This window comes from Dreissena polymorpha, chromosome 10 (genome assembly GCF_020536995.1).
Source record: "Dreissena polymorpha isolate Duluth1 chromosome 10, UMN_Dpol_1.0, whole genome shotgun sequence".
Taxonomy (NCBI): domain Eukaryota; kingdom Metazoa; phylum Mollusca; class Bivalvia; order Myida; family Dreissenidae; genus Dreissena; species Dreissena polymorpha.
Genome location: NC_068364.1, coordinates 81,275,163 through 81,400,485, shown reverse-complemented (window position 1 = coordinate 81,400,485; position 125,323 = coordinate 81,275,163). Strand labels below are relative to the sequence as shown.

Below are 125,323 nucleotides of genomic sequence, written 5' to 3'. Positions count from 1 at the left end.
TGGTCACCAGGCAGATTTTCATCTACCCATATAGCAACATTAATACCGTGTATGTCAAATCCTTCATTCGATAGTTGGTTTTGGTTACACAACACAAATATTATACGATGCTATAACTTAACACGTGTACTGGTTGAGATGTCGTAATTTAACAAGGAAAACCTGAAGCCTCTCAGACTTTCGTTACGTGACTTTATTTGGAGCCGTAGTCAAATTTGGCGAATAGCATAGTAGGCCCTGATTCTTTGTCGTGTTTAATTTATTTATTTTAAAGAAGTTTTATTGTCTAATTTCAAGTTACGAATTTACGATATATACTTTACTTATATATTCTCATTTTTGGATGGGAAATAAACGACACAAGAAAAGTTCTCTTAAAGAGAGGACACTACTACCTTTAAAAATCTTGTCTCATACGAGGGAGAGGGGAGGGAGTGGAAGTACATCATAGAAGATAAACTCCAGTCTGCATCAGAACAACTGGTCACTATTATAACTGGAACACACAGATAAGATATTCACCATGTACACCACTCCACTCCTATTTAAGTGCAATATCATTGCAATCAGACGTGTTCCATAATGTTGCCTGGCTGTCAGGCCACATAAAAACTTAACCACACCGCCACAAAAATGTCCTAGAAAAAATGTAACTGTACTCTGTACTAATGACTAAAGTTCACTTCAAACTTTCACTATTTTGTTGTCATATAACGATTTACAAAATCTTAAAGAAATATCTAGTCCTCCAAATAGGACATGAAGCGCAACGACGGTTTTAAATATGACTAAAGATTAAATGAAAGTAGGACACTCATAATTCAATAGTATCATAGTATGGCGTATTCGTTCAGCCTTCTTGGAGGTATTTGTGGTTGTCAATGTTCGCCCTTGACCTTGCAATAAATCACGCTGGATGATATAATTATAACAAAATAAATGTTATACAAAAACACGACATGATTGCCATTAGTTTCAGATAGGATTCCGATTTCGATATAGTGTGACAACACCAACATGAGTACTCCCATGGGAGATCACGTGATCTTAATGTGACGAGAACCACGGAAAATGGATGATATATTTTAAACTAAAGTCGAATTAGTCATATAATATAGTTATAATTGTCCTTTCTATTATGATTCTTATGCACGAAATCGTGAGCTTTCTTGCGTTATCTCGATTAGTTCAATGATTCGTCGCACATTTGGAGAACACATCAACACGCGTTTCGTTTAAATGTAGTGTCGATATCAAAAGCAGATTTTTTTTTGTTAAGTAATATAGTTAAACAATAAGGTGACGCTGCGTTTTCAAAATTGATTAATCAGGCATTACGTTGTCATGAAATCACTTGCCTGAGATTGCAACAGATAAACTATAAGCTGTCATGCAATTAGTATATTTAAACACAAATTATGAACACCACGTTCTAATAATTATATCGTAGAAACCACTTACTCAACAGTTTAAGAATATAAGAGTAATGTTGCACTTAAAAAAATTAATGTAACTTTGCTATTGTTGTTATTCTTAAACACATTTAAAATTTCAATGAACAGCACAGGTTGATATCCATGTCATAATTCTATTCTTTCTATTGGACATTTTATATTATTTAACACACTTGCTTTGTTGTCCGCATATGTATTAAACAACCAATACAAATGTAAAGCCAAACTTTTTTCCAGCGATTCATTAGTTGATATAAACAACAGAAATTAAAAAGCACAAACACTTCTACAAAGTCGAATACGATCTGATGACATCCAAGCAGAATTATACATGTATGATAACATTTATTGTTCATTCATATTAAAAGAATTTGTATCATAAAGTTTTTAGAAACAAAGCAAAGGGCATCTGCCATATGATATTACTAGGCAAGTACATAATTTTAGCACGTATAAATAGCATGTATACAAACCTGACAACAGGCACACTGGATGGTATTTCTGCATTCATTTGGGTCATGACTAATTTGTCAATTCACACACTAAGGACATTTTGATTTTGCTGAAAGCAATCTAAATTATGACCATTTTATCTCAATTTTTTTAACGATCCATTTGCGTGCAGGAACATTCGTCTTACCTGACATCCCAGATCTGTAAGTGAAATACAGACACCGGGAATATTACATAATAAGTAACATACACATAAATGTTGTCATTCTTTAATACAAAATTAATCCCCTAAATATGCACTCAAAAATAATGCAGTTATGAAACACTATTTAAAATACTAGCAGCTTTTACCAATATACACATCGTGAATACACCGATATTTATTTCATATTTGTATAGACCTGCAACTACTTTTTAGGACACACTCGCTTTTAAGTCTGGTTCGTGTTTGGTTTTATAATTGTTTATCGATTTGTATGATATTTCACTGAAAAACAGTTATTATCCCCACGCTTTTTAAAGCGTGGGAATATTGTATTGATCTCCGCTTTCTGTCCGTCCTGGTCGGCAACTTTCTCCTCCTACACTTTAAGCACTAGAACCTTGAAACTTACACACAGTACTACTTCCCCTTACCCCCATTTTTTTATCGTACCCAAACTTTTTTGTACCCATTTTTTTCGTTCCCATTTTTTTCGAATACAATTTTTTGTTCGTACCATAAATTGTTCGTACCCAATTTTTTTCGTACCATTTTTTCGTTCGTTCCCATTTTTTGTACCAAATATTTTTTAGTACCAATTATTTTTTAACCAAATTTGTTCGTACCAAAATTTGTTTTATACCCAAATTTGTTCGTACCCTCGTTTTTTGTATCCAAAGTTTTGTTCGTACACAATTTTTTTTCGTACCCAAACTTGTTCGTACCCAATTTTTTTTCTTACGCTAATTTTTTATCGTACACAAACTTTTTTGTACGCACATTTTTTGTACCCTATTTTTGTTGTACCCAAATTTTTTTTTTTTTACCAAATTTGTTCGTACCCAATTTTTTGTTCGTATCCATTTTTATCTACCCACATTTTTGTCGTAGCCAAATTGTTTCGTACCCATTTTTTTCGTACCCAATTTTTTTGGGGGTACTCAAATTTGATTTCGTACCCAAATTTGTTTGGGCATAATTTTTTCATACCCATTTTTTTCGCACCTAAATTTGTTTCGTATCCAAATTGAATAGCTATATGGAATTTAAGTTGACTGAAATGCACCCGCAACTGATTTCAATATTTTGTTTACACATGAATATGATTCGTTGAGTTAATTATTATTTTTTCTGTGTAATTTATTCCAATATTTTTTCCGATTTCATATTGAAAAAAAAACGTTTATCTGACAAATCAGAAGTTAAGGTAATCTCAATGTCTACGCAGTTGATCTGATACACACACATTAAATGTTTATACTGGTAAGTAATTCAATAGACAGGGTCTAACTAAATAATTTATACAATCAAACAAGCCAGCAATTTTAAATCATATTTAATTATACATAGACCACATAATTATACATGAAAACTTACATGAACCATTATGTTTCATAATTCAAGCTCAGTCATAGATTTGTGACAAAGGCTAGTACAGCACTAACAGAGAGCTTACTCAAATTATTATTATTGCATCGTTATTGGAATTCATATATCGAATGCAGGACATTGAGTAATGGACTAGCCATGCTTCAAATAAAGACCAATAATAATGAAAAGAACAACACGAAATTTGTTAAGTTTATTGTATAAAAATTCGTTGTATTCAAACAATATATTCAGGTGACGGATCAATAAAAGTGTTTAATGAACGATGTTTTGGTGATGGCAGTGCTGACGTGATGTGTTTATTCGCAGAATCGAGTACCATACTGTATTTATTTTGCACACTGGTTGTACTTTTATGAGACTAACTAACCATAAAAATTCACGAAATTATTAAAGCTCTTGAATCAACGTTATGGAAATGCAATCCAACCTCTTGACCACTTTCATATTCTGTGTTGTTGTGATATGAACGGGAAACCACACCCACACGTGCTCATTCCTGGTGAGCTTCACAGAGCTGGAGGCAGATGTGCATGAAGTTCTTACCGACTGGATGGTAGCTGTAAGACGCACATTGACGCTCATGTTTCGCTTTTTCCAAGTAAAGGTAAATAGTGGTTTCGGTCTGACAGCAGATTTTGGCAGTAAAGTAGTATATCTCGTACACAGGAGCTGTGAAGTGCCCCGTGCTTGGATTGTAAGCATTTCCTTCGTTAAAAATCAAGGTTGGAAATTCATGAACGCTATTTGACAAAATGTTGAGTCCGGAAGCGTTGAAGGCTACTAAATAGCATGTAATATAATATCAATAGTGAATTGTCATGTTAAACGAGTGTATAATGTAAACAAACAGCTAGTCACCACAGTTTCTTCTCGTGTCTTTACCATGTAATTTATGTCTATTTTTATTGTTGATTTGGTGTGATTATGCAATTTTAAATACTCAATTAAAGACACAATAATTAAATAAATATAAAAAGTATAAGACATAACAGACTAATATCAATATCAACCCATCTAACTATTTATACGTTAATACAGGGCACTGGTGTGACAGTTGGTTATGAAAGCACAACTGTTCAGTAAATGCCGGATAGCGACATAGTATCAATTTTTGTTTGGCATTCCATTAGTATACCGAATACAATAGTTAAGTTCATCTTTTTAAAACACTGTTTGTAACAGTCATGTGTAAACAATAGAAACTCTGGAAAACATTTCTTTGAGTTCAAAGTGTAAAGAAATCGAAAGATTTTAATGTTCACATGCATTTTTAAAGTGACATTGTCCAGCAAAACTTTATTATATTTCATGGATTTTGACTTTTAGCTTAACTTTATAGAAAAGATTGCTCGATTGCGCTACATAAGGGCCCAAGTTTGAGAAATGGTGTCAAGTTGTTTTTCGCAAGTACGCGTTTTCTTGCAACTGATATCCTAATAAACAAGACTGCAGTCAAGGTCGAATTCGACATTCATGCATATTTTGCGAACTAGTATTGTTGTACGGTTGATTTTGTCGTCCGCAATTAGATATGACCATAATTGATTATAGGCACTTTCTAATGTTGTGTGAAGCAATGTTTACATAGCATTAAGCACGGCTGGTGCTTAATGTCAGAGCCAACGTTGAATTTCGAAAAGCATCCTGACGCTTTTGTTGTATTTGTAACGCTAAATGGCGCAACAAAATGTATTGCCACTTTAAGCCCCAACATTTACGCTAAATGTTGCAGCTCGTGACGATGAGTATACTTTGCAAGATGATCATCCTATTTTGAGATCTATTTTCTTTTGGAAAGACTGTATCGATACTTTTGCAAAATACAGTAATTTTATCCAAGCTAAATAATAGTGAAGCGGAATATTTAATAATACCATATTTCAAAAAGGTCTTTGACGATAAAATAATTCAAACCTATTTGTTCCTGAAAGAGTTAAAGAAAATCCGAAACAATAAAAATTCGCAACGAAACACAAACAAAGCGAAGGGCTGTACTCATGCATTTTAAAAATGTCTGTCCAGAAATCAACAACACTCAAAAAATATCTTACATAAACATCATTGTTGTGTATAACTTTTTTAATGGAAGGCTATGTGTTTAATGCTCATTTAGCTTTATAGTTGAAGAACACTACTGGTACAGTACCTTATAATTGTTCTATTTTGTTTACAACAATGTTCATCGTGTCCTTTTTGTTTGATTCAAGTAAGGTTGGAGTACATTTATATGATATTATGACGATGCATGTACATACACTGTTGCAAATATGTTGACAACATTTAACTCACATTTATATATTGAGCGTTACGAACTAGAATCCCTGAGGTATAGTAATTATAAAAGGTTTCCTTATACAATTTTTGATTGTTGCCCATTGGCTCAACCAAATTATTTGTCTTCCACAATATTGTCTGAACGAGGACGCTTAAATGTGGCTATTCTTTAAACTTAGTTCAACGAATGTGTTTGTGTATGTTTACGTTGTTTAAGCTTGGAATAATTGTATACATACTATGCCTAGTAACCTTATTGTTATGTGTGTCTTGCTAAACAGAAAAGATTTTCTGAAATCTAAAATAATCGTGTTCACACTTATGATTCCAGTCCAGTGACAGGATTCGAATATGGGACAATCAATCTCGATGCACATAAACTACCTTTCGATCATCACTTCCCGTTCGACAAATACACATACACTTGGTTGTTTAATTCCAAGACCAAACATTAACTATCTCTTAACAAGTTATGCGGCGTTGATTTTAATTTGTTTGTTGAAATCGATCGTTAATAGAATCAAAGAGACGCGACTAACAACGTGGATGGTTTTCTAAAAAATCCTGAGCCGTATTGCATTTTCCTAGACTAGTATTTGTAAAAAATAAGCTTGGAGATTACAAAGTTGTGATTACTCCATATTTAATTAAACAATTCTTAAGCGACTCAACAAGTACTCATGTATGACAGTGTTTCATGATGAATAAAATACATCGGCATAATTTATGGTCTTCAATCTCGTATTTTTGCCTCGTTTCAAATCTGGACTTAAATTTGAAAATTTTTAAATTTTATTTGTTTCTTCGAAGATCTTAAGATATTTTGTGATCTGAATTGAAACTAAATTTGACTCCGATATTGACAGTTCGAAAATATTAAGTTATTCTTAGCACAAAGCCGATACCGACACGTTTACTCGTACACATTTCAGAGCAAAAAATGTGTCGTATGAACAAATCTACAAAAATGATGATTTCCCAATAGCGTAGATCTCTTATACTAAACTGCAAAACACAGACTGTTAACCATTTTCCCATATTATGACTTGCAGCTTCAAATTTTTGTTTGTTCGTGTTTGGTCGTATACATGCCTTTTACAAATGGAACTGCGATAACCTAGGACTTGCAGCTTTAACTTTGAGTTCGTGTTTGGTCGTATACATGTCTTCTACAAATGGAACTGCAATAACCCAGGACGTGCAGGCTTTTAATTTGAGTTCGTGTTTGGTCGTATATATGTCTTCCACAAATGGAACTGCGATAACCTCAACAAGAACAACCGCTTATTGACGAACAGATAAAAGTGAAATCTTCTACCGGTGACTTGGAGAACTATATAAACTGTTGCATAACTTTATTAGGTATATTTATGGAAAAAACAACAACTATATAATGCATATGCAATCATCAGCTTGTAATGGACAAACAAGTCTGCTATTTAATTAGAAGGTAAAACACAGACCACAGTTTTGCATAAGACGTCAACGTAAGATCTTAACTAAGTTGTAAAGAGCTGGGTTTTCACATAAAAGATCGTCACTTGATGCTTACATATATACTCCTTACTCCGAAAATGATCTACCGAATAGCCACAAAAATACTTCAATTTACGGGGTTAGAAGTCGAATACAAGATATGTGTTCGTGCGTCACGTCAGTTGTATTGAACGTTGTAACCGATATCGGTTCATGTGAACTAATCTTAGTTACACTCCAAATATATGAATGCCCGCCAGTCCATGCTTATTGCTTTATATCTATTGACTTTATTAAATTGCAATTGCATTATGTGATAGTCGGCACAATCGTGTTGTAACTTTAATGCGTCTTTGTGTTTTTGCAATATCTTGTCGCCCATGGCTTGCACATGCCTGTTCGCGATTTCGTGACGTACGATTCCACGTAAAATAGACCAGTTGACGAGTGACGTCACGCGCACCTGCAAATATTAGACTCCGCCCACTGGTTGGCAAAAAGAGGTGAAATTCATATAAGCGCATATAGAGAAGGTTGAAATAATCGTCGTTTTCATTGATACTCATGCACTATATCAAATATAATTTTACTAACAATGTCTGAATAAAGCATAAGCGTGCAAGGAAATGCATTTTTGGAACGATTATATTGTTGTTATTATTAGTTTTTTTTGCCATAAACGAACTCGGGAGTGGAACACAATATACGAGCTCGGTATATGTGGTTACCATAAAAATCTCTTTTTGGCACATCTTCGAGACCATTTTTAAGATTTAACATTCTCATATATTGAAATTCTTTCAGAATAAATCAAATTTAATGAACACAAATAAGAATGTAATCAAAAAGCAAATAGATCGACTTTATGTATGCAACATATAATAACTTATTCGAACATTTATGCCTGTAAAAACTTACCTTGTTACACATTAAATGAACTTTCTTGATAAATGTAATTGTTTTTATTTAATTATTCACACCAATTTTGACACTCTTTGTTTCAGCCTTTTTAACCCGGTGTTTTATTGCACCTTTGTTTGTCATAAACCGATTATCTCGTTATGATCGGATACTGTCCAAACAATTACAAAGAACACATGGTGTCACAAATCCAGGGACCTATTTGGGTCCCTGCATAAACCACATGTGGCATACAAGTGTCTGGTCATTAAACATCATTTATGATACCTCCATGTCATCTCTTTGCATATTGAGCGATCATCTAAGCAAAATTGTAAAGCCAAAATACGAAACCGTTTCTTTAATAAAATATGTTAACATATTTTAAAAAATGAAGATATTTGTCCGAAATGGATTAGCAGTAACTAGTGTATATATTAGCCAGTTTAATCATAATAATACAGTGTTTAATAACTATAAATTAAAAATATTGTGCAATTTCACTGCTACCTAATAAACGTATTTAACGAGTACCGGCAAATGTAAACTCGGCTATTACGTGTTATGATTGTACGTTACTGTAGTGTACGAAACGACATCATGAAAGCAAGCAAACAACAAAAGGGTAAAAAATACTTGCGTAAAATAAATTAATATATAGATTTATTTATCATAAAATGCTAGATTGTTATCACTCCTTATCGCCAGTAAAGAGAGTGCACGCAAAGACAGTTCAATTTGCATAATATGCAGTTTTTGTTTTTCATATGTATTCTAAACTTTATGATAATGTCATTCGATGGAAACGAAACGATAGTTCATTCAATGGAAAATTAAATAACTACAATATTTACAAATTGTAATGTATTCCGCTTTTAGGGCATCGTTTTATAATTGATTAAATGCACCTCTTACACTATCGTTCGCTTATGAACAAAAACACTATCTACACCACTTATAATTATAATCAAATTAATGTATGTGTTATTATCTTTGAAATATAATATATCAAAAGCTTACTATTACAAAGAATACGAAAGAATAGTTTATGTTTTGTTTTGTGGGATTGCCCGTTTTTAGTCTTCCGACCACGTTTAATCTGCCGGTGTGGCGTAAAATATGAAAGACCCGTAAAATATACAAGTGCGCATGTGCAAAGGGATCACAACATCCGGCGTAAAAAGTGCAAGTTGCATATGTAAATATATTAACAAATCTACGAAAAGCGATGGTAATTTACATTCTTATCATTATGTAATGTCTGTTGATTAATAAGCAACAAGTAAACTAACAAAGCAAATGGTGTACACAAAGGCGGTTCATGGGTTTGTACAAGATTTGTTTGTGAGCCGTGGTAATACTAAATTATTATCATGTACACAAGCAAATAAGCATATAAATGATGCTTAAGGTGTGAAATACTGCCATAATCAGGTTTGTCGTCACTCAAACCCTTGCCGTTGTGCAATTCTCCGTGCAGTTTGAATCTATAGTTCCGCGTCCTGACACGTAAAGCTCGTGCTTTGCTGGCAGCGGAAGTTGGCACTTAACAGGTTTATCCTTGTTCCTGAGCATGTATGCAGTACAGCTGAGTTGATTTGCTACTTGTAACCCTACAATTAGCTTGTGTTTGGTATTGTTTTCTCACAATATGCTTACTGTTAATGTTCTGGCTTGAAAGGATGTCGCGTCGGATTTAAACATAGGATTGTTGTAGCAAGTGTCCCCTTCATCATGTAATTACCTTAGAGCGATCTTTCTGCAACAATGTGGCACTTTCAGCAACCAGTTTTGTTTTTTATTTGGTACATGCTTCTCTCATTCAGTGATGTAAGGCAAGTATTGACCTTATTCGTGTGTCTTTGCATACAAAGGTGACATGGATCGATGATATTTGTTGTGTTGAGAATTCTGCTGGAAGCTGTGTCCCCAGAACAAGTACTAGAAGCCCCATTCAGGAAGCCTACATTGATCTGAGCTCCCTTTTTGCCCCTGTTAGTAGATAATAATATGCAATAAAGACACATTTTAATCAGAATATATTTCTCCTTTAAACTAACTATAGGTAAAAATGAAAAATCATCTGCAAGTGCAAAATATGACTGGGAAAGCAGATTTTTGGTCATTTCTTAGCAAAAGAGAAGATTATAAGTGCATTAAATGCATGAATTCAGATGATTTGACCTGGAATAGTTGTTTTTTTAAGTTGATCCCCCACCCTTATATAGCCGAATAAGGGCTAAATTGCTTTCCAACTTAAATTCAAAGGCATATTGGTTGACCGTGTAGCATTAATGTGCTTCATGAAGTCTGAATTCAACGCCTGGGTCTCCGTGATCCAGTAACGCAACAATAGCTTGTGCGTAAAGCATTAACATTCAAACAGAGCCCCATTTCAACGTCATGGAATGGCAGACATTTTTACAGTTTGGACAGGGCAGCAGATGCTTAGCTGAGCCAGCATTCATGTTTAGTACAATCATGAATATAACAAGCTTTATCACTTCATATTATTCATAGAAAGACACTTAAAATACATAAATGCATGTGTTTTTTCATTTTCTATCTATTTCTATTGGGTATTTTGACTTTTTCAGGTAGAGGAATGTCTGCGACTAAGCCGAGGGCCACTGCATAAGGGTTATTGATGGCAAAACAGGTAATAATACTAAATTATTATCATGTACACAAGCAAATAAGCATATAAATGATGCTTAAGGTGTGAAATACTGCCATAATCAGGTTTGTCGTCACTCAAAGCCTTGCCGTTGTGCAATTCTCCGTGCAGTTTGAATCTATAGTTCCGCGTCCTGACACGTAAAGCTCGTGCTTTGCTGGCAGCGGAATTGGCACTTAACAGGTTTATCCTTGTTCCTGAGCATGTATGCAGTACAGTTGAGTAGATTTGCTACTTGTAACCCTACAATTAGCTTGTGTTTGGTATTGTCTTCTCACAATATGCTTACCGTTAATGTTCTGGCTTGAAAGGATGTCGCGTCGGATTTAAACATAGGATTGTTGTAGCAAGTGTCCCCTTCATCATGTAGTTACCTTAGAGGGATCTTTTTGCCAAAATGTGGCACTTTCAGCAACCAGTTTTGTTTTTTATTTGGTACATGCTTCTCTCATTCAGTGATGTAAGGCAAGTATTGACCTTATTTGCGTGTCTTTGCATAGAAAGGTGACATGGATCGATGATATTTGTTGTGTTGAGAATTCTGCGTGGAGCTGTGTCCCTAGAAGAAGTACTAGAAACCCCTTTCAGGAAGCCTACATTGATCTGAGCTCCCTTTCTGCCCCTGTTAGTACATGGAACCTCATTGCTAAGCTTATAATGCTTGCTGACATATATGTATCTTGTTCATTTTAACCTTTCCTTCCAGTCTAAACACCCAACATGAGCATTTTTTTCTTTCGCTTGGTTATGAACCTCCATTTTGACCTGATTGCCACCATAAAAATAGTCAAAAGTACTTATTTTGTGCTCAAAATATGAAATTTTGTATTCTCTTGAACCTCTAAATGAGAGCTGGCAGTGCATATTGACCATCTGCTGCAGATTAAAGGCATCCACGACATTATATGCTAGAATATATCATTGGCTGCTGGTAAATAAAGGGGCTCCGAGCGAAAAGGCGCTTTCAAGATTTCACACTTTTATTGTTGCGCAACAACAAGTTATTGGAAGCTTATTGATTTCTACACTTTAAAGTATCTTTGATCTCTCATTTTTACTAATTTGTTTTTTGTTTTGGATGAAATTGGATTATTTTTTGCTTTGAAATTGACATTTTTGGGGGGATTAAAAAAAAAACAGCACTAAAGAGACATTATCAAAATTGCTTAGAGGGAAAATATCTAACAAATTCATTCTTTCCCCACCCCACATAAGTCCAATGTGCCTATCCATTTGGTTTGTTTTGGTATATTGTTGCAGATATTGAACACAACAGCTTTAAATCTTAAAGGGACATTTAAGCTTTTACAGGCCTAAAATCGCCTTCTTCGGACGGAAAACACCAGCGTGTAAAAATATGATATAAAATGGCCAAATGGACAACTAATCCAGCCAAACTTAATATGTTGGTGCAATATGAATAGAAAGATAATAATATGCAATAAAGACACATTTTAATCAGAATATATTTCTCCTTTAAACTAACTATAGGTAAAAATGAAAAATCATCTGCAAGTGCAAAATATGACTGGGAAAGCAGATTTTTGGTCATTTCTTAGCAAAAGAGAAGATTATAAGTGCATTAAATGCATGAATTCAGATGATTTGACCTGGAATAGTTGCTTTTTTTAAGTTGATCCCCCACCCTTATATAGCCGAATAAGGGCTAAATTGCTTTCCAACTTAAATTCAAAGGCATATTGGTTGACCGTGTAGCATTAATGTGCTTCATGAAGTCTGAATTCAACGCCTGGGTCTCCCTGATCCAGTAACGCAACAATAGCTTGTATAGCTTGTGCGTAAAGCATTAACATTCAAACAGATCCCCATTTCACCGACATGGAATGGCAGACATTTTTACAGTTTGGACAGGGCAGCAGATGCTTAGCTGAGCCAGCATTCATGTTTAGTACAATCATGAATATAACAAGCTTTACTACTTCATATTATTCATAGAAATACACTTAAAATACATAAATGCATGTGTTTTTTTCATTTTCTATCTATTTCTATTGGGTATTTTGACTTTTTCAGGTAGAGGAATGTCTGCGACTAAGCCGAGGGCCACTGCATAAGGGTTATTGATGGCGAAACAGGTAATAATACTAAATTATTATCATGTACACAAGCAAATAAGCATATAAATGATGCTTAAGGTGTGAAATACTGCCATAATCAGGTTTGTCGTCACTCAAACCCTTGCCGTTGTGCAATTCTCCGTGCAGTTTGAATCTATAGTTCCGCGTCCTGACACGTAAAGCTCGTGCTTTGCTGGCAGCGGAAGTTGGCACTTAACAGGTTTATCCTTGTTCCTGAGCATGTATGCAGTACAGCTGAGTTGATTTGCTACTTGTAACCCTACAATTAGCTTGTGTTTGGTATTGTTTTCTCACAATATGCTTACTGTTAATGTTCTGGCTTGAAAGGATGTCGCGTCGGATTTAAACATAGGATTGTTGTAGCAAGTGTCCCCTTCATCATGTAATTACCTTAGAGGGATCTTTTTGCCAAAATGTGGCACTTTCAGCAACCAGTTTTGTTTTTTATTTGGTACATGCTTCTCTCATTCAGTGATGTAAGGCAAGTATTGACCTTATTTGCGTGTCTTTGCATACAAAGGTGAAATGGATCGATGATATTTGTTGTGTTGAGAATTCTGCGTGAATCTGTGTCCCCAGAAGAAGTACTAGAAACCCCTTTCAGGAAGCCTACATTGATCTGAGCTCCCTTTCTGCCCCTGTTAGTACATGGAACCTCATTGCTAAGCTTATAATGCTTGCTTACATATATGTATCTTGTTCATTTTAACCTTTCCTTCCAGTCTAAACACCCAACATGAGCATTTTTTCTTTCGCTCGGTTATGAACCTCCATTTTGACCTGATTGCCACCATAAAAATAGTCAAAAGTACTTATTTTGTGCCCAAAATATGCAATTTTGTATTCTCTTGAACCTCTAAATGAGAGCTGGCAGTGCATATTGACCATCTGCTGCAGTTTAAAGGCACCCATTACATTATATGCTAGAATATATCATTGGCTGCTGGTAAATAAAGGGGCTCCGAGCGACAAGGCGCTTTCAAGATTTCACACTTTTATTGTTGCTCAAGAACAACAAGTTATTGGAAGCTTATTGATTTCTACACTTAAAAGTATCTTTGATCTCTCATTTTTACTAATTTGTTTATTGTTTTGGATGAAATTGGATTATTTTTTGCTTTGAAATTGACATTTTTGGGGTGATTAAAAAAAAAACAACACTAAAGAGACATTACCAAAATTGCTTAGAGTGAAAATATCTAACAAATTCATTCTTTCCCCAACCCGCATAAGCCCCACGTGCCTATCCATTTGGTTTGTTTTGGTATATTGTTGCAGATATTGAACACAACAGCTTTAAATCTTAAAGGGACATTTAAGCTTTTACAGGCCTAAAATCGCCTTCTTTGGACGGAAAACACCAGCGTGTAAAAATATGATATAAAATGGCCAAATGGACAGATAATCCAGCCAAACTTAATATATTGGTGCAATATGAATAGAAAGATAATAATATGCAATAAAGACACATTTTAACAGTGCAAAATATGACTGGGAAAGCAGATTTTTTATCATTTCTTAGCAAAAGAGAAGATTATAAGTGCATTAAATGCATGAATTCAGATGATTTGACCTTGAATAGTTGTTTTTCAAGTTGATCCCCCACCCTTATATAGCCGAATAAGGGCTAAATTGCTTTCCATCTTAAATTCAAAGGCACATTGGTTGACCGTGTAGCATTAATGTGCTACATGAAGTCTGAATTCAACGCCTGGGTCTCCGTGATCCAGTAACGCAACAATAGCTTGTGCATAAAGCATTAACATTCAAACAGATCCCCATTTCACCGACATGGAATGGCAGACATTTTTACAGTTTGGACAGGGCAGCAGATGCTTAGCTGAGCCAGCATTCATGTTTAGTACAATCATGAATATAACAAGCTTTATCACTTCATATTATTCATAGAAATACACTTAAAATACATGAATGCATGTGTTTTTTTCATTTTCTATCTATTTCTATTGGGTATTTTGACTTTTTCAGGTAGAGGAATGTCTGCGACTAAGCCGAGGGCCACTGCATAAGGGTTATTGATGGTAAAACAGGTAATAATACTAAATTATTATCATGTACACAAGCAAATAAGCATATAAATGATGCTTAAGGTGTGAAATACTGCCATAATCTGGTTTGTCGTCACTCAAACCCTTGCCGTTGTGCAATTCTCCGTGCAGTTTGAATCTATAGTTCCGCGTCCTGACACGTAAAGCTCGTGCTTTGCTGGCAGCGGAAGTTGGCACTTAACAGGTTTATCCTTGTTCCTGAGCATGTATGCAGTACAGCTGAGTTGATTTGCTACTTGTAACCCTACAATTAGCTTGTGTTTGGTATTGTTTTCTCACAATATGCTTACTGTTAATGTTCTGGCTTGAAAGGATGTCGCATCGGATTTAAACATAGGATTGTTGTAGCAAGTGTCCCCTTCATCATGTAATTACCTTAGAGGGATCTTTTTGCCAAAATGTGGCACTTTCAGCAACCAGTTTTGTTTTTTATTTGGTACATGCTTCTCTCATTCAGTGATGTAAGGCAAGTATTGACCTTATTGGCGTGTCTTTGCATACAAAGGTGACATGGATCGATGATATTTGTTGTGTTGAGAATTCTGCGTGAAGCTGTGTCCCCAGAAGAAGTACTAGAAACCCCTTTCAGGAAGCCTACATTGATCTGAGCTCCCTTTCGGCCCCTGTTAGTACATGGAACCTCATTGCTAAGCTTATAATGCTTGCTTACATATATGTATCTTGTTCATTTTAAGCTTTCCTTCCAGTCTAAACACCCAACATGAGCATTTTTTTCTTTCGCTCGGTTATGAACCTCCATTTTGACCTGATTGCCACCATAAAAATAGTCAAAAGTACTTATTTTGTGCCCAAAATATGAAATTTTGTATTCTCTTGAACCTCTAAAAGAGAGCTGGCAGTGCATATTGACCATCTGCTGGAGTTTAAAGGCACCCACGACATTATATGCTAGAATATATCATTGGCTGCTGGTAAATAAAGGGGCTCCGAGCAACAAGGCGCTTTCAAGATTTCACACTTTTATTGTTGCGCAACAACAAGTTATTGGAAGCTTATTGATTTCTACACTTTAAAGTATCTTTGATCTCTCATTTTTACTAATTTGTTTATTGTTTTGGATGAAATTGGATTATTTTTTGCTTTGAAATTGACATTTTTGGGGTGATTTAAAAAAAAACAACACTAAAGAGACATTATCAAAATTGATTAGAGTGAAAATATCTAACAAATTCATTCTTTCCCCACCCCGCATAAGCCCCACATGCCTATCCATTTGGTTTGTTTTTGTATATTGTTGCAGATATTGAACACAACAGCTTTAAATCTTAAAGGGACATTTAAGCTTTTACAGGCCTAAAATCGCCTTCTTCAGACGGAAAACACCAGCGTGTAAAAATATGATATAAAATGGCCAAATGGACAGATAATCCAGCCAAACTTATTATATTGGTGCAATATGAATAGAAAGATAATAATATGCAATAAAGACACATTTTAATCAGAATATATTTCTCCTTTAGGTTACAATATACTAAATCATTTTTGTGTTCAATGCTTTACCCTTTAAAGAATGGAACGTCATTTATTTGAAGACACAATTCTCTGTATGGGCACTTGCCATGACTTTATTTTTGAATATTTCTGTGTGCATGTGGTAGGGAAAACATTGTTGTATACTACAAATTCAGTGTTTTGCTTATAGGTTGGAGACTACATGAGATTTTGACAGATGGCGGGAAACCCTCATCAACTGGAGATCAGCCAGTAAAAAGGTGGCCTTAAAACAGTGACCGTTGATTCTTGTCGAGTTCTTTCTTACATACTGCATAACCTATCTTTTTTATTGTTTAAATCCATTCGGCTTGGCATGCTCTTTAAGAAAAGGTATGGGTATGGGGGTGTCTATGCGCAAAAGTTTGACTTTATTTTTCGTTTTAAGTTGTCGGTTTTACATTGAATTTGTTAAGGAAATCTTTTGATATATTGTGACCTAAACTAACTATAGGTAAAAATGAAAAATCATCTGCAAGTGCAAAATATGACTGGGAAAGCAGATTTTTGGTCATTTCTTAGCAAAAGAGAAGATTATAAATGCATTAAATGCATGAATTCAGATGATTTAACCTGGAATAGTTGTTTTTCAAGTTGATCCCCCACCCTTATATAGCAGAATGAGGGCTAAATTGCTTTCCAACTTAAATTCAAAGGCATATTGGTTGACCGTGTAGCATTAATGTGCTACATGAAGTCTGAATTCAACGCCTGGGTCTCCGTGATCCAGTAACGCAACAATAGCTTGTATAGCTTGTGCGTAAAGCATTAACATTCAAACAGATCCCCATTACACCTACATGGAATGGCAGACATTTTTACAGTTTGGACAGGGCAGCAGATGCTTAGCTGAGCCAGCATTCATGTTTAGTACAATCATGAATATAACAAGCTTTATCACTTCATATTATTCATAGAAATACACTTAAAATACATAAATGCATGTGTTTTTTTCATTTTCTATCTATTTCTATTGGGTATTTTGACTTTTTCAGGTAGAGGAATGTCTGCGACTAAGCCGAGGGCCACTGCATAAGGGTTATTGATGGCAAAACAGGTAATAATATGATTATAGGTGCTACCTAATTTATAGGCAAAAGCTTTTAAAGTTTTTTTTTGATAACCATGTATTTTTAATAAATATATGGACATGATTGTGTTCAAAATATTATAATTGTTGCAATAATTAAGTAATGCATAAAAAAAATCAATCTTAAAACGAGTTACATGTTTCAAGCTTAAAGATCTAGCATCTTATAATTTTGTTGTTTCCTAGACTTTCGACGTCATGGTACGTCATATAGACACTTAGTACTGGTACTACCCAGGAAACAGTTTGTTTCATCAAATGTCTCAATTCAACTTGACAGCTTGCTAAAGCTAAAGCAGTTGCATTTAGCATACAGTACACTGATTTAACATAATCAAAATCATGTGATGTGTCAAATCAATTTTGATTGACAAATTTGACAGGATTTTTTTAATCCAATAAGTTTTAGACTGTCAAATAACACACACTACGTATTGAAAGCCATACCTGGAGCTTTCTTCTGTATATCACTGACTTCATCAGAAGAATGATTTCTACTGTTGGGAAACGTTAACACCACTAAATTGACTAATTGTCTTCTTATTTATTATCAATGTATAGTTATGTGTAACAGCATAACAACATACTTGTTTCACAATTAAAATATTTAATAAATACAGGTATCTTGCAGGTTTCTAATTTTCTTTCGCAAACTATTGTTGAATAGTTTAAATTTTGTCGCCACTAAAAAACTAGCCATTTTGTAGCAATTCTAAAGTCACAGTCTGAACTGCATACACATAGCTCTATAGTTACAATTTGAATGCAAATATTAGAATGCATCATGTTATATCATCCATATTTTTAACCAGGTTTTCCGAAGGAAAAAACTGGTTATTAGATTGGCGAATGCGGGCGGGCTGGCTGGCTGGCTGGCGGGCTGGCGGAATAAGCTTGTCCGGGCCATAACTATGTCGTTCATTGTCAGATTTTAAAATTATTTGGCACATTTGTTCACCATCATTGGACGGTGTGTCGCGCGAAATAATTACGTCGATATCTCCAAGGTCAAGGTCACACTTTGAGTTCAAAGGTCAAAAATGGCCATAAATGAGCTTGTCCGAGCCATAACTATGTCGTTCATCGTCAGATTTTAAAATCATTTGGCACATTTGTTCACCATCATTGGACGGTGTGTCGCGCGAAATAATTACGTCGATATCTCCAAGGTCAAGGTCACACTTTGAGTTCAAAGGTCAAAAATGGCCATAAATGAGCTTGTCCTGGCCATAACTATGTCATTCATTGTGAGATTTTAAAATCATTTGGCACATTTGTTCACCATCATGGGACGGTGTGTCCCACGAAAGAATCACGTCAATATCTCCAATGTCAAGGTCGCCACGACTAAAAATAGATTTAAAAAAAAAAAAACTTACAAAGGGGGTTAATTTTTTTTGGTCATTTCAAAAGTTCAGTTTGAGTTTTCTCCCTTTATCAGATTTTTTTTTCACAATGAAAACCTGGTTTTGTGACAATTTTGTCCCTTGTTTTATTTAAACATTCAAATAACACATAACCCAGTACATATATATAAAAAGGTATGTGGTATTGTGTGATGATACAAAACACTTCACATCATTTATTTGCATATAAAGTAATAGTTACAAAATAAGTAAAACTAAAACACTGTCATCAACCTACATTTCAAGAATATTTACGTGTATGAAATTACAAAGTGGTGTTATTGTATTACCTTTTACAAAATTAACATTGCTGGTTTTGTACTAGCCATATAACATTTATCATGGATTGACAAGTAACAACCAATTTATTAATTAGCCGGATTTTTTTCGAAAAAATCTCGGCTTATAGATTGATGTTGTCGGGCGGGCGGGGGGGGCGGGCGGGCGGGCGGGGTGGCGGCGTGCTCGAAAATGTTAAAGTTCTTATTTCATGGTATAACTTTGGTATGCTTGGACCTAGAGTCTTCAAACTTGACATGAAGGTTGGCCAGGATTAACAGATGACCACTGGTCATTTCAAGGTCATTCATTTGAAGGTCAAGGTCACTGTGACCTTCAATATAAAAAATGTTAAAGTTGTTATAACTTTGGTATGCTTGGACCTAGAGTCTTGAAACTTGACATGAAGGTTGGCCATAACTAGTTAGTAACCACTGGTCATTTCAAGGTCATTCATTTGAAGGTCAAGGTCACTGTGACCTTGAATGTAAAAATGTTAAAGTTCTTATTTCATGGTATAACTTTGGTATGCTTGGACCTAGAGTCTTCAAACTTGACATGAAGGTTGGCCAGGATTAACAGATGACCACTGGTCATTTCAAGGTCATTCATTTGAAGGTGAAGGTCACTGTGACCTTCAATATAAAAATGTTAAAGTTGTTATAACTTTGGTATGCTTGGACCTAGAGTCTTGAAACTTGACATGAAGGTTGGCCAGAACTAGTAAGTAACCACTGGACATTTCAAGGTCATTCATTTGAAGGTCAAGGTCACTGTGACCTTGAATGTAAAAATGTTAAAGTTGTTATAACTTTGGTATGCTTGGACCTAGAGTCTTGAAACTTGACATGAAGGTTGGCCAGAACTAGTAAGTAACCACTGGACATTTCAAGGTCATTCATTTGAAGGTCAAGGTCACTGTGACCTTGAATGTAAAAATGTTAAAGTTCTTATTTCATGTTATAACTTTGGTATGCTTGTACCTAGAGTCTTCAAACTTGAAATAAAGATTGGCCAGTACTAGAAGATGACCACTGGTCATTTCAATGTCATTCATTTGAAGGTCAAGGTCACTGTGACCTTAAATGTTAAAATGTTAAAATTGTTATAACTTTGGTATGCTTGGACATAGAGTCTTCAAACTTGACATGAAGGTTGGCCAGGATTAACAGATGACCACTGGTCATTTCAAGGTCATTCATTTGAAGGTGAAGGTCACTGTGACCTTCAATATAAAAATGTTAAAGTTGTTATAACTTTGGTATGCTTGGACCTAGAGTCTTGAAACTTGACATGAAGGTTGGCCAGAACTAGTAAGTAACCACTGGACATTTCAAGGTCATTCATTTGAAGGTCAAGGTCACTGTGACCTTGAATGTAAAAATGTTAAAGTTGTTATAACTTTGGTATGCTTGGACCTAGAGTCTTGAAACTTGACATGAAGGTTGGCCAGAACTAGTAAGTAACCACTGGACATTTCAAGGTCATTCATTTGAAGGTCAAGGTCACTGTGACCTTGAATGTAAAAATGTTAAAGTTCTTATTTCATGTTATAACTTTGGTATGCTTGTACCTAGAGTCTTCAAACTTGAAATAAAGATTGGCCAGTACTAGAAGATGACCACTGGTCATTTCAATGTCATTCATTTGAAGGTCAAGGTCACTGTGACCTTAAATGTTAAAATGTTAAAATTGTTATAACTTTGGTATGCTTGGACATAGAGTCTTCAAACTTGACATGAAGGTTTGCAAGCACACTTAGATGACCACTGGTCATTTCAAGGTCATTCATTCTAAGGTCAAGGTCACTGTGACCTTGAATGTAAAAATGTTAAAGTTCTTATAACTTTGGTAGGTAAAAATGTTAAAGTTCTTATTCCATGTTATAACTTTGGTATGCTTGTACCTAGAGTCTTCAAACTTGACATAAAGGTTGGCCAGTACTAGAAGATCACCACTGCTCATTTCAATGTCATTCATTTGAAGGTCAAGGTCACTGTGACCTTCAATGTTAAAATGTTAAAATTGTTATAACTTTGGTATGCTTGGACCTAGAATCTCAAACTTGACGTAAAGGTTTGCAAGCACACTTAGATGACCACTGGTCATTTCAAGGTCATTCATTTGAAGGTCGAGGTCACTGTGACCTTGGATGTAAATATGTTAAAGTTGTTAATACTTTGGTATGCTTAGACCTAGAGTCTTCAAACTTGATATGAAGGTTGGCCAGAACTAGTAGATGACCACTGGTCATTTTAAGGTCAAGGTCACCGTGACCTTGAATGTAAAAATGTTAAAAAATAAAAAAATTGAGATCAAACTTTCCTAATTGTCAATTCAAGTTCATATTTGTGACCTTAAATGTTATTGTTGTTCATGTATATGCATGCATTCAAAACATAACACAAGGTTTGCTCATGCCTTGAAAAGTACTTACATTTCATTTTGACCTTTGAACAATATTTCAGTAATTTAAGTATTGCATTGACAAAAACACGAAAGGTACTTTCCTGTCATTTAAATAAAAAATCCGACTTCAATGCGGTCATCTCCGACCGCGGAACTCTTGTTACACACTAGAATGGAAATCATATTAATTGCATTATGCATTTACTAAACAAGATATTTGCTAATGTTTAGAATTACAATATCTTACTAAAAATGATCTCAGGTACTTAGTGCTTTTACATACTTGTGGTAAGTTTTGTATTACTAGTTTGACAATTATCGGCAGACACTTGTCGATATATACAGACAAAATTTGCATGGGAACTTTCATATTTTTTTCAGCATAATTGCCTCCAAATTGTTAATTTAACAACCCTTTGACATTGTTTGCACGTCTGATCTTATTATACTATAGCTGATTTTTGGTTATAGATATACATATATAGACATTTCAAAGTTCTATAAAAGTTCACACATGTTCCATCTAAGTAAACAAACAGAACCAATAAAGATCACCAAAGATACTAACTGTGTGTATAGCTTGGAAATTTTGATAGTTCAGGAATCCCTCCTTTGTTGATTTCTGTAAACCAAAACTGTCAGTTGTGCTGGATAGAATGGCTTGTATGATGCCCAGCTCTTGCCTTGGCAGAACAGCTTCTCAAAACGGAAAACCATCAAATATCTTAAAATTTGATCAATAATGCAGACAATTTATAAATGTCTTGTGTTTTGTTGATTTCGAATCTGGAAGATTTTTTACGTAAGATTGTGGTACGAAAATCCAACGGTATGGGATTTTGTGGTTTTAGGCCTAAACTAATTATAGTGATATGTAACCTTTCGGGATATCGGTAAAGTGCGAGCAGACGAGGTGTAAATACGTTAAAAATTAAAGCTAAAAGACTAAAAAGTTATATCGGAATATCTTTAAATTTTGTGAATAAATGTGTTTCTGGTGGATAACAACGACAACTTACCAGAATATTGCTCATGATCACACGTAAAACTTCTTTCTGAGAGCGAATGGAAAATGCGTCACAAATTCTGACAAATAAACAGTAGGGTGTCGTTATTGAAATACCGCGAGAATACTGGAAGAATAGAGATTCCAACTATAATGTTTAAAACAAATAATTTTTTAACAAGCGTTTGTGATTTGTCAGGATAATAATAACAATAAAATATCGAAAAGATCAAAGCAAATATATTCGACAGAAATCTGAGATTCGGTAATATATTAAAGACGGGTTATGTTCACCTAAATTGTGTTTGGTAAAGACTGTCACTATATGTAGTGAACCAGTCTTCAGCTTATACCCACCGAAGAAGAGCATTCAGGGGAGATAATTGAGTAATGACTTAATTCTGGAACGGTTGCAAAGAAAAACAAATAATGCGAGAATATTTAGTGCGATTCGCTACACAATTATGATGTCATTGATATAACTTTTCCTGAGGTATGTATTTACATGTGATTTAGCATATGTCAAAGTGTTTTTGATTTGTTCAAGATCATAAATACCATCGCGAAAATATATGTCACGTGGTAAATTTTGTTGAGACGTATCCATATGTGGTATTCTTATGTAATTTTATGTCTAAATTCCCATATGTATGAACGGTCAACGCCCGCATGTACACCAGCAAATAAGCATATAAATGATGCTTAAGGTGTGAAATACTGCCATAATCAGGTTTGTCGTCACTCAAACCCTTGCCGTTGTGCAATTCTCTGTGCAGTTTGAATCTATAGTTTCGCGTCCTGACACGTAAAGCTCGTGCTTTGCTGGCAGCGGAAGTTGGCACTTAACAGGTTTATCCTTGTTCCTGAGCATGTATGCAGTACAGCTGAGTTGATTTGCTACTTGTAACCCTACAATTAGCTTGTGTTTGGTATTGTTTTCTCACAATATGCTTACTGTTAATTTTCTGGCTTGAAAGGATGTCGCGTCATATTTAAACATAGCATTGTTGTAGCAAGTGTCCCCTTCATCATGTAATTACCTTAGAGCGATCTTTCTGCAACAATGTGGCACTTTCAGCAACCAGTTTTGTTTTTTATTTGGTACATGCTTCTCTCATTCAGTGATGTAAGGCAAGTATTGACCTTATTCGTGTGTCTTTGCATACAAAGGTGACATGGATCGATGATATTTGTTGTGTTGAGAATTCTGCGTGAAGCTGTGTCCCCAGAAGAAGTACTAGAAACCCCTTTCAGGAAGCCTACATTGATCTGAGCTCCCTTTCTGCCCCTGTTAGTACATGGAACCTCATTGCTAAGCTTATAATGCTTGCTGACATATATGTATCTTGTTCATTTTAACCTTTCCTTCCAGTCTAAATACCCAACATGAGCATTTTTTTCTTTCGCTCGGTTATGAACCTCCATTTTGACCTGATTGCCACCATAAAAATAGTCAAAAGTACTTATTTTGTGCCCAAAATATGCAATTTTGTATTCTCTTGAACCTCTAAATGAGAGCTGGCAGTGCATATTGACCATCTGCTGCAGTTTAAAGGCACCCACGACATTATATGCTAGAATATATCATTGGCTGCTGGTAAATAAAGGGGCTCCGGGAGACAAGGCGCTTTCAAGATTTCACACTTTTATTGTTGCGCAACAACAAGTTATTGAAAGCTTATTGATTTCTACACTTTAAAGTATCTTTGATCTCTCATTTTTACTAATTTGTTTATTGTTTTGGATGAAATTGGATTATTTTTTGCTTTGAAATTGACATTTTTGGGGTGATTTAAAAAAAAACAACACTAAAGAGACATTATCAAAATTGCTTAGAGTGAAAATATCTAACAAATTCATTCTTTCCCCACCCCGCATAAGCCCCACGTGCCTATCCATTTGGTTTGTTTTGGTTTACTGTTGCAGATATTGAACACAACAGCTTTAAATCTTAAAGGGACATTTAAGCTTTTACAGGCCTAAAATCGCCTTCTTCGGACGGAAAACACCTGCGTGTAAAAATATGATATAAAATGGCCAAATGGACAGATAATCCAGCCAAACTTAATATATTGGTGCAATATGAATAGAAAGATAATAATATGCAATAAAGACACATTTTAATCAGAATATATTAAAGTAACTATAGGTAAAAATGAAAAATCATCTGCAAGTGCAAAATATGACTGGGAAAGCAGATTTTTGGTCATTTCTTAGGAAAAGGGAAGATTATAAGTGCATTAAATGCATGAATTCAGATGATTTGACCTGGTATAGTTGTTTTTCAAGTTGACCCCCCACCCTTATATAGCCGAATAAGGGCTAAACTGCTTTCCAACTTAAATTCAAAGGCATATTGGTTGACCGTGTAGCATTAATGTGCTACATGAAGTCTGAATTCAACGCCTGGGTCTCCGTGATCCAGTAACGCAACAATAGCTTGTGCGTAAAGCATTAACATTGAAACAGAGCCCCATTTCACCGACATGGAATGGCAGACATTTTTACAGTTTGGACAGGGCAGCAGATGCTTAGCTGAGCCAGCATTCATGTTTATTACAATCATGAATATAACAAGCTTTATCACTCATATTATTCATAGAAATACACTTAAAATACATAAATGCATGTGTTTTTTTCATTTTCTATCTATTTCTATTGGGTATTTTGACTTTCAGGTAGAGGAATGTCTGCGACTAAGCCGAGGGCCACTGCATAAGGGTTATTGATGGCAAAACAGGTAATAATACTTAATTATTATCATGTACACAAGCAAATAAGCATATAAATGATGCTTAAGGTGTGAAATACTGCCATAATCAGGTTTGTCGTCACTCAAACCCTTGCCGTTGTGCAATTCTCCGTGCAGTTTGAATCTAAAGTTCCGCGTCCTGACACGTAAAGCTCGTGCTTTGCTGGCAGCGGAAGTTGGCACTTAACAGGTTTATCCTTGTTCCTGAGCATGTATGCAGTACAGCTGAGTTGATTTGCTACTTGTAACCCTACAATTAGCTTGTGTTTGGTATTGTTTTCTCACAATATGCTTACTGTTAATGTTCTGGCTTGAAAGGATGTCGCGTCGGATTTAAACATAGGATTGTTGTAGCAAGTGTCCCCTTCATCATGTAATTACCTTAGAGGGATCTTTTTGCCAAAATGTGGCACTTTCAGCAACCAGTTTTGTTTTTTATTTGGTACATGCTTCTCTCATTCAGTGATGTAAGGCAAGTATTGACCTTATTCGCGTGTCTTTGCATACAAAGGTGACATGGATCGATGATATTTGTTGTGTTGAGAATTCTGCGTGAAGCTGTGTCCCCAGAAGAAGTACTAGAAACCCCTTTCAGAAAGCCTACATTGATCTGAGCTCCCTTTCTGCCCCTGTTAGTACATGGAACCTGATTGCTAAGCTTATAATGCTTGCTGACATATATGTATCTTGTTCATTTTAACCTTTCCTTCCAGTCTAAACACCCAACATGAGCATTTTTTTCTTTCACTCGGTTATGAACCTCCATTTTGACCTGATTGCCACCATAAAAATAGTCAAAAGTACTTATTTTGTGCCCAAAATATGAAATTTTGTATTCTCTTGAACCTCTAAATGAGAGCTGGCAGTGCATATTGACCATCTGCTGCAGTTTAAAGGCACCCACGACATTATATGCTAGAATATATCATTGGCTGCTGGTAAATAAAGGGGCTCCGAGCGACAAGGCGCTTTCAAGATTTCACACTTTTATTGTTACGCAACAACAAGTTATTGGAAGCTTATTGATTTCTACACTTTAAAGTATCTTTGATCTCTCATTTTTACTAATTTGTTTATTGTTTTGGTTGAAATTGGATTATTTTTTGCTTTGAAATTGACATTTTTGGGGTGATTTAAAAAAAACAACACTAAAGAGACATTATCAAAATTGCTAAGAGTGAAAATATCTAACAAATTCATTCTTTCCCCACCCCGCATAAGCCCCACATGCCTATCCATTTGGTTTGTTTTGGTATATTGTTGCAGATATTGAACACAACAGCTTTAAATCTTAAAGGGACATTTAAGCTTTTACAGGCCTAAAATCGCCTTCTTCAGACGGAAAACACCAGCGTGTAAAAATATGATATAAAATGGCCAAATGGACAGATAATCCAGCCAAACTTAATATATAAGTGCAATATGAATAAAAAGATAATAATATGCAATAAAGACACATTTTAATCAGAATATATTTCTCCTTTAGGTTACAATATACTAAATCATTTTTGTGTTCAATGCTATACCCTCTAAAGAATGGAACATCATCTATTTGAAGACACAATTCTCTGTATGGGCACTTGCCATGACTTTATTTTTGAATATTTCTGTGTGCATGTGGTAGGGAAAACATTGTTGTATACTACAAATTCAGTGTTTTGCTTATAGGTTGGAGACTACATGAGATTTTGACAGATGGCGGGAAACCCTCATCAACTGGAGATCAGCCAGTAAAAAGGTGGCCTTAAAACAGTGACTGCTGATTCGCGTCGAGTTCTTTCTTACATACTGAATAACCTATCTTTTTTATTGTTTAAATCCATTCGGCTTGGCATGCTCTTTAAGAAAAGGTATGGGTATGGGGGTGTCTATGCGCAAAAGTTTGACTTTATTTTTCGTTTAAGTTGTCGGTTTTACATTGAATTTGTTAAGGAAATCTTTTGGTATATTGTGACCTAAACTAACTATAGGTAAAAATGAAAAATCGTCTGCAAGTGCAAAATATGACTGGGAAAGCAGATTTTTGGTCATTTCTTAGCAAAAGAGAAGATTATAAGTGCATTAAATGCATGAATTCAGATGATTTGACCTGGAATAGTTGTTTTTCAAGTTGATCCCCCACCCTTATATAGCCGAATAAGGGCTAAATTGCTTTCCAACTTAAATTCAAAGGCATATTGGTTGACCGTGTAGCATTAATGTGCTACATGAAGTCTGAATTCAACGCCTGGGTCTCCGTGATCCAGTAACGCAACAATAGCTTGTGCGTAAAGCATTAACATTGAAACAGAGCCCCATTTCACCGACATGGAATGGCAGACATTTTTACAGTTTGGACAGGGCAGCAGATGCTTAGTTGAGCCAGCATTCATGTTTAGTACAATCATGAATATAACAAGCTTTATCACTCATATTATTCATAGAAATACACTTAAAATACATAAATGCATGTGTTTTTTTCATTTTCTATCTATTTCTATTGGGTATTTTGACTTTTTTAGGTAGAGGAATGTCTGCGACTAAGCCGAGGGCCACTGCATAAAGGTTATTGATGGCAAAACAGGTAATAATACTTAATTATTATCATGTACACAAGCAAATAAGCATATAAATGATGCTTAAGGTGTGAAATACTGCCATAATCAGGTTTTTCGTCACTCAAACCCTTGCCGTTGTGCAATTCTCCGTGCAGTTTGAATCTATAGTTCCGTGTCCTGACACGTAAAGCTCGTGCTTTGCTGGCAGCGGAAGTTGGCACTTAACAGGTTTATCCTTGTTCCTGAGCATGAATGCAGTACAGCTGAGTAGATTTGCTACTTGTAACCCTACAATTAGCTTGTGTTTGGTATTGTTTTCTCACAATATGCTTACTGTTAATGTTCTGGCTTGAAAGGATGTCGCGTCGGATTTAAACATAGGATTGTTGTAGCAAGTGTCCCCTTCATCATGTAATTACCTTAGAGGGATCTTTTTGCAAAAATGTGGCACTTTCAGCAACCAGTTTTGTTTTTTATTTGGTACATGCTTCTCTCATTCAGTGATGTAAGGCAAGTATTGACCTTATTCGCGTATCTTTGCATACAAAGGTGAAATGGATCAATGATATTTGTTGTGTTGAGAATTCTGCGTGAAGCTGTGTCCCCAGAAGAAGTACTAGAAACCCCTTTCAGGAAGCCTACATTGATCTGAGCTCCCTTTCTGCCCCTGTTAGTACATGGAACCTCATTGCTAAGCTTATAATGCTTGCTGACATATATGTATCTTGTTCATTTTAACCTTTCCTTCCAGTCTAAACACCCAACATGAGCATTTTTTTCTTTCGCTCGGTTATGAACCTCCATTTTGACCTGATTGCCACCATAAAAATAGTCAAAAGTACTTATTTTATGCCCAAAATATGCAATTTTGTATTCTCTTGAACCTCTAAATGAGAGCTGGCAGTGCATATTGACCATCTGCTGCAGTTTAAAGGCACCCACGACATTATATGCTAGAATATATCATTGGCTGCTGGTAAATAAAGGGGCTCCGAGCGACAAGGCGCTTTCAAGATTTCACACTTTTATTGTTGCGCATTAACAAGTTATTGGAAGCTTATTGATTTCTACACTTTAAAGTATCTTTGATCTCTCATTTTTACTAATTTGTTTATTGTTTTGGATGAAATTGGATTATTTTTTGCTTTGAAATTGACATTTTTGGGGTGATTTAAAAAAAAAAAACACTAAAGAGACATTATCAAAATTGCTTAGAGTGAAAATATCTAACAAATTCATTCTTTCCCCACCCTGCATAAGCCCCACATGCCTATCCATTTGGTTTGTTTTGGTATATTGTTGCAGATATTGAACACAACAGCTTAAAATCTTAAAGGGATATTTATGCTTTTACAGGCCTAAAATCGCCTTCTTCGGACGGAAAACACCAGCGTGTAAAAATATGATATAAAATGGCCAAATGGACAGATAATCCAGCCAAACTTAATATATTGGTGCAATATGAATAGAAAGATAATAATATGCAATGAAGACACATTTTAATCAGAATATATTTCTCCTTTATGAACTAACTATAGGTAAAAATGAAAAATCATCTGCAAGTGCAAAATATGACTGGGAAAGCAGATTTTTGGTCATTTCTTAGCAAAAGAGAAGATTATAAGTGCATTAAATGCATGAATTCAGATGATTTGACCTGGAATAGTTGTTTTTCAAGTTGATCCCCCACCCTTATATAGCCGAATAAGGGCTAAATTGCTTTCCAACTTAAATTCAAAGGCATATTGGTTGACCGTGTAGCATTAATGTGCTACATGAAGTCTGAATTCAACGCCTGGGTCTCCGTGATCCAGTAACGCAACAATAGCTTGTGCGTAAAGCATTAACATTGAAACAGAGCCCCATTTCACCGACATGGAATGGCAGACATTTTTACAGTTTGGACAGGGCAGCAGATGCTTAGCTGAGCCAGCATTCATGTTTAGTACAATCATGAATATAACAAGCTTTATCACTTCATATTATTCATAGAAATACACTTAAAATACATAAATGCATGTGTTTTTTTCATTTTCTATCTATTTCTATTGGGTATTTTGACTTTTTCAGGTAGAGGAATGTCTGCGACTAAGCCGAGGGCCACTGCATAAGGGTTATTGATGGCAAAACAGGTAATAATACTAAATTATTATCATGTACACAAGCAAATAAGCAAATAAATGATGCTTAAGGTGTGAAATACTGCCATAATCAGGTTTGTCGTCACTCAAACCCTTGCCGTTGTACAATTCTCCGTGCAGTTTGAATCTATAGTTCCGCGTTGTGACACGTAAAGCTCGTGCTTTGCTGGCAGCGGAAGTTGGCACTTAACAGGTTTATCCTTGTTCCTGAGCATGTATGCAGTACAGCTGAGTAGATTTGCTTCTTGTAACCCTACAATTAGCTTGTGTTTGGTATTGTTTTCTCACAATATGCTTACTGTTAATTTTCTGGCTTGAAAGGATGTCGCGTCGGATTTAAACATAGCATTGTTGTAGCAAGTGTCCCCTTCATCATGTAATTACCTTAGAGCGATCTTTCTGCAACAATGTGGCACTTTCAGCAACCAGTTTTGTTTTTTATTTGGTACATGCTTCTCTCATTCAGTGATGTAAGGCAAGTATTGACCTTATTCGTGTGTCTTTGCATACAAAGGTGACATGGATCGATGATATTTGTTGTGTTGAGAATTCTGCGTGAAGCTTTGTCCCCAGAAGAAGTACTAGAAACCCATTTCAGGAAGCCTACATTGATCTGAGCTCCCTTTCTGCCCCTGTTAGTACATGGAACCTCATTGCTAAGCTTATAATGCTTGCTGACATATATGTATCTTGTTCATTTTAACCTTTCCTTCCAGTCTAAATACCCAACATGAGCATTTTTTTCTTTCGCTCGGTTATGAACCTCCATTTTGACCTGATTGCCACCATAAAAATAGTCAAAAGTACTTATTTTGTGCCCAAAATATGCAATTTTGTATTCTCTTGAACCTCTAAATGAGAGCTGGCAGTGCATATTGACCATCTGCTGCAGTTTAAAGGCACCCACGACATTATATGCTAGAATATATATTATTGGTAAATAAACTGGTAAATAAAGGGGCTCCGGGAGACAAGGCGCTATCAAGATTTCACACTTTTATTGTTGCGCAACAACAAGTTATTGGAAGCTTATTGATTTCTACACTTTAAAGTATCTTTGATCTCTCATTTTTACTAATTTGTTTATTGTTTTGGATGAAATTGGATTATTTTTTGCTTTGAAATTGACATTTTTGGGGTGATTTAAAAAAAAAGAACACTAAAGAGACATTATCAAAATTGCTTAGAGTGAAAATATCTAACAAATTCATTCTTTCCCCACCCCGCATAAGCCCCACATGCAATCCATTTGGTTTGTTTTGGTATATTGTTGCAGATATTGAACACAACAGCTTTAAATCTTAAAGGGATATTTATGCTTTTACAGGCCTAATATCGCCTTCTTCAGACGGAAAACACCAGCGTGTAAAAATATGATATAAAATGGCCAAATGGACAGATAATCCAGCCAAACTTAATATATTGGTGCAATATGAATAGAAAGATAATAATATGCAATAAAGACACATTTTAATCAGAATATATTTCTCCTTTAAACTAACTATAGGTAAAAATGAAAAATCATCTGCAAGTGCAAAATATGACTGGGAAAGAAGATTTTTGGTCATTTCTAAGCAAAAGAGAAGATTAAAAGTGCATTAAATGCATGAATTCAGATGATTTGACCTGGAATAGTTGTTTTTCAAGTTGATCCCCCACCCTTATATAGCGGAATAAGGGCTAAATTGCTTTCCAACTTAAATTCAAAGGCATATTGGTTGACCGTGTAGCATTAATGTGCTACATGAAGTCTGAATTCAACACCTGGGTCTCCGTGATCCAGTAACGCAACAATAGCTTGTGCGTAAAGCATTAACATTCAAACAGAGCCCCATTTCACCGACTTGGAATGGCAGACATTTTTACAGTTTGGACAGGGCAGCAGATGCTTAGCTGAGCGAGCATTCATGTTTAGTACAATCATGAATATAACAAGCTTAATCACTTCATATTATTCATAGAAATACACTTAAAATACATAAATGCATGTGTTTTTTCATTTTCTATCTATTTCTATTGGGTATTTTGACTTTTTCAGGTAGAGGAATGTCTGCGACTAAGCCGAGGGCCACTGCATAAGGGTTATTGATGGCAAAACAGGTAATAATACTAAATTATTATCATGTACACAAGCAAATAAGCATATAAATGATGCTTAAGGTGTGAAATACTGCCATAATCAGGTTTGTCGTCACTCAAACCTTTGCCGTTGTGCAATTCTCCGTGCAGTTTGAATCTATAGTTCCGCGTCCTGACACGTAAAGCTCGTGCTTTGCTGGCAGCGGAAGTTGGCATTTAACAGGTTTATCCTTGTTCCTGAGCATGTATGCAGTACAGCTGAGTTGATTTGCTACTTGTAACCCTACAATTAGCTTGTGTTTGGTATTGTTTTCTCACAATATGCTTACTGTTAATGTTCTGGCTTGAAAGGATGTCGCGTCGGATTTAAACATAGGATTGTTGTAGCAAGTGTCCCCTTCATCATGTAATTACCTTAGAGGGATCTTTTTGCCAAAATGTGGCACTTTCAGCAACCAGTTTTGTTTTTTATTTGGTACATGCTTCTCTCATTCAGTGATGTAAGGCAAGTATTGACCTTATTTGCGTGTCTTTGCATACAAAGGTGACATGGATCGATGATATTTGTTGTGTTGAGAATTCTGCGTGAAGCTGTGTCCCCAGAAGAAGAACTAGAAACCCCTTTCAGGAAGCCTACATTGATCTGAGCTCCCTTTCTGCCCCTGTAAGTACATGGAACCTCATTGCTAAGCTTATAATGCTTGCTTACATATATGTATCTTGTTCATTTTAACCTTTCCTTCCAATCTAAACACCCAACATGAGCATTTTTTTCTTTCGCTCGGTTATGAACCTCCATTTTGACCTGATTGCCACCATAAAAATAGTCAAAAGTACTTATTTTGTACCCAAAATATGCACTTTTATGTTCTCTTGAACCTCTAAATGAGAGCTGGCAGTGCATATTGACCATCTGCTGCAGTTTAAAGGCACCCACGACATTATATGCTAGAATATATCATTGGCTGCTGGTAAATAAAGGGGCTCCGAGCAACAAGGCGCTTTCAAGATTTCACACTTTTATTGTTGTGCAACAACAAGTTATTGGAAGCTTATTGATTTCTACGATTTAAAGTATCTTTGATCTCTCATTTTTACTAATTAACCAGGTTTTCCAAAGGAAAAACTGGTTATTAGATTGGCGAATGCGGGCGGGCTGGCTGGCTGGCTGGCGGGCTGGCTGGCTGGCTGGCTGGCGGGCGGGTGGAACAAGCTTGTCCGGGCCATAACTATGTCGTTCATTGTCAGATTTTAAAATCATTTGGCACATTTGTTCACCATCATTGGACGGTGTGTCGCGCGAAATAATTACGTCGATATCTCCAAGGTCAAGGTCACACTTTGAGTTCAAAGGTCAAAAATGGCCATAAATTAGCTTGTCCTGGCCATAACTATGTCATTCATTGTGAGATTTTAAAATCATTTGGCACATTTGTTCACCATCATGGGACAGTGTGTCGCACGAAAGAATCACATCAATATCTCCAATGTCAAGGTCGCCACGACTAAAAATAGATTTAAAAAAAAAAAAAAACTTACAAAGGGGGTTAATTTTTTTTGTTCATTTCAAAAGTTCAGTTTGAGTTTTCTCCCTTTATCAGATTTTTTTTTCACTATGAAAACCTGGTTTTGTGACAATTTTGTCCCTTGTTTGTTTATTGTTTTGGATGAAATTGGATTATTTTTTGCTTTGAAATTGACATTTTTGGGGTGATTAAAAAAAAACAACACTAAAGAGACATTATCAAAATTGCTTAGAGTGAAAATATCTAACAAATTCATTCTTTCCCCACCCCGCATAAGTCCCACGTGCCTATCCATTTGGTTTGTTTTGGTATATTGTTGCAGATATTGAACACAACAGCTTTAAATCTTAAAGGGACATTTAAGCTTTTACAGGCCTAAAATCACTTTCTTCAGACGGAAAACACCAGCGTGTAAAAATATGATATAAAATGGCCAAATGGACAGATAATCCAGCCAAACTTAATATATTGGTGCAATATGAATAGATAGATAATAATATGCAATAAAGACACATTTTAAGCAGAATATATTTCTCCTTTAAACTAACTATAGGTAAAAATGAAAAATCATCTGCAAGTGCAAAATATGACTGGGAAAGCAGATTTTTGGTCATTTCTTAGCAAAAGAGAAGATTATAAGTGCATTAAATGCATGAATTCAGATGATTTGACCTGGAATAGTTGTTTTTCAAGTTGATCCCCCACCCTTATATAGCCGAATAAGGGCTAAATTGCTTTCCAACTTAAATTCAAAGGCATATTGGTTGACCGTGTAGCATTAATGTGCTTCATGAAGTCTGAATTCAACGCCTGGGTCTCCGTGATCCAGTAACGCAACAATAGCTTGTGTGTAAAGCATTAACATTCAAACAGAGACCCATTTCACCGACATGGAATGGCAGACATTTTTACAGTTTGGACAGGGCAGCAGATGCTTAGCTGAGCGAGCATTCATGTTTAGTACAATCATGAATATAACAAGCTTTATCACTTCATATTATTCATAGAAATACACTTAAAATACATAAATGCATGTGTTTTTTCATTTTCTATCTATTTCTATTGGGTATTTTGACTTTTTCAGGTAGAGGAATGTCTGCGACTAAGCCGAGGGCCACTGCATAAGGGTTATTGATGGCAAAACAGGTAATAATACTAAATTATTATCATGTACACAAGCAAATAAGCATATAAATGATGCTTAAGGTGTGAAATACTGCCATAATCAGGTTTGTCGTCACTCAAACCTTTGCCGTTGTGCAATTCTCCGTGCAGTTTGAATCTATTGTTCCGCGTCCTGACACGTAAAGCTCGTGCTTTGCTGGCAGCGGAAGTTGGCATTTAACAGGTTTATCCTTGTTCCTGAGCATGTATGCAGTACAGCTGAGTTGATTTGCTACTTGTAACCCTACAATTAGCTTGTGTTTGGTATTGTTTTCTCACAATATGCTTACTGTTAATGTTCTGGCTTGAAAGGATGTCGCGTCGGATTTAAACATAGGATTGTTGTAGCAAGTGTCCCCTTCATCATGTAATTACTTTAGAGGGATCTTTTTGCCAAAATGTGGCAATTTCAGCAACCAGTTTTGTTTTTTGTTTGGTACATGCTTCTCTCATTCAGTGATGTAAGGCAAGTATTGACCTTATTCGCGTGTCTTTGCATACAAAGGTGACATGGATCGATGATATTTGTTGTGTTGAGAATTCTGCGTGAAGCTGTGTCCCCAGAAGAAGTACTAGAAACCCCTTTCAGGAAGCCTACATTGATCTGAGCTCCCTTTCTGCCCCTGTTAGTACATGGAACCTCATTGCTAAGCTTATAATGCTTGCTGACATATATGTATCTTGTTCATTTTAAGCTTTCCTTCCAGTCTAAACACCCAACATGAGCATTTTTTCTTTCACTCAGTTATGAACCTCCATTTTGACCTGATTGCCACCATAAAAATAGTCAAAAGTACTTATTTTGTGCCCAAAATATGAAATTTTGTATTCTCTTGAACCTCTAAATGAGAGCTGGCAGTGCATATTGACCATCTGCTGTAGTTTAAAGGCACCCACGACATTATATGCTAGAATATATCATTGGCTGCTGGTAAATTAAGGGGCTCCGAGCAACAAGGCGCTTTCAAGATTTCACAGTTTTATTGTTGCGCAACAACAAGTTATTGGAAGCTTATTGATTTCTACACTTTAAAGTATCTTTGATCTCTCATTTTTACTTATTTGTTTATTGTTTTGGATGAAATTGGATTATATTTTGCTTTGAAATTGACATTTTTGGGGTGATTTAAAAAAAAAGAACACTAAAGAGACATTATCAAAATTGCTTAGAGTGAAAATATCTAACAAATTCATTCTTTCCCCACCCCGCATAAGCCCCACATGCAATCCATTTGGTTTGTTTTGGTATATTGTTGCAGATATTGAACACAACAGCTTTAAATCTTAAAGGGATATTTATGCTTTTACAGGCCTAATATCGCCTTCTTCAGACGGAAAACACCAGCGTGTAAAAATATGATATAAAATGGCCAAATGGACAGATAATCCAGCCAAACTTAATATATTGGTGCAATATGAATAGAAAGATAATAATATGCAATAAAGACACATTTTAATCAGAATATATTTCTCCTTTAAACTAACTATAGGTAAAAATGAAAAATCATCTGCAAGTGCAAAATATGACTGGGAAAGCAGATTTTTGGTCATTTCTAAGCAAAAGAGAAGATTAAAAGTGCATTAAATGCATGAATTCAGATGATTTGACCTGGAATAGTTGTTTTTCAAGTTGATCCCCCACCCTTATATAGCGGAATAAGGGCTAAATTGCTTTCCAACTTAAATTCAAAGGCATATTGGTTGACCGTGTAGCATTAATGTGCTACATGAAGTCTGAATTCAACACCTGGGTCTCCGTGATCCAGTAACGCAACAATAGCTTGTGCGTAAAGCATTAACATTCAAACAGAGCCCCATTTCACCGACTTGGAATGGCAGACATTTTTACAGTTTGGACAGGGCAGCAGATGCTTAGCTGAGCGAGCATTCATGTTTAGTACAATCATGAATATAACAAGCTTAATCACTTCATATTATTCATAGAAATACACTTAAAATACATAAATGCATGTGTTTTTTCATTTTCTATCTATTTCTATTGGGTATTTTGACTTTTTCAGGTAGAGGAATGTCTGCGACTAAGCCGAGGGCCACTGCATAAGGGTTATTGATGGCAAAACAGGTAATAATACTAAATTATTATCATGTACACAAGCAAATAAGCATATAAATGATGCTTAAGGTGTGAAATACTGCCATAATCAGGTTTGTCGTCACTCAAACCTTTGCCGTTGTGCAATTCTCCGTGCAGTTTGAATCTATAGTTCCGCGTCCTGACACGTAAAGCTCGTGCTTTGCTGGCAGCGGAAGTTGGCATTTAACAGGTTTATCCTTGTTCCTGAGCATGTATGCAGTACAGCTGAGTTGATTTGCTACTTGTAACCCTACAATTAGCTTGTGTTTGGTATTGTTTTCTCACAATATGCTTACTGTTAATGTTCTGGCTTGAAAGGATGTCGCGTCGGATTTAAACATAGGATTGTTGTAGCAAGTGTCCCCTTCATCATGTAATTACCTTAGAGGGATCTTTTTGCCAAAATGTGGCACTTTCAGCAACCAGTTTTGTTTTTTATTTGGTACATGCTTCTCTCATTCAGTGATGTAAGGCAAGTATTGACCTTATTTGCGTGTCTTTGCATACAAAGGTGACATGGATCGATGATATTTGTTGTGTTGAGAATTCTGCGTGAAGCTGTGTCCCCAGAAGAAGAACTAGAAACCCCTTTCAGGAAGCCTACATTGATCTGAGCTCCCTTTCTGCCCCTGTAAGTACATGGAACCTCATTGCTAAGCTTATAATGCTTGCTTACATATATGTATCTTGTTCATTTTAACCTTTCCTTCCAATCTAAACACCCAACATGAGCATTTTTTTCTTTCGCTCGGTTATGAACCTCCATTTTGACCTGATTGCCACCATAAAAATAGTCAAAAGTACTTATTTTGTACCCAAAATATGCACTTTTGTGTTCTCTTGAACCTCTAAATGAGAGCTGGCAGTGCATATTGACCATCTGCTGCAGTTTAAAGGCACCCACGACATTATATGCTAGAATATATCATTGGCTGCTGGTAAATAAAGGGGCTCCGAGCAACAAGGCGCTTTCAAGATTTCACACTTTTATTGTTGTGCAACAACAAGTTATTGGAAGCTTATTGATTTCTACGATTTAAAGTATCTTTGATCTCTCATTTTTACTAATTAACCAGGTTTTCCAAAGGAAAAACTGGTTATTAGATTGGCGAATGCGGGCGGGCTGGCTGGCTGGCTGGCGGGCTGGCTGGCTGGCTGGCTGGCGGGCGGGTGGAACAAGCTTGTCCGGGCCATAACTATGTCGTTCATTGTCAGATTTTAAAATCATTTGGCACATTTGTTCACCATCATTGGACGGTGTGTCGCGCGAAATAATTACGTCGATATCTCCAAGGTCAAGGTCACACTTTGAGTTCAAAGGTCAAAAATGGCCATAAATTAGCTTGTCCTGGCCATAACTATGTCATTCATTGTGAGATTTTAAAATCATTTGGCACATTTGTTCACCATCATGGGACAGTGTGTCGCACGAAAGAATCACATCAATATCTCCAATGTCAAGGTCGCCACGACTAAAAATAGATTTAAAAAAAAAAAAAAACTTACAAAGGGGGTTAATTTTTTTTGTTCATTTCAAAAGTTCAGTTTGAGTTTTCTCCCTTTATCAGATTTTTTTTTCACTATGAAAACCTGGTTTTGTGACAATTTTGTCCCTTGTTTGTTTATTGTTTTGGATGAAATTGGATTATTTTTTGCTTTGAAATTGACATTTTTGGGGTGATTAAAAAAAAACAACACTAAAGAGACATTATCAAAATTGCTTAGAGTGAAAATATCTAACAAATTCATTCTTTCCCCACCCCGCATAAGTCCCACGTGCCTATCCATTTGGTTTGTTTTGGTATATTGTTGCAGATATTGAACACAACAGCTTTAAATCTTAAAGGGACATTTAAGCTTTTACAGGCCTAAAATCACTTTCTTCAGACGGAAAACACCAGCGTGTAAAAATATGATATAAAATGGCCAAATGGACAGATAATCCAGCCAAACTTAATATATTGGTGCAATATGAATAGATAGATAATAATATGCAATAAAGACACATTTTAAGCAGAATATATTTCTCCTTTAAACTAACTATAGGTAAAAATGAAAAATCATCTGCAAGTGCAAAATATGACTGGGAAAGCAGATTTTTGGTCATTTCTTAGCAAAAGAGAAGATTATAAGTGCATTAAATGCATGAATTCAGATGATTTGACCTGGAATAGTTGTTTTTCAAGTTGATCCCCCACCCTTATATAGCCGAATAAGGGCTAAATTGCTTTCCAACTTAAATTCAAAGGCATATTGGTTGACCGTGTAGCATTAATGTGCTTCATGAAGTCTGAATTCAACGCCTGGGTCTCCGTGATCCAGTAACGCAACAATAGCTTGTGTGTAAAGCATTAACATTCAAACAGAGACCCATTTCACCGACATGGAATGGCAGACATTTTTACAGTTTGGACAGGGCAGCAGATGCTTAGCTGAGCGAGCATTCATGTTTAGTACAATCATGAATATAACAAGCTTTATCACTTCATATTATTCATAGAAATACACTTAAAATACATAAATGCATGTGTTTTTTCATTTTCTATCTATTTCTATTGGGTATTTTGACTTTTTCAGGTAGAGGAATGTCTGCGACTAAGCCGAGGGCCACTGCATAAGGGTTATTGATGGCAAAACAGGTAATAATACTAAATTATTATCATGTACACAAGCAAATAAGCATATAAATGATGCTTAAGGTGTGAAATACTGCCATAATCAGGTTTGTCGTCACTCAAACCTTTGCCGTTGTGCAATTCTCCGTGCAGTTTGAATCTATTGTTCCGCGTCCTGACACGTAAAGCTCGTGCTTTGCTGGCAGCGGAAGTTGGCATTTAACAGGTTTATCCTTGTTCCTGAGCATGTATGCAGTACAGCTGAGTTGATTTGCTACTTGTAACCCTACAATTAGCTTGTGTTTGGTATTGTTTTCTCACAATATGCTTACTGTTAATGTTCTGGCTTGAAAGGATGTCGCGTCGGATTTAAACATAGGATTGTTGTAGCAAGTGTCCCCTTCATCATGTAATTACTTTAGAGGGATCTTTTTGCCAAAATGTGGCACTTTCAGCAACCAGTTTTGTTTTTTGTTTGGTACATGCTTCTCTCATTCAGTGATGTAAGGCAAGTATTGACCTTATTCGCGTGTCTTTGCATACAAAGGTGACATGGATCGATGATATTTGTTGTGTTGAGAATTCTGCGTGAAGCTGTGTCCCCAGAAGAAGTACTAGAAACCCCTTTCAGGAAGCCTACATTGATCTGAGCTCCCTTTCTGCCCCTGTTAGTACATGGAACCTCATTGCTAAGCTTATAATGCTTGCTGACATATATGTATCTTGTTCATTTTAAGCTTTCCTTCCAGTCTAAACACCCAACATGAGCATTTTTTTCTTTCACTCAGTTATGAACCTCCATTTTGACCTGATTGCCACCATAAAAATAGTCAAAAGTACTTATTTTGTGCCCAAAATATGAAATTTTGTATTCTCTTGAACCTCTAAATGAGAGCTGGCAGTGCATATTGACCATCTGCTGTAGTTTAAAGGCACCCACGACATTATATGCTAGAATATATCATTGGCTGCTGGTAAATAAAGGGGCTCCGAGCAACAAGGCGCTTTCAAGATTTCACAGTTTTATTGTTGCGCAACAACAAGTTATTGGAAGCTTATTGATTTCTACACTTTAAAGTATCTTTGATCTCTCATTTTTACTTATTTGTTTATTGTTTTGGATGAAATTGGATTATATTTTGCTTTGAAATTGACATTTTTGGGGTGATTAAAAAAAAAACACTAAAGAGACATTATCAAAATTGCTTAGAGTGAAAATATCTAACAAATTCATTCTTTCCCCACCCTGCATAAGCCCCACGTGCCTATCCATTTGGTTTGTTTTGGTATATTGTTGCAGATATTGAACACAACAGCTTTAAATCTTAAAGGGACATTTAAGCTTTTACAGGCCTAAAATCGCCTTCTTCGGACGGAAAACACCAGCGTGTAAAAATATGATATAAAATGGCCAAATGGACAGATAATCCAGCCAAACTTAATATATTGGTGCAATATGAATAGAAAGATAATAATATGCAATAAAGACACATTTTAATCAGAATATATTAAACTAACTATAGGTAAAAATGAAAAATCATCTGCAAGTGCAAAATATGACTGGGAAAGCAGATTTTTGGTCATTTCTTAGCAAAAGGGAAGATTATAAGTGCATTAAAGGCATGAATTCAGATGATTTGACCTGGAATAGTTGTTTTTCAAGTTGATCCCCCACCCTTATATAGCCGAATAAGGGCTAAATTGCTTTCCAACTTAAATTCAAAGGCATATTGGTTGACCGTGTAGCATTAATGTGCTACATGAAGTCTGAATTCAACGCCTGGGTCTCAGTGATCCAGTAACGCAACAATAGCTTGTGCGTAAAGCATTAACATTCAAACAGAGACCCATTTCACCGACATGGAATGGCACACTTTTTTACAGTTTGGACAGGGCAGCAGATGCTTAGCTGAGCCAGCATTCATGTTTAGTACAATCATGAATATAACAAGCTTTATCACTTCATATTATTCATAGAAATACACTTTAAATACATAAATGCACGTGTTTTTTTCATTTTCTATCTTTTTCTATTGGGTATTTTGACTTTTTCAGGTAGAGGAATGTCTGCGACTAAGCCGAGGGCCACTGCATAAGGGTTATTGATGGCAAAACAGGTAATAATACTAAATTATTATCATGTACACTAGCAAATAAGCATATAAATGATGCTGAAGGTGTGAAATACCGCCATAATCAGGTTTGTTGTCACTCAAACCCTTGCCATTGTGCAATTCTCAGTGCAGTTTGAATCTATAGTTCCGCGTCCTGACACGTAAAGCTCGTGCTTTGCTGGCAGCGGAAGTTGGCACTTAACAGGTTTATCCTTGTTCCTGAGCATGTATGCAGTACAGCTGAGTTGATTTGCTACTTGTAACCCTACAATTAGCTTGTGTTTGGTATTGTTTTCTCACAATATGCTTACTGTTAATGTTCTGGCTTGAAAGGATGTCGCGTCGGATTTAAACATAGGATTGTTGTAGCAAGTGTCCCCTTCATCATGTAATTACCTTAGAGGGATCTTTTTGCCAAAATGTGGCACTTTCAGCAACCAGTTTTGTTTTTTATTTGGTACATGCTTCTCTCATTCAGTGATGTAAGGCAAGTATTGACCTTATTCGCGTGTCTTTGCATACAAAGGTGACATGGATCGATGATATTTGTTGTGTTGAGATTTCTGCGTGAAGCTGTGTCCCCAGAAGAAGTACTAGAAACCCCTTTCAGAAAGCCTACATTGATCTGAGCTCCCTTTCTGCCCCTGTTAGTACATGGAACCTCATTGCTAAGCTTATAATGCTTGCTTACATATATGTATCTTGTTCATTTTAACCTTTCCTTCCAGTCTAAATACCCAACATGAGCCTTTTTTCTTTCGCTCGGTTATGAACCTCCATTTTGACCTGATTGCCACCATAAAAATAGTCAAAAGTACTTATTTTGTGGCCAAAATATGCAATTTTGTATTCTCTTGAACCTCTAAATGAGAGCTGGCAGTGCATATTGACCATCTGCTGGAGTTTAAAGGCATCCACGACATTATATGCTAGAATATATCATTGGCTGCTGGTAAATAAAGGGGTTCCGAGCGACAAGGCGCTTTCAAGATTTCACACTTTTATTGTTGCGCAACAACAAGTTATTGAAAGCTTATTGATTTCTACACTTTAAAGTATCTTTGATCTCTCATTTTTACTAATTTGTTTATTGTTATCCCCAAGCTTTTTGAAAAAAAGGTGGGGATATTGTGGTTATCTCCGCCGTCCGTCCGTCTGTCTGTCCGTCCGTCCTGGCCACTATCTCCTCCTACACTAAAAGCACTAGAACCTTGAAACTTACACACATGGTAGCTATGAGCATATGTGCGACCCTGCACTATTTGGAATTTTAATCTGACCCCTGGGTCAAAAGTAATAGCGGTTGGGGTGGGGCCGCGTCAGAAATTATCACTCATTTTTTTAGGTTATTTTACATTTACTTCTTTATTTCTACACCGATTCACTTCAAATTGATACTGGACCTCTCTTATGACAATACGGTCAATCTCAACCATGCATGGCCCCATTCCCAACCCTGGGGCGCCCCGCCCACATAGGCCACACCCACCAAAAATTTCCATTTACTATAATTTTTTCATTTCTACACGGATTCACTTCAAATTGATACTGAACTTTTGTTATGACATTAGGGTCAATCTCAACTATGCATGGCCCCAATCCCAACCCTGGGGCGCCCGCCCACATAGGCCACACCCACCAAAAAATTCCATTTACTATAATTTTTTCATTTCTACACGGATTCACTTCAAATTGATACTGAACTTCTCTTATGACATTAGGGTCAATCTCTACTATGCATGGCCCCATAACCAACCCTGGGGCCCCGCCCACATAGACCACACCCACCCAAAATTGCCTTTACTATAATTTTTTCATTTCTACACGGATTCACTTCAAATTGATACTGAACTTCTCTTATGACATTAGGGTCAATCTCTACTATGCATGGCCCCATAACCAACCCTGGGGCCCCGCCCACATAGACCACACCCACCCAAAATTGCCTTTACTATAATTTCTTCATTTCTACACCGATTCACTTCAAATTGATATTGAACTTCTCTTATGACAATACAGTAAATCTCAACTATGCATGGCCCCATTACCAACCCTGGGGCGCCCCGCCCACATAGACCACACCCACCCAAAATTGCCTTTTACTATAATTTCTTCATTTCTACACCGATTCACTTCAAATTGATACTGAACCTCTCTTATGACAATACGGTCAATCTGAACTATGCATGGCCCCATTACCAACCCTGGGGCCCCGCCCACATAGACCACACCCTCCCAAAATTGCCTTTTACTATAATTTCTTCATTTCTACACCGATTCACTTCAAATTGATACTGAACTTCTCTTATGACAATACGGTCAATCTCAACTATGCATGGCACAATTACCAACCCTGGAGCGCCCTGCCCACATATGTCACACCCACCCAAAATTGCCTTTTACTATAACTTCTTCATTTCTACACCGATTCACTTCAAATTGATACTGAACCTCTCTTATGACAATACGGTCAATCTCAACTATGCATGGCCCCATTACCAACCCTGGGGCCCCGCCCACATAGACCACACCCGCCCAAAATTGCCTTTTACTATAATTTCTTCATTTCTACACCAATTCACTTCTAATTGATGATGAACTTCTCTTATGACAATACGGTCAATCTCAGCTATGCATGGCCCCATTACCAACCCTGGGGCACACCTAGGTCAAACATTCGGCGTGGGGATACGCGTCGGCCTCTGCCGCGCCATTTCTAGTTTTGGATGAAATTGGATTATTTTTTGCTTTGAAATTGACATTTTTGGGGTGATTAAAAAAAAAACAACACTAAAGAGACATTATCAAAATTGCTTAGAGTGAAAATATCTAACAAATTCATTCTTTCCCCACCCCCCATAAGCCCCACGTGCCTTTCCATTTGGTTTGTTTTGGTATATTGTTGCAGATATTGAACACAACAGCTTTAAATCTTAAAGGGACATATAAGCTTTTACAGGCCTAAAATCGCCTTCTTCGGACGGAAAACATTAGCGTGTAAAAATATGATATAAAATGGCCAAATGGACAGATAATCCAGCCAAACTTAATATATTGGTGCAATATGAATAGAAAGATAATAATATGCAATAAAGACACATTTTAATCAGAACATATTTCTCCTTTAGGTTACAATATACTAAATCATTTTTGTGTTCAATGCTATACCCTCTAAAGAATGGAACGTCATATATTTGAAGACACAATTCTCTGTATGGGCACTTGCCATGACTTTATTTTTGAATATTTCTGTGTGCATGTGGTAGGGAAAACATTGTTGTATACTACAAATTCAGTGTTTACTTATAGGTTGGAGACTACATGAGATTTTGACAGATGGCGGAAAACACTCATCAACTGGAGATCAGCCGGTGAAAAGGTGGCCTTAAAACAGTGACCGTTGATTCGCGTCGAGTTCTTTCTTACATACTGCATGACCTATCTTTTTTATTGTAAAAATCCATTCGGCTTGGCATGCTCTTTAAGAAAATGTATGGGTATGGGGGTGTCTACGCGCAAAAGTTTGACTTTATTTTTCGTTGAAGTTGTCGGTTTTACATTGAATTTGTTAAGGAAATCTTTTGGTATATTGTGACCATAAAACCAAGCACCATAAACCGGAACTTCTGTGTGTCGAACTAGTCACAAACGATACACCACCTTACATACAATAAATTGGTTACACAAAACTAATTTTATAGACCTGTTACAAACTTTCATACTTTATGAAACACGAATAAATAATTTCAAGGCATATTGTATTTTCAAACTCGACTGAGATATCATTGGGAAAAATGTTCTGACCATATGTTTCAGGAAGATTAGACTTGCAATGCGACTTCTAGACTGTTAACAAGAGCGTTCTTCAAATTTAGTAAGTTACCCAGGTTTTTAATTCATACGACATGTTTCGAAATCGACTCAGATATTATTGGAACAAAAATTCAGAGCAAGTTCTAAGAACATTGGACTACAAATATGACTTCTAGTGTGTTATCAATGTGTTACTTAATCCATTTAAGGAAAACTGCCGCTAACTCTATCGATCTATCCATCCATCCATCCATCCATCCATCCATCCATCCATCCATCCATCCATCCATCCATCCATCCATCCATCCATCCATCCATCCATCCATCCATCCATCCATCCATCCATCCATCCATCCATCCATCCATCCATCCATACATCCATCCATCCATCCATGCATCCATCCACCCATCCATCCATCCATCCATCCATCCATCCATCCATCCATCCATCCATCCATCCATCCATCCATCCATCCATCCATCCATCCATCCATCCATCCATCCATCCATCCATACATCCATCCATCCATCCATCCATGCATCCATCCACCCATCCATCCATCCATCCATCCATCCATCCATCCATCCATACATCCATCCATCCATCCATCCATCCATGCATCCATCCACCCATCCATCCATCCATCCATCCATCCATCCATCCATCCATCCATCCATCCATCCATCCATCCATCCATCCATCCATCCATCCATCCATCCATCCATCCATCCATCCATCTATCTATCTATCTATCTATCTATCTATCTATCTATACTGTCTAACTCCCCTTGCGGGTATTATTGACAGGTGCGCAGTCAGTGCAAGATAAAAGTGTTAAAAGTGAATAAGTGAGAAAGATAAAAGTATGTTCGATTAATCATGCATGGTGAAGTGATTTAAAGTTAAAGCTGATAAAAACATGTCTCTCGGAGTTCAAAGGGCAGAAGGGAAAAGCAGGGACCGCTTAAACCCAAGATCAGGATGTAATACTGTAGTGGCAGGTAGGTTGTTCCACATCACAATAGCATTTGGGAAAAATGAAAACTTATAATAATTTACAGTGGTATGGATTTGTCTGAAAGAGAGGGGTTGCATGTGACGAGTGAATCTGGTGGGTCGCTCGATATATGATGGCAGGGGCACGGCTACTAAACCTTGAACAATTTTGAAAAAGATCAGAGCTCCAGATAAAAATTTGGTCAAATTCTTATTTACTCCCTATTTTCAAAAATAATTCTTATTTTACCCCCTATTTATAAAATTAATTCTTAACAATATATTACCAAATATTTTTTTATTCATTGTTTTTGTTGGTTTATAGTCTTGGAAAAGCCTGGCTTTCCTTCTCCGGCCATTTTGATTTTTGATGTAAAACGGACACTGACACTTCGACTTAGGTCATAATGGCCTTTTGGTCGCTGTTAAAGTCATACAATGTATCAAAAACTATATTTAACATTTAATTTTAATGACATTTAGCATAGGTATACAGTATATTACTTGTATATAAAATATACGATAAGTGTAATCAAAAAGGTACAATAAACAGTAATGACTCGCCTGCAATACTAGGAGAACAGAATCGAGACCGTTTGGCTTTTCGACCGTTCTTAGGTGTGGCTCTTCCTCACAGCAAACGCTTGAGTGACGTTAACTTAAAGTTGTAGTTTTAATTGAGCGCCTAAACGAGTCAGAACCGGGATGAAATGTTTGCCGTATATAATTTGCTACTGGAAGTTTTACGCACGTTCGAAAATTTCGAATTCGTGTTTTATTTTTTCAATGCGTAACTTTACGCAAAGATTTTAAATCTAAATCGTTATTTAAGAAATTTAATTCGTTTTTACGCCTTTACGCATGTTATCTGGAGCACTGAAAGATTATTAATTAAGTGTCATTTCATCTGTCTTGTAGGGTCTGCCAACCAAGTTCCTGCTGCACGGAGGTGACACTGTCATATGGAGAATAATTATGCTTGACCCAGCGGACTGCTCAACGCTGTACTTTTTCATTTTTTTGTATATTTTGTAAAGTGTGAGGACTCCATACGGAAGAAGCATATTCAACCTGTGGTCTAACTATTGTCTTGTATGCCAGCTGGCGAATGTTGGAATTTCTTGTCTGTATGTTCCTGCGTAGAAAACCCAAGAGATTTATTAGCGTTATTTGTAATTCTATTTATATGGGTGTTCCAGGAAAGGTCTTTTGAGGTGTCCACACCTAAGTATTTTGCATTGTCAACAGTTTCTAGTATTTGTCCATGGAGTTTGTAATTAAAGGAGAATTTTGATTTATTTCTGGTTATGTTTAAAACTTGGCATTTACTTGGGTTTAACTCCATGTCCCAAAGATGTTCCCATTTCATAAGTTTATCTAGATCTTCTTGTAAAGTATGACAGTCATGCATATTAATGATTGTTAGATAAACGGCAGTGTCATCTGCAAATAAGCGAACTTGAGAAGTAATAGATTTAGGTAAGTCATTTATATAAAGAAGAAAAAGTAACGGACCAAGCACAGACCCTTGTGGTACCCCAGATGTCACTGATACCTCGGATGATAATTCTCCATCTAGAGCAACACGTTGAGTACGACCTATAAGGAATGATTTGATCCATGAGAGAGTATCTTTATCCGCACCATGTTCCTGTCATTTGAAAAGCAGTTTAAGATGGTTCACTTTATCGAACGCTTTACTCAAATCAAGCAATATTAGATCGGTTTGTTGTCCAGATGACATATTTCGTGCCATGTCATCAATGAGTTGTAGAAGTTGTGTTTCGCAGGAACGCTTTTCTCTGAAGCCATGCTGTAAGTCATAAAGTATGTTTTATTTATTGAAGTGAGCTGAAAGGTTTGAGGAAACTATATGTTCTAAGGATTTACATAAAATACAGGTAAGAGAGATAGGTCTGTAATTTGCTGGGTCTTCTTTGTTTCCTTTCTTGTACAGTGGTATTACATTTGCAGATGTCCATACTTTTGGTAGAATTCCGGAGTCCAATGATTTCTGAAAAAGAAGTGTTATTATGGGAGAAATTTGTTTACTTAATTCTTTAAGAACAAGAGGTTTGATGTTATCTGGACCTGCTGCCTTGTCTGGTTTAAGATTGGATAGCAACTTCTGCACCCCATTGACACTGACTGTGATCTTTGGCATCGTTGGAAATTTTCTGAAAGATGAAGATGAAATTCCATTGAGATTTCTGAAAAAAGAGAGACATGATTGAGATAGGGTAAGGGGGGACAAAGTTGTGAAAACGGATTGGAACTGTTGCTTCAAAACATTGGCCTTTTCTTGATTCACAGATGTTGATTTTCCTGAAACATTGTCAAAAAGAGTAGATATACATTGAGCGTCTTGTTTGGAGTTTTTTAAGAGAGTATACAGTTTCTTCGAATTAAAGTTGGATCTGTCTTCTTGGGCGTCAGGGTCTTCAATGCCTAAAATGGACTCGATATATTTATTATAAGCAGTTTTAGTATTTCGTTTGATAAGGTTTTTAATATTGAGAAACATTTTCCTGGTCTTATGTGTTCCATTGTTTTTAAGTCTGAAATAAAGGTTATCTCTTTTTCTCATTAGTCGTTTTATCGGTTGTGTAATCCATGGTAGTGATCTTCTTGTACCTATAGTTTTTAACCAGGTTTTCCGAAGGAAAAAACTGGTTATTAGATTGGCGAATGCGGGCGGGCTGGCTGGCTGGCGGGCTGGCTGGCTGGCTGGCGGGCTGGCGGAATAAGCTTGTCCGGGCCATAACTATGTCGTTCATTGTCAGATTTTAAAATCATTTGGCACATTTGTTCACCATCATAGGACGGTGTGTCGCGCGAAATAATTACGTCGATATCTCCAAGGTCAAGGTCACACTTTGAGTTCAAAGGTCAAAAATGGCCATAAATGAGCTTGTCCGAGCCATAACTATGTCGTTCATCGTCAGATTTTAAAATCATTTGGCACATTTGTTCACCATCATTGGACGGTGTGTCGCGCGAAATAATTACGTCGATATCTCCAAGGTCAAGGTCACACTTTGAGTTCAAAGGTCAAAAATGGCCATAAATGAGCTTGTCCTGGCCATAACTATGTCATTCATTGTGAGATTTTAAAATCATTTGGCATATTTGTTCACCATCATGGGACGGTGTGTCCCACGAAAGAATCACGTCAATATCTCCAATGTCAAGGTCGCCACGACTAAAAATATATTTAAAAAAAAAAAAAAAACTTACAAAGGGGGTTAATTTTTTTTGGTCATTTCAAAAGTTCAGTTTCAGTTTTCTCCCTTTATCAGATTTTTTTTCACAATGAAAACCTGGTTTTGTGACAATTTTGTCCCTTGTTGAGGGAATAAATTGTTTAATACCAGTTGATATTTTATCTGAAAAAATTGACCAAAGTTCTTCTACCGAGGTACTTTCACCTTTTTCAAGAACCCTGTCACTCACTCCTTGCATGTATGTTTTAAAAGAATCCCAGTCTGCCTTTCTATACAGCGGTACAACCCTGGGTTTCTGTTTTGCTATTTTTACTTTTAGATCTGAAATGAAAGATACAATATTATGGTCTGAAATACCTGGAAGAGTTTTTACAGAGTTAACAAGAGTATGATTAGAGGTCAGGAAAAGGTCTAAGATGTTGTTTCCTCTTGTGTTTTCAGTCACCATTTGAGTAAGGTTGAAATCTGCAAGCAAGTCAATAAAGTCATCATAAAGTTTTACATTACTACATCCAGGTTTTATTGTGGGTCTGTGTTCTGTATCCCAGGAGAGCTTTGAGTAATTAAAATCTCCGAGTATCCAAAAATTTTCTTTCAGGTTGGCGGTTAGCTCTAGAGATTTAGAACTAAATTCTTCCGAACTTTGCACGTCAGCTTCTTTCGGTCGATAGTATGCAGCAATATATAAAGGTTTACATGAGGTTAAATGAATTTTAATCCAGAGTATTTCACAGTTAGTTTTTAGCTGTTTTTGTTCAGTTGCCAAAATTGTGTCTATCACAAAAATAAAAACTCCTCCACCTTTGCTGCATCGGTCTTCTCTGGAGGGGGTGTACCCTAAAAACTTTGGGAAAATTTCACAGTATTTATGATCTTCAGTAAGCCAGGATTCTGTACCTACAACAATATCTGGTTTATGATGATCTTATAAGGCATAGAATTCAGATTTTTTATTAGCAATGGACTGAAAGTTTACACATATAACTTTAAATTTTGGATACTGTTTAAATGGTGTTTTCTGTGTCCCAGGCTTGGTGGCCGTCTGCGTTGTATTCCATCTGGTCTTAGTAACATCATTGAGTGGTTGAAAACTGTTGTGATAAGAGAGAGAGACGACAACGAGTGCAATGAGCCACTTGAAAAATTAGGCAATCACATATCGAGCATATCCACGAAAAAGACCCATCTAATGCTACAAGGTCATTGTATGTGTTGGAATCAACATTCTGACAATTTATATGGAACCATTGAGAACATGTGTCACACTGTATGGCTAAATCATTTTCAAAAACTTCAGTACCACATGAACCACATGGGTATTCGGGGCCTGGATTTGTCTCTATGTCATTAGAAAATAAAAGAAGCAAAATACATAAGTACATCAATGATGAAGTTCTAGTACATTTCTGTGGAATATGCCACTTGTTAAATTTCAGTAAACAACCATAAATATGAACATTTCCCGGCTGGATACTATTTGGACGAACTGTGGGCCTTGGGTGGTTGGGTAGGCTTCTGCTTGGTCTGTAAGTAAACAAGGATAGAAACAGGAACGCTGTAAAATGAATCAAAATACCTGTATGCATAATTCAAAACAAGTCTGTAATGGCGGCTTCCGAAGGTCACAGTCACTGGAAAAAAATAATCTGTAATGCACACGAAAGTGTTATTACTACCAGAAACGGAGGCAAGTAGCCAATGAATCAGTGAAACAACCTCTCATTTAATGAAAACTACCTATTTAAACCTAAGAAAACAATCCCTTGAAGTCTAAGATAAGTGTTTATAATAAATTTTGACGAGAGTTGAAAAAGTTTGTTAGTAGGCACGACGCATGCGCAATCAACTTTCTCGCATGCACAATCAACTCTGGCGTATATTCTTTAAAACGTACCGAAACCATTGTCAAACACGGCCGATTTATCATTAGCACTGATCGACTTACCAAATTTGATGAAGATTTAATATCTTTAGAGTTAAACATGGTTATATCCGCATTTGTAGTAAAACTTCACTGCCCGTGTCGGTAATGCTTTTCAACGAACCACAACAATTGTTCACTCGGCAAAGCTATGATTAGGCCAATTTTTCTGTCTTAGTTGCATGAAGATTGGATTTGTAATGTGATTTCTAGAATAACACAAGTTTTCACTCAATCAATATAAGGAAAATAACCCCGCCTACATCCAGCCATTTTTAACTCGGTTGATATATTATTTCAACAAAGCTTTTAATGTTCAAAACAAGTTTCACGAAGATTGGGAAAAGAATCTAATAGAGCATAAACTTGGTTTTATTATGACCATTTTAGAAAAAAGGCCACGCCCCTTTGCAAACGGACCAGAAACATGTTTTAACTCCGCGCTAATATCATAAGGACAAAAGTTTCGAAGTTTAATGTGTGCACAATGTTTTTGACAAAAGCTATATATACAAATATCCCCGCCCCGTTCAGTTTTTTTTATGAAAAATTTATGGACAAACATGTCTTTTTTATGCTACAAAGATGATTAATGACAAGATCATACGTTATTTTCATTTTGTTGTAATATAAAGGAAACATGAAATCATAATATGCATTACATTACTAAATCGCGTTAATATATGTTGTTGTTTTTTTTTAAATAAAAAAATGAACTACTTTTTCGGTGCTTCTGTTCACATGTTTTGCGGATTCACTAGTACTTTATTAGGATAAAGACTTACTTTTGTCTGTTATCGATTCCTGTGTTTAAACACACATGTTGAAACGTAAATTTTACGGACCGAAAGTGTTAAAGTTGTAACAGACAATCGCTCATGCCGAATATGTGGCTTTCGTCTGAACAGTGTTAGTGCTGTCAGTGACATGCGAGTTATGATGCTGATGGTGACAAGTTGATGACAAAGATTACAATGAATAGTAGTAATCGTTGTAAAGTACAAAAAAATTAACTTAAACGTGTTTGTTTTATTCTATGAAACTGTTCAGACGAATGCCACACATTCGGCATGAGCGATTTTAAGTTCACGTCTGTAACAACTTGAACACTTTCGATCCGTAAAATTTACGTTTCAACATGTGTGTGTTTTAACACAGGAATCGATAACAGACAAAGATACTTGTTTATCCTAAAAAAGTACTAGTGTGGCATAATTGAATTCGCGAAACATGTAAACAGAAGCACCGAAAAATTAGTTCATTTTTTTATTTAAAAAAACAACAACAACATATATTAACGCGATTTAGTAATGTCATGCATATTATGATTTCATGTTTCCTTTATATTACAACAAAATGAAAAAAACGTATGATCTTGTCATTAAACAATGACAAACATTGCCTAATTAAACAAATCTTACCTTGCGTGCAATTTTCAATCTCAATTACTTTTATTACAAAGCACTAAGTGTCAGTGTATATTATCCCTTGTTATGCAATTTCCTTTTACTTGTTGTGGATTCTCGGTCCTCTGTCTAGTATGCATTCTTCCATGAAAGCTAATGCAATCGTTTTACGATCCATTTATATCATAAATATTGCTCCGATGCAAGATTCTCATTACGCATTCAATATAACTGTTTTATGTTTGTCAATATTTACTGATCACGCTTGAATTCGCAAAGACCGTCTAGTAGACACAAGTCCATTACAGATATCGTTGTTGACAAGTGGTTCTAAGATGTATACAAAGACAGTAACAATACTGTTACGAACAGAACAAAACATGCAATTCTATGAATTGTGAATGAAAAGAATACCACATTAATTTACATTTCATAATACAATTCAATAAGAGGTTAACATGTAACAATGCAATCGAGTAAAATAAATAGGAGCTTTAGGAAGCTATCCGTGTCCTAAAATAATACAGCCCCAATCGTGGAGGGACATGATTTCGAAACACTCACACTTCATATTTTCGACATTTAAATCGCGTGGTGTTATTTTGAAGAGATGACGTATCGTCAATACACTAACAGTCAAGATTTTGGTAAAAACATTTATTAAAAGTAATACATGTATATTTTTTTCGTGATTAAAGGATTTTATTAAAATGATCCTTCATATAGAGCTTTAACACAAACTCAAACAAAACCCCGCTTATTTGTAATGTATGTTCAAGGGCACACAGCTGAGGAATGGTGGATCAAAATTCTTCAGAAGCGTAACTAGAGGCAAATTTAAACCTATTCGGGTTTTATTTTTATGTTAACCTCGCACGGAAAATTACCAAGAATTTCTCTTAGAAATCAATACAAACCATGTTTTTTACACGAAAAAAATCCGCATCAGGTATTTTTGGAATCAACAATTGTCTGTCCATGGTAACCAGTTATGTAAGTATAATTTGGAATTGTGGGTTTACATTTTTATAGAGTACACAGGACACTTTCTTATGTGGCATTTGAACATCGGCGACCTGACGCGGCAAGGCAACCAAGTAAATTACGTCAAGTGGATTATTATTACAAATTGTAACGCTTAAGGCGTGCAAACTGCAGTTTCAGTTCTTTTGTTTTTGGTCTTATTTATGGCTGTAGTTACACAAAAGTGCAAAAATGTACATGTATATGTCTTTGAGGCATGTGATATTATTCGGCGTTATTACTATGATTGTCATGTGTCTGTCGAAAGCGAGGCTGCTCATTCGCCGTGCTTCAGCGTGGCTACGACGCTGCTATGAGTGCGATACCAAATGGAAATGCAAAACATTCTTTAGACCAGGCCTTTTAAGACATATACAATTTTTCCCTTTGAGTGCAATATGTATTTTTCTACGGATTTATTTACCAGGGGCTGTGGTGGAGAATCATGCCCGAGGGGAGGACAATTATGCTGACTAATTTTACACGAACATGTTAAACGAGAAATAGAAATTAACGCGTCATTTAATTTTAACACAAAACAACCTTTGTTTACTTCTCATACTACTAAGGGTGCAAATTTAAGAGCATAAATTAGGGGTCAGTTCCATCCTACGCGACATTTTTCTGCGATCACTGTACAATATGCTGGCAATATTTCATTGCAGCTCCACGTATTTCCTTTCAATTATAGTTAGCGCTTTGGCAGTGTTGTTAACTGAATTTCAATAAACGATACTTAAACACGAGATCAAACCGACCGTCAATGAAGTTAACGATTTTTGTTCGCATTTTACTTATCTTACCAGGCAAGGCGATCTTCCTTCACCATCTTGAAATTATATTGCTTTCGGATTCATATTGAAATTTGTGTATTGCAATTCCGATTTTAATGTGATTTTCACTGATTGTCTATCAACGAGATTTATTGAGAGTCGTTCTTTCTTTCGAAAATCTTCGTTTTCTTCTGTACGACGCCATTTACCAGAGAATAATGAAGCAAATAACTAACTTAATTCTGAAGAATAAAATACAAACCTATTTTGATTGGAATGTTGAGAAACGACATCGTTCGTTACAAATAAGTTCTTTTAAAAGCGGATGATTCTCGTAGTGTCTCATATACGGCGAGGCTTCAACATCGGATCATTTATTACGAATTTACACGTCTCTCTCCAATTCGAAATCAATTTGAATTATTATTATTGTTACAAAGTAAGAATACATATAACGCATGCAGGACAGATATTACAATGCTCGAAATGAATCTTCGTATTAAAACTGTTGTGTTAAGAATAAGGTTTTATCTATTGGGTGTTGCAACTACTGACGTTGTGTTTTGATAACGATGGGTCTATACAAGACTTTATGATTTATACAAACTATTTTGACTTTTAGGGAAAACAACTATCCATAAACAGGTCACGAATTCATTAAAGCTCTTTGATCACCGTTCAAGTAAACATATTTCAACAGTTATTTTTTCATAAACATGAACCGATATGTTTTAAGCTGCACAAACACGTGCTTATTCTTGTTAAGCTTCCCTGAGATGGAGGCCAATATAACTGTATTGATATGAAGCCGTCAGACGAGTCTTTCTGTCAATGCTTCCTTTGCTTATCCCTTTCTCACTCAGAGGCAAAGTGAAAATGGCTATGTACAAACAGCATAAAACCAGTACCGCCTGCGAGTAAATCGCAGGGACTACACAAGCGTGGTAATACGTATCTAATTGTTAAAGGCTTACTTCAATGTAAACGTAAAGACTGAGTCCGAGGTAAGAACATAAGTGGACAGTAAAATGGTATTTGCCATCCATAGGAGCTGCGTAGTGTCGAGCGCAGGCATTTTGGAGGTCACTGTTGAAAATGCATTGAGATTTACCAAAACGTTTGGTCCGTCGGCATTAGGTCATTTAGTGACAAAGCAACAGTTGCTTATTCGGTCTGAATAAGAAGTAGAGAACTAGTTGAATAGGGACCATATTTTACAATGCATTTAAACTGAAATATCGCATACACCCTACATGTGCATCATTAAAGTTCATCGCCTTGATTTTTTGTCAGATGCAGGTTTAGCACCCCCATTCAGTTGCCATTTGAGTTATGTTTTGTTATATATGAACACTTGTAATACATGTAACAAATACAGGTGATTGCATGACGTGTTGGATATCAACACATACAATATAAAGCAACATGTCTGAAAATATTTTGTTAACACAATTGCATTAAATAGTTGTATTTAAAGTGATTTTTTTCTTTAAAATAATGGTCAATAAAAGTGTTTTATGAACGACGTGGCACATTATGTGTGTCTTTATACTTATGACTTCGTGTTAGAGCGATGGGTCGGGTACCAGACTATATTAATCCTAAACACTACTTGGACTTTCTCGAGACAAACGAACCATATAAAATTCACGACTTTATTAAAGCTCTTGGGCCAACATTCCAGTAAAACTAATCCAAGTCATTGCATCTTCATATAATTGTGTTGTTGTGTACTGGCCGTTCATCTTCACCCACACGTGCTCATTCCTGGTCAGTTTCACAGAACTGGATGCAGATGTACATGCAGCAAAGGCATTTTCTGTCTGCACGGTAGCTGTTAGACGCGTCATGTTTTCACTGCCTTTTCAAAGAAAAAGGAAAAACCGCTATTGGCCTGACAGCACATTTGGGTAGTAAAGTAGTATATCCCGTCCACAGGAGCTGTGAAGTGCCCAGAGCTGGGTTGTAGGCATTGCCTTCGTTGAAGATCACAGAAGGAAACGCATTGGTATAATTTGACAACTCATGGAATCCGTGAGCGTTGAAGGCTACAACATGGCATGTAATATAATATGAATAGTGTTTAGCAATGCTAAATGGATCTTTTTTTATCTATTGTATATAAATAAACTAAAATGTCACCACAATTTCTAATCGTTTATCGATTACAGTTAATATGTAGTTCATAAATCCTTGTAATAGACATTTTAATGAAAACATGCCATTTCGATTACTCATTTGAAGGACATTGGCTTTAAACAAATAAATAACAAAACATAAAATACTTATTTACATTTGCAACCTGATAAACTATATAGAGAATAATAGGTTGGTGTTGATTATAGATCAGGTTTATCATGCGAGGCTTAGAAAACAAAAAGCACGAGCCTTGGCGAGTGCTTTTTCGTTTTCGTGCCGAGCATGATAAATCTGATCTATAATCAACACTGACCTATTATTCTATTTATCCCACTTTTTATTCAGTAAACTTTTTTTATTTAAACAAAATAAGTTTTCACGAGTGTTTGTCGTACTTTGATAATGACTGTAGTGTAACCAAGGTCAGTGTATTACTCTGCGTTCCAAAAATAACCGCTGATCAAATAATCATTTTTTTTTTAATCAGAATATCGTTCTGTAACAAAGTGTCGAGCGTTATTAATTACAATTTTAATCATATTGAATTGCAAATCTTTAAGTTTTATGATATCAATATGACATTAAGTTGTTAGATACAAGGAACTACATTTGTTTACAACGTAGCCTAACACCACACACAATTCACTTCAATCGTGATACATCGGCTATCTCGGATTCCTCCGTAAGATAGGCCTCGTGGCTAACGGTCGCCATATTGCCTTGTATTACTGGTAGCAGACCACGGTAGACACACACTCTCTCGGAGCCGCGGACGCCTTCTTGATCTCCACCACGCTCAATTCAGAAAACAATGAACCTGCAATCATAAAAACACATTCACTGCACACAAGTAGTCTGAAACTTAAATTTAAGATAAAAAAAGAGCATATGGAACCTGTACAGGTGATACTATTGACAAAAGTGAAAGAATTGCAAGGCCGCAAACAGTGCCTTCAAAATAAACGTTTTACCATGTACGAAAGTGGCTGGGGACGAATGAAATGGAAATGATAGCCTGCTTTTGGAATGATATTTTGACACGCAAAACATAGCACAACCCATCAAACCATGAATAAATACCACGTAACCAGGTGGTTTTCGCGCAATACTTCACAGCGTGATCCTACTAGCGATTCCAGCTTAAAAAGAACCCAAAATACAATATGCCTACCGCAGTTTTCCTTCCTGAGTAACAAAGAACACAACAACAACAAGAGGTCATGACCCCACAGTTTCGCATTTGAAAATGGTCATATTCTCAGGATTTAATGCAATTTGGGGATACAATAAGACATATTACCCTCAAATTTGACATGGAAACCTACCCTTTCCCAATATTTCACTTTTTGACCGGGGCCAATTCGCATATTTCTGCTTCCTACCGTGTACTGCTACCTTAAGGACACCAATTATTCTTTTTCATTACTGCAAAAGCAGCTTTTTCAAGTATTGTAGACTATTCCTGACAAAAACACACTGTTTTAACTCAACTGTACTGCAAAATAGACTGTCTTTCTTCATATCAAACACTTAAACCAAAGTGCACACTTTACTCCTATTTCACGGAGAATTCATGCATTCAGAGTTCTGAGTGAGACACTCTTTAAATCTCTCCTGGAACCTCTTAGACACCTTTCAAACATGTTTCCTTTTTAAAAACACTCTACTCATGCTTTTATACATCTTACTTACACAGCAGATACCTTTTCCAACATGTCTGGACCTAATTTTTGAGAAAAATAGTTGATTTTTCAGCCCGCGAAGTGCCAATTTCCTTGACTTTTGTCTATTTTGCTCCTTCTCCTACATTAATACAACTGTTTTAGCATACATAAGACACTAAGAACATAAGAAACACTCAAATAACATGAAACAGTAAGAATAACCTGATAAAATAATAACAAGCTCGATGTCGGACAGCCATATCACTGTTACGAGCTTTTTTCTGATTCCAGCTGAAACAAGATGTGTTTGTGAAACACTATGTACACCCACCACATATATATGACCTTTGTACTTGACCTTTGACCTTGACGGATGACCTTGACCTTTCACCACTCAAAATGTGCAGCTCCATGAGGTACACATGCATGCCAAATATCAAGTTGCTATCTTCAATACTGCAAAATTTGACCTTTGACCTTGAACTTTGACCTTGAAGGATGACTTTGACCTTGACCTTTAAACACTCAAAATGTGAAGCTCCATGAGATACACATGCATGCCAAATATCAACTTGCTATCTTTAATATTGCATAAGTTATGATTAATGTAAAAGTTTGACGCTAACCAACAAACCAACGGACCAACCAACAGACAAGGCAAACGCAATATGTCCCCCAGTATAGTCTGGGGAACATAAATAGCCGTTTTTCAATATTTAAACCATCTCCCTTATTTAGATCAGTTATTTACATTCAAATTATGAAAACTAAGCTCATCCAAGCCCATTTTTTGACTGGACGGTGGTGAAAAATCTTTAAAAAATACATTTCACAGGCCGACTGTGTACATTTGTTTTGTCATTTACCAATTAAGGACACCAAGTACTTTTTTTCATAACTGTTTAAGCATCTATTTCTAGAATTTTAGACAATTCCTAGCAAAAACAGACTGTTTTCAATCAACTGTTTTGCAAAAAAAAATGTCTTTCTTCACACCAAACACTTAACCCAAAGTGACACTTTACTCCTATTTCACTGATAATTCATGCTTTCAGAGTTCCAAGAGAGACACACTTTAAATGTCTCCTGGAACCTTGTGGAAACCATTTAAACACTCTGCTCATGCTTATATACATCTTACTTGCACCGCCGATACCTTTCCCAACATGTCTGGACCTAATTTTTGAGAAAAATAGTTGATTTTTCAGCCTTCGGGGTGCTAATTTCCTTGATTTTTGTCTATTTGGCTCCTTTTCTTACATTAATACAACTTTTCAAGTATACATAAGACAATAAGAACATGAGAAATACTCAAATAACATGTTTCAGTAAGAGTAACGTGATAAAATAATAACAAACTGGATGTCGGACAGCGAAATCACTGTAAGAGCTTTTTTCGGATTCCAGCTGAAAATAGCCATTTTTTAATATTTGAATTACCTCCCTTTTTCAGATCAGTTATTTACATCCAAATTATGAAAACTAAGCTCACAAAAGCCCATTTTCACACTGCACGTTAGTGCAAAAGCTTAAAAAAATACATTTCACAGGCAGGCTGTGTAAACAAAAATTTGTCATTTACCACTTAAGGTAGCAGACCACGGTAGACACACACTCTCTCGGAGCCGCGGACGCCTTCTTGATCTCCACCACGCTCAATTAAAAAAACAATGAACCTGCAATCATAAAAACACATTCACTGCACACAAGTAGTCTGAAACTTACATTTAAGATAAAAAAAGAGCATATGGAACCTGTACAGGTGATACTATTGACAAAAGTGAAAGAATTGCAAGGCCGCAAACAGTGCCTTCAAAATAAACGTTTTACCATGTACGAAAGTGGCTGGGGACGAATGAAATGGAAATGATAGCCTGCTTTTGGAATGATATTTTGACACGCAAAACATAGCACAACCCATCAAACCATGAATAAATACCACGTAACCAGGTGGTTTTCGCGCAATACTTCACAGCGTGATCCTACTAGCGATTCCAGCTTAAAAAGAACCCAAAATACAATATGCCTACCGCAGTTTTCCTTCCTGAGTAACAAAGAACACAACAACAACAAGAGGTCATGACCCCACAGTTTCGCATTTGAAAATGGTCATATTCTCAGGATTTAATGCAATTTGGGGATACAATAAGACCTATTACCCTCAAATTTGACATGGAAACCTACCCTTTCCCAATATTTCACTTTTTGACCGGGGCCAATTCGCATATTTCTGCTTCCTACCGTGTACTGCTACCACTATTTTACTACCCAAAAGGTTGTCAGTCTATTGTTATGAGGCTGTATACGATGCGCGTTGAACTAGCGCCAAACTTTTTACCGAAACTTTGATAATATGATTATAGGTGCTACCTAATTTACGGGCAAAAGCTTTTTAAGTTTGTTTTTTTATGACCATGTATTTTTAATAAATAAATGGACATGATTGTGTTCAAAATATTATAATTGTTGCATTAATTAAGTAATGCATCCAAAAAAACAATCTTAAAACGAGTTACATGTTCCAAGCTTAAAGATCTAGCATCTTTTTTTTTTCTAGCCACAGGAATTTATAGCTGGTTCGGTGTCTGTGGTATAGTGGATGGGTTGTCTGCTAACTGGCTTAGTCACTGGGAGGTCTATGTATTGATTCCTTAAGTGGGAGCATTCTTTAGATAACCCTAAAGACATACTATGGCGTACCATTTGGGATGAAAGTCAAGAAGACCTACAAGTTAAAAAGAGAAATGTACGTCGAAGTACAATAATTGTACGTCGACATAAATATAAAATACACTTCGAAGTATATATTTGTACGTCAAAGTACAATTTATACTTCAACATACATGTTTGTACTTCTAAGTACACATTAATTTTTCTGAACAGCCAATCAAAACACTAGTCTCTTGAGCCGCTTTTCATTCAGTTTTATTCATAATAAATGTTTAAAATCTCTTTTTTTAATTGAGGACAAAATGAATAAAAATATCAGAATGGCAAAAAAACAACACATAGAAGTTTCAAGTATTTATGCATTGAATTAGATTGTATACAAATTTGAAGAAGATTCAATTGTTACCTTTTTAAAATTAAAATTATTCAGCATATTGTGAGTATTTATTGATCATGCGGGGCGGAGTATCACGACCGTCCAGCGCATTACTGTGCAGGAAATTCCCAACGGTAACCAAACAGTTACCAAGCATTTACGGGATAAATAATGTATTATAACCTCCCCGTTGGTCGTATTTTGTGATAACCATAACTTGCATAAGTCAGAGGTTAATTCAGCCACGCCAGGTCAATAAATACGCACAATATCTACGAGTTAGCGGTCGATAGTGGCATAATTTGGTATAAATTATAATAATAATGTTTAATAAATACCCACAATATCTATGAGTAAGCAGTCGATAGTCGCATAATTCGGTATAAATAATAATAATAATAATAATAATAATAATAATGTTCAATGTCAAATATCTCTAAAAGCAACAGACGTAAGGTGTCTTCTGATTGGCTAACACTCAAGAGTCGGTGAAAATTGTACGTCGAAGTACATTGATTGTTCTACTTAGTAGGTCTTGTAGACTTTCGACGTCATGGTACGTCATATAGACACTAAGTACATGTACTGGTCCTACCTACGAAACAGTTTGTTTCATCAAATGTCTCAATTCAACTTGACAGCTTGCTAAAGCAGTTGCATTTAGCATACAGTACACTGATTTAACATAATCAAAATCATGTGATGTGTCAAATCAATTTTGATTGACAAATTTGACAGGATTTTTTTTTAATCCAATAAGTTTTAGACTGCCAAATAACACACACTACGTATTGAAAGCCATACCTGGAGCTTTCGTCTGTATATCACTGACTTCATCAGAAGAATGATTTCTACTGTTGGGAAACGTTAACACCACTAATTGTCTTCTTATTTATTATCAATGTATAATTATGTGTAACAGCATAACAACATACTCGTTTCGCAATTAAAATATTTAATAAATACAGGTATCTTGCAGGTTTCTAATTTCCTTTCGCAAACTATTGTTGAATAGTTTAAATTTTGTCGCCACTAAAAAACTAGCCATTTTGTAGCAATTCTAAAATCACAGTCTAAACTGCATACACTTAGCTCTATAGTTACAATTTGAATGCAAATATTAGAATGCATCATGTTATATCATCCATATTTTTTTATTTAAACATTCAAATAACACATAATACAGTACATATATAAAAAGATACGTGGTATTGTGTGGATATACAAAACACTTCACATCATTTTTTTGCACATAAAATAATAGTTACAAAATAAGTAAAACTCATCAACCTACATTTCAAGAATATTTATGTATATGAAATTACAAAGTGGTGTTATTGTATTACCTTTTACAAAATTAACATTGCTGGTTTTGCACTAGCCATACAACATTTATCATGGATTAGCAAGTAACAACCAATTTATTAATTACACAATAGAACAGAAATCATATTAATTGCATTATGCATTTACTAAACAAGCTATTTGCTACTGTTTAGAATTACACTATCTTACTAAAAATGATCACAGGTACTTAGTGCTTTTACATACTTGTGGTAAGTTTTGTATTACTAGTTTGACAATAATCGGCAGACACTTGTCGATATACAGAAAAAATTTGCATGGAAACTTTTCATATTTTTTCAGCATAACTGCCTTCAAATTGTTAATTTAACAACCCTTTGACATTGTTTGCACATCTGATCTTATTATACCATAGCTGTTTCTGTTTATAGATAGACATATATAGACTTTTCAAAGTTCTATAAAAGTTCACACATGTTCCATCCAAGTAAACAAACAGAACCAATAAAGATCACCACAGATAATAACTGTGTGTATAGCTTGGACATTTTGATAGTTCGGGAATCCCTCCTTTTTTGATTTCTGTAAACCAAAACTGTGGTTTACTGTCAGTTTTGCTGGATAGAATGGCTTGTATAATGCCCAGCTCTTGCCTTGGCAGAACAGCTTCTAAAAACGGAAAACCAACAAATATCTTAAAATTTGATCAATAATGCAGACAATGTATAAATGCCTTTTTTTCGAATCTGGGAGATTTTTTACGTAAGATTGTGGTACGAAAATTCCAACGGTATCGGATTTTGTGGTTTTAGGCCTAAACTAATTATAGTGATATGTAACCTTTCGGGATATCGGTAAAGTGCGAGCAGACGAGGTGTAAATACGTTAAAAATTAAAGCTAAAAGACTAAAAAGTTAGATCTGCATATCATAAAAATTTGTGAATAAATGTGTTTCTGGTGGATAACAACGACAACTTACCAGAATATTGCTCATGGTCACACGTAAAACTTCTTTCTGAGAGCGAATGGAAAATGCGTCACAAATTCTGATACATAAACAGTAGGGTGTCGTTATTGAAATACCGCGAGAATACTGGAAGAATAGAGATGCCAACTCTAGTGTTTAAAACAAATAATTTTTTAACAAGCGTTTGTGATTTGTCAGGATAATAATAACAATAAGATATCGAAAAGATCAAAGCAAATAAATTCGACAGAAATCTGAGATTCGGCAATATATTAAAGACGGGTTACGTTCCCGTAAATTGTGTTCGGTGAAGACTGTTACTATATGTAGTGAACCAGTATTCGGCTTATCCCAACTGAAGAAGAGCATTCAGGGGAGATAATTGAGTAATGACCTAATTCTGGAACGGTTGCGAAGAAAAACAAATAATGCGAGAATATTTAGAGCGATTCGCTACACAATTATGATGTCATTGATATAACTTCTCCTGAGGTATGTATTTACATGTGATTTAGCATATGTCAAAGTGTTTTTGATTTGTTTAAGTTCATAAATAGCATCGCGAAAATATATGTCGCGTGGCAAATTTTTTTGAGACGTATCCATATGTGGTATTCTTATGTAATTTTATGTCTAAATTCCCATATGTATGAACGGTCAACGCCCGCTTCGCGGGCTTTTGCCCGTATAAATAGCACTATTAACGTTCATTTGTGTTGCATTTTGACCTATTATCCAAGTGATTTACTTTTCCATTATTATTTAATCACCCAATCATCCAATTTTTAAGATGAAATTACGGTGTTTACAAAACCAACCAAACCGAAAGTGAAACTGGATGCATTACGTTTCGCGATGTAAACATTAAATATTTGTTCAGTTTGAGGAAGCGAATCGATAATAGACGTTGAAATATGTATGCAATACAGACTATCATTGCCGATTGTAGTACTGGCTAAAAAATACCTTTTATGACAGGTCATGTATAGAACGTTAATCAAATAGTGACCATAAATCACTACAAATGTCTGGGTTGTTCATTAATATAATTAATGCACGTTTCTGATCTAATTGCCTGTATCTAGTTGTAATTAACATGATATTGATAAGATTAAAACGTTTTTTTTCATAAATTAACATTACATGATTTATTTTTATCATTTAGGGAATATATAATTGTATCATTATCATCATTAAATATTCTGAAAATGATCTAAATTATCATGATTACTTTAAAGTAAAATTTTTAAATTTTACTCATTGTTTTTAATGAATTTGCACATTTGCTTGATTCAAAATAAAATGTATTAATAAGGGTTTCAGTTGTTAGTTTTAACCCATTTTTAGTTCGATTAAATTTAAAGTACTAACTACGTACATGTATGTGAAATGCTCTTGAGTTCGTTTCCTGGGCCTAGAACCAGTACTTGGGTGTCTCTTGGAGATTTCTTAAGAATGCTCCCACACTGGGGATCAAACCAGTGACCTCCAGATCATTAGGTGGACACCACATCCATTACACATCAGCGACCTTTAATTAGTAAATTACTTTAGTATTGCAGCATTATATAATGTAATGTTGCTACATATTTTTGGAAAATGAGTAATGTGCAGTACTAAATAAATCTAAATGCATACAATTTTAATTGTGTATATTGTGTGATTATTAGTTACAAATTCCCTTTTTACAGGTATACTGGATTATGAAAGACTGATAAACATAAAATTGACAACTCATCTCCCCAACGATACTTTGTGTGGCTCATTCTCGGAACAAACCCATAGTCAGTGAGAAAACTACAGTGTAAAAAGACCACTTGATTGTGACAATTATGGCTGACCAAGCAAATGTTATCATTTAAAATAAAGAAAACTTCCAGTTCAATATACATTTTATACCAATTATGACATTGACCAACACAGAAAATAATTATAAGGTTGATTTTCTCAAAATTGACTGTTACAATTGGATACTGTTTTAAGCTTCACTCTACTTTGTCTGAATATAAAAGTCCTAAATGATGTAATAGAAACATACATATTTAATTTTTAGTTTTACAAGGATATATATATATATATATATATATATATATATATATATATATATATATATATATATATATATATATACATATATTATAATATCTTTTTATCGATGGTCAATCAATTTAAGTTTAACTAATATATGCATACACATTTCATACATGTGTATGCTTTGATTTTTTTTCTATTGAAGCCAAATTTGTATCCTATTAGATAGATAGATAATATCACAGCAGTATTCCTAGTTTGTCTGCAAGTACTGCAGAAATCATGGATTATTATTTTACTGAGTCAGCCTTAATCTTTATATTATAATTGTTAAAACAGATTAAGATGTGCATTATACAATTGAGGATGCATCAAGATTAAAAAATGGTACATGTATAAATTAATAAAGAATCAATAACAATCAGAAACTGTGCATTTTTTTCAGTATTGTGTGAAAGGATTTGAAGTAATTATGTGTTTTTGAAATATGATTTATGTGAATTTGAATAAATATATAAAATTTAGTGATTTTCTCAGACAAAACTGTTAATTACATACTAAAATATTCAGAATGTATTATTGTAATATTCATTCGAATTTTTTAGTACAAAAAGCACTTTTCCCTGGCATTTGTATTTATAGTAATTGCATATTTTATAATTCTGACAGCATTTATAAACTGTGTTCATGCAAGCATGAAACCGGTTTCATTTTTTTGAGTATTTAAACAAGAGGGCCATGATGGCCCTGTATCGCTCCACTGCTGAAAAAAGGCTGAAACAAATTTCTCTGCATGTGCAAATACTTAAATATAGGCCCTATTTAAGCACATGTACACTTTTGTGACCTTCTGGGCTGGGTCAAATTTAACCCCAGGGGCATAATTTGAGCAAATTTTGTAGAGGACTACTATATCTCACTACATATAAAATGTGGTAGCCCTAGGTCCTAGAGTTAAGGACAAGAATATTTTTAAAGTTTTCACAAAATAAGCAAGATATAAGCGTATATAATGTTCAATTTTGTGACATGCGGGTCAGGATCAAATTTGACCCAAAGGGCATAATTTGAACAAACTTGGTAGAGGACTATAAGATGTTACTGCATACCAAATTTGGTAGCCATAGTCCAAATGGTTTTCGACAAGAAGATTTTTAAAGATTTCACAAAATAGGCGCTTTAAAAGCGTTTATTCAATTTTGTGACCCCCCGGGGCAGGGTCAAAGTTGACCCCAGAGGCATTATTTGAACAAATTTGGTAGAGGTTTATTAGATGTCACTACATACCAAATTTGGTAGCCCTAGGCCCAATGGTTATGGACAACAAGATTTTTAAAGTTTTCACAAAATAGGCCCCATATAAGTGTATGTTCAGTTTTGTGACCCCGGGCAGGGTCAAATTTGACCCAAGGGGCATAATTTGAACAAACTTGGTAGAGAACCATAACATGTCACTACATACCAAATTTGGTAGCCCTATGCCTTATGGTTAAGGACAAGAAGAGTTTTAAAATTTTCACAAAATAGGCACTTTATAAGCATATGATTGATTTTGTGGCCCCCGGGGCAGGGTCAAATTTGACCCCTGGGGCATAATTTGAACAAACTAAGTAGAGGACTATACAATGTCACTACATACCAAATTGTGTAGCCCTAGGCCTAATGGTTATGGACAAGATTTTTTTTAAGTTATCACAAAATAGGCATTATATAAGCATATGTTCAATTTTGTGACCCCCGGGGCAGGGTCAAATTTGACCCAAGGGATTAAATTTGAACAAATTTGGTAGAGGACTATTAGATGTCACTATATACCAAATTTGATAGCCCTAGGCCGGATTGTTATGGACAAGAATTTTTTTTAAAGTTTTCACAAAATAGGCCTTATATAAGCATATGTTCAATTTTGTGACCCTCGGGGCAGGGTCAAACTTGACCCCAGGGGCATAATTTGAACAAACTTGGTAGAGGACTATAAGATGCCACTACATACCAAATTTGGTAGCCCTAGGCCCAATGGTTATGGACGAGAAGATTTGTAAAGTTTTCACAAAATATACCCTATATAAGCATATGTTCAATTTTGTGACCCCCGGGGCAGGGTCAAATTTGACCCCAGGGGTATAATTTGAACAAATTTGGTAGAGGACTATTAGATGTGTCTACATACCAAATTTGATAGCCCTAGGCCCGATGGTTATGGACGGGAGATTTTGAAAGTTTTCACAAAATAGGCCTTATTAAAGCGAATTTTCAATTTTGTGACCCCCAGGGCAGAGTCAAATTTGACCCCATAATTTGAACAAATTTGAAAGAGGTTCACCCCAGGAACATTCCTAAGAAATTTCATCAGAATTGGACCAGTAGTTTAGGAGAAGATGTTTAAAGGAAAAGTTTATGCATGGATGCACGATGGACACAGGACCTTTGGCCAGTGGAGCTAAAAATCAAATTAAACATTTAGTTTTGATGTAAAATCAGTTTTTATATGCAGTGTCTATTTCACATATAAATTAAAACAGCATATTTTTCATTATTGAAAAGATTATTCCAAGCTTGATGTCATATTTTAACTTTGCATAGTGTAGTTAATTGAACATTGTATTGAACTGTATGGGCAGCTATATTTTTTAATTTATGTATGTTGTATTTTACAAAATGCATTATTTCTACCACAAGTAGACCATATAAGGCCTACTGCTACTAAATAGGCACTGGTATGAATTTGACACTGTTTTTGATGCTCATACAAAACTTTAATTATTACTACACTTTAGTATACTAAATATTTTCAAGTTTTTGTTCAACATTTTTTTGCAAAAGAAAAGAGTGTCTTAATGCATTTGAAAATATACTTAAAACAAACTAAAAATGCATTTTAACATTCCTTTTTCCTGGTAAAGTGTATTTGGGATGATAAAAAATACACTTGAAGAGTATTAATGCTGGAAAAATGCAGAAAAAAATACATTTGTTTCTGTTAGAAGTGTGTCTTGTCTGCATTTTAAAGTGTATTAAATGCACATCAAATGCAGATAAATACAATGCCAATACTGTTACATGTATTGTAATGGACATAAAATGCACTTGTTCTTGTAATTAAATGCTTTAGTGAATTGAAATAACCATTTATAACGTTTTAACAATTAATAATACCTTTTTATATAAATTTTCTTTTGAAATGTGACACTTAAATGATTTTTGCACCACTAGTAAGAGGTATAATTTGTGCTCATAATGCTTTACCATTACACTATATAATATCATTTGTTGTATGAAAATTGCCCGTAAAATTCATGTGAAAGCTCAAGAGATCAATAGCAGCGTGCTATACCCTGCTCCTTTTTACATGACTTGATGGTATTTAGTCCCCAATTCTACATGGCTAAAGGAAAATTAATGTGCAGATTTGACAAATAAGTCTTAACTGGGATCCAATAGGCAGACTTTCATATTACTTGTATTTAATTTAAATCATGATCTGAATTGCTCTTTGGCAAATCTTTGTTGGTCACAGTATTCAACTGAATTTTGTTCACTTTGTAGTGTTTATATTTTCTATATTTATCAGACAACATCTTTCTTCAAAAGTTTAACATGATTGCTTGGTTAATTTAGAAACAGGATCAATGCATCATTACATAAAATGAAAATATGTGTAATAGTAAAAATGGCAGCAAAAAAGCACTAGATTATCTGCCTAAAATCTGAGACAATATGTTGATATATTGGAATTTCTCATAAATAATGTGTTCCATAGTTGTATAATTGTATAGTCGCATGCATGAGTGGTGTCCATGTTACAATACCAATTAAAGACTATAATTTACTAAAACAATTTGAAGTTTGATGTGTGTTTTTTTCAAGATCTGTTATATATAATTATATATACATGTATATATATATTGTTGAAAAGTTAACATGCAATAAGTTTACTGTAATTAAGTGACAAATAGTTATACTGATTTGGTTGGATGCATATATGCAGATATATCATGGTTTGTGCAGAGGACAGTAGCAAAAACAAGAGCTGTCTCGGTAGGATGACATATGCCCCCGATAAACGCTTTAATAGAAGTTATGAGCATTTTTCAAAACCTAAATGCCGACCCTAAGTTCAAGGTCAAAGGGGTCAAAATTTGTGTGTGTATGGGAAGGCCTTGTCCATATACACATGCATACCAAATATGAATGTTACATCTGAAGCGACATAGAAGTTATGAGCATTTTTTCGAAACCTAAATGCAAAGTGTGACGGATAGACAGACGGACAGTGCGATCACTATATGCCCTCCTTTGGGGGCATAAAAATGTGTTTCAAATTGTTTTGGTAAATTAGTAATGTAGTTATAAGAACAGAATCATCAATTATAAAGTTATTGATTATAAAGTGTTGCTGGCATATTTGATGCATTCATCTAGCTATAAGAAGGTCCCTGTTTTATCCCAACTGGCACCGAGTGAGGGTTCTCAAAATCTTTAAACAATATGAATAACTACATATAGGGTCAAGAGCCTTGTTGATATGGGGGCTAAACACCTGAAATCAAAGCGACCCAGGTTAAAGGCCGAGGCCAAATAAATAAACCAGAGGCCGCATGAGCCTGCTATACTCTGAACAAGTATTGTTTCTTCTCAGAAAACTGGCTTAAGTGTCTTACTAAGCTTTAGACTTTGAGTTTCAGTGCAATCAATCTAAAATAAATTGGTCAAATTAAATAATAATTTGTAAAAAATAAACATTCTGCACAAATTCAATTATTTACTTTACCTGTGTGCATGAATCATTTCAGTCTTGATGGTTAGTGAACTATGTCAAAAGCACCATATCTATGAAACACTTGTATTTTGAATAGTGCAAGGTTCCACAGAATTGATGCTGATGATAATTCTACACGATGATGAATTATTAGATATATTTCTAAATTCCATTTCCACCAACAATTCGGTTATTCCACTACCAGTTCACTTGCTTCATACACAGTTGAAAACAACACTATTTCACTCAACAACCGTGACACATGTACTCAATTTTTCAACTTTTCGCAATTAAACTTGTCTTCTACTGTTATTGTTGTTGTTGTACTTTTTAAAGTAGTTCGAAAGATGGCGACCATTAACCCAGAGATTGATTTATGAAATAAATCGTCTGCTGATCCAGAGTGAATTCACTTTCGATATCAAACTATCGAGTCGATCACGAGGTGCACATTATTTGCTTTTTGTTATAATATGTGGTTATTTCGTGACGAAATAACAAAGATTACTTGGATTTAAGCTAATTATATACATTAACATTTTGAATGTTGAAAGTGGCACCAAAGAATTGTGAGGCAAAGTTGTTCGAACGCTGGTGAACCGTGAAGTGACTGGGTGGGGCGAACATCAAGATCAACTTGTTCGACGGTAGACAGTGGTTGTCTAGGCTGCATTTCGGCCATAGTTTCGGTGCGTGAAGGTGTACAAGAGGAACTGTTGGATTGTTACATTTACTGGACTGAGCAAGAATGAACACTTTTGCAGCTGTTCAACAGATATGTTGGAATAATTGGTTAAGGACTGGACATTTTTGTGCCCTGTTATTGCCATGGTTTCAGTGGGTGGATATTTGTATTTCGAAATTTTTGGACCAGGAATTTGCGAACTGAGTGGTTCGTTATTCTCTTGTGCTTGAGAAAGCCGGAGTCTTTTGCCATGGCCTTCAGCATCTGACCTAACTTGTTGACACCCAATTGTTGACGCAAGAATCACCGGGATGCAGTGTCATGTGTGCGTATTGCCAGGTAGAAAAGATGCTTTGAAGAAAAATCAGATGGATGCATATCCGAGTACAGCTTGTAAATTAACACAGGATTTCTTGGTCCAGACGATTGTTTTCTACGGTCAAAGGGGAGCAACTCGCACTGACTTCTTCAAAGGGGAGCAACAACAACAGAACCTATTTGCATAGTGTTAAATTTACCTAATACTTGAGGTTTTAATAAAAATAAATGACAAAAAAACACGTTTTTTTGCTACTTTCCTTTGTTTTAAGGTCATTAAGATTGACAAACATTTGAGATTGTTTTTATTATTGATGCACTTGGCAAACACAGGTGACGAGGTGCGTGGGAAAAAGTAGTCCCGGTTCGGCAGTTGATGACTTCATTTCGTGCCATTGATTATAGCCTTGCCGTTGATTATAGATGAAATTTAATAAACGGGGCTTTAATCAACCGATTTCGCTGTAAAAGTGGGATAAATAGAAGTTAATACACGGTACTGGTGAGATAATTGGCCATGATTGCACAACTGATCCTGAGGGACACAATTTGTCCTAAGAACATTATAGCAGATAGATTGAAATCCGGCGCTTTGCTTTATATTTGGTATTGCATTATTATATCGATTGATATAATTTCATGCATTTTGTTCAAATTATTCTTTACTAGTAAATTACTTATGCAAAGTAATTCAATGTTGAAATCTTTTCGCAAGATATTCATTTACGGTTGACAATTTTATCTCCGGTTTCAAATTATGAAGAATGGAATCGAATAACAAAAGCGCTAATAAGTATTTTATTTTTTATTTTTGAAACAAACAAACAACAACAACTACATGTGCATTCTTTTTACAAGGAATTCAACTATATTTGTTAATAACAATTGAGTGCGCTACATAAGGGCAAAAAATAGCGTCAGGATTTTTTACGCGTTTTCTAACTATGGAAATCCCAAGATCTTGTACTAAAGTTGAGGTCGATTTGACATTCATACATTTGTTGCTAACAACAATTATTATTTAAAATGTTAATACCATATTTATAAAAACCCTTTTTCAAAAATGACTGTGACAATCAAACCGTTAATTGAATTCATTTCTACTTCAACCGTAAGTGGACCATTTTTTCCAACAATTATTTTTTCCGTTATTCGTTCTGAAAACAACACACGAAGGCCTGTGCTCAGGCAGTTTTAAATTGTTCGCACAGAAAGCAACAAAGCTCAGAAGTTCCGAGCCCGACCCATCCAGTATCCCAAACATCAGTGCCAGTTGTAAAAAAATAATGTTTATTAATGTGTTTAATGAAAATTTACTTTTATAGTTTTAATACACCGTGACATTGTATCACGTTTATTACAATGTTTATTATGTGTTTTTTGTTACGTTAAAGTCAGGCTGTGGTAATTTTATGATTTTTTGACGAAACATCTACATACAATAACGAAGATATGTTGACTAAATTCAAATTACAACTAGAAATGGCGCGGCAGAGGCCGACGCGTATCCCCACGCCGCATGTTTGACCCACTGGGCACCCCAGGATTGGTAATGGGGCCATGCATACTTGAGATTGACCGTATTGTCATAAGAGATGTTCAGTATCAATTGGAAGTTAATCAGTGTAGAAATGAAGAAGTTAAATGTAAAATAACATATAACAAAAGATGTTTTTGTCAAAAACACAACGCCCTCTCATGCGCCGCTTTGATTTATTAAAAAAAAATTTATCATTTGGCAGGTTCATTACTTACCGCCCTTTAAAGCTTATTACTTCCCTTGGATTTGATTATTTACCTTTGAGTTTGTCAGAAACACAATTCCCCCTCCTGCGCCGCTTTGATTTATTAAAAATATTTTAACTCATTTGGCAGGTTCATTACTTACCTCCATTTGAAGCTTTATACTTCCCATGGATTTGTTTTTTTTTACCTTTAAACTTGAAACATGACCTTGACCTTAACCTTTTACCACTAAAAATGTGCAGCTCCATGAGATACACATGCATGCCAAATATCAAGTTTCTATCTTAAATATTGCAAAAGTTATGGCCAATGCACCATACTGGGGGCATAAAAATAACTAAAAATCTCTGGCCTGGCCCCACCCCAACCTCCATAAATTTTGACCCAAGGGTCAGATCAAAGTTCCAAATAGTGCAGGGCCGCACATATGCTCATAGCTACCGTGTTGTAAGTTTCAAAGTTCTAGTGCTTATAGTGTAGGAGGAGATAGTGGCCGGGACGGACAGACGGACGACGGAGATAACCACAATATCCCCACGCTTTTAAAAAGCGTGGGGATAATTATGGATTGAGCGTTAAGAAATAGAATGCTAGAGACATGTTTAATAAAATTTAAAGGTCCTTCACAAACTTGCCTGAAAGCGGTCCTTTAAATTTGACTCTTCTTCAAACGGAGTAAAACGAAGGTCAGTGCAAGTGTTTAAGTATTTTCGAACATGCATACTATTGGCGATAGTACACTTGATTCTGGCAATACAGAGTCATGATTCGAATATGGGACTAACAATCTCAAAGCAAATGAACTACCTCTGGACCATCACTTTCCGTTTTACCAACACACATACGCTTCACTTCTAAATGCCAAAATACAAACAAACAAGAAATACCTTAAACAAGATATATGTCGTTGATGTTAACCCTGCTCCGAGAATGTAAACGCCTAGTGAAGACAAGTATTTATGAAAACAAGATACGAGAGACAAATGATGTGTGTCACTTTGATTGATCACTCCCGATATTATCTGAATATTTTTTACGAGACTGGGTCATTACTCATATATTACAGCGATAGCCAATCAACATAATACATCGGTATTGGTTTATGGTATTTATTTCGCATTTTGCCTCGTTTCAAATCGGGATTTTAATTTGCAAATGAATATTTAACCTTTTTATACGTTTCTTTGAAGACCCATACACATATTTTTGCGAACTTGAAAAAACAATAAATAAGGATCCCATGTTGACATTTCGACAACAATACCGTAAGTTATTCTAAGCACATAGCCGGTACCGACACGTCTACTCATGAATGTTTCGAACCATAAACATGCACATGTGTTGTATGAACGAATCCGCAGAAATAGTGTCTATTCCAATTGCCGTACATCCTTTATGTTATACTACACAGCAAAGTTTAGTAACACGTGTTCCAGACTAAAATTCAGAAGAAAAAAACGATTTTGTAATTAATTTGTTTAATTATTTGTTTTTAATGTGAAAATGCCAGTTATTCGTTCAGGTCAAGTGGGGGAAAATTTCTCCAACGTGTTGTTGGATCTTGGTGAAGATCAATGAAAGTTAAAACGTTAGTTAGACAGCTACGCCAAAATACCTTCGTCAATTAATTAAGGGAGTCCGCTTAAAGTGAACATTCATGTATTCATTTATTAACGCGAAGTAATACCGGTAATAAACTACATCGCGATTAGGTCTTAAACAGTAATACATTAAAATGACGCTGGTGAGACAGCTCTTCGATCTAATTATAGCAGTTTATAAGTAAACGCATGCTTTATTTTGAATCGTAAACTTGCAAAACCAATTTAGTGTGAAGTATATACTACTTTTGAGTTGATTAAAATATTAAGCACACGTCTTGTAGTACTGTACTATTAATAAATTTGAACATATTTTATTTACTCACAGGCTGTCTTGGCACAAACTGCATATGCCTCGGAGTTTCCATCACAAGTCTTGCCATATAGTGTCGTTGTCGGGTTGGTACAAGTCCTGTTCCTTAGCTTCAGTCCCCCTCCACATGTTACTGAACAGCTTTGCCACGAACCCCAACTCGACCAGCCACCATCTTATTACAAAATATGAAATATGTGTTTAACCTGTATAAAACAAGTTGATTGGTTCATATTTCCTACTCTATGTGCCTTTTTAATACGATTGAAATCGGATACTTACTCCTGGCGCCGCAGGGTTCATTAAGGCACACTGTATATTCGGTTGATTTACCGACGCAATTGTCGCCGGTTCGGTCTGGTTTAAGATTGGTGCAGGTTCTTGTCTTCTTTTTAAGTCCCACATCACAAGTAACTGAGCAACCAGACCACATGGACCAATCTGACCAGTTCCCGTGTGCTTGAAAAATAACATATTTTTCAACTAGATTCCTTAGATACGCAACGATGTCAGATAATGTATCAATGTGAAGTTTGGTTAAAACAGTGTTACATATAAGACATCGCAATTGTTACCAATGTACTCAACATCCCTTGTTTAACCAACATTGAATTGTAATCATCATGCCCAAATTAACAAATGCCCGATTAATAAAGCAGTTTACACTGCACGCACATTCAGTGATTTGCAGCAATTAGAAATCGGTTCTAAAACTTTGAGAAACTATCAAAAAACCAGCCATGTTGACACTTTTATGTAAGTTTTTAATAAATTTCCACACACCACAATACTGATTACCTTTACAGCCATTCAATATAAAAGGAGCGTGGCATCTTGACGTATCACAATAATGCTATAATCGCCTGATGTTCATTTATTGTTATCACGTTAACTGACATCAACACACGCAGTGATTTAAAAATATATTCTCTCGTATAAACTGTATTATACGTATTTACCTACATGGTGCGTTGGCACACACAGTAGAATCGTGATTGTCCCTCTCACGTCTTGTCGTACTTTATTAAATACACCTTTTAACTTACATGTTGTATTATGACAAACTAAAATTACCTACGGGTATGAAGCTTCTGATTTATACATTATAAAAAAATAGTTGATTCTTTTTCCACGAACATTGCATTATTATACAATTGATGCTTACCAATGGCGCTGCAGGGTTCATTAAGGCATGCTGTATATTCGGTAGATTCACCGACGCAACCATTCCCTGACCGGTCTGGTTTAGGATTAGTGCAGGTTCTTGTCTTCGTTCTTACTCCCACATTACACGTAACAGAGCAACCAGACCACGTGGACCAATCTGACCAGTTGCCGTGTACTTGAAAAAAGAAGATTTTACAACTCAATCCCTTAATTACACAGTATTTTCATTTAATGTGTTAAAGTAAAATTGGTTTGAATGGTTTTACAAAAGGCATTCATTGCAATTGATCGTCATCAAATTCATAACGAATCAACGAATTTCGAAATGTAAACAATGCTTGAACATATTCATACCCGGACAAAGCTGGTTCGAACACAGTTTTGACTCAACATCAGCCCCAGTGCAGTAAAGTTCATTGTTGGAAGGGGACGGGTTTGAACAGGTCCTTGTGCGGATTTTCGCTCCGTTACTACACGATACTGAGCATGAAGTCCACTCTCCCCAGTTTCACCAGTTTCCATCAACTGTAGAAAGATGTATAACTTTTATTTTTAATTTTCTTTTTATTTCATACTTTTTCACCGTTTATTTATATTGTAAATGAGTTTAGCTGAAGAATTTCGCTGGAATAATGACCTCATTTCGTAACATACGACGTAATTTCACAGTTAAACAGTAAAAATTATCGATAATGTTCACTGTTAATTTTCACTGATTGAAACAGTGAATTGTCAGTTTTCATTCACTGATATTTCTCTATAAACAATCAGAAAGCATAAAATAATGCACATAGTATAATTATATTAAAAAAATATTAATATATTCTTCACTTTAATACAAAGTTAAATGTATCTCATAATAAATATACTCATTATAAAAACATATTTAAATATGCGATGTATAATTGCATATCTTTCTTATGAAAAAAAATATTTTTATGGATGTTTTGGGGCAAAATAATTCTTACCGAGATCACAGAGTCCGCAAAACTTTGGACAAGTAGTTTTGGCGTGATGAACATCACCACAGACTTCAATCAAAGTACTGGCAGTACTGGTGTGACGATGCTTTTGAAGAGGATGGATATAAAACATCAATTTAAGTTTATCTATATCACCACAATTGTGTTTGTTGATACGAACATTTGGGTACGATAAAAAAATTGGGTACGAAAATTTTGGGTACGAAAAAAAATTGGTACGAAAAAAAATTGCGTACGAAAAATTTTGGAACGAAAAAAAGTTTAGGGCTACGGGGAAGTAGTACCCGTGGGTAACTTGACCCATTGAGCGAAACTGGGAGGCGGGTCACATTCTTGTTCATTAAGTATGGCAATACCTTCATGATGATTCTCGAAAGTAGGTATGAGCACATAGCCGGACCATGTGAGCTCAATCGTATGAGCACTTGACTATCCGAGTTCGCCCACGAACATATGGATAAGTTAACTAATAGCGAAATGACTTTATACATGTATATTCTGAAATCTAACGATCGAACGAAATATCAAACATGGTATGTACACTTAGGTGGTTGTGTAATTTCTGTTAGAATATCGTATTCAATATGTAAATTTTAAATGATTGTGCCCGCACTTGAGTTTGTTGCCTTGTTTGAGTCTATACGCGCCTAGGCTGCACCCAGTGTGTGTATTTGTGTTTTTCCAAGGTAATGAGTTATCTCCGCGCTGAGGCTGCATAATGTTGGGACCCGGAGTGTGTCCAGCAGTCCTACCTAATAAGATTAGATTGACGACAGTTGGGACGAATTTTGAATGATAGCTGCAATTTCCAGCTATTTGTTTTGTACTGAAATACTTTTTAATTTTTTATATGGTCAAATGCTGCGGGGGTGGGGGGATGAGATTATCCGGAAAAAACACCTGTCCGGAATGGTGACCACAAAACAGACAAAATATAACATTGCGCCGGGAGCGGGAATCGAACCGGTGTCGTAAAGGTGAAAAAGCGAACGGCCTTACCACTGCGCTAGCGGGACGGACAATTACGCAAACTATATATATCATAGCAGTGCAGCGTTTACAATTTGCAGGTTCGAAATTGTTCGCATTCTTTAGTTTTGTGATCACGTAAAAAGTTAATTTTACATGTTTTTATTCGCAATTTATTTACTAAATCGAGAACAATTATCAAACAAAATAGAGAAAATATATAGTTGTTTCCTTGGTCCATAAAAATAAAATGGATGTAAAATTACTAATTTGAAATTAACGTTCTGATAAACTTATTGAATCTGTTTCCCCAGGATATGCTGTTCTATTAATATTTACCTTTATCAACACGAACGACAACTCTGCTAGGAGAATGTTATCAATGAAAATCCACGAGCAATCTCCTACGCAGTGGCGAATGCCAAGGGAAGTAACTGAAAAATCGAGTTATCTCAATCGGACTGGCTCGGTCTTTTACATAGGTCGCAATTGTAAAGATTTTTTTACTGGTTATCAAACCTTAGACGCTGCTGTTCCAGCATCGTCAAAAATGGAGTTCAGACGGGCACAGTCAAGTGTTTCGTCGTCGATGCAAGCTGTTGCTTAAATTACATGTTCAATATATACAACAATAAACATAAAAACATACGGGTTAATATCTCTTTTACTGTACGATAACCCGTGAGATGTTAATATTAGGGATTTATTCTGAGTTCACTTTAGAGGCATATTTCAGCTGCAAATACTTATTAAGCTAGTATTTGAGTTTGACAGTGTCGTATAGTTTTATATTAAATTAGGCTCAAAACAAACATAAACACAATTCATACGTTGCGCACCTTATGATTTACAGCGAGGCAGATTTTAGCTGCAAGATAAAATATTAATATTTCATTAAAGTTTGAATATGCGTTGCTTTTATAGGTAAGAATACATACGTTTTCTATGTGCACATAGATTCTCGTTACAACGGTTACTGCTGCAACATTCATGACAAGAGTACTGCTGTCTGGTCTTGATAGAGCGACCAATGATACCGTTGGGGCCAACGGCCATTGAGCTGCAAAACTGCAAATGTAAACATTTTATGTATGTTGTGGGACTGTGGTGGGGTCGGGCATGCATGTTTTATAAGCATCTCTATATATTTCAATTGTGGCAACTTTTTCACTGCGAAGATGTATTTAAATTTCACCTTCCATCAACGGTTCCAGTACTCGGTTTTCATTTTGAAAACGTTGTTAAGCATTCATATGTACATTGAAGTACTAGACGTCTTAGAAGTCCTATTGCATATCAAAACGTTACTATCCTACTTTTTCATTAACGTTGCATACTTACGCTATCACACGCAAATTGTGTATAATTCCCTACGGTCTCAAAGTCACGTTAGCGATCAGATTGGTGTTCTTATAGTTTCGTTAGATAATTTCGTCGCAATATCAATTTCAAAGCCGAGTGTTCGCTTAAAGAGTGGAGGCTATATTGAAATAACATTTTGCATTGGTCAGTCTGTCGGTTGGTATGTCCATTTGTCCCGAAACTTATAAAAAAAATCCATTTTCATGAGTGACTTCTAAAAAATTTGACAAAATTATTCACATTTAGTAGAGTAAGAGTTCAACTATTGAGGTTTAATGACAAAATAAAGAATAAGTTTCAACAAAAACCTTAAAGTGGTAAAAGTTGATGTTTTGAAGGATATCTAAATGGCTTTTCGAAATGTTCACCTTTATGAGAGTGTGTCTCCTTATAAAAAGATTGGGTTTAAGTTCGAGGTTAAGGTCTGACTTTGAGATAAGAGTTAATACAACCGTGCTGTATTGTTATTTGCGACGTTTTCGCTTTATATATTGATAATGGATTCAATGATTAAAAAAAGTGTATAATACCATTTAAGCGGGAGTGTCGCCGCAAGAAAACTATTGATGTCTTTATGAACAAAATTAAACGTTGACGTTAAACGGAATTTATTTCCATTAAAGCGTTTTTCGGCTCTATAAACCTACTACTTTCTATGAAATGATTTTGAAATAAAATCACACAATGTTCACATATACTTATTTGTTTGAAATCGACCAGAATTGTGATTTCAACTCTTTTATATGACATTGTATTGAAGGATACGAAGAAAATATTTCCACAATTGACAGCTATATGATTTCGTGTATCGCGCGAAAGAGACATGTACCATACGTTCACGGGAATTCTCATGACTTATCTTTTTTTTAGGAGCTCAAGCGAGAACATCCTGCTCTAAGCGATTCAGCAACAGAACAAAAAAGAAAAGTGAGCGTGAAAATAAATAAAAATGTATTTATTGCAATAATGATTAGAACTTTGTCGAGGACAGGATGTTTTTTTCCATGATTTTGAATTTACTAGTGACCTATTATAATAGCGCGTAGACCTTATGGAAAGCAAAGGCAAGTGCACTCAAAATTATGCAAATAACTCGAACCGAATGAATCCGATCCTGACTAGAGATCATCCATAAAACGAAAAAAGATGAAAACGTAAAACGATTTTAAGATGCTCAAACGTTGCAGAATGTTTGTATTTTAACCTTTTTACACCAATAATACTTGTTTTAGGGTCTTCCTATTGTGTCTATAGATCTTTTAACAATTAAACAGCAATAAGTTTTCTAAATAGCAAAGCAGGTAAACATAATTGAAACAAACGATCGTAATGACAGTTACCTGATCGTTCTGACAGCCCATGTCGTAATGCACTTCATTGCCGGAGTGGAGCGTTTGCAAATAACAGGAGTATAAACACCAATAATATTATATTAAATAATGTTAATTTTGTAAATGTTTTCTTAATTTATTATTGATCGTCTTGCTCAAAAATATAGTAGTATGATATATAAACAGCGTTTAAATTGCCCGTTATCATGACTCTATATGTAACTTGACAGACTTATTTGATGTTAGTAAGACAGAGAAAGTATTTGCAACGAATACAAACTCCCTTTATTTTATATACCATGGATTTTTTAAGTATATTAGTGAAGTTATACACGTTATTAAGAATGTTAAAACAGAGACAGTATTACGCACCTCTTTACAACTTAATATTAACAACTATTAACAGTTGGCGTATTCAGACAATCTTGTCAATGAATGGAATGTCACTAACCTCACTATTTGAACATTGAGTCGTGTTTGTACACGTCCGTGGTTCAGTGATATTTAGACAATTTAAGCATTCAAGGCATTCTGAAATAAATGTACAAAGGTTTAATAATCACGAATATTACGACGTAAGAGTGTGTGCGTTTATTGATATTTTTGACGTCCTTCTGTACTAATGTTGTGTCCCGCGTAACGCAAAAAGCATTCGCTAAGGGAAAGGGTTTGAAGCTATAAGAGACGTTGTTTGGCGTAGTTTTCTAAAATGTGATAAGACATAGATTTCTTGAGATATATGATATAGTCAAATATAGTTCCACGAATTTCATATATTTTAGGCAATGCAGAATTGCAATAACGGTTAAAGGTTTAGCGCCAACTGTTATAGATAAACATTTACATAATGGTTTAAATAAGCAGTAAACGTAGAATAAAAACAACAACATGTTATCGACATTATATTCTAGATCTGAATATATTTACATACAATGTGTATTACATATGCTATTTATAAAATGCTATACTCAAAAATAGGAAAAATACGTATTGTATCATCCTTAAACCTTACACTCGACGCTGAAATTCATGGATCGGAGAGTAGGCTAATTAACATGGTATTCTCTGTGCTTGTATTTCCTAATGATGTGTACAAATTATATTTCAATTGTAACACATTTTCCAAACTAAGAAATAATTATATGTGGCCACAAATAATCTTTAAAAGGCAGTTTCCTTCTTACATATAGCGAAAGGACGTGTATATTAAAACAAATTTAATAAGCGTGTGAGTCATTCATAGTTAAATATTTTGTCGCTTTGTGCGATTAAGCCATAACTTCTCCAGTAGATGTTATTCATTGTATATATTGAACACCATTTGTTATAAATTGAACACCATTTGTAGCGACATAAATAGTAGATAATTGTTGGATTTGGTGGAATATCTTTTTTGATTCACGAGTGATCATAGAAAATGATATTTTCACGAGTGGCGCAGCCATGGGTGAAAATATATTTTTATATGATCACGAGTGATTTAAAATCGATATTCCAACAAATCCAACAAATGTTCTTTTTATGTTAAGCTTGCAAATGATTATTTTTGAAGTTTTGCCATTCCGAACAATTTAATTGCCCGTTGGGCGCCCCGAAATGTTATTACATGTATGTTCAAGGGAAGCTAATCCACAGATTTTATAAACAATTAATGGAAGAGTGATAACCCTTGATAACATTTTGTTGGAGAGGTCACAACGGGAAAACCACAGAGATCTAAAAACTAGTTCCGGTCAAACAAAGAAAATTATCGGCAATTTTTACTGTTATTATTCACTGTTTGAAACAGGGAAACATCAGTTTTAATTCACTGATATATCTCTATAAACCATCGGAAGCATAACATAAATGTTGTTATTCGTCGAAATGTATTCGTTCTTATAAATTCAACTAGGATAAATAGTCAATTTTCAATACGCGTAGGTTATATCAAAGCATGGTTTACTTACTCTCGCAATTCTTTTCTTTATTTAACATGTTTGTTTGATATTTTTTACATGCATTTTATGAATCATAACATACCTGATATACCGCTTGCACACAGTATTCCCGCAATAATCAAAAGACCTGTAAACGTGGACAAATTTAATTAATCGCTTCGCATCGTAGCTTTTACAACTTGCATTGTAACTAATGTATTTTAACTATAATCAGAATTCAATTTAACTAATAGTTTGACAATCGGTATAGACAATCTAGTGCAAATAAATAAGAAAATAAATAAATTATGACACAACAAAATAACTACATAAGCAAATAAATACATAATATATATAACTTACAGATAGTCATTCTCGTGTTGACGCTGTTTCAAAACATGTTAAAAATTTCACGCAATTTATAGCCACAATTGTTGTCCGCATTGTGAAATATATGTATCCCGGAAAAAGCAACTTTTTGGAAAAACCCACTAATCTGCTGGTACAAATAAACATGGCCCATTTATAATCTTTTCAAAATCACACACCGTATCAACCGTTATAATTTAAAGTAAGCTATCATTGGTTGATTTAATGGACCAGCGTTGTTTGTACCGGGGTGATTAGTGGGTTTTTCTAAACTCGTGCTTCTCCGGGATATATCCATTGCCGTGGATACTGTGCCATCTGGTGTGCTGATTACCAAATAAGGGAACAAATATAACGACTTACCTTAACACACGTAGGCGTTTTATTGCAAAATTCGGAAGGCAAAGCTACTGTGAACAGATAATGGCTTTTTAAATTTATCTGCCTTTATTTTTGTTATATGAAAATCGTTCTTCTGTGACAAAAATACACGTCGCTAATGTGTAATGTTACGATCGAATGAATTTAAAAGCGTTTTTCATTGGCATTTTAATTTCAGTAACTCCAAATTAATATCCGCGAATATGAACGACCAGTCAGACGATTGCTTTTATTAAATTGCTCTATTTTGAGGCAGTCTTAACATATTTATCACGTATTGTGAATTTATAATTCAACAGTGATTTGTTCATAACAAAACTGCAAAAAAACGCATAAATATTGCCAATATTCGTTCATATTCGCACTTTTCGTTCATATCCACGGGCATGAGTCATATACGCATTTTAAACGGACCGCTCAAGGTCATACAACAATGGCCGCGCTCATTAGATAATCTTCACACTCGTGTCAAAACTTTCTTACAACATACATCGGCTTGTTTGGCTATTTAGAAACTGTCATTTCGGATATATGAGTTATTTATTAAAGGGGCCTTTTCACAGATTTTGGCATGTTTTGAAGTTTGTCATTAAATGCTTTATATTGATAAATGTAATCAATGGATCTAAAAAGCTCCAGTAAAAATTCAATAATAACATTCAAAGAAAAGAATAAAAAGATAACACCCAGCAGGGTTTCGAAACACTGACCCCTGGGGTTCTGAAGTAAAAACGACTTAGACCACTCGGCTATCCTTTCTGATACAATATTAGATGTATTTTATACTTTATATAAGCAATCCTCGTAGTTTCACAAAATATAACGACATCAACAGAACCTTCCAAATTATTAATTCGTTTCGCATTGCAACGCTTTATAATTATCAGGTTTTAAAATCGTCAAAAGATGCATATACTGGCTATTTTAGAGCATGGTTAATGTTCAGTATTACTGTTTCCTCACACATATCATAACTAAAACGTAAATTTGCGAATCTGAAACATTTTTTTTCAATTTTGTCAATTTACCCGAACGTGAAAAGGACCCTTTAACTAAATCTACGCTAATGTCAACAATGGATTGAATTCGAAGGATACATTCGATGTGAATGCAGGACTTTCTGGATCTTGACAGCTTGACACGGCAAAACTGGTATTTTTTTAATATTGTATTCGAGCATTGTCGACTTATGTAATGACTATGATACCCGATATCAACATTTCACATGTGATTTGCAGATTACCAAGCTGTCCTGAAAACATTGATTACAAAGTCTTTACTCATATTACGGGTTTGTTTTATTTCTTCTTTCTATTTTAGTATTAAATATCATTTTTAAGTCAAATGGACTGTGTCACAGTAAAAGAGACATTAAGGCGATTGTGGCCAGTTTGGATCCAGATCAGCCTGCAGTCGCTTGAAAGCTGCTTAAAAGCGCTTTTCTGACAATAACAAATAGTTTAATTGGATACTGGTTAGACTGCCCTTTCCCTGTGACCTGGCTCAAATAATAGTATTGTCATGAATCAAATGATTTTAATTACGAACATTAATCAAGTGTTGTTTTTTTTTGGTCCTTCGGGATTAATGACTCCAGCAGCACTTTCTTGTTGAGAATTGTATACTGCTTAAGGCGATGCTAGGGGGCGTGAGAGATGTTGCATCTACCATTATCTCTCATGAACTGACTCAATAATACCGAGTCGGCAATATTTGACTTAATTTTTGGTTTGGTTGCTCTGACGAGGGATCGAAACATTTCAGAATCTTGCTAAAAGCCTAGTGGTAGAATGTCGTCTTTGAGTTAATTAGTGTGTTTAAAGATATATAAACATAGCTCCAGCGGCAGAGCTTCAGGCAATGAATATTTCACCCCCTGATCTTTTTTTCTAATGGATATTTTAGCTAGTTCATACATTCAATACAGTCAAATATATGTTAAGTAGTATTTGCACACATTGGTAGATTACATTTGTACATTAATTATTATTTTTAGTGTTAAAAAGATATAGTTCAAGTGTTCATGTTAGATGAATTAAGAGCCTTAGTCAAGCGGTATTTAAACATTTTTAAATAGTAAAATTTTCTGAAATGTACACATTTTCTCTTGAGCACTGGCCAGATATAAAATGTATACCATTTAACCAATTTTATATGAAGCCCCAGTGCCCCAGATAATTATTTGGGAAATAGGGTTTTCACCCATTGATTTTGAAAAATAGGGTGATTTCATTTTTTAAATAGGGTGAAATGAGTTATAAAAATGCATAACTTAAAATCATTGCTACTTTATTGTCTGTTGAAGCTGCACACTTGTATTGATTTAATAAAACTGTAAACTATCATAAAATCATAATAAACTTTAATGAACTGATGTAAACTCAACTGCTGCATACACAGTTTCTAACAAAATCGATAACACGAATGATTCGGCGCTTATTGGCTATACTGACCGGCAACCAATTGTATAAATCTGGATAACTCTTATCCAGCGGATAACTTTTGGTTATCTTATCATAAAATTGAAGATAACCAGAAGTTATCCGCTGGATAAGAGTTATCCAGATTTATACAATTTGCTGCAGAGCTCAAATGTTTATACCTTTTCTCTGGCACCCTGGTCATCTCCTGTTGATCACCTAACAAACACCTATCAAAATGGCAAGTTATACGCTGACAGTTCATTTTTTTCAATGGTTGAATGAAATGCTTCAGAAACAAATTGACATCCTTTTCACATGAAAATTTAACTTTCACAGTCATGGAAAAAGAGCCTGCATCGAACACAGATCAAAAATACTTTTCATTTGTGGATCAACCCATATCTATATGCATAAATATCTCAAGTCTTCGTGAAATCAGGACAACAAATTGTATTTTATGTACTTAATTGATCTGGCTATAATTATCAGATTATAATAAGATCAATTAGTAGCATGAACCAACAAGGGAGGCAACTTGTTATGTCACAATTTGGCAGTGTATAAAAAGTGGTACTTAATTATCTCGCTAAACATGGGTCTAAATTACGTTTTAAAGCTATTTTCTGATTCGATGAAACAGTCTGAAAGCATCAAAAAAATAAAGTCGAGATAGTTATCTTGCGGAACATGCAATGCCATGCCGCATGCAAGCTATTTATAAAGTAAATATCGTAAATCAAAAAGTTTGTGGGTTTTTTTCGCGGTCATAGACAGTGTTCCTGGCTGAAAATGATGCAATATTACTTTTAAATCATTCATGCATTAATTTTGAGCAAGAAAGAGGTAGAATATTAGTGTAAAACATATGTGTTCTTATTTAAACTTGTGTCTGCTACAATTTAACGAGTGGTTACGGAAATTACCGATTGTACAGATGTATCGACAGACATATGCAAAACGAAAGAATAGCTTGCATATTGCAAGTTTATCAGCCTTGAAATTACCTATTCATCAAATGAGAATCACAAATATAAAAATATAAACCAGTAATGTTCATTAACACCAAAATCTTTGGGCACAACCATCATATATTTGGAAACCGTGACGTATTGTTTTTCGGAAACCGACGATCGGTAATTTCCATAACCATATGGAAAATTTCATCACTGACAAGTTTCGTTTCTAATATTTTTCTCAAATATTCTACCACAAAATTATTGTATACCATTACACAAATGAATGACAAGTAATAATTCCTTGATTTTGGGGAGGGGAACTGTCTATAAATGCTTATAAAAACGCATTTAGGCTAAACTTAAGTGCATAAAATATTGAAAAATAAATCATAATTCAAGTGTAGACAAGTATTCGTTTTATCCGATATATTCATTCATCCACATTGCTCAGACACTCAATTATATTGGAAATTATTACGAATATCTGATAAAACTTGCATTATTTATTTTTATCTTTAAACTTCCATTTCATAAATGTTTTTTTTTTGATAAACGTCATCATTTATTAATTGTATATAGATTTCTCTATAGTTTGAAAAACATTTAGGCAAATATTTCTCATGTAAGATAAAATGCAAATAATTAATAAAATATTCCCTTTTAATCAGTATGTTGGTTTATCGGTCAATAACAACATCACTTTGGACATTGAATTATTTAAAAGTTATATCAAACATTAAATGTTCTCCGAACAAATGATTCATTACACATATAACAGATTGATAGGAAGATATGAACAAATCAATGTTGCTAGGTTGCCCGCCTAGAATGGTCCTGTAAGTATGGAAGTACTTGATATATAAATTTATTAGCCTGTCGGTGTTGTAAAGACATAAAATATTTAATGAATGTCTCAAAGTGTACAATTATTTTGCATTTAGTAAAAGAAAGACAACATATAACCATGAAGTGGCTGACAAGAACTTTCGCTGAATACAACTAAAAAGAGGCATTATGCTTCTTGAAAAATAAAGTAAACATCATTATATATGAATTTTCTGATCAAAAGTGTTATTTTGAGTGAATAGGGGACATAGATTTTCAAGAAAAAACAATATAATTATAAATGTTTTGGCGAAGTGCATCATAGTATTATCATAGTACCAGTTTTGGTCTAAAAATCCAGTTACATATTTTAAATTTCATAACCCCTTGTTGCAAAAAAAAATCATGAAAAATAGAATTTTCAGAGTAACCTATTAAAATAAAATAAAAAAATAATTAGACCCTAGATATTATTTTTGCAATAATTTTTCATCAATTACAAATGTTTTAAAAAATTATTGTTTCATGCTACTCATGGTACCAGTTTTTTGTCAGAAAAATAATTACATTTTTTTAAAATGCGTTACCCCTTGTTGTCAAAAAATTCATAAAAAATATATTATTCAAAAATATCCTTTAAAACAAAAAGAAAATGCCTTCTTAAACCTTAAATATTATTCCTTAAAGCATTTTACATCAATTATTTATGTTTGAAAAACTCATTGGTTCATGCTACAATTAGTATATTTATATCATTATTTATGCAAATGTGTATTGTTAACATATCCACAATAATGCAGTTACATGATAGCAATAAATAATAACAAAGCCACCCATACTAAAAAGGTCATTGGCAAAGCCTATGGTAAAAATGTGAACACATTGAGTGTAATCGCCCTCTCGTGCCAGCAAAAACAACACATTGACAGGTTGTCATTTTTGACAGTTCTACTTTCACTTTCATTTTGTGATATCGAACTATCAACAATTATGTGGCCGAGAAAAATATCGCTTTTGCTTGTATAACATATTTTCTGTACATTTCTTCAATAAACTTACATCAATACACGATTTTCTTCATTAATCCAAACATTCCTGACAGGCTATCACTTTGTTTACATATTTTGCTTACATTTTGACGTGCATAGGTAGGACCGCATTACCGCTTACGAAATGTGTATGGCGCACCATTTTGGTCGAAAGTCAACAAGACCTATTTGGTGACAAGAGAAATGTACTTTGACGTACAATATGTATGTCGATGTACAACAATTGTACTACGACGTACGAAATGAAATACACTTCGAAGTATAAAATTGTACGTCGAAGTACAATTTGTACTTCGACATATATGTTTGTACTTCAACGTACAAATTTTCTTAACAGCCGATCAAAACACTTGTCTCATGAGCCGCTTTAACTTCAGATTTATTCATAATAAATGTTTAAAATCTCTTTTTTTAATAGAGGACAAAATAAATGAAAATATCAAAATTAAGAAAAAAAAACATTTTACAAAGAAGTTTCGAGCATTTATTGCATTGAAATAGATTATATACCCATTTGAAGAAGATTCAAGGTTACCTTTTTTAAAAATAAAATTACCAAGCATATTGACAGTATTTATTGACCATGCGGGGCGGAATATCACGGTCCAGCGCATTACTGTGTAGGAAATTCCCAACAGTAACCAAACAGTTACCAAACGATTACGGGATTAAAAAGGTAAAATAACCTCCCTGGTTTGGTTGTATTTTGTGTTAACCATTATATTCATAATTCAGAGGTTAATTTCGTTACGTCAGGTCAATAAATACGCACAATATCTATGAGTTAGCGGTCGATAGTCGCATAATTTGGTGTAAATAATAATAATGTTTAATGTCAACTATCTATAAAAGCAACAGATGTAAGGCGTCTTCTGATTGGCAAACACTCAAGGGTCAGTAAAGACTGAACGTCGAAATACAATTTTGTACGTCGAAGTACAAAAATGTACTTCGACGTACATATTGTACGTCAAAGTACATTTCTCTTTTTACCTACTAGGTCTTGTTGACTTTCTACCCAAATGGTACGCCATAAATGTGTATTCATACTATTGCCTTCGAGGTACTTATCCGATGTTTGACGGAAAGGACCAATAATGTGCAATTGTGGGTCAAGTTTCCCAGGGGTACTACGTCCCCGTACCCCTAAATTTTTCCGAACCAAAATTTGTTCGTACCCAATGTTTTTTTCGTGCCCATTTTTTTTTCGTTCCCACATTTTTTCGTACCCAAATTGTTTTCGTACCAAAAATCTTTTTCGTACCCAATTTTTTTTCGTACTCTATTTTTTTTTCGTAACCAAATTTTTTTTGCATAATTTTTTCGTTCCCAAAATTTTCGTACCAAATGTTTTTTCGTACCCACATACACAATTATGATTATGAAGATCAACTTAAATTGATGTTTTTATATCCATCCTCTTCAAAAGCATCGTCACACCAGTACTGTCAGTACTTTGATTAAATGTGTATTCACTCTTAGCGGTTGAGGACTCTAAATATATTCTTGTAGCAAATGTTTCTGACCGTGGTAAGTGCACAGTTCAATGTTCATTCTGAATATTGATATATATCGCCGCATAATTTATACAGGTTTTAGACACCGGTTTGTATGCTGGAAGGGAATGTCAGCCAGTCCATTATTGTCGCTAAAAGAGAACTGCACATTTTTAAGTAGTTTTTTAAGTTAATGTTGTGTAGGCACCTCTCATGATATGGCCTGTCGTAATGACGGGTTTGCAAGTCATAAGTACCTTTATTTGCCGTTTCGGCATATGTTTTCATTCTGGCGGGTATATTGGTCGTTCTGGTGAATTGGTGTGTTTGTGCTCTTCAAACCAAGAAACACGGACCTCGTAAAGCCTACATGCTCAATTAAATAGCCATTTTAAATCTCACCTTTAAATTTCAATCTCTCCGATAATTCATTAAATAAGATAAAGGGCCAGTCCTGTTTGACCCGTTCGTGTTTGGAACAAAGTATATAATCTTTATTCAAAACAGTTGTACTTGAAATATTGTCTTCGGCCGTTCAATCACACGACTGACGCTAAAGCTTGAGACATCAACTTTCAGCAGCAAAATATACTCACTACTCTTGAATCCGCAAAATTCATGCAACATTTTCTTAGTTTATGTAACCGAATCGCAGAAAGTTTGCAATAAGTAAATAAATTGCATTTTCCAAGTTAAATACGCGTTCAATTTTCCTGCTACGTATATTATCTAGAAATATAAGTAAGAATTGGTCTTATACAGCTCGCCGAGAAATAAATATTTTTGTTTTAACGCAAGGGAAGTGTGCCAAAATACAGAATGCCTGTATTGAAACGCTGAAGTGCAAGCATAAAGTCCACTGCAGTGTTCAGAGGTTTTCCTTGGAATTTAGACGGTTTCCAGTGAGACCTGCTCCAAAAAAACGATTTCAAATGTGAATATATCATAATGTCATTATATCGTGGGAATATAAAACATATATTGCGTCGGCAAGGCAGACATATTTTGTTGAAGCAATCCTTGCCGAAAAAAGAATCTTCAACAACCAAAGGTGCGGAATTCGTTCTCCAAAAGACGGCTACAAATAAAGGACAGATATCCAAGCTCTCTATTGCCTGTGTTAAAAATTTTGATTGCCTCATTCCGATAGATTTTAATACATTTCGAGCATTATTTATAAAAAAAAATCCATTATAAAAAAAGTGTGTGCCACAGCCTTTAAGGCACAGGAAGCTACATCCCTGATTTGTTTCCAAGACGTTATATCTAAGGGATTAGACAAACATAAGAAGCTACACTACTGACTTGTTTCCAAGATTTTACCTCTAAAGTATGCACAAACATAGAAAGCTACACTACTGACTTGTTTCCAAGACGTTACTTCTAAAGTATACACAAACATAGGAAGCTACACTACTGACTTGTTTCCAAGACGTTACCTATAAAATATACACACACAACCATACCCCTGCCAATTTTTTAAAACGTTACCTCTAAAGTATACACAAACATAGGAAGCTACACCCCTGACACTACTGACTTGTTTCCAAGACGTTATCTCTATAGTATACACAAACATAGGAAGCTACACTACTGACTTGTTTCCAAGACGTTATCTCTACAGTATACACACACAGTTACACCCTGACTTGTTTCCAAGACTATATATATAAAGCCAACACACACTAATCAATGAATCCTGGTTTCGCCACAAACAAATATAAGTTGACATAGTTATCGTATCATAAAATGAGTTCCATTCATTTAATATAACATATAATACGATGTGTGTGTTCGCTTTATTACAAAACACACACATGATCTTTTTTGGCGTTTAACAAACTAGCGACTTAAATGATCGTGTCTTTGACGATGAAGACGTAACATATTTATGATAAGTTCAGACACATTAAACATTTGTAGCTTAGCCGTTTCACGAATTGTAGCCTTCTTTGAGGTATATGTGGTCGTTAATGTTTAAACTTGTTCAACTGCAATAAATGACGCAGGATGCTTAACGAAGTTAATTTTAAAACATTACGTCTTGAAACAAATATGAAATGAAATGCGCTAATATCCGGATGAGATTCCGATTTCGATCTTCTGCGACAGAATGAATACTCCAATGGGGGGGGGGGTCACACTGAACACGACTGCCTCGGTAACAACATGCCCAACAAAAGTCAAATCAAATCAGGCAAGGAAGATCCATTCAAATCATGGTCTTATGCACTAAATCGTGAGTTTCTGACGTTATCTTGACTGCCCCATTAGTCAAAGTACATTTTAAGAACACATAAAAACGGTGCGGACACGTGTATAATGTTCTGATAGAATCCACTGAAGATAGTAAATTGTGTATTGTATTCAATATTCTTGTGCTTTAAACAAACAAGCGATGTTGTTATTAAAACTTATTGGTCATTCATTATATTTCATGATATAACTAATTTGCGATTTTAAATATGATCTTAGATGCAATTAGTATATGGTATTTGTACGAAATGGTAAACAACACGTCATCAACAGGATACAAATATAATAACTTTTTTTTACATTTTCCATTAAAGCGCATTTCGTGTTCGAAACCCATTTTAATGAACACCAGGGGTTATATCTATAATTTGTATTCCGTCCGCTTAATATAGTTTTCACCAAAGCAAATGGATATGCACACACTTGTTAATTGTATAAACTTAATTGTATACAAGGATACTACGCTTATATGTTGGGCAGAGGTTTAACCGCAGCTATCCTAAATATTGTTGAAAGATGCAACATAAACTCAGAGTTGATAATGTAGTTTTTATTTTTCGAACAATCGATCCTCTCTTGTTCAGTCGTTGCGCAATTTCGTGTTCTTGTGTTTTTGTTGTTGTTAAAATATATACGAGCGAGTATAATGTTTGATGTAAAGAACTATGTTTTGCGGATGACTATACATCATAACTTGCTTAACATTTATAGCAAGTTCATTCAGTGAGCAATTGTAATGCTGGAATGTGCGGGTTGAGACATCGGTTATAAGTGTATTGCCCATACGTTAAATCAAATGCATGTTGTTACTGACTTAAGCTTAAATAAAATAAGAAATATCGTTTTAAAAAGTTACACCTAGGTTGATTGTGGTTAGTGTTGATAAAAGATCAACATTTATTTCAATGAAATGATCGCGAATGGCTTTTTCTGCGCAGTTCTTAGCTGCATCACACGTAATTTAATTCCGCCAGATTTCATGGCCTATTTCGGTTTATTAGATATAATTGATCCTATATCTATAGATACAGAATAGAAAAACACAAGAAGAATGAAAATAAATGATATCATACTAGTCATCCGTACATATTTGAAATATTTATACGCCCGTTTTTCGAACAGAACTTTTTGAATGGTTTTTCAGACATTGTTATTTGATTCGATTGGTAATGGTATCCCTAGCATCGTGTATCATCGCGATCATGCTTAATAAATTGGTAAAGATGGTGGAATATTTCTAATTAAAGCAATTGAAACCGGTACTTCATAACGATTCAGTTACTGACCGCGAACTGACCTTGATACCTTGCGGGCTTTAATGCAATTCATTAAAGTGAGGTAAAGGTGCAACTGCTAGAACCACGGCTTGTTTGATACTTCATGCATCTACGTGTTTAACGTATACTTTCAAAAACAATTTGAAATAGTTTGTCACAGAGGTTATCAGGATAGGGAACAACAATTATTATATGATCTAAACTATACGAGTGAACATAATTTAATACGGTAGTTATTACTAAATATGAGAACACAGCCTTTAAGTACAAACGCACTGGCGCCGACAATCTTCTAAATATAAAGGGTCACAAACAATCTGTATTGACGCCGTGAGTTGAGTGTGAAACTGTTTTATCCCTCAAGCCTTTTCATAAGAGATAAAATTGTTTCATGCTGAACATGCAGATAACATCGTTGAAAAAGTCCCTTTTCATATTATGAACTGCCCAAAAATAGAAAGTAAATCGAATAACATATGAATGTAAATTAAAAAATTGTTTGTAGATTACACGTTTTATTAAAAAAAAGTTTAAGCCGGGAAATTCAATATTCAAATTCATTGAACGCGTACAAAGATCAGCTTCGTTGAAAAGAAGTTGCAAAAATCTAACTACCAGCTATTGTCCGTCTGGGTCGCTGGGAGTTGCAACTGATAACAAGATCTTTCATAGAAACGTGCCGTCAAGATTCCTGGTGGCACTTTAATCGGTAAAATTATCAACACAAACTATTTTTGGCATACATAAACACTTACACACACACATAACAGGTATTGTGTTCTTGTCGATGCATTCTGTTGATTTAACGCGGTTTTATGAGACATTATTATTTCAGAGAGGGAGAGAGTAGAGAGAGAGAGAGAGAGAAGAGAGAGAGAGAGAGAGAGAGAGATGAGAGAGAGAGAAGAGAGAGATAGAGAGCAGCGAGGATAGGAAACGAGGCCGGAGACCCTCCGTCTCGAGCTACCCCCCTCGGGAGATCCTCTTTTTTTTTTTGACTTTTTTTTTGTTTTTTGGGTGCGAGAGAGAAAGGAAATAGTGACTGTGCTAGCCTTGTATGTATTGCAAAACGCGTGTTTCAAATGTCTTCGTCTTTGCTTTTGTTCAAAGTCTATGCTTATTTTCAAATCAGCATATATATGGCCGAAAATTTTGATTAATTTTGTATACAATCTGTAATAATGATAAACTCCAAACGAAAATGAGTAAAGGTTAGTAGCGCGTTATTTATCATTCTCTGCGTAAAAGGGGCCTTTTCACGTGTTGGTCAATTGACAAAATTAAAAACATTGTGAGTGGTGTAAGCTTTAGACCTTAACTCCAGGGGTCAGAGGTTCGAGCCCAGATGAGGGTTACTTTTTTTCTTTAATTGTATTCTTTTTTTCTCTGGAGCTTTTTAGATCCAATGCTTACATTTATCAATATAAAGCATTTCATGACAAACTTCAATTCATGCCAAAATCTCTGAAAAGGTCCCTTTAATACTATTGTTCTATATCTCGCAAACACATTTTGCTATTTTGTCATATAATTGTTTATGATGAAAAGTGATAAAAGTTTAAAATGCAATAACAAGTTAAAGTAATTACGGTACTTTTAGATTGGCTTTTAACATTGTTATAACAATCGTCTCACTGCCTTCGTAGATAATATAACTTTGAGGATTTATTTCATAAAGCTGACTTCAAAGTATTACAAATAAAAGAATATACTCAGACATTTCAAATTGAACCCCCAACACTACACACACGCATATAGCGTATATTCATTTACAGTTTTCAACATATGTTTTATATTTTTAAGAGTAAAACAAATGTATAAGCACATTTTAAACAATATACGTAGAAATACGGCAGAAAAGTGGCAATTTTTCACTAAACCCGACATCGGGGTGTATAGTAAATGTTAAAGTGTTTTTTGTTAGAGGACATGCTACTGATGAAGAATCCAAATGATGCCGGGCTGGTATCTTTGGGGGTTACTAGAAATTCAAGATGGCGTCCAAAATTGCGGCCATTTTCGGTTTGCTTTGTATAAACATATACATATGCATTATGTTATGTATTATAAATTCATTTTGATATTGTTAATCATGTTAAATATGAATAAAGAATGGCAAACGTATGTTATATAAACAAAACATGAATATGGCTGCTCAAATTTTGCATTTAAAACTAAGACCATACCCACATTTTCTCATAAGAATATGGAATATGGAAAAATCAAACAATTTAGCGGCAATTAAGTGTTCAATAAGGTTTCGAGTAAATTAATTCTTAAAATACATTTTCAGAGCCTAGAAGAACAAGAACATATTGAACAAATCCTCACCATTGGAGAAAGTTTATATTATCTGTCTGTACAGTAACAGCAACTTCGTCAAAGGTGTGATTTGTGATATGAAAATGAAAATACACCGGTGTCATAAATGTCGTAAAGCATATTACATATCAATTGAAACACCATAATACGTATACTTCAACATTTTTTCACATTTCACAAACGTTATGATAAAGTAACATTTTTCACCCATCATGGTATAAAGGACTATGTTTGCTAGTTTAGCTCATGTAACAATTACATAACGCAATACACTATTATTCTCCATCTTTCCTTTCTCATCGACAAAGTCAGTTATCTAACGGCTTGTTTTCTCTGATCAATGTTACATTGTTTTATGTCAACTTTTGACAAGCGCAAAATGTAGTACATGGTAGTCGCGCTTGATTACATGAGTACCCAAGTGTTGAACATGGGCTATCGCTTATACACCCACATTTTATCGTTTTCAACACATTGAGTGGAGCCTAAGCAACATTTGATGCTACTGTACTGGATAAAAGGGTGAATCACATGGATTTCCATATACACGCATGTATAAGAAGACGTATCACATCTGCACATAATGTTTCCGTAGTAGGGGACAAGCTTGCTAGCGATGGCATAGCCTCACCCGACTTGCCTACCCTGGTTGCCCAAAGTGTTTGACCTGTAATACACATTTCCTCTGTAGCAGGATTAACACAGCGTGTTGAGGCAAAACAGGTTGCTTCCTTCATAACTTCTGAAATACAAGCTGTCATATTGCCTAACAGTCGGATGGAGTTGCCTGCGTTCAGCATCGGAATAAATGTTCCCTTACCGATACCAGAATATCTAGCCACCGTGTTGCAAACAGCAAGTCGGTCGCGATATATCTTTTTTTTTTTTGGGGGGGGGGGCAGTTTTTCGAATGTCTATTACAGCTCTTTCCATCATTGCTGAGTCCATGATGACCAATAATGCAAGTTTCAGTACAAATAATAAAGTAACATTAAAACAAACACGTCTTTATTATCAGCTAACACAGAAATGCCGGTCTGTTCTGCTTCTACAGCATCAGCCATTTGCCTATCATACTAACTTCTAACGACCAACTTGTGTAATTGAGTGAACAAGAGGTTAAATTCTTTATCCGTACATACAACTAAACAAATCAAAGAGATCAGCTGTTGTTTGTTCCAGTGACATCTGGTATAACATTCTGTGGTTGAAATGACATGCCAACCGTTAGATCGACACAATTGAGACATTGGATTGTCTAACTGACCTCGCTACACTCTTGGTGCTGAACTCCATTATCGGAAAAACATTACGTAGACATAACATTTATTCAGAGTTGATCTTAAATAAGACGTAAAGTTGTCAATATAGTCATGTTTCTTTCCCTCTAAGGGCCCTTGAATGACACACATAGTAGCAGATCCATGTATTACTGAACATGTGATCTGGCTTTCAATGTGCCGCTCAGACACTTTTACATTAAATTGATTCTTCAGCACCTATTTTTCTATTCTGAAATCCCCTGTTTCAGTCAACATAGCTTTAGGTATTTGAGCCAATACATGGTTTATTATATGGTAAATGTCAATTTTCCTAGAACTAGATTGTAAGCCAATAACTCTTGAATAAAACAGATTGATGTCATACACTTTGGTATCTGCAACCCTAATGTGCTTTGTAGACACAACCTGGATTTCAACTTGTTTGGATAGTGAAAAGTAAAAATTGTTCGGCAATTAGTTTTCAAATTCCATCATTTGGGTTTTACCACCGGTTTTACCAAAAGTTTTTGCTTGGTTAACATTAGCAGACGTTTATGCTATTGTTCCAGTCACAATGTTTACTAGACTGGATGGATGTTTGCTTGGATCCAACGGATCAATACATTCTGTCAACTTTTTCAAATAATTGCTTTATCCTAACCATTTGCATTAGTCCTCACCCGATTATCTTTCCTTAGCTTTTCGTCAAACTCCACTAAATTGAAACTGCTCATTTCTATCAGATCTTTTCCCATCCTGTTGAAAATATGCAGGCTCAAACTCAAAACCTTGAAGTTTTAGGTTTATGTGTTGAACCAATAATTCACTTCTTGCAATGGGTATATCTCATAAATGTGTCCATACCCCCGGAACATGACATGCTCGCCCTTAGGTAGTTTGTGTGTACGAGGTATGGTAACATGCGCTTAACTGATGCCAAGTGCAGCGGCCAATCACCTTCTCATTATGCTCGAACATACATAATTATAAGAAATAATGCCTTATTCAAACAATCAACCAACAATTTAGACGTACGACTGGCAGATACCATGCCGTCAAGATACATTTCTAGATCATCAATGTTGTGTATTTTGATAATGCCGCTACGACACGCCTACTTGTGAATGAAGCGTATCAACGCCCCGCTCCATGTTCTTCATAACTTCATATTGATCTCTGATCTGTGTTAGTTAGTTGTTAGGCATTGATCGCTTCTATCGTTGAATGATAATGAAGTAGCCACTGAAATTATATGCGTTTCACTTCGGCAGAATTCGGATCGAACTTGAACGATTCTTTAAGGGACAAGTTCGTGTGTGGAACACAGCGAAGGTTATTGTCAATCGCTGATTTGACACTGCAAAATGCCAGAGACATAGCGCTTGCCATGGAAGCTGCACATAAGAACGCCGCCGAGTTACAATTATTGGCAGCCGCCGATGTGCCCGTCAACCGAGTTGGACATTCAACAAAACCCAACAAATGGAAGCAACACAAACATGCCAAAGAAAGCAGCATGTGCATCCACTGTGGGAAAACTAACCACCCCTCCGATAAATGCAGACTGAAGGATACAGTTTGTCATCACTGTAAAGCAAAGGGACATATTAAGGCTATATGTAGGCAGCTTTTGTCGGTGTAGTATATGGAAGAAAACCTTTCAGTGATCAACACTGTGAACAAAGGAGACTACGGGAAAATCATCGTTAAGCCGAAGATTAACGATGTCGAGGTACCCATGGAGCTTGATACAGGATCAGCAGTTACCCTCATATCAGACAAGAATTTTCGGAAACGATTCGGAAATATGAAGCTCGATCCTGCTTATTCCATACTGAAGACATATTCAGGCAATGTCATAGAGCAAGAAGGGACAGTTATGATGAATGTCAGTTATAATGGAAAATCGCAGACAATGCGACTTTGCGTCGTAAAAGGTGATGGACCTGCACTGTTCGTAAGGGACTGGTTAAGTCATATCAGACTTAACTGGGGCACACTTTTTAAAGTGAACTCTGTGACAACGGAAGGCCTGGAAAACGTCTAAATTATATACTTGACAAACATAACGACGTGTTTAGTGACGGTATAGGACAGGTGAAGGGAGTTAAGGCAAGGCCAACCCTAAATAAAAATGCTCAGCCTAAATCCATAAAGGCTAGGCCGGTACCGTACTCTATAAAGCCAAAAATAGAGAAAGAACTGGAACGTCTCGAGAGTCAAGGAATCATCTCGAAAGTGGACACCAGTGAATGGGCGACACCGATCGTTCCTGTCGTAAAATGAAACGGCGATGTGAGAATATGCGTTGATTTTAAGGTTTCCGTAAATCAATCAATCAAGGTTGATAGATATCCTCTCCCAAGAATCGAGAACATTTTTCCAATCTGTCAAATGGGCGAAAATACAGCAAGCTTGATATACGGCAAGCGTACTTACAACTAGAATGCGAGGACAAAACCAAGGAGTTGCTAACGATCAACACCCACCGAGGATTGTACCGTAACAACCGGATGCTATATGGGGTTTCTTCTGCTCCAGCTATATGGCAACGCACAATGGACCAAATTATTCAAGGAATCCCAGGGGTGCAGTGCATGCTGGATAATATGTTTATTACTGGTGAAAGTGATAATGTGCGTTTGGATAACTTACAAAATGTGTTGTGTAGGTTGCAGCAATATGAAATTAAAGTAAATAAGGACAAGTGAGAGTTTGTCGTGCCAAGGATTACATTCTGTGGTCATGAAATTAAAGAACAAGGTTTATGGGAGTGTCAGGATAAATTAGAGTCGGTATTGAATACACCACCTCCATGTGATGTTACATCTCTTAGGACTTATCTCGGGGTACTCAATAATTACCATCGTTTTCTGCCAGCTCTCGCGACCGCAACAAAACACATGAACGCGTTGCTCGAAAAAAATCGAAAATTCGTCTGGTCAAAAGAATGCCAGAGCGCGTTCGAAAAGTCGAAAACACTTCTCATTACGGAACCTGTTCTTACACACTACAACCCTGAACTTCCGGTTAGGCTCGCGTCGGACGCCTCGCCGTTCGGTATTTCCGGTATATTGTCACACGTTATGCCAGATGGCTCAGAAAAGCCGATCGCGTTCGAATCAAGGTTACTTACCAAAACTGGAATGAAATATGTACAAATCGATAGGGAAGCATTGGCAATTTATTGGGCAGTACAAAAGTATTACCCATATCTCTATGGTAGAAAGTTCACATTGGTTACTGATTGCAAACCCCCCCCCCCACTTCAATATTCAGCCCGAGAAAAGCATTCCGGCAAAGACTGCCGCACGCGTTCAGAGATATGCTACATTTCTCTCTGGATTCGATATACAGTACAAAAGTACTAAAATGCATACTAATGTTGACGCGTTTACCCGCGCCGTCAAAGGAAAAGGGTAAAGAAATTTCAGTTGAAGATGGGTTCCACAATTCTCAGTTAGAACAAATTCCGGTCTCGAGCGCGGATATCCGCCGTGAAACTAGGCGGGAGCGCGTTATGTCACGTGTATTTAGGCAAGTACAACAAGGTTGGAATACCAATGATAATGACCCTCTTTTGAAAGGCTACTACGCGCGACGAAATGAATTGACGATTCACCACGGATGCTTAATATGGGGCATTAGGGTGATAATTTCCATTAAGATGCGCAAACGTGTGCTTGATTTATTGCACATCAGCCATCCAGGTATCGTTAAAATGAAGGCACTAGCGCGTAGTTGCGTCTGGTGGCCTGGCATTGACACTGACATCGAACACATGGTTAAAAGATGCGAACCGTGTCAGATGCAACAGAAATAGCCCGCGAAAGTTCAGTTACATCCGTGGGAATGGCCTAAGTCAAGTTGGAAGCGAATACATGTAGATTTCATAGGTCCATTTCTTGGACGCATGTTTTTGGTTATCGTAGATGCTGATTCAAAATGTCCAGAAGCCATCGAAATGAAATCGATAACTTCTGAAAGAACAATTTGAAGAATTGCGTACAATATTCGTAAGATATGGCTTGCCCAAGCAATTAGTATCAGACAATGGTTGTCAATTTACACCTGAAGAATTTTCTCTGTTTATGAAGAGAAACGGGATATGTCATATAAGAACTGCGGTAGCAAAACCGTTCACAAATGGTCTTGTGGAAAGGTTCAATGGCTCTTTCAAATCTGCAATGCGCGCTTTAATGCATTAAAACACCGATTTCAATTTAAAGATCAATTCTGTCTTGTTGGCATATCTTAATACGCCACGTTGTACGACGAGGGAAACTCCTGCAGAACTGTTTTTCGGTCGGAATTTGCGCAGTTAACTAAATTTGATGATACCCGACACTCAAACACGAGTCACTAATGGTCAAATACAATTGTCAATAGCTGACAATAGAAACGTTCGCGAATTCGAATAACGTGTCTTAGCGCGAGATTTCAGACCTACTTCAAAGGAAAAATGGATCCCTGGGTCAATAGTTTCTCGAGATGGTTCACTTTTATGCAAAGTAGATATCGGGAATAATATGACATGGAAACGCCATGTCGATCAGCTTCGCGCGTCGGAAATACAGAAGTATTCTGGTATAAATGTACCGGTTCTCGCACCCTGAGAAACTACTTTAAATGCCGCGAACACCAATGTCAGTAGTGAACTTCAGCCGGCACCGATTTTTTTCCATAAAAATAAATGAGTCCCGGAATAATCGTAGTAATGATACGGATTTACGATTGCCAGTAAGACACTATCTATTAAGCAATAGAAGACCGCACGAACGCCTGCAGTACGAATGACACTGATTGTTTAATGTTAAGCCAATTACGTTTTATAGTAGCATACAGACATTAACTTTAGTTGGCAGGAGAGCAAGACAGGTTATCGGTTGTTTTTACAATCTGTGTCGAATTCGGACGCTCACTTATGTTCTTAAATTTTATGCTATGATAAATAAAAGGTCATACTTAATTAAGAGGTCATGAACTTGATATGGTCAAGGTTTTATTGATTATTCATTCTAATGGTTAGAATTGTGTACATTGATATTTACATGTAAACGCATGTGTTTGTATGTTCATTTTAATTTACATGTATGGTCAATGAAATTAAAAGGGGATAATTGTTGTGTATTTAGATAATGCCGCTACGCCACGCCTACTTGTAAATGAAGCGTGGCAACGTCCCGCCCCATGTTCTTTATAACTGCACGTTGACCTCTGATCTGTGTTAGTTAGTTGTTAGGCATTGATCGCTTCTATCGTTGAATGATAATAAAGTAGCCCCTGACGTTATATGCGTTTCACTTCGTTTGTTTACCTAAACACAACAATCAAATATTTTGAAATGAATGCCTTGCGGAACAATTACTCTGTCACTATTCGTAATGGCCGTACATTTTGTGGATAATTCTCCCATTCAGGAGTTTTGGGATGTTGATTCAAGGAGCTCTTCCAACCCACTATTTGCCATAAGCGTTCTCACTGACCACACAAATAATCTAAAACACGTTTTACTCATGAAATGGAAGTAACTTGTATAAACTGTTATTTTATGTATGAGGAACATTATTAATTAATTTATTTGCGTAGTCCATGCTTACCCGATGTAAATCAAACGGGTGTAGACTATACAACTATAACATTTACGTGCTTTTAGTGGATACTAATGGATTTACAAAGCACCATTCACAAACACAATAACTTCACTTTAAAATCATGAAATTTCCATATAGTGGAATGAAATTTTAACTGCAAGTATTTGCATAAGCGACCATATTGGCAGCAATCTTGCAACTACTCTGGATTTTAATTTTGATTGATTCACTTTCAAAACATTAACCATCATAATATCATTCTATTTTAGGCTGAAAAGATCCCAAATATTTGTTATAGTCATGATTATAACACCATTTACGTTAAAATGCTGAAACGGCGGACATCTTGGACGCCCTGTTGGATTTCTCAAAATCCCCAAAGATACCAGCCCGGCTTCATTTAGATTATTGCTCAGTAACATGTTCCCTAACGAAAACACTTTAGCATTTACCTACACCACAATGTCGGGTATATGTTATTTTCTGCCGGACTATAGTAGTAGTAGACGTAGTAGTAGCAGTAGTTATAGTAGAAGTAGTAGTAGTAGTAGTAGTAGTAGTAGAAGTAGACACAGTTAAATAGGTTATTTTATTAGCTATTGTATGCTTCGTATTTAGTGCCAGAAATTTTAAACCATGAGCCTTGTTTCTTCTGGCTCTGTTGTTACATCCAGTTTGACGTGACACTTGTTATAATTAGTAAATGTGTGCAGTTGGTTCACACACTGTCTCTATAACATAGTATCTTAGTGTGTAGTATAGAACCTTGCACGTGTTTGTTAAGGATGTTTACTCCATGCACTTACATGTATATGTGATGCATTTTCTATCTTGTGTCTTTGTATGTAGTCTTGTTATTCAAACCGATGTTAAGAATATTGGTCATTTGAGGTTTTTCTTGAATGATGTTTCATATTGATTGGGTTTTGCTATTAATGATGGGTTTTTTATACGACTAATCGAGTTCGGACTGTATGTAGTTTACATACTACTTAGACTTGGATACAATACAGCCATAAAGAGTTCAATAATGTATTAAAGCTCTTGAATCAACGTACCAATAAATGAATTCCAAACGTTTTGATAAAGTTCATATATAAGTTTTGTTGTGTATTAACCGGAAAACAGCACCCACTGGTGTCCATGACTGGTCAGCTTTACAGAGCAGGATGCGAACGTACATGAGTTGTAGTTATATTCGAGCTGCTCGGTAGCTATTAGACGCGCACTGACGCTTATATTTTCACTACTATTTTCCAAGTTAAAGTAAACATCGTATCCGCGCTTACAGCAGATTTGGGCAGTCAAGTAGGATATCCCGTCCACAGGAGCTGTGAAGTGTCCAGTGTTGGGGTTGAACGCATTGCCTTCGTTGACGATCACCGTATTAGATGCATTGACATAATTTGACAACTCATTCAATCCGTGAGCGTTGAAGGCTACTGCATGGCCTTGAATATAATATCGATATTGCAGTTTCATGTTAAACGTATGTTTAATGAATAAACTCTACTCGTTTGACGGATCACATATTCAATGACATCAATTATGTCTATTTGTGACGTTGATTTAATAAGATTGAGCAATTTTAATTTCTTAATTAAAGACAAAATAAGTTAAATACATAAAAAAGACCAAATATAACAAACTTATATCATTTTCAACCCATTCAACTTTTTATAAGTTTATGCAAAAGCGTTTCGTTCATTTTTTTATGAAATACCATTTGAAACAGTCATGTGAAAACAATAGCAACTATGGAAAACATTTATTTGATTTAAAAGTGTAGACAAGAAAATCGAATTCTATAAACGTTGATATGTATTTTGTAATTAATTTTCCGGCAAAACATTTTATAGTGCATGGATTTCAACTTCAACATAATCTGATAATACCGCTAGATTGCACTACATAAGGGTGCCAGTTTTAGAATAGGTATCATGTTGTTTTTGCGCAAGTGTGCGTTTTCTTATAACGGATATCTTAAAATAAAATACTGCAGTCAATGTCGAATTCGACATTCATTCATTTGTTTGGAACAACTATTAGTGTGCGGTTGATTCTGTGGTCCTAAATGTTATATAACAATTATGGATTATAGTCAATTTATGATGGTGTGAGAAGCGATGTGCACATCAATGTTGAGTGTAGCACGGCTCATACTCAACCTTAGAACCAAAGTTAAATGTCGCAAAACCTCTCGATGCTTTTGTTGTATCTGTAACGATATTTGTCGCAACAAAGTGTGCTTCTACTGAATACCGCAACAATAACGATACATGTTGCAGCTCTTGACGATAATCATACTTTGCAAGATGATAATCCTATTTTGAGATCTATGTGCCGTGCGTAAGACTCTATTGATTCTTTTGCAAAATACATGAAATTTATCCCAGGTAAATCATATTACCACGCCACATATCACCAAAGTGATAAGAGAATATGTATCAATACCCTAGTTCTAAATGTCTGTTACGATGAATAGAATTAGACTCTATTTGTTCCTGGACGAGTTTGTTTACAAACAAAAACCGTTCTTAACAAAACAAAAACGTAGACGCGAAGGACTGTGCTCAGGCATTTTGAAATTATCCGTCCAGAAATCAACAACACTCAAATTTGTATTACATAGACATAATTGTTGCTTATATTTTTTACGAAAGTCAATCGGGCTAAAGCAAATTTATCTGTAGAGCTGAAGTACACTGTTACTGTACCTTCAAGCATTTGATTATTACGGTACAACAATGCTATAACAATGTCTATTATGTCCTGTTTGTATGAATCAAGTAATGTTTTGTGATTGTTTATACGTTCAATATGTTTTATTATTTTCGTCAATAGTTGTGTGGGGGTCGAGGGTATCCCACTCCACATTGCAAGCAATATCTGCATATTACAACATGTTATATACATTCTATCATTAACAGCTTTTACATCACACTGTAGACACAATATTTATTGTTAAAGAATTTGTTAAAGTTTCTTATCACAACTACTGGATAAGAGTTAACGAAAGTTTCCCATTCTTTACTTATAAGCAAATCGTATAAATAATTCATGTTTGCTCCTTTAAGAGTTGCCTTGTTTTGTGCATTCAACAATTGTAAATAAACATTTTTATCAAAACAATTAAAACATTTAAATAACTATTTGTATTTGCATGTCCCAGTATAAAGGGAGGCATATTAAGGAAATTCAACAAATGATTACATCCTGAAAACAATTCTGTTATTAGCTGATTGACACGCTGACATTCCCAAAATATATGTTGAATAGTTTTACATTCAGTTTCACAAAAGATGCAATTGGCCGCTGTGGCATATCAAATTGTAAATAAAATGAGTTGTACCTATTATTTTATGTACAATCCTATATTGAAACCACTGTAAATTGGTATCCCGTGTAATACTAAAAGGCATAAACACATGTGTCTCCATTATTTTGTTTCAATATAATTAAAAATGTTCGACTATTAAGCAATACACACTGGAGAAGATTCGTTTTCTGTAAATATATCATACATAGGTTTTGGGTAATTATATGTGATATTTTGACGATACAATGTTGCAAATATGCTGTAAAAAATCAACTTACATTTATGTATTGAGCGTTACGAAATAGAATCCATAAGATATAGTTAAAATTAAACCGTTCGTTATTATTTTTTATTTTGTTGCCTAACTCTTTTTCTTTCACAAATGGTCTGAACGCGGACCCTTCGATGTAAAAATTCTTCAAACTGAGTTAAACGTATGTAAGTGATTGTGTATGTGTAAGTCGTTTAAGCTAGAAATAATGGTATACATACTATAACCGGTAACCTTATTTGTATGTGTGTCTTGCTAAACAGTAACGATTTTCTGAAATCAAATATAATCGTGTTTGTACTTATGATTCCAGTCCAGTGACAGGATTCGAATATGGGACAATCAATATCAATGCATATAAACTACCATTGGATCATCACTTTCCGTTTGACCAATACACATACACTTGGTTGTATATTGCCAAGATACCAAACAATAACTATCTTTGAAAAAGATATGCGTCGTTGATTTTAATTAGTTGGTTGAAAACGATCGTTAATAGTATCAAAGAGGCACGACTAACAACGTGGATGTTTTTCTAAACAATTCTACGCCGTATTACATTTTCATAGACTAGTATTTGTAAAAATAAGCTTAGAGATTACAAAGTTGTGATTACTCCATATATAAATTAAACATTCATGACAGTGTTTCCCGATGAATAAAATACATCGGCATATGATCGTCATCTCGTATTTTTGCCTCATTTCAAATCTTAATTTAATTTTGCAAATGAAATTTTTTAATTTCATGTGTTTCTTCAAAGATCTTTTGTGCACTGCAGTAAAAGTAAATAAGACTTCGATGCTGACAGTTTGACAATATTAAGTCATTCTAAGCACAAAGCCGATACCGACAAGTTAACTCGTACACATTTCAGAACAAAACATGTGTCGCATGAACAAATCTACAAAAAAATGATGCTTTCCCAATAGCGTACATCTTTTATGCTAAACTACACTACACAGATTGTTAACCATTGTTCCATATTATGACTTGAAATTTTAGTTCGTGTTTGGTCGTATACATGGCTTCTACAAATGGAACTGCGATAACCTCAACAATAACAACCGCTTATTGACGAACAGATAAAAGTAAAATCTTCTACCGGTGACTTGGAGAACTATACACACTGTTACATAACTGTTTTTACGTAGATTTATGGAAAAATTAAAAGTATACAATGCATATGCAATCATCAGCTTGTAATGGAAAAACAAGTCTGCTATTTAATTTGAAAATAAAACATAGCCCACAGTTTTGCATTAGTTGTAAAGACCTGCTTTTTGCACATAAAACATCGTCACTTGATGCTGAACATATATACTACTTACTCCAAAAATGATATATTGAATAGCCATTAAAATACTTCAATTCACGGTGTTAAAGCGGGACTACACGATTTTTATATGTGTTAAATTGTAATATTTTGATATTTTACAATAACATCAAATAGGCAAGAAAAAATATACATTGAAGACGAATATAATAAAATGCAGCAAATACAAATTAGCGCCCCGAGCCGATTGTGACGAAGATAGTTCGTACATATTATGTTCCTACAATAACCGAAGCATTCGTATTTTTAGGATCGGGGTTAGTGTTCTTTGTCTTATGAATAGATATCGTTGCAGGAATTAAAAAAAATCCCTTAAACTAAATTTTGATTTACATTGTACATGCATGATAAACATGCTGGCAAATTCGACTGTTCAGACATTTTCGCTTTCAGATATTGAAATAAATTTATAATAAGTTTTTTTTACACATTTTATATAAATTCATAAATAGTTGACAAGATATTTGTCAGTGCGTCACGTCAGCTGTATGTGTAACTGTTGCAACCGTTGTAACCGACTTCTGTTCACCTGAACTAATTCTAACTACACACTCCAAATATATGAATGTCCGCCATCCATGCCGTTATGACTAATAAATTTATTAAATTGTAAGTACATTATGTGATAGTCGGCACAATCGTGTTACAACTTTAATGCGTATTTGTGTTTTTTTTAATATCGTGTTGCCCGTGGCTTGCACATGCCTGTACGCGATTTCGTGACGTAAGATTCCACTTAAAATATGGATGCTGATTAATTACATGTAGCAACAAGTAACGTGTCATAGCAAATGGCGGTTCATAGGTTTGTACAAGATTTGTGTTTGGGCCATGGATGTTATGATGCTAAATCCACAATTTACGCTTTTCTCTTAGTCAGCGTCCTAGAAATCCGAAATGGTTAAGGTCGCTCGTGACTTTGATAGGCTTATTTTGTCATCAGCACACGAAATGACACGGCAACTTGGCGTGTGTCTGATAACCAGTGTGGCTGTAAATTGCCCTTCAGTTTGAATGCGGTCTGCATTTATAATCAGACGAAAACGAGAAAAACATTTATAATGTAGTGTCGCTTTTTCCCTTCCAAACTTTTTGTTGGTAAATTTTATTTTCAATCATTTTCATACACACTTATTTTCTATATTGATTATTATGTTTGGACTATGGTTGTTCATAATTTGTTTCATTTATAAAATGTATTACAAAGTTAAAGTGAATATTTACGATTTATGGTCTATGTCTCAGTTTATCGTGTCTTCAGAGCCACATGACTCATCGCAAAATCTTCTTTTTTTGAAAGTGATGAGTGTATATCTTAAATTACGCAATCAAAACACCATAGAGCACACGTGCATTCAGTTCAATTAAAAAAGACCGACTGTTACCTTGAACTGCCTCTAGAATACTAAAATTGTAGAGATTCACAGTTTCAAAAAGAAATCTTATTAAAAAAAGAAGACATAATTAACATGAAATTTTCATAACAAATAAAACAAAAATAAGTACATGTGTACTTAAATTGTCCAATATTGTTAAATAATTTAGATTAAGCCTTCATTTTTGCGTGTATTTTTTATAATCTAATGTCGTTTATATTTTGAGAAAGGCCTATAACATTTTTCATATTTGTTTGAAATACTTAATATACACAATATTTAGAAATAGGCTCCATATTTTAAGATGAAGCATCAACATTTGAAACAAAACTATATATTTTTTTCAACCCGATGTGAAATATATTTCTATGATTATTTTTATGAAGAAAAACAATTGAATGCAAAGCTTAAACATATTCTTGAACTAATCTAAAATGTATATGCAACATTTATGTTAGTTGTATTGCGACTGAAAGATACAAAAACACAATGCATTGAATTAACTTTAAGTTATTCGTTAGACAATTTATCAAGGGGGGGACTGTATGTATTGAAACCGTAACACAATTCACGATTTTTTTGCTATTTTTTCGACCCTGTTGATTTGTACATTTTGACTTGTTTATCAAAATTGTCATAGTTGATTTTGTGTTATGGCTTTATTACACGTTTTGAAAAGCAAATTGGAACCTTAATGTTACACTATCAAATAATATCAAATAACTGCAGCGACTTAAGCGTTATAATAACCAAAAAGAATCGTACATAGCAAATTATTAAATGTTTGTTGAAAGTGTGATGCGATCTTGCTTGCTTCCGTTGGCGCAGATAACCATGAAAACGACTGCGAGCATCGCGGTTTTGTAGAGCAGCGGTATGTCAGTAAGTTAATAATCCCTGGCGTTCAATGTCATAATTTACTCTATGGATTCATCGCATTTCGTTTAGAAGATCAGTCATGTATGCTTTGTTCAGTCATGTATGCTTTCTAAGTTAAAGATATTTTGTCATTTTTGATATGCTACATTTTTTTTAATGTAAAATGGAGACTGGTCTGGATGGCGTATCCATTGCGCATGCGATGTCATTTTGGCAAGGAGACGACGTAACGAAAGAGATACTCTGAAAACTCACTGCATTTTACGTTAGGGCTACCATGCAACGACATTGTGCAGAACGGCTCTTCGATTGATAGTTTTGCTTCTTTTACTTCATCCATTATGGTATTTCAACTTTACTATTCATTAACTGACATAGTATATTGCTGGATATTGCTGTTTTGACTATTTTGGGCGGAATCATGACCCTGTTTTTTAACATAAAGTTTTATTATTTTTAAACTACTGAAAGCAAACAACTGTGTTTTGTGGAAACAGTGACAACAACTTTGTACATACATGACAACAAGTAGCTGTACTGAAATTGTATGGAATTTATTACTAAATATTCCACTTCTTAAGACGTGTATTTTCACATGTTTTGATAGTTTCTGAAGGATTTTTTCAACTAATTGTTTGCCTGAACAAGACACATTGCCTCAATTAGGATGCAATCCATTGGTCAGCGAAAAATACCACAATCACATATAATGTCAAAGTGGCATCGCTGAGCATCAATTGATTAACATTTTATGGCTTCATCAATTGATTTAAATTAAACGTTTGCATGCATTGTTTCAATCGTCATGTGTGCATTGATTGATTTTAAGTTTTAAACGTCACGTGTGCAACCATTGATTTAAATGATTTATGTGCGTCAAATGATTAAAACATCAAGTGCATTTATTTATTACAGGGGCATTTTCACAGATTTTGGCATGTATTGAAGTTTGTAATATAAATGCTTTATATTGATAAATGTTAACATTGGGTCTAAAAATCTCCTGTAAAAAAACAAGAATACAATTAAAGAATTTAAAAAAAGTAACCCTCAACGGGGCTCGAACCACTAACTCCTGGAGCCATAGAGTAAAAGTCTACCGCTCTATTCACTAGACCATCCGCTCTCATACCAATTCCAATGTGTTTTTTACCTTACATATGCAATCCTCGTAGTATCAAAAAATATAACGACAACAACAGAATTCTCCAAATTATTCAATCGTGTCGCGTTGCAAAGCTTTATAATTTTCATTTTTTTAAATCTTCAAATGATGCACATAATGGATATTTTAGAGCATGGCAAATGTTCAGTATTACTGTTTCTTCACAAATATCATAACTTCAAGGAAAATTTGCGAATCTAAAACAATTTTTTTCAATTTTGTCAATTTACCAAAGCGTGAAAAGGCCCCTTTAAAACGTTATGTACGCTACCACTTGTTTAAACGTTATGTGTACATCACTTGATTTAAACATTACATGTAATAGTTTTATTACTCTTTTTGCGCATTAAATCAATCGTATACAGCTGTGTTTACTTAGATGAGTATTGTATAGTAAGGCAAGTCGATATTTGTGGGTGTGAGCGTACACAACGGACAGTGATTAAAGGATCTCTGAAAATAGATCGTATTCAGTGGAGCGCTCATCATGACGACTTGAGAAGATTCTGTACCGACAATTCAATGATAACAATAGGTATGTCGTGCCTTGGTGTACTGTGTTATTAACTTCCGTAATCGTATACTTCTAGCTGACGGTAAGAGGAATCACTGTACTGATACTATTTCTGAAGTTTCGTTGTTTGCCATGTTTGTAATGATAGTGTTTCCATTAAAGATCTTGGTCATCATTGAAGCTGGGCGTGTATTTATTGTATTACATGTACTATGCATTATTAGCTTGTTATATTACCAGCGTCATGTGTATTTCTAAATGTATTTTTACTCATCACCACATTGTAATGCATGGTTTATCTAAAACACCAAGTAAGGTATGCTTTGTTTACAATATTTATTAAAAAAAGAGAAATGCCGTATTGCCTGTCCCATTTCTATAAAAATTTACATTGAGGTCATTGAGCAGAATGGGTTTTTAAAAAAAAAAAAAACGTTACCGGATATCTGCTTGTTATATATGCGAATTTAAAAGAAGGTAATACATGTTTCTATTGTTTGCGAATGAACATACTAGTATTTGCGAATATTCTTTATATTTTAAGTTATTAATTCAAAATATGTTATTAACTTTTATAACATTTTAGCAATAGAATTCCTTAGTAATGCACATTGTAAAACGGTCGTCTTTCTAAAGTTGTGTATTGTATTGTTGGCAGGTTTATTCCTATTTATGGACAAAACCACGCAGGCGGATATATTGTTAAAAGGTCTGTGTTCAATTGCTATATTTTTCACGAGCTTACCTTATTATCTTATGTTTCTTACAATCCAAATAATATGAGTATGAATTGTTATTGGAAATGAAGGTATCCGTACCGTCAAAGTTTCAACTCAGGATCATGAACCATAAGCATCGCTTTATTGGCGCAATTGTAGCGGGGGTAAAATTGAACTTGCCGTGATTTCGAATGGCACTGACGGCGTTTTTTTAAATCTATGTTTAATTAATGATTTCAATATGTATCAAAATACATAGAGAATATATTATTAAACTGAGGCAATAAATTTTGTTTCAGAAACGTCAGTATTTTGGGAAGATACTGTCGATAAGCCTATTCAGTTGAGTTTAAGCGGCACTGGCTAGTCCGACTTGATAATATATAAACTCCATTTTAGCCAAATGCGAACTATAATAACAAGGATGGGGCTTTTTAAAATCAAGCTGGAATACATACAATGTAACGCATTTAATATTGAACTATTGTAGAGCAGAGCATTGGTTCTGTAACAGGATTAATTAATATAAGATTGAACAAAATATATTTATTTATTAATAACTTTAAAATAAGGTACGCCGAATTATAAAGTGTTGATAAATAAAGGATCACAATTAATATAATTATAAATCTGATTTGCTTCCATATCACTGTCGATTTTGTTATGATTACATAACGCAACTTAATGTTTACAACCTCTTGTAATGCTGTTTTAGAGGTGATAAGAAAAACGCAAGGATGACACTTATGAATAGCTATTAGGTAAATAACATTTATTTATTTAATTTATTTATTTGTTCTATTCCCTGGTGAGATCATATGTATCAATTTATATATCGGTATGACTATCAGAGGTTAAGAAGAGTGCTTTACGTCTTCTTGATAAGAACATCGGAAAAATATATAATACACACAACGGTATTAAACTTAATGGCAATGATAGTAAAAAAACTACAATCCTTTTACTTTTGTTTATTTCTGGAACATAATAGCATTTATCAGTGAACACAGTGACAACTTTTTCACTTGACTATCGCTTCTGACATGTGTTGATGTATTTAGTCTTTGCAAACATAATATGTCCTAAATACGTTCAGGGGAATGCATTCATAATCGCAAATAAGCAATGCTTTAAATTCATTATTTAAATGAAAAAGTATATGCAACTTTATCGGGAGTTCTTATTAATTCATTGTAGAATAGCGTTAATAATTTTATACCAATACATTCATAATAACAGACGATTACCAGCTTTAAATATCTTTTGCAAACCAGCATTTTCAAAAGGATGAACGCATAATGTAGCCATAGGGTTAAAGCAACATTTAAATGTCTATAGAGAAAAAAAGGCCTATACTGTGTACAATGTTTTGGAACAATCAAAACATTTCAGTAAGGTGAGTTATTTGCGAAAAATAAAAATACAGACCATGTCTATAATATAACTAAGTTTTCTCGTCGAATTAAGACAAAGTTTGTTGAGAGAAAAAACAAGCGTATTAAAATTATTAAAGTGAAAGTTTGTCAGCAAGATATTGAAAAAAATTGTAACCAAAAGAAAAAAAAAACGTTTTTATGGAAATGAATTTAATCAATTCTACGAAAAGTATCCAAATTATAAATTTCATTATGCGTAGCGAACATCGCTAGTATAAAAACAACCTCTTAATAATATGTACAAAAGTTTGAAAATGTATTCACAAAATGAACATGCATTTTAGCGCTTTTTAAAGCTATATGGATTTTAAGTCGACTGGAATGTACCCGTAAGTGATTTCAAATTTATATACCCCCCCCCCCATTTGAATAAATTGAGTGAATTTATTTTTGCTTGCATCTTATTCCATTCTATGCGTTGACAACATTTCAACGATATAGTATAGATAAAGTAAAATTACTAATTGCATAATGGAACAAAGAGTTCAAAAATGTATTAAAGCTCTTGGACCAACATTCCAGTAAATGAATTCCAAGCACCTTCCCAAATGTCTGATGTGTTTTGACTCGAAATCATCACCCACACGTGCTCATTCATGGTCAGCTTCACAGAGCAGGAATCAGAAGTACATGCCGCGTTGTAATAGTTGTAATTAAATGTAGCGGTCAGATATACCGGTCCGATCATGGTTGCATTGCCTTTTTGTATGTAAAACGAAAAGCCGTGGTTGGTGCTTACGCAGATTTGGGCAGTAAAGTGGTATATCCCGTCCACAGGAGCTGTGAAGTGTCCAGTGTTGTTATTGTACGCATTCCCTTCATTAGAGACCACACTTGGAAACGCATTGACACGATTGGACAAAACGTTGCGTCCGAAGGCGTTGAAGGCTACTGCATGACCTGCAATATTATATCAATACAGTATTTCTATGTTAAACATATCTATTATACAAATAAATAAATAACATGTAACCACACAATCTTCTCGTTTGACAAAAGAACAAAATAACATATCATATGTAGATAACTATGCCTATTTTTGGACGTTAAGATAAATGTGAATATGCATTTTGATTTCTCAATGAAATTCAAATGAATTAAAAAATAAAATAACATTCTTAATATAGCAAATTCTCCTTGATCAACTGATAAGTTGATTCACGGCGACGGTGAGACTACTGTCCATGATAGCTAAATTAACAAATGACCGAGGAACAAAACCTTTCACATGGACCATTATGAAAGTTTAAGAGGTACAATGCATATTTTGCGAGACCGATTTCAATTTGTTAGCGATTTGTGTTTGTATCAACTCAATTGTTGTGTACAGGATGTGCAATATTTTCTTCATTTTTCCTAAGTAACTAAAGAAATATTGAAGACTGTATTGCTTTGTTTATTTACGGGTTGAATGACTTATTATGAAAGCCTTTTTCAAATAAAATAAAATACTTGATATCAATAGTTTGATTTTCACAAATGCGAAGTTTTGATATCAATAAATACTATCAATATTTATGATCAAACAATAAACTTATTGATATCAGACGCTCATGTCTGGATGACAATAAGCTTCTCTTAAATAACTGTTGTTTTTTACTTCGTATAATGTTTCAAGTCTGAAAAATAATTTCTCCAAACTTTTACAGATCGGGATCAAAACGTCAAGAAACTTATCAATATCCAGCATTCTTGAAATACGTTACTATTTGTATCACTGTACTACTGTATACCAATATAATAATAACCTGACGATCTATTCCTACTTTATTTATTTCTTCAGCCATTCCATGTATGTTAAGCATGGCATCTTGGCGTATTGCGATAATGCCATAACGCAAGTTGAGCTGATAAATGCTTCTTATTGAACTAACAATCAAAATGTAAAATAATATATTTTCCTTTTTTATTAACTTGATCGCACATATTTACTTACATGGCGTGTTGACACATACGGCGGAGGTCTCCGAGTTGCCCTCACAACTCTTTCCGTAAGCAGTAGGACTCGGGCTGGTGCAGGTCCTCTGCCGCAACTTCAGACCCACTGAACATGTTACGGAACAGCTTTGCCACGTTCCCCAAGTCGACCAGCCGCCATCTAAATAAAACAAATGACTTGTGTGATTTATACTGAATTAAACTATTTGATTGTTTCATATTTCTCACTAAATTTGCATTATAATACAAATTCAATTCGGATACTTACCAATGACGTTGCAGGGTTCATTAAGGCATACTGTATATTCGCTAGATTCACCGGCGCAATCATTCCCTGACCGGTCTGGTTTGGGATTCGTGCATGTTCTTGTCTTCTTTCTCACCCCCACGTTGCAACTAACTGAGCAATTTGACCAGGTGGACCAATCAGACCAGTTGCCATGAACTTGGAAAAGAAGATTTTACAAATAAATCCCTTAATTGTACAGTCTTTTTATTTAATGAATCATTGTAAAATTTGGTTTAAATTGTTTTACATAAGACATTTGTCACAATTGATTGGCATCAAATTCATTATGCATTTCAAACTTTAAACAATTTAAACATATACCCGGACAAAGCTGGTCCGAACACAGTGTTAACTCCACATCAGCCCCTGTACAGTTAAGTCCATTGTTGGAGGGGGAGGGGTTTGAGCAGGGTCGTGAACGTGTTTTGGTTCCGTTGCTGCACGTCACGCTGCACTTAGACCACTCATTCCAATTTCCCCAGTTTCCATCAACTGTAGAAGATATAGAGAATACTTGTTGGATTCGGTGGAATATCGATTTTAATTAACGAGTGAGCATAGACAAATTATTGTGTATATGATCACGAGTGAATTAAAATCGATATTCCACCGAACCAAACACATTTTCTTTTTATTTTATGCGTTTTTTTCATCATTTATTTATATTGTATAATAGTTAAGTTGGATAATTTCGCTATAATAATATCATTTATTTACGAAAAATTTGCAGTAAAGCAGTGAAACTTATCGATAATTTGTACTGTTAATTTTCACTGTTTGAAACAGTGAATTAACAGTTTTCATTCTGATATTTGTCTATAAACCATCGTAAAACATAACATTATGTTGCATATATACAAATTCTTACCGAGCTGACAGAGTCCGCAAAACTTTGGACAAGTAGTTTTGGCGTGATGAACATCACCACAGACTTCAAAAATAGAGTTCAGTCGGGCACAGTCAAGTGTTTCGTCGTCGATGCAAGCTGTTGCTTAAATTACATGTTCAATATATACAACAATAAACATAAAACATATGGGTTAACATCTCTTTTACTGTACGATAACCCGTTAGATGTTAATATTAGGGATTAATACTGAGTTCACTTGAGAGGCATATTTCAGCTGCAAATACTTATTAAGCTAGTACTTGATTTTGACAGTGTCGTATAGTTTTATATTAAATTAGGCTCAAAACAAAACTAAACACAATTCATTCGTTGCGCACCTTATGATTTACAACGAGGCAGATTTTAGCTGCAAGATAAAATATTAATATTTCATTTAAGTTTGAATATTTGTTGCCTTTATAGGTAAGGATACTTACGTTTTCTATGTGCACATAGATTCTCGTTGCAACGGTTACTGCTGCAACATTCATGACAAGAGAACTGCTGTCTTGTCTGGATAGAGCGACCAATGATAACGTTGTGGCCAACTGCCATTGAACTGCACAACTGCAAATGTAAACATTTTATGTATGTTTTGGGACTGTTTTGGGGTCGGGCATGCATGTTTTATAAGCATCTCTATATATTTCAATTGTGGCAACTTTTTCACTGCGAAGATGTATTCAATTTCCACCTTCCATCAACCGTTCCCGTACTCGGTATTCATTTTGAAAACGTTGTTAGGCATTCATATGTACATTGAGGTACTAGACTTCTTAGAAGTCCTGTTGCATATCAAAACGTTTCTTTCCTACTGTCTTTTCATTAACGTTGCATATTTACGCTATCACACGCAAATTGTGTAGAATACCGTTAGGTCTCAAAGTCACGTTAGCGATCAGCTTGGTGTTCTTATAGTTTCGTTAGATAATTTCGTCGCAATATCAATAGCAAAACCGATTGTACGCTTATAGTGTGGAGGCTATATTGAAATAACATTTTGCGTCGGTCAGTCTGTCGGTTGGTATGTCCATTTGTCCCGAAACTTATTTAAAAAAATCCATTTTCATGAGTGACTTCTCAATAATTTGACAAAATTATTCACATTTAGTAGACTTAGAGTTAAACTATTGAGGTTTAATGACAAACTAAAGAATAAGTTGCAACAAAAACTTTTAAGTGCTAAAAGTTGATGTATTGAAGGATATCTAAATGGCTTTTCGAAAAGTTCACCTTTATGAGAGTGTGTCTCCTTATAAAAAGATGGGTTTAAGTTCGAGGTTAAGGTCTGACTTAAGAGATCAGAGTTAATACAACCGTGCTGTTTTGTTATTTGCGAAGTTTTCGTTTTATATATTGATAATGGATTCAATGATTTAAAAATAGTGTTTTATACCATCTAAGCGGAAGTGTCGCCGCAAGAACACTATCGATGACTTTATGAACAAAATTAAAAGTTGACGTTAAACGGAATTTATTTCCATAAAAGCGCTTTTCGGCTCTATAAACCTACTACTGTTTATGAAATGATTTTGAAATAAAATCACACAATGTTCACATATACTGATTTGTTTGAAATCGGCAAGAATTGTGATTTCAACTCTTTAATATAACATCGTATTGAAGGATACGAAGCAAATATTTCCACAATTGACAGCTATATGATTTCATGTATCGCGCGAAAGAGACATGTACCATACGTTCACGGGAATTCTCATGACTTATCTTTTTTTATAAGCGGAGCTCAAGCGAAGACATCCTGCTCTAAGCGATTCAGCGAAGAGGGCAAAAAGAAAAGTGAGCGTGAAAATAAATGAAAGTGTATTTATGGCAATAAATAGCTGATTAGAACTTCGTCGAGGACAGAATGTTTTTTTCCATGATTTTGAATTTGCCAGTGACCTATTATAAAAGCGCGTGGACCTTATGAAAAGCAAAGGCAAGTGCACTCAAAATTATGCAAATAACCCGAACCGAATGAATCCGATCCTGACTAGAGATCATCCATAAAACGAAACACGATGACAACGTGAAAAGATTTTAAGATGCTCAAACGTTGCAGAATGTTTGTATTTTAACCTTTTTACACCAATAATAATTGTTTTATGGTCTTCCTATTGTGTCTATAGATCTTTTAACAATTAAACAGAAATGTTGCAAAACGTTTTCTAAAATAGCAAAGCAGGTAAACATAATTGAAACAAACGATCGTAATGACAGTTACCTGATCGTTCTGACAGCCCATGTCGTAACGCACTTCATTGCCGGAGTGGAGCGTTTGCAAATAACAGGACTATAAACGCCAATAATAATATATAAATAATGTTAATTTTGTAACAGTTTTCCTAATTTATTATTGATCGTCTTGCTCAAAAATGGCGTAGTATGATATATAAACAGCGTTTAAATTGCCCGTTTTCATGACTCCATATTTAACTTGACAGACTAAATTGATGTAAGTAAGACAGAGAAAGCATTGACAACGAATACAAACTCCTTTCATTTTATATACCATGGATTGTTTAAGGACATTAGTGAAGTATTACACGTAATTCAGAATGTTAAAACAGTGAAAGTATAACGCGCCTCTTTACAACTATATATTAAGAACCACTAACAGTTGGCGTATTCGAACAATCTTGTCAATAGATGGAATGACACTAACCTCACTATTTGAACATTGAGACGTGTTTGTACACGTCCGTGGTTCAGTGATATTTAGACAATCGAAACATTCAAGGCATTCTGAAATAAATGTACAAAGGATTAATAATCACGAATATTACGACGTAAGAGTGTGTGCGTTTATTGATATTTTTGACGTCCATCTGTACTTATGTTGTGTCCCGCGTAACGCAAAAAGCATTCGCTAAGGGAAAGGGTTTGACCTTATATGAGACGTTGTTTGGCGTAGTTTTCTAAAATGTGATAAGACATAGATTTCTTGAGATATATGATATAGTCAAATATAGTTTCACGAATTTCATATATTGTAGGCAATGCAGAATTGCAATAACGGTTAAAGGTTTGGCGCCAACTGTTTGAGATTAACATTTACATACTGGTTCAAATAAGCAGTAAACGTAGAGTAAAAAAACAACATGTTATCGACATTATTTTCTAGATCTGAATATATTTATATACAATGTGTATTACATATGCTATTAATAGAATGCTATACTCAAAAATAGGAAAAATACGTATTGTCTCATCCTTAAACCTTACACTCGACGCTGAAATTCATGGATCGGAAAGTAGGCTAATTAACACGGTATTCTCTGTGCTTGTATTTCCTAATGATGTGTACAAATTATATTTCAATTGTAACACATTTTCCAAACTAAGAAATAATTATATGTGGCAACAAATAATCTCTAAAAGGCAGTTTCCTTCTTACATATAGCGAAAGGACGTGTATATTAAAACGAATTTAATAAGCGTGTGAGTCATTCATAGTTAAATATTTTGTCGCTTTGTGCGATTAAGCCATAACTTCTCCAGTAGATGTTATTCGTTGTATAATTGAACACCATTTGTTATATATTGAACACCATTTGTAGCGACATAAATAGAAGATAATTGTTGGATTTGGTGGAATATCTTTTTTGATTCACGAGTGATCATAGAAAATGATATTTTCACGAGTGGCGCAGCCATGGGTGAAAATATATTTTTATATGATCAAAAGTGATTTAAAATCGATATTCCAACAAATCCAACAAATGTTCTTTTTATGTTAAGCTTGCAAATGATTTTTTTTTGAATTTTTGCCATTTCGAACAATTTAATTGCCCGTTGTTATTATATGTATGTTCAAGGGAAGCTTATCCACAGTTTTTATAAACAATTAATGGAAGAGTGATAACCCTTGATAACATTTTGGGGGAGAGGTCACAACGGGAAAACCACAGAGATCTAAAAAATAGTTCCGGTCAAAACAATGAAAATTATCGGCAATTTTTACTGTTATTATTCACTGTTTGAAACAGGGAAACATCATTTTTTTAATTCACTGATATATCTCTATAAACCATCGGAAAGCATAAAATAAATGTTGTTATTCTTCGAAATGTATTCGTTCTTATAAATTCAACTAGGATAAATAGTCAATTTTCAATACGCGTAGGTTATATCAAAGCATGTTTTACTTACTCTCGCAATTCTTTTCTTTATTAAACATGTTTGTTTGATAATGTTTACATGCATTTTATGAATCATAACATACCTGATATTCCGCTTGCACACAGTATTCCCGCAATAATCAAAAGACCTGTAAACGTGGACAAATTTAATTAATCGCTTCGCATCGTAGCTTTTACAACTTGCATTGTAACTAATGTATTATAACTATAATCAGAATTCAATTAAATTAATAGTTTGACAATCGGTATAGACAATCTAGTGCAAATAAATAAGAAAATAAATAAATAAATAATGACAATAAATAAATAAAAATAACTACATAAATAAATACATACTTTATATATATATATTAACGTAACTTACAGATAGTCATTTTCGTGTTGACGCTGTTTCAAAAAATGTTGAGAATTTCACGCAATTTATAGCCATAATTGTTGTCCGCATTGCGCAATTGCCGTGGATACTGTGCCATCTGGTGTGCTGATTACCAAATTAGAGAACACATATCACGACTTGCCTTAACACACGTAGGCGTTTTATTGCAAAATTCGGAAGGCAAAGCTACAGGGAAGGTCAATTGATCAAACCCAATTTTTTTATGAGATGTACTTTTTGATTTTGTATTCACTCTAAGCGGGTGAGGACTCTAAATATATTCTCGTAGCAAATGTGTCAATGTGCATTCTGAATATTGAACAATCGCCGCATAATATATGCAGGTTTGAGACACAGGTTTGTATGCTGGAAGGGAATGTCAGCCAGTCCATTATTGTCGCTAAAAGAGAACTGCAAGTTTCAAAATAGTGTTTTAAGGTAATGTTGTGTAGGCACCTCTCAGCATATGGCCTGTCGTAATGACGGGTTTGCAAGTCATAAGTACCTGTATTTGCCGTTTCGGCAAATGTTCTCATTCTGGCGGGTATATTGGACGTTCCGGATGATTGCCGTGTGTGTGCTCTTCAAACCCTCAAACATTCGTGTCTCGAATCGCTTATACGCCAACTAAAATAGCTATTTTAAATCTTACATTTAAATTGAAAATATTTGATCATTCATTTGATAAATTAAATGGTCAATCCTGATGGATCCGTTTGTGTTATGAACAAACTTAGTCATCCAAATACAACTCTTTTGCATTGACAATATTGCCTGCAGTCGTTAAATCCTACGACTGACGCCAAAGCTTGTGACATCAAATGTCAGCATCAATGTATACTCTCTACTTGAATTGAAGTCCTTAAAATGAAGACAACAGTTATTGGTATACGAACCCATTCTCAGTAGGTTTGCAATACCTAAATTATTAGAATTTACCAAATTAATGTGCGTTCAATTTTCTCGCTACATAAATCAAGAAATCCAGAATTGATCGTATACGGCTAGCCAAACAATAAATATATCTCTTAGTTTAAACGCAAGGGAAGTGTGCAAAAAATACCAAAATCCTGTTGTTAAAACGCTGATGTGCAAGCACAACCTCCACTCACGTGTTCGGATGTTTTCATTGGAGTTTGGATGGTTTCAGACAGGAAGCGATTTTAATTTGAATATATCATTATGTCATAATATCGCGGGAATATACAACATACATTGCGCTGGCAATTCATTTTTTTACCATTCAGACTTATTTTGTTTAGCAATCTATGCCGAGAACAGAACATATCTTCAGCAACAAAAGTTGCGGAATTCGTTTTCCAAATAGCGGCTTCAACGAAAACTACCGATACCCAAGGTCTTGATGGATCCGGGTTTCGGGCCACAAACATTTTAAAGTTGACATAGTTTTTGTTAAATAAAAGGAGTACCATTAATCAAATATCACATATAATACGATGTGCTCTTTGCCTAACAAAAACAACACACGTGATCTTTCTTGTACAAAACTGTATTAATGCTTCAAACATACGTTTGAATTGCGTGTGATGGATGAAATGGGATTCTGACTTCAATGCAGCGTGCTGCTTTTATTTTCAGTCGTTTGCAAAACGAAAGCTGCCTACCTACAGTCAACGACTCCACTATCAATGCAAACAACACTTATTTCATTCGGCGTTTAAACGTTTTTTAACAATCACATATGCAAATAACCTGTCAATATATGAATCTACTTAATGAGGTGTGTTTTATAATAAATACTCACAACATATTTAAAAAAAAATCAATAACCGGTAATTTAATAACGCCGACACACATAATATTCATATTTACACATAAAAGAAGTCACATATATCTTTAAACGCACAATAAAATAAGCTTGTATTAGATAAGATAATAGTTTGTATCTGTCCACATAGTAACATGAAAACCGTGTTTGTTAAATACTTTACTCAATAGTTGGTTATGGTTACACAGCACAAATAAACGATGCTAAAATTAGAAAAGTATATTGGTTGATATATGTCGCAATTTAAAAAGGAAAACATAGCAAATCAGTCTTTGCATTATATAAATGAGATAATTTGAAGCCGTTGACAAATTTGGCAAATGACACTGAAGACATTTTGTTTCTATCGGATTTAAGGTTGACAATTACTTGTCATTTTAATGGTACATTCTCATAACTGTTTGGAAATAAGTGTCGCTATAAAGATTGTTTTTGCCACTACTTAGACGTCAAACTTGTAGCTTTAAAGATCGTGTCTCAGACAAGGAAGACGTTACGTGTTGATGATAATTTAAGACTAGGACACAACCTGGTGTTGGTACGATGGGGAAGGGACAATACATCATGTCAGATAAGCTCCAGTCTGAACCAGAACAACGGGCAAATCTACCATATTGAGCATACGAACATATATTTACAATGTACACCACATATCATTCATTCATTTTAAGGTACAATACACTTGCAATAAGGCTAGCCCCATAACGATGTTTGCCTGTCAGACCCCCTCCCACTACGTTCCCTCCACATAAAGGTCCCAGAAAAATTGTGACTGACATTGAGTTACTAATGTCTAGAGCCGATGTAACACTGTCTCACTTTTCGATAAGACTGTCAACGATTAACAATATAAGTGAAATATCGAGGCATCCATATTGATTATGAAGCGCTTCAGCCGTTTATAATGTTTAAAGTTGTAACATGCATTGCTTAGCGCCTCAAAGAATTTATGATAATTATTGAGAAATTATGACACTCATATAGTCATAGTATCATAATCTGACGTATTCTTCCAACCCTCCCGGAGGTATTTGTTGTCGTTAATGTTCAACCTTGTTCAATTGCGACAAACGACGCACGACGCTTTAAGATGTAAATTTTGCAACAGGACTTTTAAAAAAAACAACAAGAAATGCCTTCATTTTCAGAAAGAATTCCGGTTTGGATCTTCTGGGACAACTACATCATGAATACACATATAAGAAGGAATAAGGTGATCCAAATATGACCAATTTAAGATAATATAGATAAATTCTATTCATAGTCTTGTGAACGAAATCGTGAGATTTCTCGCGTTATCTTTACTGCCCCAATATTCATCGTACATTTTTAGAACACATTAACACGTTTTACAAATCTACATGTAAAAGATTCATCACTTATTTGCACCAAATATAGTAAACCTGTTAGAAGTATCGTGTTTCATTTTAATGCTATTTCCACAGATATAAATGTAATAGAAAAAATGTCCTACATCATGTGACTGTTCTA

At 35.1% G+C, this 125,323-nt stretch overlaps 1 protein-coding gene and 5 long non-coding RNA genes across 55 annotated transcripts; 2 read left to right on the top strand and 4 right to left on the bottom strand.

Moving 5' to 3' along the window:
- Positions 1-9,988: 9,988 nt before the first annotated feature.
- Positions 9,989-47,826, top strand: LOC127848750 (uncharacterized). Of its 50 annotated transcripts, none has more exons than XR_008034696.1 (18): positions 9,989-10,145; positions 10,749-10,810; positions 14,914-14,975; positions 16,657-16,718; positions 17,501-17,562; positions 25,374-25,435; positions 27,116-27,185; positions 30,055-30,116; positions 32,164-32,225; positions 32,749-32,868; positions 34,815-34,876; positions 36,916-36,977; positions 37,501-37,620; positions 39,567-39,628; positions 41,660-41,721; positions 45,028-45,097; positions 45,535-45,592; positions 47,447-47,826. It is a non-coding gene; the product is annotated as an uncharacterized LOC127848750 (long non-coding RNA). The 50 variants fall into 50 exon arrangements; XR_008034689.1 differs by having other exon boundaries at positions 16,657-16,726; XR_008034699.1 differs by lacking the exon at positions 25,374-25,435 and adding an exon at positions 23,866-23,985 and having other exon boundaries at positions 16,657-16,726.
- LOC127848760 (uncharacterized) lies at positions 43,596-44,435 on the bottom strand. Its single transcript, XR_008034749.1, has 2 exons — positions 44,170-44,435; positions 43,596-43,869 (listed from the first exon to the last, which is right to left on the bottom strand). It is a non-coding gene; the product is annotated as an uncharacterized LOC127848760 (long non-coding RNA).
- Positions 47,827-57,665: 9,839 nt separating the features above from the next.
- Positions 57,666-60,937, bottom strand: LOC127848755 (uncharacterized). Its single transcript, XR_008034744.1, has 3 exons — positions 60,863-60,937; positions 60,261-60,354; positions 57,666-57,831 (listed from the first exon to the last, which is right to left on the bottom strand). It is a non-coding gene; the product is annotated as an uncharacterized LOC127848755 (long non-coding RNA).
- A 3,771-nt stretch (positions 60,938-64,708) lies between these two features.
- LOC127848752 (uncharacterized) lies at positions 64,709-65,884 on the top strand. Its single transcript, XR_008034736.1, has 2 exons — positions 64,709-64,975; positions 65,689-65,884. It is a non-coding gene; the product is annotated as an uncharacterized LOC127848752 (long non-coding RNA).
- A 9,581-nt stretch (positions 65,885-75,465) lies between these two features.
- LOC127848749 (uncharacterized) lies at positions 75,466-122,104 on the bottom strand. The gene is made up of 11 exons (XM_052381358.1): positions 122,032-122,104; positions 121,751-121,795; positions 120,191-120,270; positions 119,750-119,818; positions 79,508-79,637; positions 79,118-79,171; positions 77,586-77,654; positions 76,972-77,142; positions 76,616-76,792; positions 75,733-75,909; positions 75,466-75,625 (listed from the first exon to the last, which is right to left on the bottom strand). Exons 1-8 carry the CDS (start codon positions 122,039-122,041, stop codon positions 77,126-77,128), a joined length of 474 nt encoding a protein of 157 aa, XP_052237318.1. The 5' UTR covers positions 122,042-122,104; the 3' UTR covers positions 75,466-75,625; positions 75,733-75,909; positions 76,616-76,792; positions 76,972-77,125.
- Positions 81,714-83,633, bottom strand: LOC127848758 (uncharacterized). The gene is made up of 3 exons (XR_008034747.1): positions 83,545-83,633; positions 83,285-83,329; positions 81,714-81,793 (listed from the first exon to the last, which is right to left on the bottom strand). It is a non-coding gene; the product is annotated as an uncharacterized LOC127848758 (long non-coding RNA).
- Positions 122,105-125,323: the final 3,219 nt, after the last annotated feature.

Coding starts and splice junctions, on each gene's coding strand:
- LOC127848749 (XM_052381358.1), bottom strand. Junction 120,271..121,750: donor GTGTGCAAGCGGAATATCAG/GTATGTTATGAT, acceptor CATTTATTTCAG/AATGCCTTGAATGTTTCGAT. Junction 77,655..79,117: donor TGCCCGTCTGAACTCCATTT/TTGACGATGCTG, acceptor CCAGTACTTTGA/TTGAAGTCTGTGGTGATGTT.